We start from the raw sequence: 144,179 nt of genomic DNA, 5'->3' as shown, positions 1-144,179 counted from the left end.
AAACAAATAAATGAATAAATAAATAAGTAATGTTTTCAACATTTTTTAACTCTGCTGTCGCCGGTCCCAAGCCCGTGCTGTGAAAAGAGGAGGGTCAGATGCTGGGACAAGCAAACCAGCTCTGTAAAATCTATTTGCTACTGCGGTCAGGGAGGGCCTTGGAAAAGCTCATTGGGATTCCTCAGGATCTCAAAGAAATAAATTATTAAATAAATAAATAATGTTTTCAACATTATTTAACTCTGCCGCGGCCGGACCCAAGCCCGTGCTGTGAAAAGAGGAGGGTCAGATGCTGGGACAAGGAAACCAGCTCTGTAAAAATATTTGCTACTGCGGTCAGGGAGGGCCTTGGAAAAGCTCATTGGGATTCCTCAGGATCTCAAACAAATAAATGAATAAATAAATAAGTAATGTTTTCAACATTTTTTAACTCTGCTGTCGCTGGTCCCAAGCCCGTGCTGTGAAAAGAGGAGGGTCAGATGCTGGGACAAGCAAACCAGCTCTGTAAAATCTATTTGCTACTGCGGTCAGGGAGGGCCTTGGAAAAGCTCATTGGGATTCCTCAGGATCTCAAAGAAATAAATTATTAAATAAATAAATAATGTTTTCAACATTATTTAACTCTGCCGTGGCCGGACCCAAGCCCGTGCTGTGAAAAGAGGAGGGTCAGATGCTGGGACAAGGAAACCAGCTCTGTAAAAATATTTGCTACTGCGGTCAGGGAGGGCCTTGGAAAAGCTCATTGGGATTCCTCAGGATCTCAAACAAATAAATGAATAAATAAATAATGTTTTCAACAATTTTTTAACTCTGCCATGGCCGGTCCCAAGCCCGTGCTGTGAAAAGAGGAGGGTCAGATGCTGGGACAAGCAAACCAGCTCTGTAAAAACTATTTGCTACTTGCTACTGCGGTCAGGGAGGACCTTGGAAAAGCTCATTGGGATTCCTCAGGATCTCAAACAAATAAATGAATAAATAAATGTTTTCAACATTTTTTTAACTCTGCCCTGGCCGGTCCCAAGCCCGTGCTGTTAAAAGAAGAGGGTCAGATGCTGGGACAAGCAAACCAGCTCTGTAAAAAAAACTATTTGCTACTGCGTTCAGGGAGGGCCTTGGAAAAGCTCATTGGGATTCCTCAGGATCTCAAACAAATAAATGAATAAATAAATAAATAATGTTTTCAACATTTTTTTAACTCTGCCGTGGCCGGTCCCAAGCCCGTGCTGTGAAAAGAGGAGGGTCAGATGCTGGGACAAGCAAACCAGCTCTATAAAAACTATTTGCTAGTGCAGTCAGGGAGGGCCTTGGAAAAGCTCATTGGGATTCCTCATGATCTCAAACAAATAAATGAATAAATAAATAATGTTTTCAACATTTTTTTTAACTCTGCCGTGGTCGGTCCCAAGCCCGTGCTGTGAAAAGAAGAGGATCAGATGCTGGGACAAGCAAACCAGCTCTGTAGAAAAAACTGAATGCTACTGCGGTCAGGGAGGGCCTTGGAAAAGCTCATTGGGATTCCTCAGGATCTCAAACAAATAAATGAATAAATAAATAAATAATGTTTTCAACATTTTTTAACTCTGCCGTGGCCGGTCCCAAGCCCGTGCTGTGAAAAGAGGAGGGTCAGATGCTGGGACAAGCAAACCAGCTCTGTAAAAACTATTTGCTACTGCGGTCAGGGAGGGCCTTGGAAAAGCTCATTGGGATTCCTCTGGATCTCAAACAAATAACTGAATAAATAAATAATTTTTTCAACATTTTTTTAACTCTGCCGTGGCTGGTCCCAAGCCCGTGCTGTGAAAAGAGGAGGGTCAGATGCTGGGACAAGCAAACCAGCTCTGTAAAAACTATTTGCTACTGCAGTCAGGGAGGGCCTTGGAAAAGCTCATTGGGATTCCTCAGGATCTCAAACAAATAAATGAATAAATAAATAAATAATGTTTTCAACATTTTTTTTAACTCTGCCGTGGCCGGTCCCAAGCCCGTGCTGTGAAAAGAGGAGGGTCAGATGCTGGGACAAGCAAACCAGCTCTGTAAAAACTATTTGCTAGTGCAGTCAGGGAGGGCCTTGGAAAAGCTAATTGAGATTCTTCATGATCTCAAACAAATAAATGAATAAATAAATAATGTTTTCAACATTTTTTTTAACTCTGCCATGGTCGGTCCCAAGCCCGTGCTGTGAAAAGAGGAGGGTCAGATGCTGGGACAAGCAAACCAGCTCTGTAAAAACTATTTGCTACTGCGGTCAGGGAGGGCCTTGGAAAAGCTCATTGGGATTCCTCAGGATCTCAAACAAATAAATCAATAAATAAATAATGTTTTCAACATTTTTTAACTCTGCCGTGGCCGGTCCCAAGCCCGTGCTGTGAAAAGAAGAGGGTCAGATGCTGGGACAAGCCAACCAGCTCTGTAAAAAAAACTATTTGCTACTGCAGTCAGGGAGGGCCTTGGAAAAGCTCATTGGGATTCCTCAGGATCTCAAACAAATAAATGAATAAATAAATAAATAATGTTTTCAACATTTTTTTAACTCTGCCGTGGCCGGTCCCAAGCCCGTGCTGTGAAAAGAGGAGGGTCAGATGCTGGGACAAGCAAACCAGCTCTGTAAAAACTATTTGCTACTGCGTTCAGAGAGGGCCTTGGAAAAGCTCACTGGTATTCCTCAGGATCTCAAACAAATAAATGAATAAATAAATAAATAATGTTTTCAACATTTTTTTAACTCTGCCGTGGCCGGTCCCAAGCCCGTGCTGTGAAAAGAGGAGGGTCAGATGCTGGGACAAGCAAACCAGCTCTGTAAAAACTATTTGCTACTGCGGTCAGGGAGGGCCTTGGAAAAGCTCATTGGGATTCCTCTGGATCTCAAACAAATAAATGAATAAATAAATAATGTTTTCAACATTTTTTTAACTTTGCCGTGGCCGGTCCCAAGCCCGTGCTGTGAAAAGAGGAGGGTCAGATGCTGGGACAAGCAAACCAGCTCTGTAAAAACTATTTGCTACTGCAGTCAGGGAGGGCCTTGGAAAAGCTCATTGGGATTCCTCAGGATCTCAAACAAATAAATGAATAAATAAATAAATAATGTTTTCAACATTTTTTTTAACTCTGCCGTGGCCGGTCCCAAGCCCGTGCTGTGAAAAGAGGAGGGTCAGATGCTGGGACAAGCAAACCAGCTCTGTAAAAACTATTTGCTAGTGCAGTCAGGGAGGGCCTTGGAAAAGCTCATTGGGATTTCTCATGATCTCAAACAAATAAATGAATAAATAAATAATGTTTTCAACATTTTATTTAACTCTGCCGTGGTCGGTCCCAAGCCTGTGCTGTGAAAAGAGGAGGGTCAGATGCTGGGACAAGCAAACCAGCTCTGTAAAAACTATTTGCTACTGTGGTCAGGGAGGGCCTTGGAAAAGCTTATTGGGATTCCTCAGGATCTCAAACAAATAAATGAATAAATAAATAATGTTTTCAACATTTTTTTAACTCTGCCGTGGCCGGTCCCAAGCCCGTGCTGTGAAAAGAAGAGGGTCAGATGCTGGGACAAGCAAACCAGCTCTGTAAAAAAAACCATTTGCTACTGCAGTCAGGGAGGGCCTTGGAAAAGCTCATTGGGATTCCTCAGGATCTCAAACAAATAAATGAATAAATAAATAAATGTTTTCAACGTTTTTTAACTCTGCCGTTGCCGGTCCCAAGCCCGTGCTGTGAAAAGAGGAGGGTCAGATGCTGGGACAAGCAAACCAGCTCTGTAAAAACTATTTGCTACTGCGGTCAGGGAGGGCCTTGGAAAAGCTCATTGGGATTCCTCAGGATCTCAAACAAATAAATGAATAAATAAATAAATAATGTTTTCAACATTTTTTTAACTCTGCCGTGGCCGGTCCCAAGCCCATGCTGTGAAAAGAGGAGGGTCAGATGCTGGGACAAGCAAACCAGCTCTGTAAAAACTATTTGCTAGTGCAGTCAGGGAGGGCCTTGGAAAAGCTCATTGGGATTCCTCATGATCTCAAACAAATAAATGAATAAATAAATAATGTTTTCAACATTTTTTTAACTCTGCCGTGGCCGGTCCCAAGCCCGTGCTGTGAAAAGAAGAGGGTCAGATGCTGGTTGTAATACACTGCCATCTTGTTGTAACCTGCAGTACTCTGTGCAATGGGTTAAAAAGAACCTGTTTAGACAGTCCAACAACTCACTTGTAAAGAGAAGGCTAGTTTTAGTTTTCTATGACATTCATAGTAAATGCCTATCAAAATGCTTCCCTGCTGTCTTTGCTGAATTCTTTCCTGCTGTCCCGTCTGTGTGCTTCGACTCGACTGTCAAAGGGGAAAGAAGGTATACCTCTTTTTACGGAGGACAGACAGAAGGACCTGTTCACCCAAAGCACGTTTAACGGGGGGGACAAGTGCAGGCGTTAGGATATGCTCGGGTTTCCAAGCTTCTTCCTGTTTTGAATTGTATTGTAACTGTATTGTCTTCACTCACATTGTAAAGCGCTGGGCAAACTGTTGGTGCTATATAAATCTTTTATAAAAAAAGTACTGATACATGAGGGAACCCTGGTTGTAATACCCTGCCATCTTGTTGTAACCTGCAGTACTCTGTGCAATGGGTTAAAAAGAACCTGTTTAGACAGTCCTACAACTCACATGTAAAGAGAAGGCTAGTTTTAGTTTTCTATGGGATTAGTAGAGAGGCCTGTTTACTATGACATTCATAGTAAATGCCTATCAAAATGCTTCCCTGCTGTCTTTGCTGAGTTCTTTCCTGCTGTCCCGTCTGTGTGCTTCGGCTCGACTATCAAAGGGGAAAGAAGGTATACCTCTTTTTACGGAGGACAGACAGAAGGACCTGTTCACCCAAAGCACGTTTAACGGGGGGGACAAGTGCAGGCGTTAGGATATGCTTGGGTTTCCAAGCTTCTTCCTGTTTTGAATTGTATTGTAACTGTATTGTCTTCACTCACAATTTAAAGCGCTGGGCAAACTGTTGGCGCTATATAAATCTTTATATAAAAAAAGTACTGATACTTGAGGGAACTCTGGTTGTAATACCCTGCCATCTTGTTGTAACCTGCAGTACTCTGTGCAATGGGTTAAAAAGAACCTGTTTAGACAGTCCTACAACTCACTTGTAAAGAGAAGTCTAGTTTTAGTTTTCTATGGGATTAGTCGAGAGGCCTGTTTACTATGACATTCATAGTAAATGCCTATCAAAATGCTTCCCTGCTGTCTTTGCTGAGTTCTTTCCTGCTGTCCCGTCTGTGTGCTTCGGCTCGACTGTCAAAGGGGAAAAAAGGTATACCTCTTTTTACGGAGGACAGAGAGAAGGACCTGTTCACCCAAAGCACGTTTAACGGGGGGGGGACAAGTGAAGGCATTAGGATATGCTCGGGTTCCCAAGCTTCTTCCTGTTTTGAATTGTGTTGTAACTGTATTGTCTTCACTCACATTGTAAAGCGCTGGGCAAACTGTTGGCGCTATATAAATCCTGTATATAAAAAAAGTACTGATATATGAGGGAACTCTGGTTGTAATACACTGCCATCTTGTTGTAACCTGCAGTACTCTGTGCAATGGGTTAAAAAGAACCTGTTTAGACAGTCCTACAACTCACTTGTAAAGAGAAGGCTAAGTTTAGTTTTCTATGACATTCATAGTAAATGCCTATCAAAATGCTTCCCTGCTGTCTTTGCTGAATTTTTTCCTGCTGTCCCGTCTGTGTGCTTCGACTCGACTGTCAAAGGGGAAAGAAGGTATACCTCTTTTTACGGAGGACAGACAGAAGGACCTGTTCACCCAAAGCTCGTTTAGCGGGCGGGGACAAGTGCAGGCGTTAGGATATGCTCGGGTTCCCAAGCTTCTTCCTGTTTTGAATTGTATTGTAACTGTATTGTCTTCACTCACATTGTAAAGCGCTGGGCAAACTGTTGGCGCTATATAAATCCTGTATATAAAAAAGTACTGATATATGAGGGAACTCTGGTTGTAATACCCTGCCATCTTTTTGTAACCTTCAGTACTCTGTGCAATGGGTTAAAAAGAACCTGTTTAGACAGTCCTACAACTCACTTGTAAAGAGAAGGCTAGTTTTAGTTTTCTATGGGATTAGTAGAGAGGCCTGTTTACTATGACATTCATAGTAAATGCCTATCCAAATGCTTAGATTGCTGTCTTTGCTGAGTTCTTTCCTGCTGTCCCGTCTGTGTGCTTCGGCTCGACTGTCAAAGGGGAAAGAAGGTATACCTCTTTTTACGGATGACAGACAGAATGACCTGTTCACCCAAAGCACGTTTAACGGGGGGGACAAGTGCAGGCGTTAGGATATGCTCGGGTTCCCAAGCTTCTTCCTGTTTTGAATTGTATTGTAACTGTATTGTCTTCACTCACATTGTAAAGCGCTGGGCAAACTGTTGGCGCTATATAAATCCTGTATATAAAAAAGTACTGATATATGAGGGAACTCTGGTTGTAATACCCTGCCATCTTTTTGTAACCTTCAGTACTCTGTGCAATGGGTTAAAAAGAACTTGTTTAGACAGTCCTACAACTCACTTTTAAAGAGAAGGCTAGTTTTAGTTTTCTATGACATTCATAGTAAATGCCTATCAAAATGCTTCCCTGCTGTCCTTGCTGAGTTCTTTTCTGCTGTCCCGTCTGTGTGTGTCAGAGACTCAATACCCTGCGCAACGCTTCCTGAGCACACTGATGTGCTGTAATGAGTCTGCAACCTAAAGGGTTAACCTAGAGCAGACTAATTGCAATAATTGGCAAACAGGCTGCCTTATTTAAACAGCCCAGCAGCACTGCACTTTGCTGTGTTGTCTTCAGCTCTCCTGTATCCTGTGCCTGTTATATCTGCTGTACCTGTTTACCTGACCCAGCTTGTCTTTGGATTCCGATTGTTCCTGTTTACCTGACCCGGCTTGTCTTTGGATTCTGATTACCTGCTGCCCGCCCTGACCTTGGCTTGTCCTGACTATCCTCCTGTCTCGTCCTGATCTGTTTACCTGCTACCAGCTATTGGTCCTGGACCTGTTCCTGGCTCTCCCAGGGAATCCGGGGGACCGCGACCTGGTGTTAGCAAGCAGCCAAATCCATCCCCACCATCTGGGGCCCTGGTGAAAACTGGCTAACACTTAGACTAAGCGCCTCTGGTGAACCTGTGCCATGCCAGTTACCTGGTAAGCCACTCCTCTTACGTCAGGCTCTGCCATGTTACCCCGTGACAGTGTGCTTCGGCTCGACTGTCAAAGGGGAAAGAAGGTATACCTCTTTTTACGGAGGACAGACAGAAGGACCTGTTCACCCAAAGCACGTTTAACGGGGGGGACAAGTGCAGGCGTTAGGATATGCTTAAGTTTCCAAGCTTCTTCCTGTTTTGAATTGTATTGTAACTGTATTGTCTTCACTCACAATTTAAAGCGCTGGGCAAACTGTTGGCGCTATATAAATCTTTATATAAAAAAGTACTGATACTTGAGGGAACTCTGGTTGTAATACCCTGCCATCTTGTTGTAACCTGCAGTACTCTGTGCAATGGGTTAAAAAGAACCTGTTTAGACAGTCCTACAACTCACATGTAAAGAGAAGGCTTTTTTTTAGTTTTCTATGGGATTAGTAGAGAGGCCTGTTTACTATGACATTCATAGTAAATGCCTATCAAAATGCTTCCCTGCTGTCTTTGCTGAGTTCTTTCCTGCTGTCCCGTCTGTGTGCTTCGGCTCGACTGTCAAAGGGGAAAAAAGGTATACCTCTTTTTACGGATGACAGACAGAAGGACCTGTTCACCCAAAGCACGTTTAACGGGGGGGACAAGTGCAGGCGTTAGGATATGCTCGGGTTCCCAAGCTTCTTCCTGTTTTGAATTGTATTGTAACTGTATTGTCTTCACTCACATTGTAAAGCGCTGGGTAAACTGTTGGCGCTATATAAATCCTGTATATAAAAAAGTACTGATATATGAGGGAACTCTGGTTGTAATACCCTGCCATCTTTTTGTAACCTTCAGTACTCTGCAATGGGTTAAAAAGAACTTGTTTAGACAGTCCTACAACTCACTTTTAAAGAGAAGGCTAGTTTTAGTTTTCTATGACATTCATAGTAAATGCCTATCAAAATGCTTCCCTGCTGTCCTTGCTGAGTTCTTTTCTGCTGTCCCGTCTGTGTGTGTCAGAGACTCAATATCCTGCGCAACGTTTCCTGAGCACACTGATGTGCTGTAATGAGTCTGCAACCTAAAGGGTTAACCTAGAGCAGACTAATTGCAATAATTGGCAAACAGGCTGCCTTATTTAAACAGCCCAGCAGCACTGCACTTTGCTGTGTTGTCTTCAGCTCTCCTGTATCCTGTGCCTGTTATATCTGCTGTACCTGTTTACCTGACCCGGCTTGTCTTTGGATTCCGATTGTTCCTGTTTACCTGACCCGGCTTGTCTTTGGATTCTGATTACCTGCTGCCCGCCCTGACCTTGGCTTGTCCTGACTATCCTCCTGTCTCGTCCTGATCTGTTTACCTGCTACCGGCTATTGGTCCTGGACCTGTTCCTGGCTCTCCCAGGGAATCCGTGGGACTGCGACCTGGTGTTAGCAAGCAGCCAAATCCATCCCCACCATCTGGGGCCCTGGTGAAAACCGGCTAACACTTAGACTAAGCGCCTCTGGTGAACCTGTGCCATGCCAGTTACCTGGTAAGCCACTCCTCTTACGTCAGGCTCTGCCACGTTACCCCGTGACAGTGTGCTTCGGCTCGACTGTCAAAGGGGAAAGAAGGTATACCTCTTTTTACGGAGGACAGACAGAAGGACCTGTTCACCCAAAGCACGTTTAACGGGGGGGGACAAGTGTAGGCATTAGGATATGCTTGGGTTTCCAAGCTTCTTCCTGTTTTGAATTGTATTGTAACTGTATTGTCTTCACTCACAATTTAAAGCGCTGGGCAAACTGTTGGCGCTATATAAATCTTTCTATAAAAAAGCACTGATATATGAGGGAACTCTGGTTGTAATACCCTGCCATCTTGTTGTAACCTGCAGTACTCTGTGCAATGGGTTAAAAGGAACCTGTTTAGACAGTCCTACAACTCACATGTAAAGAGAAGGCTTTTTTTTAGTTTTCTATGGGATTAGTAGAGAGGCCTGTTTACTATGACATTCATAGTAAATGCCTATCAAAATGCTTCCCTGCTGTCTTTGCTGAGTTCTTTCCTGCTGTCCCGTCTGTGTGCTTCGGCTCGACTGTCAAAGGGGAAAAAAGGTATACCTCTTTTTACGGATGACAGACAGAAGGACCTGTTCACCCAAAGCACGTTTAACGGGGGGGACAAGTGCATGCGTAAGGATATGCTCGGGTTCCCAAGCTTCTTCCTGTTTTGAATTGTATTGTAACTGTATTGTCTTCACTCACATTGTAAAGCGCTGGGCAAACTTTTGGCGCTATATAAATCCTGTATATAAAAAAGTACTGATATATGAGGGAACTCTGGTTGTAATACCCTGCCATCTTTTTGTAACCTTCAGTACTCTGTGCAATGGGTTAAAAAGAACTTGTTTAGTCAGTCCTACAACTCACTTTTAAAGAGAAGGCTAGTTTTAGTTTTCTATGACATTCATAGTAAATGCCTATCAAAATGCTTCCCTGCTGTCCTTGCTGAGTTCTTTTCTGCTGTCCCGTCTGTGTGTGTCAGAGACTCAATACCCTGCGCAACGCTTCCTGAGCACACTGATGTGCTGTAATGAGTCTGCAACCTAAAGGGTTAACCTAGAGCAGACTAATTGCAATAATTGGCAAACAGGCTGCCTTATTTAAACAGCCCAGCAGCACTGCACTTTGCTGTGTTGTCTTCAGCTATCCTGTATCCTGTGCCTGTTATATCTGCTGTACCTGTTTACCTGACCCGGCTTGTCTTTGGATTCCGATTGTTCCTGTTTACCTGACCCGGCTTGTCTTTGGATTCTGATTACCTGCTGCCCGCCCTGACCTTGGCTTGTCCTGACTATCCTCCTGTCTCGTCCTGATCTGTTTACCTGCTACCGGCTATTGGTCCTGGACCTGTTCCTGGCTCTCCCAGGGAATCCGGGGACCGCGACCTGGTGTTAGCAAGCAGCCAAATCCATCCCCACCATCTGGGGCCCTGGTGAAAACCGGCTAACACTTAGACTAAGCGCCTCTGGTGAACCTGTGCCATGCCAGTTACCTGGTAAGCCACTCCTCTTACGTCAGGCTCTGCCACGTTACCCCGTGACAGTACAACACAGCCAAGACTGAGCCTGCTAGAGGAGCCTCTCCTATGGACGACATCTGCCAGCACCTTGCGGCCCTTACCCAAGCCGTTAAGTCCCTGCAAGAGGGCTATACCCAGCTGGAGGGACGCGTTCAGTCCCTAACCCCCTCCACGGACCCTACAGTTCCTGCTGCTTCCATGGCTCCCTCCGGGAATCCCTCCGGTCCGACGGTGGTGATGCTGCCTCCTGAGCCAAGGGTCCCTACGCCGGAAAGGTTTTCTGGGGATCGGAGCAAGTTTAGAGCCTTCCGCAATGCCTGCGATCTGTACTTCTCCCTGCAACCCCGAACCTTCTCCTTGGAAGCAACCAAAGTGGGGTTCATCATATCCCTGCTTCAAGGTGAACCTCAGTCCTGGGCTCACCGCCTGCTTGAAGAGCGCAGCGACCAGCTGGACTTCATGACGGCTTTCTTTAATGCAATGGCGCAGTTATACGAAGACCCGCAGCGCACTGCTACCGCAGAAACCGCGCTCACTTCACTTCAACAGGGCCGTAGAGCCGTAGAGGATTACGTCACTGACTTCAGGCGTTGGAGTACAGACACTCACTGGAACGACGCAGCCTTGCGACATCAGTTCCGCCTGGGTCTTTCAGAAAACTTGAAAGATGAACTGGCCCAAGTGGGTATACCCGAGACCTTGGAGGCATTAATCACCCTGGCCATACATATAGACCGCCGGCTCCGTGAGCGTAGAGCAGAGAGGTCCACGCAGCAGATCCGCCCAGTCTGGATGTTACCACGGGTTCCTAATCCCATCCAAACCTTCTCCTCCAGTGGCCGTTCCAGCAACACTGCTCCGGTTACTTCTGAAACGGATACGTCAGAGCCGATGCAACTTGGGCTTATGCGTCCTTCCTTATCAACAGAAGAATGCTCACGACGACGTCAGAACAACCTGTGTCTGTACTGCGGAGAGGCCGGACACTTTGTACGCTCATGCCCAGCAAAGATGCGTAAGTGTCTTTCTATATCCCCCTCAAGTTATCCAGTTTCTGTCAACAATACCACTCCCCTGGCTCTCTCTATCTCATTCCAGCTCCCAGAAGGGCCGATTCCGGTCACCGCTATTATTGATTCCGGGGCATGCAGCTGCTTCATTGACCTTACCTTTGCTGCCCATCAACACATCCCACTTCGACCCAAGTCGCAGGGACTCTCCATCTTCCTAGCGGATGGGTCCCACATCAAGTCTGGGCCAGTTACCCAAGAAACCCCTCCATTGCCCGTGGCCACTCTCGAAGGGCACAAGGAGTTGTTGTGCCTGGATGCCATCTCTTCTCCCTTGTTTCCTGTTATTCTGGGGTTACCCTGGTTGCAGGCACACAACCCGCAGATTAATTGGACTTCTGGAGACGTCAAGTTCCAGTCCCCTTACTGCCAGAATCATTGCCTGCCAGTACGCCATAGTGCTCCTAGCACCCTACTCTGTATGGACGCTGATAAGGAGATACGTTCCTCTGTCCCAGTATCTTATCACGAATACTTGGATGTCTTCAGTAAACAGGGGGCTGAGACCTTACCCCCCCCACCGTCCCTATGATTGTCCAATTGAATTGCTTCCGGGGGCCGAAATCCCTTTCGGACGTATCTTTCCTTTATCGGAACGAGAATTGGGTACCCTTAAAGACTATGTGACGGAGAATCTAAGGAAGGGATTCATCCGACCCTCTACTTCTCCGGCAGGAGCTGGGATCTTTTTTGTGGAGAAAAAAGACCATTCACTTCAGCCATGTGTCGATTACCGTGAGTTAAATAAAATTACGGTCAAAAACCGGTACCCCCTACCCTTGATTCCTGAACTCTTCCAGAGACTAAGAACCGCCTCTGTATTCACCAAACTGGACCTACGGGGAGCCTACAATTTGGTCCGTATTAGGGAGGGGGACGAATGGAAGACAGCATTCCGCACCCGATTCGGGCATTATGAATATTTGGTGATGCCTTTCGGGCTCTGCAATGCCCCGGCCACCTTCCAGCACTTCGTCAACGACATCTTCAGAGACTATCTGGACATCTTTGTAATTGTCTACCTGGACGATATCTTGGTCTTCTCTTCCTCACTGGCCCAGCACCGAGAACACGTTAAAAAGGTACTCCACCGACTCCGGCTACACCGGCTCTATGCAAAACCCGAGAAATGCGAATTTGAACAGCAGAGTATCCAATTCCTTGGGTTAATAATCTCCTCTGAAGGGGTCAAAATGGACCCTCAGAAGGTCTCCGCCATCCTGGATTGGCCCGCACCGGTGGATAAAAAGGGGATTCAGCGTTTCATAGGATTCGCAAATTTCTACAGGAAATTTATCAAGGGGTTCTCTTCCATCATCGCCCCTATTACCCTTCTCACCAAACAAGGTACCCGCTTCAACTGGTCTCCCGAGGCGCAAGTCGCATTTACAGCCCTGAAGGAGCTGTTTACTTCTGCCCCTATCCTCAGCCACCCGGATCCCGCCCTGCCTTACATCCTCGAAGTTGACGCCTTGGAAATCGCAGTAGGAGCAGTCATCTCCCAGCGTCAAGGTCTCAAGGACCTAATTCATCCGGTAGCCTTCTTCTCACGTAAGCTTTCTCCTGCGGAGAAGAACTATGATGTAGGGGATCGGGAGCTCCTTGCCATCAAGACCGCCCTGGAGGAGTGGAGGTATCTATTGGAAGGGGCGGCACATCCCATACTCATCTTCACGGATCATAAGAACCTGGAGTATTTGAGGACGGCCAAACGCCTGAGACCTTGCCAAGCAAGGTGGGCACTTTTTTTTTCCAGATTTACGTTCCATATAACGTACCGACCGGGTTCCAAGAATACCAAACCAGATGCTCTCTCTCGAATGTACGACAGCTCTAAAGAAATCATTGCACCTGACACCATCTTAACACAAGGTAACTTTCTGCTATTACAGTCTGACCTTCTTACCGCTCTGAGACAAGCCACAGTAAATGCTCCCCATCCTGCTGGAACTATACTGGTACCCAGAAATGGACTGCTATGGAGAGGGGATCAAATTTTCGTTCCAGAAAGTGCTCGTGTGTCCATCCTAGGACTGTGTCATGACCACCCGATGGCTGGTCATTTCGGGATCCATAAGACCCTGGATCTTGTGCAGCGCACGTTCTGGTGGCCCGACTTAGAGAAGTGTTGTAAACAATATGTTTCCTCTTGTACTGTTTGCACACGAAGCAAGGCAACCCGAAATAAGGCATGGGGCCTGCTCAGACCACTACCAGTCCCTGACAGACCATGGAAGATGATTGCCATGGATTTTATCATGGAACTTCCTCCATCAGACGGTTATTCTGCAATCTTCGTGGTAGTAGACCGTCTGTCGAAAATGGCTCACTTCATACCACTAAGAGGTACACCCTCCGCGCTTGAGACGGCGCAGGTCTTCATCAGAGAAATTGTAAGACTTCATGGGGTCCCAATGAACATTGTGTCGGATAGAGGTGTCCAATTTACTTCTCGCTTCTGGAGGGCTTTATGTTTTTCACTGAAAATCAAGCTGTCAATGTCCTCCACATACCATCCCCAGACTAACGGGCAGACTGAGAGGACCAACCAGACCCTCGAGCAATATATCCGATGCTTCACCGCCTTTGTTCAAGATGACTGGGTCTCGCTACTACCATCAGCAGAGTTTGCATACAAAATTGCCAAACACTCGGCTACAGGTCAGTCCCCATTCTATGCTAACTACGGGTTTCACCCATCTTTCTTGCCCTGCTTTATTCCTGAACCTACAGTGCCAGCAGTCCGGGATATCTTGGAGTTCCTTAAGGAGAACAACAAAATCTTACAGGATGCCATGACCAAGGCTCAGACCTCCAATAAAGAGTTCTTTGACAAAAGGAGGAGAGGTGAGTTGGTTCTCCAGCCTGGCAACCTGGTATGGTTAGCCACCACCAATCTCCGATTGGCATGCCCTTCCAAAAAACTGGCACCCAAGTTTATTGGCCCGTTCCCTGTGAGGAGAAAATTAAATGAGGTATCTTACGAATTGACGCTTCCCGATTCCCTCAAGATCCATCCAGTCTTCCACGTTTCACTCTTGAAACCTGCAGTACCTGATTCCTTTCCTGGTAGAAGTTCGGAACCACCTGCTCCTGTCACAATCAACGGGGAAGAAGAATTTGAGGTGGAGGCCATCCTAGACTGCAGAAGGCGGAGGAACCAGCTACAATACCTGGTTAAGTGGAGGGGCTACGGCCCCGAAGAAAATTCCTGGGAACCGGTACAGAATTTCCATGCCCAGGACTTAATCCAGAAATTCTTCCGCAACCATCCCCACAAAAGGAACCTTTTGGGCACCCGGAGGTTGCCCTTAAGGGGGGGGCAATGTCAGAGACTCAATACCCTGCGCAACGCTTCCTGAGCACACTGATGTGCTGTCATGAGTCTGCAACCTAAAGGGTTAACCTAGAGCAGACTAATTGCAATAATTGGCAAACAGGCTGCTTATTTAAACAGCCCAGCAGCACTGCACTTTGCTGTGTTGTCTTCAGCTCTCCTGTATCCTGTGCCTGTTATATCTGCTGTACCTGTTTACCTGACCCGGCTTGTCTTTGGATTCCGATTGTTCCTGTTTACCTGACCCGGCTTGTCTTTGGATTCTGATTACCTGCTGCCCGCCCTGACCTTGGCTTGTCCTGACTATCCTCCTGTCTCGTCCTGATCTGTTTACCTGCTACCGGCTATTGGTCCTGGACCTGTTCCTGGCTCTCCCAGGGAATCCGTGGGACCGCGACCTGGTGTTAGCAAGCAGCCAAATCCATCCCCACCATCTGGGGCCCTGGTGAAAACCGGCTAACACTTAGACTAAGCGCCTCTGGTGAACCTGTGCCATGCCAGTTACCTGGTAAGCCACTCCTCTTACGTCAGGCTCTGCCACGTTACCCCGTGACAGTGTGCTTCGGCTCGACTGTCAAAGGGGAAAGAAGGTAAACCTCTTTTTACGGAGGACAGACAGAAGGACCTGTTCACCCAAAGCACGTTTAACGGGGGGGGACAAGTGCAGGCATTAGGATATGCTGGGGTTTCCAAGCTTCTTCCTGTTTTGAATTGTATTGTAACTGTATTGTCTTCACTCACAATTTAAAGCGCTGGGCAAACTGTTGGCGCTATATAAATCTTTATATAAAAAAGTACTGATATATGAGGGAACTCTGGTTGTAATACCCTGCCATCTTGTTGTAACCTGCAGTACTCTGTGCAATGGGTTAAAAAGAACCTGTTTAGACAGTCCTACAACTCACTTGTAAAGAGAAGTCTAGTTTTAGTTTTCTATGGGATTAGTCGAGAGGCCTGTTTACTATGACATTCATAGTAAATGCCTATCAAAATGCTTCCCTGCTGTCTTTGCTGAGTTCTTTCCTGCTGTCCCGTCTGTGTGCTTCGGCTCGACTGTCAAAGGGGAAAAAAGGTATACCTCTTTTTACGGAGGACAGACAGAAGGACCTGTTCACCCAAAGCACGTTTAATGGGGGGACAAGTGAAGGCGTTAGGATATGCTCGGGTTCCCAAGCTTCTTCCTGTTTTGAATTGTGTTGTAACTGTATTGTCTTCACTCACATTGTAAAGCGCTGGGCAAACTGTTGGCGCTATATAAATCCTGTATATAAAAAAAGTACTGATATATGAGGGAACTCTGGTTGTAATACACTGCCATCTTGTTGTAACCTGCAGTACTCTGTGAAATGGGTTAAAAAGAACCTGTTTAGACAGTCCTACAACTCACTTGTAAAGAGAAGGCTAGTTTTAGTTTTCTATGGGATTAGTAGAGAGGCCTGTTTACTATGACATTCATAGTAAATGCCTATCAAAATGCTTAGATATCTGTCTTTGCTGAGTTCTTTCTTGCTGTCCCGTCTGTGTGCTTCGGCTCGACTGTCAAAGGGGAAAGAAGGTATACCTCTTTTTACGGATGACAGACAGAATGACCTGTTCACCCAAAGCACGTTTAACGGGGGGGACAAGTGCAGGCGTTAGGATATGCCCGGGTTCCCAAGCTTCTTCCTGTTTTGAATTGTATTGTAACTGTATTGTCTTCACTCACATTGTAAAGCGCTGGGCAAACTGTTGGTGCTATATAAATCCTGTATATAAAAAAGTACTGATATATGAGGGAACTCTGGTTGTAATACACTGCCATCTTGTAACCTGCAGTACTCTGTGCAATGGGTTAAAAAGAACTTGTTTAGACAGTCCTACAACTCACTTTTAAAGAGAAGGCTAGTTTTAGTTTTCTATGACTGTCATAGTAAATGCCTATCAAAATGCTTCCCTGCTGTCCTTGCTGAGTTCTTTTCTGCTGTCCCGTCTGTGTGTGTCAGAGACTCAATACCCTGCGCAACGCTTCCTGAGCACACTGATGTGCTGTAATGAGTCTGCAACCTAAAGGGTTAACCTAGAGCAGACTAATTGCAATAATTGGCAAACAGGCTGCCTTATTTAAACAGCCCAGCAGCACTGCACTTTGCTGTGTTGTCTTCAGCTCTCCTGTATCCTGTGCCTGTTATATCTGCTGTACCTGTTTACCTGACCCGGCTTGTCTTTGGATTCTGATTACCTGCTGCCCGCCCTGACCTTGGCTTGTCCTGACTATCCTCCTGTCTCGTCCTGATCTGTTTACCTGCTACCGGCTATTGGTCCTGGACCTGTTCCTGGCTCTCCCAGGGAATCCGGGGGACCGCGACCTGGTGTTAGCAAGCAGCCAAATCCATCCCCACCATCTGGGGCCCTGGTGAAAACCGGCTAACACTTAGACTAAGCACCTCTGGTGAACCTGTGCCATGCCAGTTACCTGGTAAGCCACTCCTCTTACGTCAGGCTCTGCCACGTTACCCCGTGACAGTGTGCTTCGGCTCGACTGTCAAAGGGGAAAGAAGGTATACCTCTTTTTACGGAGGACAGACAGAAGGACCTGTTTACCCAAAGCACGTTTAACGGGGGGGGACAAGTGCAGGCGTTAGGATATGCTTGGGTTTCCAAGCTTCTTCCTGTTTTGAATTTTATTGTAACTGTATTGTCTTCACTCACAATTTAAAGCGCTGGGCAAACTGTTGGCGCTATATAAATCTTTATATAAAAAAAGTACTGATAATTGAGGGAACTCTGGTTGTAATACCCTGCCATCTTGTTGTAACCTGCAGTACTCTGTGCAATGGGTTAAAAAGAACCTGTTTAGACAGTCCTACAACTCACTTGTAAAGAGAAGTCTAGTTTTAGTTTTCTATGGGATTAGTCGAGAGGCCTGTTTACTATGACATTCATAGTAAATGCCTATCAAAATGCTTCCCTGCTGTCTTTGCTGAGTTCTTTCCTGCTGTCCCGTCTGTGTGCTTCGGCTCGACTGTCAAAGGGGAAAAAAGGTATACCTCTTTTTACGGAGGACAGACAGAAGGACCTGTTCACCCAAAGCACGTTTAACGGGGGGGACAAGTGAAGGCGTTAGGATATGCTCGGGTTCCCAAGCTTCTTCCTGTTTTGAATTGTGTTGTAACTGTATTGTCTTCACTCACATTGTAAAGCGCTGGGCAAACTGTTGGCGCTATATAAATCCTGTATTTAAAAAAAGTACTGATATATGAGGGAACTCTGGTTGTAATACACTGCCATCTTGTTGTAACCTGCAGTACTCTGTGCAATGGGTTAAAAAGAACCTGTTTAGACAGTCCTACAACTCACTTGTAAAGAGAAGGCTAGTTTTAGTTTTCTATGACATTCATAGTAAATGCCTATCAAAATGCTTCCCTGCTGTCTTTGCTGAATTCTTTCCTGCTGTCCCGTCTGTGTGCTTTGACTCGACTGTCAAAGGGGAAAGAAGGTATACCTCTTTTTACGGAGGACAGACAGAAGGACCTGTTCACCCAAAGCTCGTTTAGCGGGCGGGGACAAGTGCAGGCGTTAGGATATGCTCGGGTTCCCAAGCTTCTTCCTGTTTTGAATTGTATTGTAACTGTATTGTCTTCACTCACATTGTAAAGTGCTGGGCAAACTGTTGGCGCTATATAAATCCTGTATATAAAAAAGTACTGATATATGAGGGAACTCTGGTTGTATTACCCTGCCATCTTGTTGTAACCTGCATTACTCTGTGCAATGGGTTAAAAACAACCTGTTTAGACAGTCCTACAACTCACTTGTAAAGAGAAGGCTAGTTTTAGTTTTCTATGGGATTAGTAGAGAGGCCTGTTTACTATGACATTCATAGTAAATGCCTATCAAAATGCTTCCCTGCTGTCTTTGCTGAGTTCTTTCCTGCTGTCCCGTCTGTGTTCTTCGGCTCGACTGTCAAAGGGGAAAGAAGGTATACCTCTTTTTACGGATGACAGACAGAATGACCTGTTCACCCAAAGCACGTTTAACGGGGGGGACAAGTGCAGGCGTTAGGATATGCTCGGGTTCCCAAGCTTCTTCCTGTTTGAATTGTATTGTAACTGTATTGTCTTCACTCACATTGTAAAGCGCTGGGCAAACTGTTGGCGCTATATAAATGTTTATATAAAAAAGTACTGATACAAGAGGGAACTCTGGTTGTAATACCCTGCCATCTTGTTGTAACCTGCAGTACTCTGTGCAATGGGTTAAAAAGAACCTGTTTAGACAGTCCTACAACTCACATGTAAAGAGAAGGTTTTTTTTATTTTTCTATGGGATTAGTAGAGAGGCCTGTTTACTATGACATTCATAGTAAATGCCTATCAAAATGCTTCCCTGCTGTCTTTGCTGAGTTCTTTCCTGGTGTCCCGTCTGTGTACTTCGGCTCGACTGTCAAAGGGGAAAAAAGGTATACCTCTTTTTACGGAGGACAGAGAGAAGGACCTGTTCACCCAAAGCACGTTTAACGGGGGGGACAAGTGCAGGCGTTAGGATATGCTCGGGTTCCCAAGCTTCTTCCTGTTTTGAATTGTGTTGTAACTGTATTGTCTTCACTCACATTGTAAAGCGCTGGGCAAACTGTTGGCGCTATATAAATCCTGTATATAAAAAAGTACTGATATATGAGGGAACTCTGGTTGTAATACCCTGCCATCTTTTTGTAACCTTCAGTACTCTGTGCAATGGGTTAAAAAGAACTTGTTTAGACAGTCCTACAACTCACTTTTAAAGAGAAGGCTAGTTTTAGTTTTCTATGACATTCATAGTAAATGCCTATCAAAATGCTTCCCTGCTGTCCTTGCTGAGTTCTTTTCTGCTGTCCCGTCTGTGTGTGTCAGAGACTCAATACCCTGCGCAACGCTTCCTGAGCACACTGATGTGCTGTAATGAGTCTGCAACCTAAAGGGTTAACCTAGAGCAGACTAATTGCAATAATTGGCAAACAGGCTGCCTTATTTAAACAGCCCAGCAGCACTGCACTTTGCTGTGTTGTCTTCAGCTCTCCTGTATCCTGTGCCTGTTATATCTGCTGTACCTGTTTACCTGACCCGGCTTGTCTTTGGATTCCGATTGTTCCTGTTTACCTGACCCGGCTTGTCTTTGGATTCTGATTACCTGCTGCCCGCCCTGACCTTGGCTTGTCCTGACTATCCTCCTGTCTCGTCCTGATCTGTTTACCTGCTACCGGCTATTGGTCCTGGACCTGTTCCTGGCTCTCCCAGGGAATCCGGGGGACCGCGACCTGGTGTTAGCAAGCAGCCAAATCCATCCCCACCATCTGGGGCCCTGGTGAAAACCGGCTAACACTTAGACTAAGCGCCTCTGGTGAACCTGTGCCATGCCAGTTACCTGGTAAGCCACTCCTCTTACGTCAGGCTCTGCCACGTTACCCCGTGACAGTACAACACAGCCAAGACTGAGCCTGCTAGAGGAGCCTCTCCTATGGACGACATCTGCCAGCACCTTGCGGCCCTTACCCAAGCCGTTAAGTCCCTGGAAGAGGGCTATACCCAGCTGGAGGGACGCGTTCAGTCCCTAACCCCCTCCACGGACCCTACAGTTCCTGCTGCTTCCATGGCTCCCTCCGGGAATCCCTCCGGTCCGACGGTGGTGATGCTGCCTCCTGAGCCAAGGGTCCATACGCCGGAAAGGTTTTCTGGGGATCGGAGCAAGTTTAGAGCCTTCCGCAATGCCTGCGATCTGTACTTCTCCCTGCAACCCCGAACCTTCTCCTTGGAAGCAACCAAAGTGGGGTTCATCATATCCCTGCTTCAAGGTGAACCTCAGTCCTGGGCTCACCGCCTGCTTGAAGAGCGCAGCGACCAGCTGGACTCCATGACGGCTTTCTTTAATGCAATGGCGCAGTTATACGAAGACCCGCAGCGCACTGCTACCGCAGAAACCGCGCTCACTTCACTTCAACAGGGCCGTAGAGCCGTAGAGGATTACGTCACTGACTTCAGGCGTTGGAGTACAGACACTCACTGGAACGACGCAGCCTTGCGACATCAGTTCCGCCTGGGTCTTTCAGAAAACTTGAAAGATGAACTGGCCCAAGTGGGTATACCCGAGACCTTGGAGGCATTAATCACCCTGGCCATACATATAGACCGCCGGCTCCGTGAGCGTAGAGCAGAGAGGTCCACGCAGCAGATCCGCCCAGTCTGGATGTTACCACGGGTTCCTAATCCCATCCACACCTTCTCCTCCAGTGGCCGTTCCAGCAACACTGCTCCGGTTACTTCTGAAACGGATACGTCAGAGCCGATGCAACTTGGGCTTATGCGTCCTTCCTTATCAACAGAAGAATGCTCACGACGACGTCAGAACAACCTGTGTCTGTACTGCGGAGAGGCCGGACACTTTGTACGCTCATGCCCAGCAAAGATGCGTAAGTGTCTTTCTATATCCCCCTCAAGTTATCCAGTTTCTGTCAACAATACCACTCCCCTGGCTCTCTCTATCTCATTCCAGCTCCCAGAAGGGCCGATTCCGGTCACCGCTATTATTGATTCCGGGGCATGCAGCTGCTTCATTGACTTTACCTTTGCTGCCCATCAACACATCCCACTTCGACCCAAGTCGCAGGGACTCTCCATCTTCCTAGCGGATGGGTCCCACATCAAGTCTGGGCCAGTTACCCAAGAAACCCCTCCATTGCCCGTGGCCACTCTCGAAGGGCACAAGGAGTTGTTGTGCCTGGATGCCATCTCTTCTCCCTTGTTTCCTGTTATTCTGGGGTTACCCTGGTTGCAGGCACACAACCCGCAGATTAATTGGACTTCTAGAGACGTCAAGTTCCAGTCCCCTTACTGCCAGAATCATTGCCTGCCAGTACACCATAGTGCTCCTAGCACCCTACTCTGTATGGACGCTGATAAGGAGATACGTTCCTCTGTCCCAGTATCTTATCACGAATACTTGGATGTCTTCAGTAAACAGGGGGCTGAGACCTTACCCCCCCACCGCCCCTATGATTGTCCAATTGAATTGCTTCCGGGGGCCGAAATCCCTTTCGGACGTATCTTTCCTTTATCGGAACGAGAATTGGGTACCCTTAAAGACTATGTGACGGAGAATCTAAGGAAGGGATTCATCCAACCCTCTACTTCTCCGGCAGGAGCTGGGATCTTTTTTGTGGAGAAAAAAGACCATTCACTTCGGCCATGTGTCGATTACCGTGAGTTAAATTAAAATTACGGTCAAAAACCGGTACCCCCTACCCTTGATTCCTGAACTCTTCCAGAGACTAAGAACCGCCTCTGTATTCACCAAACTGGACCTACGGGGAGCCTACAATTTGGTCCGTATTAGGGAGGGGGACGAATGGAAGACAGCATTCCGCACCCGATTCGGGCATTATGAATATTTGGTGATGCCTTTCGGGCTCTGCAATGCCCCGGCCACCTTCCAGCACTTCGTCAACGACATCTTCAGAGACTATCTGGACATCTTTGTAATTGTCTACCTGGACGATATCTTGGTCTTCTCTTCCTCACTGGCCCAGCACCGAGAACACGTTAAAAAGGTACTCCACCGACTCCGGCTACACCGGCTCTATGCAAAACCCGAGAAATGCAAATTTGAACAGCAGAGTATCCAATTCCTTGGGTTAATAATCTCCTCTGAAGGGGTCAAAATGGACCCTCAGAAGGTCTCCGCCATCCTGGATTGGCCCGCACTGGTGGATAAAAAGGGGATTCAGCGTTTCATAGGATTCGCAAATTTCTACAGGAAATTTATCAAGGGGTTCTCTTCCATCATCGCCCCTATTACCCTGCTCACCAAACAAGGTACCCGCTTCCACTGGTCTCCCGAGGCGCAAGTCACATTTACAGTCCTGAAGGAGCTGTTTACTTCTGCCCCTATCCTCAGCCACCCGGATCCCGCCCTGCCTTACATCCTCGAAGTTGACGCCTCGGAAATCGCAGTAGGAGCAGTCATCTCCCAGCGTCAAGGTCTCAAGGACCTAATTCATCCGGTAGCCTTCTTCTCACGTAAGCTTTCTCCTGCGGAGAAGAACTATGATGTAGGGGATCGGGAGCTCCTTGCCATCAAGACCGCCCTGGAGGAGTGGAGGTATCTATTGGAAGGGGCGGCACATCCCATACTCATCTTCACGGATCATAAGAACCTGGAGTATTTGAGGACGGCCAAACGCCTGAGACCTCGCCAAGCAAGGTGGGCACTTTTTTTTTCCAGATTTACGTTCCATATAACGTACCGACCGGGTTCCAAGAATACCAAACCAGATGCTCTCTCTCGAATGTACGACAGCTCTAAAGAAATCATTGCACCTGACACCATCTTAACACAAGGTAACTTTCTGCTATTACAGTCTGACCTTCTTACCGCTCTGAGACAAGCCACAGTAAATGCTCCCCATCCTGCTGGAACTATACTGGTACCCAGAAATGGACTGCTATGGAGAGGGGATCAAATTTTCGTTCCAGAAAGTGCTCGTGTGTCCATCCTAGGACTGTGTCATGACCACCCGATGGCTGGTCATTTCGGGATCCATAAGACCCTGGATCTTGTGCAGCGCACGTTCTGGTGGCCCGACTTAGAGAAGTGTTGTAAACAATATGTTTCCTCCTGTACTGTTTGCACACGAAGCAAGGCAACCCGAAATAAGGCATGGGGCCTGCTCAGACCACTACCAGTCCCTGACAGACCATGGAAGATGATTGCCATGGATTTTATCATGGAACTTCCTCCATCAGACGGTTATTCTGCAATCTTCGTGGTAGTAGACCGTCTGTCGAAAATGGCTCACTTCATACCATTAAGAGGTACACCCTCCGCGCTTGAGACGGCGCAGGTCTTCATCAGAGAAATTGTAAGACTTCATGGGGTCCCAATGAACATTGTGTCGGATAGAGGTGTCCAATTTACTTCTCGCTTCTGGAGGGCTTTATGTGATTCACTGAAAATCAAGCTGTCAATGTCCTCCACATACCATCCCCAGACTAACGGGCAGACTGAGAGGACCAACCAGACCCTCGAGCAATATATCCGATGCTTCACCACCTTTGTTCAAGATGACTGGGTCTCGCTACTACCATCAGCAGAGTTTGCATACAAAATTGCCAAACACTCGGCTACAGGTCAGTCCCCATTCTATGCTAACTACGGGTTTCACCCATCTTTCTTGCCCTGCTTTATTCCTGAACCTACAGTGCCAGCAGTCCGGGATATCTTGGAGTTCCTTAAGGAGAACAACAAAATCTTACAGGATGCCATGACCAAGGCTCAGACCTCCAATAAAGAGTTCTTTGACAAAAGGAGGAGAGGTGAGTTGGTTCTCCAGCCTGGCAACCTGGTATGGTTAGCCACCACCAATCTCCAATTGGCATGCCCTTCCAAAAAACTGGCACCCAAGTTTATTGGCCCGGAGAAAATTAAATGAGGTATCTTACGAATTGACGCTTCCCGATTCCCTCAAGATCCATCCAGTCTTCCACGTTTCACTCTTGAAACCTGCAGTACCTGATTCCTTTCCTGGTAGAAGTTCGGAACCACCTGCTCCTGTCACAATCAACGGGGACGAAGAATTTGAGGTGGAGGCCATCCTAGACTGCAGAAGGCGGAGGAACCAGCTACAATACCTGGTTAAGTGGAGGGGCTACGGCCCCGAAGAAAATTCCTGGGAACCGGTACAGAATTTCCATGCCCAGGACTTAATCCAGAAATTCTTCCGCAACCATCCCCACAAAAGGAACCTTTTGGGCACCCGGAGGTTGCCCTTAAGGGGGGGCAATGTCAGAGACTCAATACCCTGCGCAACGCTTCCTGAGCACACTGATGTGCTGTCATGAGTCTGCAACCTAAAGGGTTAACCTAGAGCAGACTAATTGCAATAATTGGCAAACAGGCTGCCTTATTTAAACAGCCCAGCAGCACTGCACTTTGCTGTGTTGTCTTCAGCTCTCCTGTATCCTGTGCCTGTTATATCTGCTGTACCTGTTTACCTGACCCGGCTTGTCTTTGGATTCCGATTGTTCCTGTTTACCTGACCCGGCTTGTCTTTGGATTCTGATTACCTGCTGCCCGCCCTGACCTTGGCTTGTCCTGACTATCCTCCTGTCTCGTCCTGATCTGTTTACCTGCTACCGGCTATTGGTCCTGGACCTGTTCCTGGCTCTCCCAGGGAATCCGGGGGACCGCGACCTGGTGTTAGCAAGCAGCCAAATCCATCCCCACCATCTGGGGCCCTGGTGAAAACCGGCTAACACTTAGACTAAGCGCCTCTGGTGAACCTGTGCCATGCCAGTTACCTGGTAAGCCACTCCTCTTACGTCAGGCTCTGCCACGTTACCCCGTGACAGTGTGCTTCGGCTCGACTGTCAAAGGGGAAAGAAGGTATACCTCTTTTTACGGAGGACAGACAGAAGGACCTGTTTACCCAAAGCACGTTTAACGGGGGGGACAAGTGCAGGCGTTAGGATATGCTTGGGTTTCCAAGCTTCTTCCTGTTTTGAATTGTATTGTAACTGTATTGTCTTCACTCACAATTTAAAGCGCTGGGCAAACTGTTGGCGCTATATAAATCTTTATATAAAAAAAGTACTGATAATTGAGGGAACTCTGGTTGTAATACCCTGCCATCTTGTTGTAACCTGCAGTACTCTGTGCAATGGGTTAAAAAGAACCTGTTTAGACAGTCCTACAACTCACTTGTAAAGAGAAGTCTAGTTTTAGTTTTCTATGGGATTAGTCGAGAGGCCTGTTTACTATGACATTCATAGTAAATGCCTATCAAAATGCTTCCCTGCTGTCTTTGCTGAGTTCTTTCCTGCTGTCCCGTCTGTGTGCTTCGGCTCGACTGTCAAAGGGGAAAAAAGGTATACCTCTTTTTACGGAGGACAGACAGAAGGACCTGTTCACCCAAAGCACGTTTAACGGGGGGGACAAGTGAAGGCGTTAGGATATGCTCGGGTTCCCAAGCTTCTTCCTGTTTTGAATTGTGTTGTAACTGTATTGTCTTCACTCACATTGTAAAGCGCTGGGCAAACTGTTGGCGCTATATAAATCCTGTATATAAAAAAAGTACTGATATATGAGGGAACTCTGGTTGTAATACACTGCCATCTTGTTGTAACCTGCAGTACTCTGTGCAATGGGTTAAAAAGAACCTGTTTAGACAGTCCTACAACTCACTTGTAAAGAGAAGGCTAGTTTTAGTTTTCTATGACATTCATAGTAAATGCCTATCAAAATGCTTCCCTGCTGTCTTTGCTGAATTCTTTCCTGCTGTCCCGTCTGTGTGCTTTGACTCGACTGTCAAAGGGGAAAGAAGGTATACCTCTTTTTACGGAGGACAGACAGAAGGACCTGTTCACCCAAAGCTCGTTTAGCGGGCGGGGACAAGTGCAGGCGTTAGGATATGCTCGGGTTCCCAAGCTTCTTCCTGTTTTGAATTGTATTGTAACTGTATTGTCTTCACTCACATTGTAAAGTGCTGGGCAAACTGTTGGCGCTATATAAATCCTGTATATAAAAAAGTACTGATATATGAGGAAACTCTGGTTGTATTACCCTGCCATCTTGTTGTAACCTGCATTACTCTGTGCAATGGGTTAAAAACAACCTGTTTAGACAGTCCTACAACTCACTTGTAAAGAGAAGGCTAGTTTTAGTTTTCTATGGGATTAGTAGAGAGGCCTGTTTACTATGACATTCATAGTAAATGCCTATCAAAATGCTTAGATATCTGTCTTTGCTGAGTTCTTTCCTGCTGTCCCGTCTGTGTTCTTCGGCTCGACTGTCAAAGGGGAAAGAAGGTATACCTCTTTTTACGGATGACAGACAGAATGACCTGTTCACCCAAAGCACGTTTAACGGGGGGGACAAGTGCAGGCGTTAGGATATGCTCGGGTTCCCAAGCTTCTTCCTGTTTTGAATTGTATTGTAACTGTATTGTCTTCACTCACATTGTAAAGTGCTGGGCAAACTGTTGGCGCTATATAAATCCTGTATATAAAAAAGTACTGATATATGAGGAAACTCTGGTTGTATTACCCTGCCATCTTGTTGTAACCTGCATTACTCTGTGCAATGGGTTAAAAACAACCTGTTTAGACAGTCCTACAACTCACTTGTAAAGAGAAGGCTAGTTTTAGTTTTCTATGGGATTAGTAGAGAGGCCTGTTTACTATGACATTCATAGTAAATGCCTATCAAAATGCTTAGATATCTGTCTTTGCTGAGTTCTTTCCTGCTGTCCCGTCTGTGTTCTTCGGCTCGACTGTCAAAGGGGAAAGAAGGTATACCTCTTTTTACGGATGACAGACAGAATGACCTGTTCACCCAAAGCACGTTTAACGGGGGGGACAAGTGCAGGCGTTAGGATATGCTCGGGTTCCCAAGCTTCTTCCTGTTTGAATTGTATTGTAACTGTATTGTCTTCACTCACATTGTAAAGCGCTGGGCAAACTGTTGGCGCTATATAAATGTTTATATAAAAAAGTACTGATACAAGAGGGAACTCTGGTTGTAATACCCTGCCATCTTGTTGTAACCTGCAGTACTCTGTGCAATGGGTTAAAAAGAACCTGTTTAGACAGTCCTACAACTCACTTGTAAAGAGAAGGCTAGTTTTAGTTTTCTATGACATTCATAGTAAATGCCTATCAAAATGCTTCCCTGCTGTCTTTGCTGAGTTCTTTCCTGCTGTCCCGTCTGTGTGCTTCGGCTCGACTGTCAAAGGGGAAAGAAGGTATACCTCTTTTTACGGAGGACAGACAGAAGGACCTGTTCACCCAAAGCACGTTTAACGGGGGGGACAAGTGCAGGCGTTAGGATATGCTTGGGTTTCCAAGCTTCTTCCTGTTTTGAATTGTATTGTAACTGTATTGTCTTCACTCACAATTTAAAGCACTGGGCAAACTGTTGGCGCTATATAAATCTTTATATAAAAAAAGAACTGATACTTGAGGGAACTCTGGTTGTAATACCCTGCCATCTTGTTGTAACCTGCAGTACTCTGTGCAATGGGTTAAAAAGAACCTGTTTAGACAGTCCTACAACTCACATGTAAAGAGAAGGTTTTTTTTATTTTTCTATGGGATTAGTAGAGAGGCCTGTTTACTATGACATTCATAGTAAATGCCTATCAAAATGCTTCCCTGCTGTCTTTGCTGAGTTCTTTCCTGCTGTCCCGTCTGTGTGCTTCGGCTCGACTGTCAAAGGGGAAAAAAGGTATACCTCTTTTTACGGAGGACAGAGAGAAGGACCTGTTCACCCAAAGCACGTTTAACGGGGGGGACAAGTGAAGGCGTTAGGATATGCTCGGGTTCCCAAGCTTCTTCCTGTTTTGAATTGTGTTGTAACTGTATTGTCTTCACTCACATTGTAAAGCGCTGGGCAAACTGTTGGCGCTATATAAATCCTGTATATAAAAAAGTACTGATATATGAGGGAACTCTGGTTGTAATACCCTGCCATCTTTTTGTAACCTTCAGTACTCTGTGCAATGGGTTAAAAAGAACTTGTTTAGACAGTCCTACAACTCACTTTTAAAGAGAAGGCTAGTTTTAGTTTTCTATGACATTCATAGTAAATGCCTATCAAAATGCTTCCCTGCTGTCCTTGCTGAGTTCTTTTCTGCTGTCCCGTCTGTGTGTGTCAGAGACTCAATACCCTGCGCAACGCTTCCTGAGCACACTGATGTGCTGTAATGAGTCTGCAACCTAAAGGGTTAACCTAGAGCAGACTAATTGCAATAATTGGCAAACAGGCTGCCTTATTTAAACAGCCCAGCAGCACTGCACTTTGCTGTGTTGTCTTCAGCTCTCCTGTATCCTGTGCCTGTTATATCTGCTGTACCTGTTTACCTGACCCGGCTTGTCTTTGGATTCCGATTGTTCCTGTTTACCTGACCCGGCTTGTCTTTGGATTCTGATTACCTGCTGCCCGCCCTGACCTTGGCTTGTCCTGACTATCCTCCTGTCTCGTCCTGATCTGTTTACCTGCTACCGGCTATTGGTCCTGGACCTGTTCCTGGCTCTCCCAGGGAATCCGGGGGACCGCGACCTGGTGTTAGCAAGCAGCCAAATCCATCCCCACCATCTGGGGCCCTGGTGAAAACCGGCTAACACTTAGACTAAGCGCCTCTGGTGAACCTGTGCCATGCCAGTTACCTGGTAAGCCACTCCTCTTACGTCAGGCTCTGCCACGTTACCCCGTGACAGTACAACACAGCCAAGACTGAGCCTGCTAGAGGAGCCTCTCCTATGGACGACATCTGCCAGCACCTTGCGGCCCTTACCCAAGCCGTTAAGTCCCTGCAAGAGGGCTATACCCAGCTGGAGGGACGCGTTCAGTCCCTAACCCCCTCCACGGACCCTACAGTTCCTGCTGCTTCCATGGCTCCCTCCGGGAATCCCTCCGGTCCGACGGTGGTGATGCTGCCTCCTGAGCCAAGGGTCCCTACGCCGGAAAGGTTTTCTGGGGATCGGAGCAAGTTTAGAGCCTTCCGCAATGCCTGCGATCTGTACTTCTCCCTGCAACCCCGAACCTTCTCCTTGGAAGCAACCAAAGTGGGGTTCATCATATCCCTGCTTCAAGGTGAACCTCAGTCCTGGGCTCACCGCCTGCTTGAAGAGCGCAGCGACCAGCTGGACTCCATGACGGCTTTCTTTAATGCAATGGCGCAGTTATACGAAGACCCGCAGCGCACTGCTACCGCAGAAACCGCGCTCACTTCACTTCAACAGGGCCGTAGAGCCGTAGAGGATTACGTCACTGACTTCAGGCGTTGGAGTACAGACACTCACTGGAACGACGCAGCCTTGCGACATCAGTTCCGCCTGGGTCTTTCAGAAAACTTGAAAGATGAACTGGCCCAAGTGGGTATACCCGAGACCTTGGAGGCATTAATCACCCTGGCCATACATATAGACCGCCGGCTCCGTGAGCGTAGAGCAGAGAGGTCCACGCAGCAGATCCGCCCAGTCTGGATGTTACCACGGGTTCCTAATCCCATCCACACCTTCTCCTCCAGTGGCCGTTCCAGCAACACTGCTCCGGTTACTTCTGAAACGGATACGTCAGAGCCGATGCAACTTGGGCTTATGCGTCCTTCCTTATCAACAGAAGAATGCTCACGACGACGTCAGAACAACCTGTGTCTGTACTGCGGAGAGGCCGGACACTTTGTACGCTCATGCCCAGCAAAGATGCGTAAGTGTCTTTCTATATCCCCCTCAAGTTATCCAGTTTCTGTCAGCAATACCACTCCCCTGGCTCTCTCTATCTCATTCCAGCTCCCAGAAGGGCCGATTCCGGTCACCGCTATTATTGATTCCGGGGCATGCAGCTGCTTCATTGACTTTACCTTTGCTGCCCATCAACACATCCCACTTCGACCCAAGTCGCAGGGACTCTCCATCTTCCTAGCGGATGGGTCCCACATCAAGTCTGGGCCAGTTACCCAAGAAACCCCTCCATTGCCCGTGGCCACTCTCGAAGGGCACAAGGAGTTGTTGTGCCTGGATGCCATCTCTTCTCCTTTGTTTCCTGTTATTCTGGGGTTACCCTGGTTGCAGGCACACAACCCGCAGATTAATTGGACTTCTAGAGACGTCAAGTTCCAGTCCCCTTACTGCCAGAATCATTGCCTGCCAGTACACCATAGTGCTCCTAGCACCCTACTCTGTATGGACGCTGATAAGGAGATACGTTCCTCTGTCCCAGTATCTTATCACGAATACTTGGATGTCTTCAGTAAACAGGGGGCTGAGACCTTACCCCCCCACCGCCCCTATGATTGTCCAATTGAATTGCTTCCGGGGGCCGAAATCCCTTTCGGACGTATCTTTCCTTTATCGGAACGAGAATTGGGTACCCTTAAAGACTATGTGACGGAGAATCTAAGGAAGGGATTCATCCAACCCTCTACTTCTCCGGCAGGAGCTGGGATCTTTTTTGTGGAGAAAAAAGACCATTCACTTCGGCCATGTGTCGATTACCGTGAGTTAAATTAAAATTACGGTCAAAAACCGGTACCCCCTACCCTTGATTCCTGAACTCTTCCAGAGACTAAGAACCGCCTCTGTATTCACCAAACTGGACCTACGGGGAGCCTACAATTTGGTCCGTATTAGGGAGGGGGACGAATGGAAGACAGCATTCCGCACCCGATTCGGGCATTATGAATATTTGGTGATGCCTTTCGGGCTCTGCAATGCCCCGGCCACCTTCCAGCACTTCGTCAACGACATCTTCAGAGACTATCTGGACATCTTTGTAATTGTCTACCTGGACGATATCTTGGTCTTCTCTTCCTCACTGGCCCAGCACCGAGAACACGTTAAAGAGGTACTCCACCGACTCCGGCTACACCGGCTCTATGCAAAACCCGAGAAATGCAAATTTGAACAGCAGAGTATCCAATTCCTTGGGTTAATAATCTCCTCTGAAGGGGTCAAAATGGACCCTCAGAAGGTCTCCGCCATCCTGGATTGGCCCGCACTGGTGGATAAAAAGGGGATTCAGCGTTTCATAGGATTCGCAAATTTCTACAGGAAATTTATCAAGGGGTTCTCTTCCATCATCGCCCCTATTACCCTGCTCACCAAACAAGGTACCCGCTTCCACTAGTCTCCCGAGGCGCAAGTCACATTTACAGTCCTGAAGGAGCTGTTTACTTCTGCCCCTATCCTCAGCCACCCGGATCCCGCCCTGCCTTACATCCTCGAAGTTGACGCCTCGGAAATCGCAGTAGGAGCAGTCATCTCCCAGCGTCAAGGTCTCAAGGACCTAATTCATCCGGTAGCCTTCTTCTCACGTAAGCTTTCTCCTGCGGAGAAGAACTATGATGTAGGGGATCGGGAGCTCCTTGCCATCAAGACCGACCTGGAGGAGTGGAGGTATCTATTGGAAGGGGCGGCACATCCCATACTCATCTTCACGGATCATAAGAACCTGGAGTATTTGAGGACGGCCAAACGCCTGAGACCTCGCCAAGCAAGGTGGGCACTTTTTTTTTCCAGATTTACGTTCCATATAACGTACCGACCGGGTTCCAAGAATACCAAACCAGATGCTCTCTCTCGAATGTACGACAGCTCTAAAGAAATCATTGCACCTGACACCATCTTAACACAAGGTAACTTTCTGCTATTACAGTCTGACCTTCTTACCGCTCTGAGACAAGCCACAGTAAATGCTCCCCATCCTGCTGGAACTATACTGGTACCCAGAAATGGACTGCTATGGAGAGGGGATCAAATTTTCGTTCCAGAAAGTGCTCGTGTGTCCATCCTAGGACTGTGTCATGACCACCCGATGGCTGGTCATTTCGGGATCCATAAGACCCTGGATCTTGTGCAGCGCACGTTCTGGTGGCCCGACTTAGAGAAGTGTTGTAAACAATATGTTTCCTCCTGTACTGTTTGCACACGAAGCAAGGCAACCCGAAATAAGGCATGGGGCCTGCTCAGACCACTACCAGTCCCTGACAGACCATGGAAGATGATTGCCATGGATTTTATCATGGAACTTCCTCCATCAGACGGTTATTCTGCAATCTTCGTGGTAGTAGACCGTCTGTCGAAAATGGCTCACTTCATACCACTAAGAGGTACACCCTCCGCGCTTGAGACGGCGCAGGTCTTCATCAGAGAAATTGTAAGACTTCATGGGGTCCCAATGAACATTGTGTCGGATAGAGGTGTCCAATTTACTTCTCGCTTCTGGAGGGCTTTATGTGATTCACTGAAAATCAAGCTGTCAATGTCCTCCACATACCATCCCCAGACTAACGGGCAGACTGAGAGGACCAACCAGACCCTCGAGCAATATATCCGATGCTTCACCACCTTTGTTCTAGATGACTGGGTCTCGCTACTACCATCAGCAGAGTTTGCATACAAAATTGCCAAACACTCGGCTACAGGTCAGTCCCCATTCTATGCTAACTACGGGTTTCACCCATCTTTCTTGCCCTGCTTTATTCCTGAACCTACAGTGCCAGCAGTCCGGGATATCTTGGAGTTCCTTAAGGAGAACAACAAAATCTTACAGGATGCCATGACCAAGGCTCAGACCTCCAATAAAGAGTTCTTTGACAAAAGGAGGAGAGGTGAGTTGGTTCTCCAGCCTGGCAACCTGGTATGGTTAGCCACCACCAATCTCCAATTGGCATGCCCTTCCAAAAAACTGGCACCCAAGTTTATTGGCCCGTTCCCTGTGAGGAGAAAATTAAATGAGGTATCTTACGAATTGACGCTTCCCGATTCCCTCAAGATCCATCCAGTCTTCCACGTTTCACTCTTGAAACCTGCAGTACCTGATTCCTTTCCTGGTAGAAGTTCGGAACCACCTGCTCCTGTCACAATCAACGGGGACGAAGAATTTGAGGTGGAGGCCATCCTAGACTGCAGAAGGCGGAGGAACCAGCTACAATACCTGGTTAAGTGGAGGGGCTACGGCCCCGAAGAAAATTCCTGGGAACCGGTACAGAATTTCCATGCCCAGGACTTAATCCAGAAATTCTTCCGCAACCATCCCCACAAAAGGAACCTTTTGGGCACCCGGAGGTTGCCCTTAAGGGGGGGGCAATGTCAGAGACTCAATACCCTGCGCAACGCTTCCTGAGCACACTGATGTGCTGTCATGAGTCTGCAACCTAAAGGGTTAACCTAGAGCAGACTAATTGCAATAATTGGCAAACAGGCTGCCTTATTTAAACAGCCCAGCAGCACTGCACTTTGCTGTGTTGTCTTCAGCTCTCCTGTATCCTGTGCCTGTTATATCTGCTGTACCTGTTTACCTGACCCGGCTTGTCTTTGGATTCCGATTGTTCCTGTTTACCTGACCCGGCTTGTCTTTGGATTCTGATTACCTGCTGCCCGCCCTGACCTTGGCTTGTCCTGACTATCCTCCTGTCTCGTCCTGATCTGTTTACCTGCTACCGGCTATTGGTCCTGGACCTGTTCCTGGCTCTCCCAGGGAATCCGGGGGACCGCGACCTGGTGTTAGCAAGCAGCCAAATCCATCCCCACCATCTGGGGCCCTGGTGAAAACCGGCTAACACTTAGACTAAGCGCCTCTGGTGAACCTGTGCCATGCCAGTTACCTGGTAAGCCACTCCTCTTACGTCAGGCTCTGCCACGTTACCCCGTGACAGTGTGCTTCGGCTCGACTGTCAAAGGGGAAAGAAGGTATACCTCTTTTTACGGAGGACAGACAGAAGGACCTGTTTACCCAAAGCACGTTTAACGGGGGGGGACAAGTGCAGGCGTTAGGATATGCTTGGGTTTCCAAGCTTCTTCCTGTTTTGAATTGTATTGTAACTGTATTGTCTTCACTCACAATTTAAAGCGCTGGGCAAACTGTTGGCGCTATATAAATCTTTATATAAAAAAAGTACTGATAATTGAGGGAACTCTGGTTGTAATACCCTGCCATCTTGTTGTAACCTGCAGTACTCTGTGCAATGGGTTAAAAAGAACCTGTTTAGACAGTCCTACAACTCACTTGTAAAGAGAAGTCTAGTTTTAGTTTTCTATGGGATTAGTCGAGAGGCCTGTTTACTATGACATTCATAGTAAATGCCTATCAAAATGCTTCCCTGCTGTCTTTGCTGAGTTCTTTCCTGCTGTCCCGTCTGTGTGCTTCGGCTCGACTGTCAAAGGGGAAAAAAGGTATACCTCTTTTTACGGAGGACAGACAGAAGGACCTGTTCACCCAAAGCACGTTTAACGGGGGGGACAAGTGAAGGCGTTAGGATATGCTCGGGTTCCCAAGCTTCTTCCTGTTTTGAATTGTGTTGTAACTGTATTGTCTTCACTCACATTGTAAAGCGCTGGGCAAACTGTTGGCGCTATATAAATCCTGTATATAAAAAAAGTACTGATATATGAGGGAACTCTGGTTGTAATACACTGCCATCTTGTTGTAACCTGCAGTACTCTGTGCAATGGGTTAAAAAGAACCTGTTTAGACAGTCCTACAACTCACTTGTAAAGAGAAGGCTAGTTTTAGTTTTCTATGACATTCATAGTAAATGCCTATCAAAATGCTTCCCTGCTGTCTTTGCTGAATTCTTTCCTGCTGTCCCGTCTGTGTGCTTTGACTCGACTGTCAAAGGGGAAAGAAGGTATACCTCTTTTTACGGAGGACAGACAGAAGGACCTGTTCACCCAAAGCTCGTTTAGCGGGCGGGGACAAGTGCAGGCGTTAGGATATGCTCGGGTTCCCAAGCTTCTTCCTGTTTTGAATTGTATTGTAACTGTATTGTCTTCACTCACATTGCAAAGTGCTGGGCAAACTGTTGGCGCTATATAAATCCTGTATATAAAAAAGTACTGATATATGAGGGAACTCTGGTTGTATTACCCTGCCATCTTGTTGTAACCTGCATTACTCTGTGCAATGGGTTAAAAACAACCTGTTTAGACAGTCCTACAACTCACTTGTAAAGAGAAGGCTAGTTTTAGTTTTCTATGGGATTAGTAGAGAGGCCTGTTTACTATGACATTCATAGTAAATGCCTATCAAAATGCTTAGATATCTGTCTTTGCTGAGTTCTTTCCTGCTGTCCCGTCTGTGTTCTTCGGCTCGACTGTCAAAGGGGAAAGAAGGTATACCTCTTTTTACGGATGACAGACAGAATGACCTGTTCACCCAAAGCACGTTTAACGGGGGGGACAAGTGCAGGCGTTAGGATATGCTCGGGTTCCCAAGCTTCTTCCTGTTTGAATTGTATTGTAACTAGTGTTGAGCGAACACGGACTGTATTATTCGTGTTCGTACCGAATAATTGGATTTTTTGTACCCGAACACGGACACGGACACTTTACTGTATGTTCGGGTAAAAATCCGTGTTCGGTCGTTTTATTTCCGGGTTTTGCATGCTTTGGCGCTCTTTTCATGGCGGGCTTTCAACAGCCAATCAACAATCGTTTAACTGGTGTGCCTTAAGCCATCCCAGCCATGCCTGCAAATGTCTCAGTAGCTGTGATTGGCTGCTGAAGCATGTGACCAAGTCTTTATAAGTTCGAGGCAGCCGCAGCGGCGTCATTATGCTGCTTAGATTCAGGGACAGAGCACACATCAACGTGCTGGCTGCTGATTAGGGAAAGATAGGCAGGAAAAAACCATTTGTGTCCGGATAGAATTGAGGGACAGGTCGGAGTGTTTAGGCAGGGCGAGTTGTAGGCATTTTAGGGATAGAGTCTGCTGAATTATATAGGGTCAGTGTCTTCTACAAACTACAATCGATATTGCTGTGTGGGGGGTGGGGTCTGCACTCAATCCTGATCTACGATCTCTTCTCAATCCTGTTAGGGACAGAGTCTGCTGAATTTTAGGGAAACTGTGTTCTACAAACTACAATCGATATTGCTGTGTGGTGTGGGATTGGAGATAGGCAGGTGTCAGTGATCCACATCCATTTTTCTGTGTGTGAGCTGCAGTGAACACAATCTTTTTGGGCTGCAGTGAACACAATCTTTTTGGGCTGCAGTGAACACAATCTTTTTGGGCTGCAGTGAACACAATCTTTTTGGGCTGCAGTGAACACAATCTTTTTGGGCTGCAGTGAACACAATCTTTTTGGGGTGCAGTGAACAAAATCTTTTTGGGGTGCAGTGAACACAATCCTTTTTGGTGTGCAGTGAACACAATCTTTGTGGGGTGCAGTGAACAAAATCCTTTGTGGGGTGCAGTGAACACAATCTTTTTGGGGTGCAGTGAACAAAATCCTTTTTGGGGTGCAGTGAACAACATCCTTTTTGGGGTGCAGTGAACACAATCTTTTTGGGGTGCAGTGAACAAAATCCTTTGTGGGGTGCAGTGAACACAATCTTTTTGGGGTGCAGTGAACACAATCTTTTTGGGGTGGAGTGAACAACATCCTTTTTGGGGTGCAGTGAACAAAATCCTTTTTGGGGTGCAGTGAACAAAATCATTTTTGGGGTGCAGTGAACACAATCTTTTTGGGGTGCAGTGAACACAATCTTTGTGGGGTGCAGTGAACACAATCTTTTTGGGGTGGAGTGAACAACATCCTTTTTGGGGTGCAGTGAACAACATCCTTTTTGGGGTGCAGTGAACACAATCTTTTTGGGGTGCAGTGAACACAATCTTTGTGGGGTACAGTGAACAGAATCTTTGTGGGGTGCAGTGAACACAATCTTTGGGGGGTACAGTGAACACAATCTTTGTGAGGTGCAGTGAACACAATCTTTGTGGGGTGCAGTGAACACAATCATTGTGGGGTGCAGTGAACTCAATCTTTGTGGGGTACAGTGAACACAATCTCATACTGAAGGTTTGAGGGTGCTGCCTGTTCCATACTCCCCCTACTCCTCATCTAGCCTTTTAGGGGTACAAACAATAGTAATTGGGGCCTAGTGTGGTTGTGTACGTGTGATATACATACACTTTTTTGGGATCATATTTTCTATTCCGCTATTTAATCAAAAACCTTTGGGGATCAGTTAAATTGGGGGATAGTCTGTGTTGGTACGTGTGAGAGAGATCCACCTTTCCAAGTTGTTGGGGTTCATCTCATACTTCTGAAGGTTTGAGGGTGCTGCCTGTTCCATACTCCCCCTACTCCTAGCCTTTTAGGGGTACAAACAATAGTAATTGGGGCCTAGTGTGGTTGTGTACGTGTGATATACATACACTTTTTTGGGATCATATTTTCTATTCCGCTATTTAATCAAAAACCTTTGGGGATCAGTTAAATTGGGGGATAGTCTGTGTTGGTACGTGTGAGAGAGATCCACCTTTCCAAGTTGTTGAGGTTCATCTCATACTTCTGAAGGTTTGAGGGTGCTGCCTGTTCCATACTCCCCCTACTCCTAGCCTTTTAGGGGTACAAACAATAGTAATTGGGGCCTAGTGTGGTTGTGTACGTGTGATATACATACACTTTTTTGGGATCATATTTTCTATTCCGCTATTTAATCAAAAACCTCTGGGGATCAGTTAAATTGGGGGATAGTCTGTGTTGGTACGTGTGAGAGAGATCCACCTTTCCAAGTTGTTGGGGTTCATCTCATACTTCTGAAGGTTTGAGGGTGCTGCCTGTTCCATACTCCCCCTACTCCTAGCCTTTTAGGGGTACAAACAATAGTAATTGGGGCCTAGTGTGGTTGTGTACGTGTGATATACATACACTTTTTTGGGATCATATTTTCTATTCCGCTATTTAATCAAAAACCTTTGGGGATCAGTTAAATTGGGGGATAGTCTGTGTCGGTACGTGTGAGAGAGATCCACCTTTCCAAGTTGTTGGGGTTCATCTCATACTTCTGAAGGTTTGAGGGTGCTGCCTGTTCCATACTCCCCCTACTCCTAGCCTTTTAGGGGTACAAACAATAGTAATTGGGGCCTAGTGTGGTTGTGTACGTGTGATATACATACACTTTTTTTGGATCATATTTTCTATTCCGCTATTTAATCAAAAACCTTTGGGGATCAGTTAAATTGGGGGATAGTCTGTGTTGGTACGTGTGAGAGAGATCCACCTTTCCAAGTTGTTGGGGTTCATCTCATACTTCTGAAGGTTTGAGGGTGCTGCCTGTTCCATACTCCCCCTACTCCTAGCCTTTTAGGGGTACAAACAATAGTAATTGGGGCCTAGTGTGGTTGTGTACGTGTGATATACATACACTTTTTTGGGATCATATTTTCTATTCCGCTATTTAATCAAAAACCTTTGGGGATCAGTTAAATTGGGGGATAGTCTGTGTTGGTACGTGTGAGAGAGATCCACCTTTCCAAGTTGTTGGGGTTCATCTCATACTTCTGAAGGTTTGAGGGTGCTGCCTGTTCCATACCCCCCCTACTCCTCATCTAGCCTTTTAGGGGTACAAACAATAGTAATTGGGGCCTAGTGTGGTTGTGTACGTGTGATATACATACACTTTTTTTGGATCATATTTTCTATTCCGCTATTTAATCAAAAACCTTTGGGGATCAGTTAAATTGGGGGATAGTCTGTGTCGGTACGTGTGAGAGAGATCCACCTTTCCAAGTTGTTGGGGTTCATCTCATACTTCTGAAGGTTTGAGGGTGCTGCCTGTTCCATACTCCCCCTACTCCTCATCTAGCCTTTTAGGGGTACAAACAATAGTAATTGGGGCCTAGTGTGGTTGTGTACGTGTGATATACATACACTTTTTTTGGATCATATTTTCTATTCCGCTATTTAATCAAAAACCTTTGGGGATCAGTTAAATTGGGGGATAGTCTGTGTTGGTACGTGTGAGAGAGATCCACCTTTCCAAGTTGTTGGGGTTCATCTCATACTTCTGAAGGTTTGAGGGTGCTGCCTGTTCCATACTCCCCCTACTCCTCATCTAGCCTTTTAGGGGTACAAACAATAGTAATTGGGGCCCAGTGTGGTTGTGTACGTGTGATATACATACACTTTTTTGGGATCATATTTTCTATTCCGCTATTTAATCAAAAACCTTTGGGGATCAGTTAAATTGGGGGATAGTCTGTGTCGGTACGTGTGAGAGAGATCCACCTTTCCAAGTTGTTGGGGTTCATCTCATACTTCTGAAGGTTTGAGGGTGCTGCCTGTTCCATACCCCCCCTACTCCTCATCTAGCCTTTTAGGGGTACAAACAATAGTAATTGGGGCCCAGTGTGGTTGTGTACGTGCGAGATACATACACTTTTTTTGATCATATTTCCTACTCCGCTATTCAATAAAAACCTTTGAGGATCAATTGAATTGCGGGATAGTCTGTGTCGGTACGTGTGAGAGAGATCCACCTTTCCAAGTTGTTGGGGTTCATCTCATACTTCTGAAGGTTTGAGGGTGCTGCCTGTTCCATACTCCCCCTACTCCTCATCTAGCCTTTTAGGGGTACAAACAATAGTAATTGGGGCCCAGTGTGGTTGTGTACGTGTGATATACATACACTTTTTTGGGATCATATTTTCTATTCCGCTATTTAATCAAAAACCTTTGGGGATCAGTTAAATTGGGGGATAGTCTGTGTCGGTACGTGTGAGAGAGATCCACCTTTCCAAGTTGTTGGGGTTCATCTCATACTTCTGAAGGTTTGAGGGTGCTGCCTGTTCCATACCCCCCCTACTCCTCATCTAGCCTTTTAGGGGTACAAACAATAGTAATTGGGGCCTAGTGTGGTTGTGTACGTGCGAGATACATACACTTTTTTTGATCATATTTCCTATTCCGCTATTCAATAAAAACCTTTGAGGATCAATTGAATTGCGGGATAGTCTGTGTCGGTACGTGTGAGAGAGATCCACCTTTCCAAGTTGTTGGGGTTCATCTCATACTTCTGAAGGTTTGAGGGTGCTGCCTGTTCCATACCCCCCCTACTCCTCATCTAGCCTTTTAGGGGTACAAACAATAGTAATTGGGGCCTAGTGTGGTTGTGTACGTGCGAGATACATACACTTTTTTTGATCATATTTCCTATTCCGCTATTCAATAAAAACCTTTGAGGATCAATTGAATTGCGGGATAGTCTGTGTCGGTACGTGTGAGAGAGATCCACCTTTCCAAGTTGTTGGGGTTCATCTCATACTTCTGAAGGTTTGAGGGTGCTGCCTGTTCCATACTCCCCCTACTCCTCATCTAGCCTTTTAGGGGTACAAACAATAGTAATTGGGGCCCAGTGTGGTTGTGTACGTGTGATATACATACACTTTTTTTGGATCATATTTTCTATTCCGCTATTTAATTTAACTGGGCCTCCATGCGAGACCTGTGTGCCTTGTTGCGCTGTTTTGAGTACTCCACCAACATGGCCAGTGGCAATGACGCCGTTCTCAGCTTAACTATCCCACTTCCATGCCTCCTTGAAAAAACAATTCGGGCGATGATGGAAGAGGATGTGGCACAGGATGAGGAGGAGGAGGAGGATGAAGAGGTAACATTTCCAAGGCTTTCAGGGCAGTCATTCGCAAGGGGCTCCGAGGGTGGGTTCCTGCACACGCAAACGCCAGGGACGCAATTGTCCAGCAGGGGCACAGTTCTGGAGGATGAGGAGGATGAGGAGGAGGAGGAGCTGGAGGAGGAGATGGAACCATGTTCACAGCAGGGTGGCACCCAGGCCAGCTCATGGCCATCACTGGTGCGTGGCTGGGGGGATACAGAGGACACGGACGATACACCTCCCACAGAGGACAGCCTTTCGTTGCCTCTGGGCAGCCTGGCACACATGAGCGATTACATGCTGCAGTGTCTCCACAACGACCGCCGAGTTGCCCACATTCTAACTTGTGCTGATTACTGGGTGGCCACGCTGCTGGATCCCCGTTACAAGGACAACGTACCGTCCTTAATTCACTCACTGGAGCGCGATCGCAAGATGCGCGAGTACAAGCGCACGCTGGTAGACGCCATGCTGCTGGCATTCCCATCTGACAGCGGGGCCACAGTGGAAGCACAAGGCAGAGGAGGAGGAGGAGGAGGTCGCCAACGCAACCAGGGCACCGCCAGCACCTCAGAAGGCAGGGTTAGCATGGCCGAAATGTGGAAAAGCTTTGTCAGCACGCCACAACAAACAGCAGCACCAGCAGCTCAGATGGAACGTCTTAGCAGGAGGCAGCATTTTACCAACATGGTGGAGCAGTATGTGTGCACACGCCTACATGTAGTGAATGACGGGTCTGCCCCCTTCAACTTCTGGGTCTCCAAATTGGGCACATGGCTTGAGCTTGCCCTTTACGCCTTGGAGGTGCTGGCGTGCCCTGCAGCCAGTGTATTATCTGAACGGGTATTTAGCACGGCTGGGGGCGTTATAACAGACAAGCGCAGCCGCCTGTCCAGAGACAATGTGGACAAGCTCACGTTCATTAAAATGAACCAGGCATGGATCCCACGGGACTTTTCCGTACCTTATGCAGAATAGCAATGGATACCGACCTTACCCACCCATTGTTCCATTTTTGCTCTTTCTCACTCTTTTGGGGTGTACCCTCATTTAAAATTTTTGAAAAGAAGCAGTGTTGGCTACCTCGTCCTCCTCCTCAGGGCCAGATTAATGTAGGGGCTATTGGAGCTGCAGCTCCAGGCCCCTACCTTTTATATAGGCCCCGGGTTGGCCATATTCACTGTTACCGCTCTTCTGTCACTTGTAAACACAGAAGTCTGGCTTCTATGCTCGCTTCCCCAGGCAGCACCCTCAGAACCTCCCCACACAGCGTGAAGGCCGGACAAGGAGGGACAGTTGGCGATGCATGGATGTGTTTATGGGCTTCAGAGACAGCATCCCATGTTGAATTAGGCATGCATGGCTGCACCCTTCCTCCTCTGGGTGCATGGCAAGGCACGGCCCTTAAGGCCCTTCAAAATCCTCAGCACCAAGCCCATGATGCTGTTAATCCGGCCCTGGTCCTCCTCCACCGCCGCTTCCACCTACACCGCCCATAGGTGTGCGCAGCCTATTGCATTAAGGTGTGCACCCCAAAGTTGAAATACACATGCATGTGTTTGCCAGCAGGGAGAGTAATGTATCGGGGCCATGTACCTGTAGGCAAGGAGAAATAGAGCAGAGCAGGTCCCAGGGAGATCTTTCCCATCTCCTCACTGGCAATGCTATGTGCCCTAGGTGATTAGGGTGTGCCCAGGCACACCCAGCACACCCTGTGCGCACGCCTATGTCACCGCTAGGCTTGTGACGGTATCAGATTTTCATGCTGCGATTAATTGATTAAGGTTTTGCCACGGTATACGGTATTATCACGGTATTCTATTATTAAATTTAAATTATTAAATTTCCACCTCACTTCAATTTCATTGCTGAATTTAGGGGCTTTGGTTCACTTATGCACATTATTATATAGTCAGTCAGTACAGACTCTGTGAACCAGGCCTAAAATAGGTCATCAAGCAGTGTCTGGCCTAACTGGTGATAACTGGTTCTGGCGCTCGGCTCCGATCCGATGGCCTGGTCATTAAGAGGGCAAATCCTTGTGGTCAAGAAGTGGTTAAACCTGAAGGAGGTGTTGTTTATAAATTACTTTACTATTGCTTTAGGCCTGGTTCACATGTATGCGGGTTGGTGGTTCACATTTGCACAGGCATAGCAGCCCATTGATTTGAATGGGCTGCTATGCCCTCATTTTCCGCAGAAAAAAGGTGCATGCAGCATTTTTTTAAAATTCAGTGGCCTTGAAATCCATCCTGCTTTTGCACCATGCGACTAACCTGCAGTTCCTGCTCTGGCAAGCTTTCTGCATTTTTTGTATACGTGGGCACGGCATTTAAAAATAAACAGTTTGCGTGTGCAGCAACGGCAGGTAAGTCGCATGGTGCAAAAGAAGGATGGATTTCATGGCCACTGCATTTTTTTAAATTCTGCATGCACCTTTTTTCAGCTGAAAACGCAGGCATAGCAGCTCAAGCCCATTCACATCAATGGGCTGCTATGCCTGTGCAAATGTGGGCCCCCAACCCGCATACATGTGAACCAGGCCTAAAGCAATAGTAAAGTCATTAATAGATAAAAACACCGGTCCTCCTGCAGGTTTAACCAATTAATGACTTTACTATTGCTTTAGGCCTGGTTCACATGTATGCGGGTTGGGGGCCCACATTTGCACAGGCATAGCAGCCCATTGATGTGAATGGGCTTGAGCTGCTATGCCTGCGTTTTCAGCTGAAAAAAGGTGCATGCAGAATTTAAAAAAATGCAGTGGCCATGAAATCCATCCTTCTTTTGCACCATGCGACTTACCTGCCGTTGCTGCACACGCAAACTGTTTATTTTTAAATGCCGTGCCCACGTATACAAAAAATGCAGAAAGCTTGCCAGAGCAGGAACTGCAGGTTAGTCGCATGGTGCAAAAGCAGGATGGATTTCAAGGCCACTGAATTTTAAAAAAATGCTGCATGCACCTTTTTTCTGCGGAAAATGAGGGCATAGCAGCCCGTTCAAATCAATGGGCTGCTATGCCTGTGCAAATGTGGGCCGCCAACCCGCATACATGTGAACCACCAACCCGCATACATGTGAACCAGGCCTAAAGCAATAGTAAAGTCATTAATAGATAAAAACACCGGTCCTCCTGCAGGTTTAACCAATTAATGACTTTACTATTGCTTTAGGCCTGGTTCACATGTATGCGGGTTGGGGGCCCACATTTGCACAGGCATAGCAGCCCATTGATGTGAATGGGCTTGAGCTGCTATGCCTGCGTTTTCAGCTGAAAAAAGGTGCATGCAGAATTTAAAAAAATGCAGTGGCCATGAAATCCATCCTTCTTTTGCACCATGCGACTTACCTGCCGTTGCTGCACACGCAAACTGTTTATTTTTAAATGCCGTGCCCACGTATACAAAAAATGCAGAAAGCTTGCCAGAGCAGGAACTGCAGGTTAGTCGCATGGTGCAAAAGCAGGATGGATTTCAAGGCCACTGAATTTAAAAAAAATGCTGCATGCACCTTTTTTCTGCGGAAAATGAGGGCATAGCAGCCCGTTCAAATCAATGGGCTGCTATGCCTGTGCAAATGTGGGCCGCCAACCCGCATACATGTGAACCGCCAACCCGCATACATGTGAACCACCAACCCGCATACATGTGAACCAGGCCTAAAGCAATAGTAAAGTCATTAATAGATAAAAACACCGGTCCTCCTGCAGGTTTAACCACTTCTGGATCGCAAGGATTTGCCCCTTTAAAGACCAGGCCATCGGATCAGAGCGCCAGGACCAGTCATCACCAGGTAGGCCAGACACTGCTTGATGGCTATATAATAATGTAATGTGGGCTGCTAGGCGTGTGTGTGTGTATATATATATTTATTAGAGCTGCACGATTCTGGCCAAAATGAGAATCACGATTTTTTAGCTTGGAATAAAGATCACGATTCTCTCACGATTCTCTGTGTAACAAAAAAAAAAAAATTGGGATAACTTTACTGTTACGTTTTTTTTTTTTTTTTTATTCATTAAAGTCTAATCATTGCGTTTGAAAGACTGCTGCGCAAATACAGTGTGACATAAAATATTACAACAATCGCCATAAAATGTTTGGGGGTTCTAAGTACTTTTCTAGCAAAAAAAAACTGATTTTAACTTGCAAACAGCAAGTGTCAGAAAAAGATCCAGTCTTTAAGAGGTTAAACTTCCTTTCTCCCTGGCAGAGGGAAGGAAAAGATACAAATGTAATCATTTTTGTTTATAGTTAGGAGACTTAATGCTGAAAGGTGTTAGCTGAGTGAGTGAATGAGTCATCCAGCTCACTGAAATGTATCAATTCACAAGTCAGGCAGACTTGACAGAGAAACTCGGTATTTTAAAAATGCCACAATAACAATACCGTGGCTATGCAATACCGCGATATATCGAATTACCGAAAACCGGCATATGTCTAGTCACCGCCACATCCACCACCACCTCAACCTCCCTCCTACTCCATATGGGCCTCGTCCTTCAGAGATGAAGAAGAACATTGTTTTATTTTTCTGTTTTTTTTTGTTGTTTTAAGTTATTTCCCTATCCACATTTGTTTGCAGAGCACTTGCCATGCTCTTAATTACGTTTTGCTGCCATTTGCAGCACTCTAGCCCTTTCCTTTGGTGTTTTAGAGCCATTTTAGTGCCTTAAAGTTCGGGTCCCCATTGACTTCAATGGGGTTCGGTGTCCGGGAAAAGTTCGGTAAAAGTCCGGGACACGGACCCGGACTTTTTTTTAAAGTTCGGCCGAACCCGTCGAACACGGACATCTAGGTGTTCGCTCAACCCTAATTGTAACTGTATTGTCTTCACTCACATTGTAAAGCGCTGGGCAAACTGTTGGCGCTATATAAATGTTTATATAAAAAAGTACTGATACAAGAGGGAACTCTGGTTGTAATACCCTGCCATCTTGTTGTAACCTGCAGTACTCTGTGCAATGGGTTAAAAAGAACCTGTTTAGACAGTCCTACAACTCACTTGTAAAGAGAAGGCTAGTTTTAGTTTTCTATGACATTCATAGTAAATGCCTATCAAAATGCTTCCCTGCTGTCTTTGCTGAGTTCTTTCCTGCTGTCCCGTCTGTGTGCTTCGGCTCGACTGTCAAAGGGGAAAGAAGGTATACCTCTTTTAACGGAGGACAGACAGAAGGACCTGTTCACCCAAAGCACGTTTAACGGGGGGGACAAGTGCAGGCGTTAGGATATGCTTGGGTTTCCAAGCTTCTTCCTGTTTTGAATTGTATTGTAACTGTATTGTCTTCACTCACAATTTAAAGCGCTGGGCAAACTGTTGGCGCTATATAAATCTTTATATAAAAAAAGAACTGATACTTGAGGGAACTCTGGTTGTAATACCCTGCCATCTTGTTGTAACCTGCAGTACTCTGTGCAATGGGTTAAAAAGAACCTGTTTAGACAGTCCTACAACTCACATGTAAAGAGAAGGTTTTTTTTATTTTTCTATGGGATTAGTAGAGAGGCCTGTTTACTATGACATTCATAGTAAATGCCTATCAAAATGCTTCCCTGCTGTCTTTGCTGAGTTCTTTCCTGGTGTCCCGTCTGTGTACTTCGGCTCGACTGTCAAAGGGGAAAAAAGGTATACCTCTTTTTACGGAGGACAGAGAGAAGGACCTGTTCACCCAAAGCACGTTTAACGGGGGGGACAAGTGAAGGCGTTAGGATATGCTCGGGTTCCCAAGCTTCTTCCTGTTTTGAATTGTGTTGTAACTGTATTGTCTTCACTCACATTGTAAAGCGCTGGGCAAACTGTTGGCGCTATATAAATCCTGTATATAAAAAAGTACTGATATATGAGGGAACTCTGGTTGTAATACCCTGCCATCTTTTTGTAACCTTCAGTACTCTGTGCAATGGGTTAAAAAGAACTTGTTTAGACAGTCCTACAACTCACTTTTAAAGAGAAGGCTAGTTTTAGTTTTCTATGACATTCATAGTAAATGCCTATCAAAATGCTTCCCTGCTGTCCTTGCTGAGTTCTTTTCTGCTGTCCCGTCTGTGTGTGTCAGAGACTCAATACCCTGCGCAACGCTTCCTGAGCACACTGATGTGCTGTAATGAGTCTGCAACCTAAAGGGTTAACCTAGAGCAGACTAATTGCAATAATTGGCAAACAGGCTGCCTTATTTAAACAGCCCAGCAGCACTGCACTTTGCTGTGTTGTCTTCAGCTCTCCTGTATCCTGTGCCTGTTATATCTGCTGTACCTGTTTACCTGACCCGGCTTGTCTTTGGATTCCGATTGTTCCTGTTTACCTGACCCGGCTTGTCTTTGGATTCTGATTACCTGCTGCCCGCCCTGACCTTGGCTTGTCCTGACTATCCTCCTGTCTCGTCCTGATCTGTTTACCTGCTACCGGCTATTGGTCCTGGACCTGTTCCTGGCTCTCCCAGGGAATCCGGGGGACCGCGACCTGGTGTTAGCAAGCAGCCAAATCCATCCCCACCATCTGGGGCCCTGGTGAAAACCGGCTAACACTTAGACTAAGCGCCTCTGGTGAACCTGTGCCATGCCAGTTACCTGGTAAGCCACTCCTCTTACGTCAGGCTCTGCCACGTTACCCCGTGACAGTACAACACAGCCAAGACTGAGCCTGCTAGAGGAGCCTCTCCTATGGACGACATCTGCCAGCACCTTGCGGCCCTTACCCAAGCCGTCAAGTCCCTGCAAGAGGGCTATACCCAGCTGGAGGGACGCGTTCAGTCCCTAACCCCCTCCACGGACCCTACAGTTCCTGCTGCTTCCATGGCTCCCTCCGGGAATCCCTCCGGTCCGACGGTGGTGATGCTGCCTCCTGAGCCAAGGGTCCCTACGCCGGAAAGGTTTTCTGGGGATCGGAGCAAGTTTAGAGCCTTCCGCAATGCCTGCGATCTGTACTTCTCCCTGCAACCCCGAACCTTCTCCTTGGAAGCAACCAAAGTGGGGTTCATCATATCCCTGCTTCAAGGTGAACCTCAGTCCTGGGCTCACCGCCTGCTTGAAGAGCGCAGCGACCAGCTGGACTCCATGACGGCTTTCTTTAATGCAATGGCGCAGTTATACGAAGACCCGCAGCGCACTGCTACCGCAGAAACCGCGCTCACTTCACTTCAACAGGGCCGTAGAGCCGTAGAGGATTACGTCACTGACTTCAGGCGTTGGAGTACAGACACTCACTGGAACGACGCAGCCTTGCGACATCAGTTCCGCCTGGGTCTTTCAGAAAACTTGAAAGATGAACTGGCCCAAGTGGGTATACCCGAGACCTTGGAGGCATTAATCACCCTGGCCATACATATAGACCGCCGGCTCCGTGAGCGTAGAGCAGAGAGGTCCACGCAGCAGATCTGCCCAGTCTGGATGTTACCACGGGTTCCTAATCCCATCCACACCTTCTCCTCCAGTGGCCGTTCCAGCAACACTGCTCCGGTTACTTCTGAAACGGATACGTCAGAGCCGATGCAACTTGGGCTTATGCGTCCTTCCTTATCAACAGAAGAATGCTCACGACGACGTCAGAACAACCTGTGTCTGTACTGCGGAGAGGCCGGACACTTTGTACGCTCATGCCCAGCAAAGATGCGTAAGTGTCTTTCTATATCCCCCTCAAGTTATCCAGTTTCTGTCAACAATACCACTCCCCTGGCTCTCTCTATCTCATTCCAGCTCCCAGAAGGGCCGATTCCGGTCACCGCTATTATTGATTCCGGGGCATGCAGCTGCTTCATTGACTTTACCTTTGCTGCCCATCAACACATCCCACTTCGACCCAAGTCGCAGGGACTCTCCATCTTCCTAGCGGATGGGTCCCACATCAAGTCTGGGCCAGTTACCCAAGAAACCCCTCCATTGCCCGTGGCCACTCTCGAAGGGCACAAGGAGTTGTTGTGCCTGGATGCCATCTCTTCTCCCTTGTTTCCTGTTATTCTGGGGTTACCCTGGTTGCAGGCACACAACCCGCAGATTAATTGGACTTCTAGAGACGTCAAGTTCCAGTCCCCTTACTGCCAGAATCATTGCCTGCCAGTACACCATAGTGCTCCTAGCACCCTACTCTGTATGGACGCTGATAAGGAGATACGTTCCTCTGTCCCAGTATCTTATCACGAATACTTGGATGTCTTCAGTAAACAGGGGGCTGAGACCTTACCCCCCCACCGCCCCTATGATTGTCCAATTGAATTGCTTCCGGGGGCCGAAATCCCTTTTGGACGTATCTTTCCTTTATCGGAACGAGAATTGGGTACCCTTAAAGACTATGTGACGGAGAATCTAAGGAAGGGATTCATCCAACCCTCTACTTCTCCGGCAGGAGCTGGGATCTTTTTTGTGGAGAAAAAAGACCATTCACTTCGGCCATGTGTCGATTACCGTGAGTTAAATTAAAATTACGGTCAAAAACCGGTACCCCCTACCCTTGATTCCTGAACTCTTCCAGAGACTAAGAACCGCCTCTGTATTCACCAAACTGGACCTACGGGGAGCCTACAATTTGGTCCGTATTAGGGAGGGGGACGAATGGAAGACAGCATTCCGCACCCGATTCGGGCATTATGAATATTTGGTGATGCCTTTCGGGCTCTGCAATGCCCCGGCCACCTTCCAGCACTTCGTCAACGACATCTTCAGAGACTATCTGGACATCTTTGTAATTGTCTACCTGGACGATATCTTGGTCTTCTCTTCCTCACTGGCCCAGCACCGAGAACACGTTAAAAAGGTACTCCACCGACTCCGGCTACACCGGCTCTATGCAAAACCCGAGAAATGCAAATTTGAACAGCAGAGTATCCAATTCCTTGGGTTAATAATCTCCTCTGAAGGGGTCAAAATGGACCCTCAGAAGGTCTCCGCCATCCTGGATTGGCCCGCACTGGTGGATAAAAAGGGGATTCAGCGTTTCATAGGATTCGCAAATTTCTACAGGAAATTTATCAAGGGGTTCTCTTCCATCATCGCCCCTATTACCCTGCTCACCAAACAAGGTACCCGCTTCCACTGGTCTCCCGAGGCGCAAGTCACATTTACAGTCCTGAAGGAGCTGTTTACTTCTGCCCCTATCCTCAGCCACCCGGATCCCGCCCTGCCTTACATCCTCGAAGTTGACGCCTCGGAAATCGCAGTAGGAGCAGTCATCTCCCAGCGTCAAGGTCTCAAGGACCTAATTCATCCGGTAGCCTTCTTCTCACGTAAGCTTTCTCCTGCGGAGAAGAACTATGATGTAGGGGATCGGGAGCTCCTTGCCATCAAGACCGCCCTGGAGGAGTGGAGGTATCTATTGGAAGGGGCGGCACATCCCATACTCATCTTCACGGATCATAAGAACCTGGAGTATTTGAGGACGGCCAAACGCCTGAGACCTCGCCAAGCAAGGTGGGCACTTTTTTTTTCCAGATTTACGTTCCATATAACGTACCGACCGGGTTCCAAGAATACCAAACCAGATGCTCTCTCTCGAATGTACGACAGCTCTAAAGAAATCATTGCACCTGACACCATCTTAACACAAGGTAACTTTCTGCTATTACAGTCTGACCTTCTTACCGCTCTGAGACAAGCCACAGTAAATGCTCCCCATCCTGCTGGAACTATACTGGTACCCAGAAATGGACTGCTATGGAGAGGGGATCAAATTTTCGTTCCAGAAAGTGCTCGTGTGTCCATCCTAGGACTGTGTCATGACCACCCGATGGCTGGTCATTTCGGGATCCATAAGACCCTGGATCTTGTGCAGCGCACGTTCTGGTGGCCCGACTTAGAGAAGTGTTGTAAACAATATGTTTCCTCCTGTACTGTTTGCACACGAAGCAAGGCAACCCGAAATAAGGCATGGGGCCTGCTCAGACCACTACCAGTCCCTGACAGACCATGGAAGATGATTGCCATGGATTTTATCATGGAACTTCCTCCATCAGACGGTTATTCTGCAATCTTCGTGGTAGTAGACCGTCTGTCGAAAATGGCTCACTTCATACCACTAAGAGGTACACCCTCCGCGCTTGAGACGGTGCAGGTCTTCATCAGAGAAATTGTAAGACTTCATGGGGTCCCAATGAACATTGTGTCGGATAGAGGTGTCCAATTTACTTCTCGCTTCTGGAGGGCTTTATGTGATTCACTGAAAATCAAGCTGTCAATGTCCTCCACATACCATCCCCAGACTAACGGGCAGACTGAGAGGACCAACCAGACCCTCGAGCAATATATCCGATGCTTCACCACCTTTGTTCAAGATGACTGGGTCTCGCTACTACCATCAGCAGAGTTTGCATACAAAATTGCCAAACACTCGGCTACAGGTCAGTCCCCATTCTATGCTAACTACGGGTTTCACCCATCTTTCTTGCCCTGCTTTATTCCTGAACCTACAGTGCCAGCAGTCCGGGATATCTTGGAGTTCCTTAAGGAGAACAACAAAATCTTACAGGATGCCATGACCAAGGCTCAGACCTCCAATAAAGAGTTCTTTGACAAAAGGAGGAGAGGTGAGTTGGTTCTCCAGCCTGGCAACCTGGTATGGTTAGCCACCACCAATCTCCAATTGGCATGCCCTTCCAAAAAACTGGCACCCAAGTTTATTGGCCCGTTCCCTGTGAGGAGAAAATTAAATGAGGTATCTTACGAATTGACGCTTCCCGATTCCCTCAAGATCCATCCAGTCTTCCACGTTTCACTCTTGAAACCTGCAGTACCTGATTCCTTTCCTGGTAGAAGTTCGGAACCACCTGCTCCTGTCACAATCAACGGGGACGAAGAATTTGAGGTGGAGGCCATCCTAGACTGCAGAAGGCGGAGGAACCAGCTACAATACCTGGTTAAGTGGAGGGGCTACGGCCCCGAAGAAAATTCCTGGGAACCGGTACAGAATTTCCATGCCCAGGACTTAATCCAGAAATTCTTCCGCAACCATCCCCACAAAAGGAACCTTTTGGGCACCCGGAGGTTGCCCTTAAGGGGGGGGCAATGTCAGAGACTCAATACCCTGCGCAACGCTTCCTGAGCACACTGATGTGCTGTCATGAGTCTGCAACCTAAAGGGTTAACCTAGAGCAGACTAATTGCAATAATTGGCAAACAGGCTGCCTTATTTAAACAGCCCAGCAGCACTGCACTTTGCTGTGTTGTCTTCAGCTCTCCTGTATCCTGTGCCTGTTATATCTGCTGTACCTGTTTACCTGACCCGGCTTGTCTTTGGATTCCGATTGTTCCTGTTTACCTGACCCGGCTTGTCTTTGGATTCTGATTACCTGCTGCCCGCCCTGACCTTGGCTTGTCCTGACTATCCTCCTGTCTCGTCCTGATCTGTTTACCTGCTACCGGCTATTGGTCCTGGACCTGTTCCTGGCTCTCCCAGGGAATCCGGGGGACCGCGACCTGGTGTTAGCAAGCAGCCAAATCCATCCCCACCATCTGGGGCCCTGGTGAAAACCGGCTAACACTTAGACTAAGCGCCTCTGGTGAACCTGTGCCATGCCAGTTACCTGGTAAGCCACTCCTCTTACGTCAGGCTCTGCCACGTTACCCCGTGACAGTGTGCTTCGGCTCGACTGTCAAAGGGGAAAGAAGGTATACCTCTTTTTACGGAGGACAGACAGAAGGACCTGTTTACCCAAAGCACGTTTAACGGGGGGGGACAAGTGCAGGCGTTAGGATATGCTTGGGTTTCCAAGCTTCTTCCTGTTTTGAATTGTATTGTAACTGTATTGTCTTCACTCACAATTTAAAGCGCTGGGCAAACTGTTGGCGCTATATAAATCTTTATATAAAAAAAGTACTGATAATTGAGGGAACTCTGGTTGTAATACCCTGCCATCTTGTTGTAACCTGCAGTACTCTGTGCAATGGGTTAAAAAGAACCTGTTTAGACAGTCCTACAACTCACTTGTAAAGAGAAGTCTAGTTTTAGTTTTCTATGGGATTAGTCGAGAGGCCTGTTTACTATGACATTCATAGTAAATGCCTATCAAAATGCTTCCCTGCTGTCTTTGCTGAGTTCTTTCCTGCTGTCCCGTCTGTGTGCTTCGGCTCGACTGTCAAAGGGGAAAAAAGGTATACCTCTTTTTACGGAGGACAGACAGAAGGACCTGTTCACCCAAAGCACGTTTAACGGGGGGGACAAGTGAAGGCGTTAGGATATGCTCGGGTTCCCAAGCTTCTTCCTGTTTTGAATTGTGTTGTAACTGTATTGTCTTCACTCACATTGTAAAGCGCTGGGCAAACTGTTGGCGCTATATAAATCCTGTATATAAAAAAAGTACTGATATATGAGGGAACTCTGGTTGTAATACACTGCCATCTTGTTGTAACCTGCAGTACTCTGTGCAATGGGTTAAAAAGAACCTGTTTAGACAGTCCTACAACTCACTTGTAAAGAGAAGGCTAGTTTTAGTTTTCTATGACATTCATAGTAAATGCCTATCAAAATGCTTCCCTGCTGTCTTTGCTGAATTCTTTCCTGCTGTCCCGTCTGTGTGCTTTGACTCGACTGTCAAAGGGGAAAGAAGGTATACCTCTTTTTACGGAGGACAGACAGAAGGACCTGTTCACCCAAAGCTCGTTTAGCGGGCGGGGACAAGTGCAGGCGTTAGGATATGCTCGGGTTCCCAAGCTTCTTCCTGTTTTGAATTATATTGTAACTGTATTGTCTTCACTCACATTGTAAAGTGCTGGGCAAACTGTTGGCGCTATATAAATCCTGTATATAAAAAAAGTACTGATATATGAGGGAACTCTGGTTGTAATACCCTGCCATCTTGTTGTAACCTGCATTACTCTGTGCAATGGGTTAAAAACAACCTGTTTAGACAGTCCTACAACTCACTTGTAAAGAGAAGGCTAGTTTTAGTTTTCTATGGGATTAGTAGAGAGGCCTGTTTACTATGACATTCATAGTAAATGCCTATCAAAATGCTTAGATATCTGTCTTTGCTGAGTTCTTTCCTGCTGTCCCGTCTGTGTGCTTCGGCTCGACTGTCAAAGGGGAAAGAAGGTATACCTCTTTTTACGGATGACAGACAGAATGACCTGTTCACCCAAAGCACGTTTAACGGGGGGGACAAGTGCAGGCGTTAGGATATGCTCGGGTTCCCAAGCTTCTTCCTGTTTGAATTGTATTGTAACTGTATTGTCTTCACTCACATTGTAAAGCGCTGGGCAAACTGTTGGCGCTATATAAATGTTTATATAAAAAAGTACTTATACAAGAGGGAACTCTGGTTGTAATACCCTGCCATCTTGTTGTAACCTGCAGTACTCTGTGCAATGGGTTAAAAAGAACCTGTTTAGACAGTCCTACAACTCACTTGTAAAGAGAAGGCTAGTTTTAGTTTTCTATGACATTCATAGTAAATGCCTATCAAAATGCTTCCCTGCTGTCCTTGCTGAGTTCTTTTCTGCTGTCCCGTCTGTGTGCTTCGGCTCGACTGTCAAAGGGGAAAGAAGGTATACCTCTTTTTACGGAGGACAGACAGAAGGACCTGTTCACCCAAAGCACGTTTAACGGGGGGGACAAGTGCAGGCGTTAGGATATGCTCGGGTTCCCAAGCTTCTTCCTGTTTTGAATTGTATTGTAACTGTATTGTCTTCACTCACATTGTAAAGCGCTGGGCAAACTGTTGGTGCTATATAAATCCTGTATATAAAAAAGTACTGATATATGAGGGAACTCTGGTTGTAATACACTGCCATCTTGTAACCTGCAGTACTCTGTGCAATGGGTTAAAAAGAACTTGTTTAGACAGTCCTACAACTCACTTTTAAAGAGAAGGCTAGTTTTAGTTTTCTATGACTGTCATAGTAAATGCCTATCAAAATGCTTCCCTGCTGTCCTTGCTGAGTTCTTTTCTGCTGTCCCGTCTGTGTGTGTCAGAGACTCAATACCCTGCGCAACGCTTCCTGAGCACACTGATGTGCTGTAATGAGTCTGCAACCTAAAGGGTTAACCTAGAGCAGACTAATTGCAATAATTGGCAAACAGGCTGCCTTATTTAAACAGCCCAGCAGCACTGCACTTTGCTGTGTTGTCTTCAGCTCTCCTGTATCCTGTGCCTGTTATATCTGCTGTACCTGTTTACCTGACCCGGCTTGTCTTTGGATTCCGATTGTTCCTGTTTACCTGACCCGGCTTGTCTTTGGATTCTGATTACCTGCTGCCCGCCCTGACCTTGGCTTGTCCTGACTATCCTCCTGTCTCGTCCTGATCTGTTTACCTGCTACCGGCTATTGGTCCTGGACCTGTTCCTGGCTCTCCCAGGGAATCCGGGGGACCGCGACCTGGTGTTAGCAAGCAGCCAAATCCATCCCCACCATCTGGGGCCCTGGTGAAAACCGGCTAACACTTAGACTAAGCGCCTCTGGTGAACCTGTGCCATGCCAGTTACCTGGTAAGCCACTCCTCTTACGTCAGGCTCTGCCACGTTACCCTGTGACAGTGTGCTTCAGCTCGACTGTCAAAGGGGAAAGAAGGTATACCTCTTTTTACGGAGGACAGACAGAAGGACCTGTTCACCCAAAGCACGTTTAACGGGGGGGACAAGTGCAGGCGTTAGGATATGCTTGGGTTTCCAAGCTTCTTCCTGTTTTGAATTGTATTGTAACTGTATTGTCTTCACTCACAATTTAAAGCGCTGGGCAAACTGTTGGCGCTATATAAATCTTTATATAAAAAAAGAACTGATACTTGAGGGAACTCTGGTTGTAATACCCTGCCATCTTGTTGTAACCTGCAGTACTCTGTGCAATGGGTTAAAAAGAACCTGTTTAGACAGTCCTACAACTCACATGTAAAGAGAAGGTTTTTTTTTAGTTTTCTATGGGATTAGTAGAGAGGCCTGTTTACTATGACATTCATAGTAAATGCCTATCAAAATGCTTCCCTGCTGTCTTTGCTGAGTTCTTTCCTGCTGTCCCGTCTGTGTGCTTCGGCTCGACTGTCAAAGGGGAAAAAAGGTATACCTCTTTTTACGGAGGACAGAGAGAAGGACCTGTTCACCCAAAGCACGTTTAACGGGGGGACAAGTGAAGGCGTTAGGATATGCTCGGGTTCCCAAGCTTCTTCCTGTTTTGAATTGTGTTGTAACTGTATTGTCTTCACTTGTAAAGCGCTGGGCAAACTGTTGGCGCTATATAAATCCTGTATATAAAAAAGTACTGATATATGAGGGAACTCTGGTTGTAATACACTGCCATCTTGTAACCTGCAGTACTCTGTGCAATGGGTTAAAAAGAACTTGTTTAGACAGTCCTACAACTCACTTTTAAAAAGAAGGCTAGTTTTAGTTTTCTATGACATTCATAGTAAATGCCTATCAAAATGCTTCCCTGCTGTCCTTGCTGAGTTCTTTTCTGCTGTCCCGTCTGTGTGTGTCAGAGACTCAATACCCTGCGCAACGCTTCCTGAGCACACTGATGTGCTGTAATGAGTCTGCAACCTAAAGGGTTAACCTAGAGCAGACTAATTGCAATAATTGGCAAACAGGCTGCCTTATTTAAACAGCCCAGCAGCACTGCACTTTGCTGTGTTGTCTTCAGCTCTCCTGTATCCTGTGCCTGTTATATCTGCTGTACCTGTTTACCTGACCCGGCTTGTCTTTGGATTCCGATTGTTCCTGTTTACCTGACCCGGCTTGTCTTTGGATTCTGATTACCTGCTGCCCGCCCTGACCTTGGCTTGTCCTGACTATCCTCCTGTCTCGTCCTGATCTGTTTACCTGCTACCGGCTATTGGTCCTGGACCTGTTCCTGGCTCTCCCAGGGAATCCGAGGGACCGCGACCTGGTGTTAGCAAGCAGCCAAATCCATCCCCACCATCTGGGGCCCTGGTTAAAACCGGCTAACACTTAGACTAAGCGCCTCTGGTGAACCTGTGCCATGCCAGTTACCTGGTAAGCCACTCCTCTTACGTCAGGCTCTGCCACGTTACCCCGTGACAGTGTGCTTCGGCTCGACTGTCAAAGGGGAAAGAAGGTATACCTCTTTTTACGGAGGACAGACAGAAGGACCTGTTCACCCAAAGCACGTTTAACGGGGGGGACAAGTGCAGGCGTTAGGATATGCTCGGGTTTCCAAGCTTCTTCCTGTTTTGAATTGTATTGTAACTGTATTGTCTTCACTCACATTGTAAAGCGCTGGGCAAACTGTTGGCGCTATATAAATCTTTATATAAAAAAGTACTGATACATGAGGGAACTCTGGTTGTAATACCCTGCCATCTTGTTGTAACCTGCAGTACTCTGTGCAATGGGTTAAAAAGAACCTGTTTAGACAGTCCTACAACTCACATGTAAAGAGAAGGCTAGTTTTAGTTTTCTATGGGATTAGTAGAGAGGCCTGTTTACTATGACATTCATATTAAATGCCTATCAAAATGCTTCCCTGCTGTCTTTGCTGAGTTCTTTCCTGCTGTCCCGTCTGTGTGCTTCGGCTCGACTGTCAAAGGGGAAAAAAGGTATACCTCTTTTTACGGAGGACAGAGAGAAGGACCTGTTCACCCAAAGCACGTTTAACGGGGGGGACAAGTGAAGGTGTTAGGATATGCTCGGGTTCCCAAGCTTCTTCCTGTTTTGAATTGTGTTGTAACTGTATTGTCTTCACTCACATTGTAAAGCGCTGGGCAAACTGTTGGCGCTATATAAATCCTGTATATAAAAAAGTACTGATATATGAGGGAACTCTGGTTGTAATACCCTGCCATCTTGTTGTAACCTGCAGTACTCTGTGCAATGGGTTAAAAAGAACCTCTTTAGAAAGTCCTACAACTCACTTTTAAAGAGAAGGCTAGTTTTAGTTTTTAGAGTCTGATCGCTCTCAGTTCCAATACATTTATCGGTAACCTGGATTCTGTCGGAAGAAATGACTTCCCCTGACTGAGCATCGGAGACCGAAGCCACCAGACCAGATACTCCCTGGTCCACTCGCTCAACCGGATCCGATTGTCCAGAGGATCGGGATTCCGATTCCATCTGAAAATAATCTCCTTTTGGGGAATTCGGGTATGCGACTGGGCATACGGTACTGCCTCTAATAAGGCCACCATCAGTCCCTGGACCAGATAGTTCAATCTCCTGGTGGGAACTAGGAATGATCTTTTGCAAAAGTGAAGAAAACGTTCTGCTCAAGGAGCGGGAACTGCCGCTCCCTGTTGCATCAAGTCCATTACTGCTCCCCGCAAAGCTTTTAAGCGATCCGGGGATAGCCGAAAGTTGGAAGGGAAGAATCGCACCGGTAGAAGTGATCGAAACTCGATTTTGTATCCCGACCGCATGACCTCGCGAACCCCTTTGTCCGGGATTCTGGAAAGCCATGGATCCGGAAACCGGTGAAGACGTCCCCCCACCCCAGAGATGGGTGGGGGCGCACCTTCAGGCTGTCTTATCTTCGGGTTTGGCTGAGTCGGGCTTTTGTTTACCCGACCAGCGCCCTCTGAAACCCCCTGAAGGGGCTTTGGAGGACTTCCCCTTATCGCCCGCCCCAGCGGAGCGAACAAACTTCTTATGAGCGGAAAAGGAAGGTCCTCGCCTGTTACGAGGTCCTTTACCTTTAGCTGTCTGTGGTAAAAAAGTGCTCTTACCCCCAATGAGATCCTTTATAATCTCATCCAAGGTGGCCCCAAACAGGCGATCCCCCTGAAAAGGAAGATTAGCCAACGTCTTTTTGGAACCTTGATCAGCCGACCAGCACTTTAACCACAACACGCGTCTGAGGACCACTGCTGAAACAGATGCACGCCCTAGCAAGGGAGTGGCGTCCAGAGCGGCGTCACAGATGAACTGTAGCCCTTGGATAATTTGCTCCAGCAAATCTGATACTGCCGGGGGGATACTTTTCCCTTTTATGTCCCGGCGTAACAATTTGGTCCATTCTGTCAATGTTTGTGAAACTAAACCAATGGCAATCACTGGCCTAAATGTTGACCCTATCAGGGAAAAAATGGAGTGGGATTTGGCTTCCACTTTTCGATCCACCGGATCCCTAAAGGATGGAGCGTCCTCCAACGGGATAACCATGGCTTTATTTAGTCTGGAAATTGGTGGGTCCACCACTGGTGGTACCGTCCATTTCTTAAGGAGGGATTCCTCAAACGGATAGCGCCTAGCAATGCGTTTGGAAATAGCAGGGGTTTGTTTTGGACAATCCCATTCTTCCTTAATTAGATTACCAAAACATTTGGGCAAGGGAAAAACCTTCGCCATTTTGGTAGGCTTGCTGGTACCAAAGGGAATTTCAGTGTCATCTACCTCTGCTGGTGTAACCTCAAGACTTAAGGTTTCCCGGACAGACATGACTAGTGCGTTCACTAACGCTTCTTCTTGCGATATGGCGGAGGCAGAAACGTCCTCCTCACTGTCTGAGGAGACCGTACCTGAGACAGCAGCCCCAGAAGAGGGACCTGCAGCTGCAGTGACCAGCTCAGAATCCGTATCTGAGGTATCAGATGACATAGGGGTAGGCGGGGGTCGCTTCCTTGACCTCCGTCCCTGACAGGCCACCTCCACCCGGGATACCAAAGACTCCAAAACTGCTAAAAATGCATCAATCACAAGTGGGGTACTGGAGGGTCCTGCGGCCACCTCGAGGGGATCAGGTGGGGATACATGTGTGGCAGGGTCCATGATTATACAAGACACTTGCCAGCAAACAAAAAAATAATTGCAAAGAAAGTCCCCTTTCTTTGCAATTATTTTCACCTCCCCGGTGTTCCCCATCCTGTGTGCTGTGTCTGGCTGTGAGTTTCTCTTCAGCTTCCGGCGGCGCCATCACCACAGCCTGAGACATGCCGACCGGAGACTATGAGTGAACACTTGCAATACCTCCGCTATTGAGGAAAACAGCACCCCAGAGTAAGGGTCGGGTCCTTGGATGCTTGATCACCATACAGGCTCAACATTATTTGTATTTGGTAAGAGGCGACCCCTATTGGTATATCTTATTATTGGCTCCGGGTTCACACTGAATTGTGATCTGCACGTTTGCTTTAACCCTTATCTCATATGGTAAGAGGCGAATCTAGCTATATAAGGTGGTGGTTCAACACGCAAACCTTACACTTTTGCCTTTCTTTATTGGCTATTCAATTAATGTTGTCCGGTAAGAGGCGACTTCAGCTATAACACGTTTATTAATTTTGGTGTTTACCTTTATCACTCTTGGTAAGGGGTACCCATCATATTTTTATAATTTATTTTTGCATGTTTTTTATTCACTGTTATCAGTGATTATTTTTATTGGTGGAGGTTTATTCATTCACACAATTGAATTCATTTTTCACGAACACTGTGGTGTCCAATTTAGTTTGTAAGGTTTTACGCTATTGCGCTTTTACCTTTACTTCCATGATCCTATGACTATTGAGCTAACCGTTCACGTGGACCTGGATCTACTATCAAGGTGACAAGTTTATCCAAAGAAACTGCCTTTACCTTACCTCAATCTGGTAAGCATATACCCTTTGGGGTTCCTGGTCCCGGATTACATCTTTACTTTATGCTTGGACTGTATGGACTTTATATCTCCATTGATCATATTATAGCGCGACTTATTTTTACAATATTCTACAGGGTGTGGTCACACTAGAAGTTGCTGCTGTTCATTGTATTTTTCCTTTAGCGCGGTTAATACTTTTACATTATCATTTATGTACAGCATTGCAGTGCCGAATCACAAAATAGGGCCTGGTCTTTGAGCAGCCAAATCCTCCGGGGCTTAAGTGGTTAAGCCACTCCCATTGTTGGACTCAATCTGGTCGTGCCCATTGCACTCCTCGGCATGCAGAACTTGGTTTTCATCGGTATCCCAGAGGGATCCCAGAGGGATACCACTGCCACTCAATCCACCCCCCATCACCACCGCTGCCACTCATCCCACCCCCCATCACCACAGCTGCCACTCAATCCACCCCCCCATCACCACCACTGCCACTCATCCCACCCCCCATCACCACCGCTGCCACTCAATCCACCCCACATCACCACCGCTGCCACTCAATCCACCCCCCATCACCATCGCTGCCACTCATCCCACCCCCCTATCACCACCACTGCCACTCAATCCACCCCCCATCACCACCACTGCCACTCATCCCACCCTCATCACCACCGCTGCCACTCATCCCACCCCACATCACCACCGCTGCCACTCATCTCACCACCGCTGCCACTCATCCCACCCCCCATCACCACCGCTGCCACTCAATCCACCCCACATCACCACTGCTGCCACTCAATCCACCCCCCATCACCACCGCTGCCACTCATCCCACCCCCCCATCACCACCGCTGCCACTCAATCCACCCCCACTGCCACTCATCCCACCCCCCATCACCACAGCTGCCACTCAATCCACCCCCCATCACCACCACTGCCACTCAATCCACCCCCATCACCACAGCTGCCACTCAATCCACCCCCCATCACCACCGCTGCCACTCAATCCACCCCCTATCACCACCGCTGCCACTCAATCCACCCCCCATCACCATCGCTGCCACTCAATCCACCCCCCATCACCACCGCTGCCACTCATCCCACCCCCCATCACCATCGCTGCCACTCAATCCACCCCCCATCACCACCGCTACCACTCATCCCACCCCCCATCACCACCGCTGCCACTCATCCCGCGCCCCATCACCACCGCTGCCACTCATCCCACCCCCCATCACCACCGCTGCCACTCATCCCACCCCCACATCACCACAGCTGCCACTCATCCCACCCCCCCCATCACCACCGCTGCCACTCATCCCACCCCCCATCACCACCGCTGCCACTCATCCCACCCCACATCACCACTGCTGCCACTCATCCCACCCCCACATCACCACTGCTGCCACTCATCCCACCCCCACATCACCACCGCTGCCACTCATCCCACCCCACATCACCACCGCTGCCACTCATCTCACCACCACTGCCACTCATCCCACCCCCACTTCACCACCGCTGCTACTCATCCCACCCCCATATCACCACCACTGCTACTCATCCCACCCCCACATTACCATCGCTGCCACTTATCCCACCCCCACATCACCACTGCTGCCACTCATCCCACCCCCCATCACCACCACTGCCACTCATCCCACCCCCCATCACCACGGCTGCCACAATATGCAGTTCATTTTAATATCGCCTGCTTATTTATTTCTTTTATCGTGTGTGGGGGGCCTCCTACATGATTTTCGCCTAAGGCCTCAAAAAGTCTAGAGCCGCCTCTGCCCAAGCTTGTCATAATTGCACCGACTCACACAATTTTTTCTTTTTTCAAATTCTTTATTTTATAAAGGGAAAAAGCATCCAACAGAGTAAAACCACACAGAATCAATGCAATAACGCACATAAAATAAAAGTACAGTAATCCAAAGTATCATGGAAGGATAAAGCGAGATATAGAAAATGCATTATTTTATATTCAATACATTTTTTATTATAATTTTACTTTTAACAAGATTGCAGTCATAGAATCAGGAAATAGTAATGGAAGAAATCCAATTGGTCAGGAAAATGACGTGTCTGGAATGTGGAGGCGGAGTAGGTAATAATTTGTGTACAATACAATACACAACGTGTTACATTATTATAACAAAGTATTGTAGAAAAGATCACACCATAGAAAATGGGGGAAAGGAGAAAATAAACCCGGATATGAAGGTGACATTTGTGTACGAGGAACACCTTAACAATTACCACCATTTTATTCTCCAGGGCCTCTGCTTTCAGAAAATATATGTTTGGGGTTTTTATCAAATCTTCATGCCCAAAATCTGCATTTTACCATGTGTGCAAAAATAATGCAAACACGGGTCTGGCAGTGAAAGGGTTAATGTGAGCTAGATGGGATCACTCTGCTGTGGTCACATTAGAGCTCCCCCTAGCTGCAGCCTGGTAATAACATTGCTAGGAGGTCTACTCATTTATCTGCTACATACTTCCCATCTTTATATAAACGTCTCCTGACATGTAGGGGTCTATTCATGAATAACCTTGCATAGCAATTCATCCAGTAAAAACGCATGTACATTCCTTCTGTGTGAATGGGGGGGGTAAACACAACAAATGTTATTCGGCTTTCTGCTGTGCTGGTGCAAATGTTTGACATTGATTTAAAATTGGAAATGTTGCATTCAGCCACTAGATGGCATTCATTTCTATTATACTTAGTGCCATCTATTGGACACATGTGGTATCTTCTGTTATAAATCAATGATGGGTTTAATATTGTTGGTTTAATTAATTTATGTTCTCCGATTTCTCCTGTACTCATGTAACCACAAAGGAAATGAAAGGGACTATTTATACAGAAAAAATCTAGAAGACTGTGACATGCATTTGCCCACCAAATATGACAAAGTTTTGCCATATTCAAGGTAATAGAGTGATTTCCTATGATCGTCAGCTCCATCTAATGGCCATAATATGGCATTTTCCCTGAAATACCTCAATCAGAAAGAATAGTGCAATACTGCACTATGGACACTAGATGGATTAAAGGATCATAGAAAGGAATGTATGAAGTAAACCAATTTCTCCAGACTGGATGAAAGCTTCTCACATTTGTCCACAAATCATTTTAAAAACAGACAAAAAGTGTTTGTGAAATCTTCCACCACAAAATGTACTCAGCCAATGAAAGGTGATGAGATGACTCATTTTTATTTTTCTCCTGCTATCAATGGCCAACACGGGACAACACTTCATCCATGTCTTTGGTGATCTCTGATCTCCTTATGAAGTGTTTCTTACATGATGAAGATCAGCCATGGAGTATATCTGAGGTGTATATCAGGGTGTGCTTCTTCCCCACATGTCCAGCAACATTCATATAGAAGACATTTCCCGCACTCAAGACACTAATACACCTTGAGGGTTGTGTGGGATCCCTGACGTACAGGAAGACAGGTCTTCATTGAGTAACAGTTCCCTCACTCAGGACAGGAATACAGCTTTTCCCCCGTGTGACATCCCTGATGTCTGTAAAGATTGGACTTCCGTGAAAAACATTTCCCGCACTCAGGACAGGAATACGGCTTCTCCCCCGTGTGAGATCTCTGATGTGTGACAAGTGCTGATTTTATTACAAAACATTTCCCGCACTCAGGACAAGAATACGGCTTCTCTCCCATGTGAGATCTCTGATGGGTGACAAGATGTGACTTCATTACAAAACCTTTCCCACACTCAGGACAGGAATACGGCTTTTCCCCAGTGTGCGATCTCTGATGTGTGACAAGATGTGATTTTATTACAAAACATTTTCCACACTCAGGGCAGGAATATGGCTTCTCCCCTGTATGAGATCTCTGATGTGTGACCAGACGTGATTTTATTACAAAACATTTCCCGCATTCAGAACAAGAATATGGCTTCTCCCCGGTGTGAAACAAGTGATGTATTTGAAGATTGGCCTTTTGTGAAAAACATTTCCCACACTCAGGACAGGAATACGGCTTCTCACCAGTGTGAGTCCTTTTATGCACAATAAGATTAGGTTTAGAATGGAAACACTTCCCACACTCAGTACAGGAAAACCTCTTATCTGTTGGAAGGACGACACCGTCCCTCACAGTCTGAGGTTCCTCAGGATAAGAGGAATACGATGGTCTGGCACCGTCCCTCACAGTCTGAGGTTCCTCAGGATAAGAGGAATACGATGGTTCGGCACTGTCCCTCACAGTCTGAGGTTCCTCAGGATAAGAGGAATACGATGGTCCGGCACTGTCCCTCACAGTCTGAGGTTCCTCAGGATAAGAGGGATACGATGGTCCGGCACCGTCCCTCACAGTCTGAGGTTCCTCAGGATAAGAGGAATACGATGATCCGGCACCGTCCCTCACAATCTATAGGTTCCTCAGGATAAGAGGAATACCATGGTCCGGCACCGTCCCTCACAATCTGAGGTTCCTCAGGATAAGAGGAATACCATGGTCCGGCACCATCCCTCACAGTCTGAGGTTCCTCAGGATAGGAGGAATACGATGGTCCATCTACACTGTGTGGTGGCGGATGGACATTTGAGGGAGCCGGGTTTTCTCCTGGACTATACTGTGTGATGTCCTCATCTTCTACTTTACAGTCTGGAGACAAAGTGAGACAATCCTCTGAGGTTTTCCTCATCTCCCGTCCATGTACTAAAATAGAAATAAAAAGATTATTACTAGACATGAGCAGATTGGTTCCCCTAAATCAGGACTCCGCCCACATTAGACAGCTTTGTCTCTGAGGATCTTACAATTCCCCCCCTCAAGGTAACTAGTAAATGGCTCCTCTGATCTCCTACCAGTTCATTTCTTTATTCATGGACCTTAGTCAGAGAGTGAGGAAACAATGAGAACTGTCTTTGTGACAGTGATGGGGGGATTATAAGATGAGTGTCCCCTCCCCCTTTATCACTCATTGCCATCGTCCCAACAAAAGAAGTCCTGCACTTCCTTATTTAGTCCATGATTTAGTCATGAATAACAGTGGGCTGAGCCCCACCAGAGGTCAGAGAGTGAGGAATGGGAGGAGAACAACCAAGATAAAGGTTGCTGCCCCTCCTCCTCCAGAATCTCTCCCTGATGCTAGGCACATTCTCTCGATCAAGCGGGTTCCTGTCCTTCACCTAACCACACGTAACATGTGCACCAACTGCAGTGAGCCATTGTTTCTTAGAAGCATTGCCTTCTCTAAAGATGTCTGTGTTGGTCATCTGGGTGGTAGCGTCCAATCGGACAGCAGATCACCCAATGACATGTAAAGAGAACTAAGAGGAATGTGCATTTCTCCTGTCCTCTAGTCTCCTGGCAGGGTGGTTGCATCAGCACCACCTATGTAGGGAGGTCAACCTACATGTGCCTACAGAAGCTGTTCTTGGCATTAACTTACAATAATTATAAAACACTGAAATTCAGCAAGATAAACAGATGATTACCAAAAAAATGCAATAATTATAGGCAGTACATTATACAACATAATCTGAATTCCTGGCCAGCAACTGCTACCGGTTAGACCTAATAGGGCAGTGACCCTTGCTGGGACCTTCCAGCTCCTCTTTGGGATTATCCTTTACTGGAGCTTGATTAGGAGCTTTAGGTGCTTGGGGGTTATCATAGGTAGGCATAACACCCTTGCTTAAGCTATCATTTGTGTTCTCATAGTCTTCCAGTCCTCTGTAGAGTGATATTACATAATAGAATCAGCAGAATTTTTGTCTCCCGGATCTGGGGGGAGTTGGTGGGAATCACTTTAAGGACTGGAAAATACCACTTGACTGGAACCTGGACTGGACGGGAAGATCTACAGTGTTAGAATCCCACAAGGACCTGATGGGATAGTCTCTGCCCAACACACAGGGACTCAATAGATTCTGATGAAGGTGCTACCTATAGACTTCAGGGCCCTCAGACACCACATCCTATACAGTGCCTTGAAAAAGTATTCACACCCCTTAAATTTTCCACATTTTGTCATATTACAACCAAAAACGTAAACTTATTTTATGTAATAGACCAACACAAGGTGGCACATAATTGTGAAGTGGAAGGAAAGTGATAAATGGAATTCTTTTCACAAATAAATCTGTGAAAAGTGGGGAGCGTGGCCTGAAGCTGTATGTGAGTGGACGTGTGTGAGCCGTGCTCTCCCGGCTTTCCTCCGTACATACATTCCTGTTTCTGACATATCATGACACTGAACCCCGTTACTTGCTGCTGCTGCTCTGGGACATCTGCGGATCATGTCGCCTCCCCGTAAGACCTCTGAGGCGGCGGCAAAGTTGGACAAATTCAGCCAACAGGAGGGAAGCCTGCAGACCTAAGATGGTGACTCCCTATCCTCTTCTCCTGCCTCGGCCGCACTGCCGCTGGATGAAAGAGCGATCCTGGAAGCTATTACTGACTGCAAGGCTTCCCTTACCTTTAAGTTGGAGAAGGTGAGGATGGACATCTCCCTCCTCCGGCAGGATCTGCAGAAGCTTCGAGGCTTGGTGTCAGAGGCCGAGGAAAGCATAGGCCGCATGGAGGACGATCTCCCCCCACTTAGAAATGTAGTGGACCAGGCCTCCCGCAATATTACTTACCTGCTGCACAAACAGGACGATCTGAAAAATCACACTTGGCGTAAAAATCTCCGGTTCATTGGCCTGCTGGAGGGTACCATCCCAGCCACATTCTTGGAGGACCTCCTGGTTAAGACCTACGGTCAGGAGTTCATCGCTAAATTTCTGAAGTTCAGGGACCATGACGCAGTTCTCAGGCTGGCCCGGGAGAAAGGCAATATACATCTGGAAAATCATAACTTCTTGGCCTTCCCTGCAGAAGTCCAGAAGCTGCGTAGCCGCTTTATGGAGGTTAAGTGGCGCCTGAGGATCCGCAACTTCAAGTATTCTATGTTGTACCCGGCCAGATTGCGGGTGGTTGGCGACGATAGAGTTCACTTTTTTGAGGACCCGGATTCTTCTACTGCCTGGTTAGACCAACTTCCGTGAGTACTTTTGTTGCTGGTTCTGGCTCTTTTGCTTTTCTGTTGATGTGCCTTTGCTTTTCTGTTAATGTGCCTTAGGACACCCGGACCCTGCACTCCCCTGGACTGATCTCTATCGTGCCTCCTGTGACTGTGCACCTCTCCTGCCATTGTGGGGCTCTGAGACCCCCATTGTTGCACTTTTTTTCAGCCTGTTGAGGGGGTGAGTGGGGGGGGGATTTTTCATTTTTTCTTCCACTTTTTTAATTTTTTTTTTTCTTTTATATGTACTTTTCATTTGTTTGTTGCTAGCTGTTGGTCTCCTGTTCCTATGCAGCTCCCGGGCCTGGGAGCTAGCGGCAGCTACCATTTCTGCATACTGCACTTACCTGTCTTATAGCCAGGGGCACCTCGGCTCACACTGGAACATACATCTTTTTTCATTGTGTGCTCACCTACTGTTGTGTCCTGCATCTGGGACCCCTCTTCGGAGAACTTTCGCCCCATTTTTTCTTCTGTTTTGTTGCCACCAAGGATGGAGACTGCTGCATTCCACTTTCAGTGGGTCCTTGCCTCTTGCTCCAATGTGGTTACCTGTTTTGGGATGCATGCCCACACCGGTTGGGGGCTGTGTTGGGCTGGGTGGGGGGTTATTATGTATGAGTTTTGTGCTACCCACTTTCTTATGATTGTTCTGATTGTTTTATTGCTCTCCACAGCTGCTATGTGTTTTTTTTTTGTATATTTTTGTTATGCTGCAGGCAGGGGTGCTATCTGCTCTGGGGCCTCTTGATTCTTTGCTTCTATACCTTATACTCCATTTTCTCCCATGGCACGGTTAAAATTGCTCACCTGGAATGTGCCTCCCCCATTTCATGCCACGCTCCTCAGCGAGGGTTTGACGTTTATGTCCAGGATGGCCGAGACGGCTGGGACCCCCCTTGACCCCTGCCTACCCTGACCATGATACCCGCTTTTGTAGACTGCTTCATAGTTTTCATTTACTGGACTCCTGGCGTCATCTACACCCTACAACCCGGGCCTACTGCTGTTATTCGGCAACCCACTCGACCATGCTTAGAATAGACTCCATATGGATCTCCCAGGTCCTAACCTCTAAGCTTATTGGTGACCGTTTTGGTCCTCACTTACTGTCTGACCATGCCCCTTATTGGATTGAATTATCTCCATTTACGGACCCCCCGACCTGCCATTGGCGTCTGAATCCTTTCTGGCTCACGGCTGTCCCTGACCTTGACTCGTTAGCTGGGGAATGGGATTTCTATTTTCAATCTAACGCTGACTCTGCCGCCCCATCGGTGGTGTAGGAGACATTTAAAGGCCATGCCCGTTTGCTTTTGTCCTCGCGTATCTCCCGATTTAAAAGGGCGGCGCGGTCTGACCTTCTTCGGGCAGAACAACAGTTGACCGACCTGGAGCGCCAATATGCGCATTCCCCATCCCGAGACCTATTGTCCCGACTTAAACTTCACACGCGCCTTCGGCACCCTCTCCCGTGAGAAAACCGACCGTAAGCTGTTTTTCAGTCGACAACGCACATTTGAATATGGGGAGAAGCCCGGTAAGCTGTTGGCTTTCCTCGCTCATATGGATACTAGGCCCCCCGGTGGTCATAACTCTCCATCCGTCGCTGTTGGAGGACTCTGCTGATCCGGCAGCCGTGACGGAGGTGTTTGCTGCCTACTTTGGTGAGGTTTATACTTCTAAGGTACGCTATGCTCTTTCTGACCTGGCTCTGTTGTTGGATTCGGTTGAGTTCCACACATTGTCCTCCTCGCAGGTTGCCATGCTGGAAGCTCCCATATCGGTTGATGACGTGGTCATGGCTATTTCGCATTTTGCGAAGGCCAAGGCCCCTGGCACTGATGGCCCACAGTGGAGTTTTACTCCCATTTTTCTGCTGTTTTGGCCCCCCAGTTGCTTGCTGTGTATGAAGCTGCGTTCGCTGACTGTGTCCTACTGGACTCTATGCGCGAGGCGCTTATTGTCTTGATCCCCAAGCCAGGGAAGGATCCGTCCTTCCCGGACTCCTATCGGCCTATTTCCCTTCTGCAAGGCGACGTAAAATATTGGCCAAGGTCTTGGCCTTGCGCCTCAACAAGGTAATTTTGTATCTTATCCACCCCGACCAGACCGGTTTCATGCCCGCTAAAAATATGGCGTTTAATACCCATCGTCTTTTCATGAACTTACAGGCAACGCATGACTGTATAGGCTCCAGAGTAGTGGTAAAGCTTGACGCTGCTAGGGCATTTGATTCTGTTGAGTGGCAATATCTTTGGCAGTGTCTCCGCAGATTCGGATTCGGCCCCAACTTTGTCAAAGGGCTTACCATTTTATACCATCCGCCTCGGGCTAGGGTACTGGCTAACGGCTGGACGTCTCGGCTGTTCTCCCTCTCTCGGGGGGACACGGCAGGGCTGTCCCATATCCCCTCTCCTGTACGCCCTTGCGGTGGAGCCCCTTGCCATAGCCATATGTTCGGACCTTGACATTCGTGGACTGCGCTGTGGGGACTTTGAGGAAAAGATAGGCCTCTATGCCGATGACATGCTCTTGTATCTAGCCGACCCCAGGCTGTTCCTACAAAAAGCCCTGTTGACCATTAAGCAATTTGGTGCCTTTTCTGGACTCACAGTCAACTGGGACAAATCCCAGATTCTCCCCGTGGACGTGTTCCCTCCATCTGCGGATCAGGCTGCCCTTCCACTGACCCGAGTGGCGTCTTTCAAGCATCTGGGGGTTATTGTTTACCGTTCCTTACCTGACTATATACCCCTGAACGTTAAACCACTGTTTGACCTGGTGAAGACCAAGACTCAGACCTGGGCACGCCTACCACTGGGTGTCATGGGGAGGGTAGGTCTGATCAAGATGATTCTCCTACCCAAAATTCTCTATATCCTGTGGCATTCACCCACATATATGAAACATACAAGTACTTTGTAATTTTGGATAGATTGTTGAAAACGTTTATGTGTGGAACCAGCAGACACAAGCTAGCATGGAAACATACCCATAAACCCACAAAGCTGGGCGGTATAGCCGTCTCAGACTTTGCGGCCTATTACCTTGCAGCCCAGCTCTCTCATCTTTTTCATATTGATAAACAGGATTGCCATACGTATCTCATGCTGGTTTGTGGTCGCAATGGTGCACGGTTCCCTCACCCTTTCTGTAATATACTTAGAGGGGTGGGCGGCTCTCTGCCGACTGCCGATCGCGGTGGTCTCCTATTCCAGCACAGACGGGTCTGGGACCTGGCAGTCTCCAGGACGGGAGACACCGGGTTTCACTCTATGACTCCTCTGTGGTTTAATAGATTATTGCCGGAGTTCTTGCATCTCCCTGATCCGCGTGCTTGGTTGTCTAGAGGGATATATTTTCTTTCACACCTGCTTTCGGAGGGCACAATTAAATCATTTGCCACCCTCCGAGGGGAGTTTCAGCTCCTGGCCTCTATGCACTTTCGCTATCTGCAGATTCGACATGCCATTCGGGCGCAATTTGCCAACAACCCTCCAGCCTTACCCTTGGTTGACCTTTTGGATGTGCTTAGGGGTCGGGAACATCAAAAACTTACCTCACTGTTATACGAAATGTTGCTCTCTAAACCTATGACTGCCCTAGCCTATGGCATTCGGGCGTCGTGGGCGGAGGAGGTCAGGGAACTGGATGATGATGATTGGTGTGATGCCCTGGAGGCCAGTACTTTGGTGTCTCCGAAACTCTCTGATAGACTCACACAGATCTATATCACTCATACGTAGATCATACCTCACTCCAGTGTGGATGGCTAGGCTTAATCCCTCCCATTCTCCTATCTGCCCCAAATGCCTCTTGTCTCCAGGTACGTTCGGGCATCTCATATGGCACTGTCCATGCATGCAGGGTTTTTGGTCGCAAATAATCCAGTTCCTACATGACCGCATGGGTTCTCCGGTATCCCTGGACCCCAAGCTATGTCTCCTAGGGATATTCCCTGAGGAGGACATTGACAAATATACGCAACGCTTTCTCCGTGAAACCCGGTTTACTGCCAGGAAATTGATAGCCTGTACCTGGATACAACCTTCCCCACCCAACCTGGCTGGCTGACATTAATGGTACTCTCCCCTACAAGAAAGTGATGTTTATTAACAGGGGTGGTTTGAAACGTTTTCATAAGATATGGGATAGATGGCTTGAGGCCTCCTCCACGTGTACTCCTTAACGTGTGTTACTCCTACTGATCCGGTCCACTCCGCTCCTTTTTCCCCTTTATGGATTGTCCCACGCCTGCTTTGGATGCTATACTTCATCTGTAGTTAGCTGCTGTGTATATATCGGCCATGTTTATGTGTTCCCCGTTTTTTTTATGTAAGCTGTGGCCTGTAAGGCAGTTTTTTGTGATATTTGTACTTTTGTTGTCTATGTACTATTTTTGTACTGCACAAAACTTATTAAACGTTTGCTTTAAAAAAAAAAAAAAAATCTGTGAAAAGTGTGGTGTGCATTTGTATTCACCCCCTTTACTCTGATATCTCTAACTAAAATCTAGTTGAACCAATTACCTTCAAAAGTCACCAAATTAATAAATAGAGTCCACCTGTGTGTAATTTAACCTCAGTATAAATACATCTGTTCTGTGAAGCCCTCATAGGTTCATTAGAAAACCTTAGTAAACAAACAGCATCATGAAAGCCAAGGAACACACCAGCCAGGTTAGGTTATATTAAAAAAAACAAGCTTTGAACATCTCATGGAACGCTGTTCAATCCATCATTAGAAAATGGAAAGAGTATGGTACAACTGCAACCTTTCCAAGACATGGCCGTCCACCTAAACTGACCGGCCGGGCAAGGAGAGCATTCATCAGAGAAGCAGCCAAGAGGTCCATGGGAACTCTGGAGGAGCTGCAGAGATCCACAGCTCAGGTGGGAGAATCTGTCCAAGGGAGTATGAAGAGCATAGCAATCCCTTGTAGCAGATTCCCCGAATAAGAGACAAGACTCTAGATTGAGGGTGAAGTAGAACTCTTTATGGAACAGTCACACATAATTTATATACAGCATGGACCTCCCCCTCCTAATCATTCCACCACACACAGGTCAGGGGCCGCCCGATTACATTACCATATGCAGATTGTATACAGAAACAGAATAACCCTGAACTATTGGATTTTATGGAGAGTAGTCGGCTGGGTATATGCAGAGACACCATCCCCGGTCAAAAATTGAAAAGTAAATTGGGTCCAGGTGTGCAAGTGAGATGTGGGAAAAAAGGGAAATGGGAGTGTTGAGGGGAAAGTGATCAAGCACACCTGGGCAAAAGGGGATTTAATTGTGCCACATACTCGCTAGAGAGAAAATCTTAAAAAATAACAATGTTTTATTTATACACAAACATTTGTTTTATACATACAAATCTTAAAAACAGGGATAGTCAATATGGTGATACATGTATACAAACACATATCCTGATACAGAGGTATACACTAAGGTTCGCTGGCAGACCTAAGGTTCGCTGGCTTGATCACTTTCCCCTCAACACTCCATTTTGCCTTTTTCCCACATCTCACTTGCACACCTGGACCCAATTTACTTTTCAATTAACCTTACATAGTTACATAGTTACATAGTTAGTGAGGTTGAAAAAAGACATCAGTCCATCCAGTTCAACCTATGATGTGTGTGTGTTTGCTTTTAACCGTACATTGTGTACCCCTGTATGTTGTGGTCTCCAAGGTGCCCATCTAATAGTTTTTTGAAACTATCAATGCTCCCCGCTGATACCACTGCTTGTGGAAGAGAATTCCACATCCTTACCGCTCTTACAGTGAAGAACCCCTTACACATTTTAAGGTTAAACCGCCTTTCCTCAAGTTTTAGTGAGTGGCCACGTGTCTTATTGTATCTCCTCTCTCTGAATAGTTTGTTCCTTATACTAGGGTCGCCAGTACAGTATTTGTACATTGATATCATATCCCCCCCTCAATCGTCTCTTCTCCAGAGAGAATAAGTTCAGTGCTTGTAGTCTTTCCTCATAGCTGATGTCCTCCATTCCCCTAATTATTTTTGTTGCCCTTCTCTGGACTCTCTCCAGTTCCAGCACATCCTTCCTGAGGACCGGTGCCCAGAACTGGACAGCATACTCCAGATGTGGCCGGACCAGAGTCTTGTAGAGTGGGAAAATAATCTCTTTATTTCTGGAGTGAATCCCCTTTTTTATACATCCCAGTATTCTGTTGGCTTTGCTTGCAGCGGCTTGGCATTGCATGCCACTGCCAAGCCTGTTGTCTACCAGTACCCCCAAGTCCTTTTCCATCCTAGACTCACCCAGAGGTTCCCCCCCTAGTGAGTAGCTTGCTTTCTGGTTTCTGGCCCCCAAGTGCATTACTTTACATTTTTCAACATTAAACCTCATCTGCCATGTAGTTGCCCACCCCGTTATTTTGTTCAGGTCCGCTTGTAAGGTTTCCACATCCTGCATAGGAGATATTGGCATGCTTAGTTTAGTATCATCCGCAAATACTGAGATTGTACTAGATATCCCCTCCTCTAGATCATTTATGAATAAGTTAAACAGGATTGGTCCCAGGACAGAACCCTGGGGGACCCCACTTTCCACACCCGCCCAATTCGAGTACTCCCCATTAATCACCACCCTCTGGACTCTCCCCTGGAGCCAGTTCTCTATCCAGGTACTCACCTTATGGTCCATACCTACCTTCCTAGTTTGTACAGTAAGCGTTTGTGGGGAACGGTGTCAAAGGCCTTTGCAAAGTCCAGATACACCACATCCACAGGCTTACCTTTATCTAGGTGGCAGCTCACTTCATCGTAGAAGGTTAATAGATTGGTTTGGCAAGAACGATTTTTCATGAATCCATGCTGATTACTACTAATAATACCGTTTTCATTACTAAACTCTTGTATGTGGTCCCTTTACATCCCCTCCAAAATCTTGCAGACTACTGATGTTAGGCTGACCGGCCTATAGTTACCTGGGATATATCTCGGCCCCTTTTTAAATATTGGTACCACGTTGGCTTTTTTCCAATCAGCTGGCACCATACCCGTCTGTAAACTATCCTTAAAGATCAAGAATAATGGTCTGGCAATCACCTGGCTGAGCTCTTTCAGAACCCTCGGGTGCAAGCCATCCGGTCCCGGTGATTTATTTATGTTAAGTTTCTCTAGTTTAGTTTTAAGTCTATCTTCTGTTAGCCATGGCGGTATTTCCTGAGGTGTGTTGTTTAGTTCGGCCTTACAAGCTAGGTTTGTGTAGCCCCCCGATTCTTTTGTGAAGACTGAAGAGAAGAAATTATTTAACACTTCCGCCTTTTCTCTGTCCTCAGTGGCCATATTTCCTTTGTCATCTTTTATGGGGCCAATGTGTTCTGGCCTCGCTTTCTTACTGTTTATATACTTAAAAAACGTATTGGGGTTCTTTTTACTCTCCTCCGCTATATGTCTCTCGTGTTCTATTTTAGCCACCCTGATTTCATCTTTACATTTCTTATTACACTCTTTGTAATGCTTAAATGCTGCCAATGACCCCTCAGTCTTGTATTTTTTGAAGGCCTTTTCTTTAGCACTAATATACATTTTTTATGTTGGAGTTTAGCCACCCAGGGTTTAATTTTGCTCTTTTAAATTTATTTCCCTTTGGAATGCACTGGTCAATCCCTTTGTTAAGTATGCTCTTGAAGCACTCCCATTTTTCCTCTGTGTTCTTTGTTCCCAGGGTTCTATCCCAATTGATATTTTCTAGCAGTGAGCGCAGTTTTGGGAAATTGGCTCTTTTGAAATTCAGTGTCCTTATATTGCCCTTGTGCTTCCTATTACTGTAATTAATACTGAAACTTATTGACCTATGGTCACTGTTTCCTAAGTTCTCCTGTATTTCTATATCCGTGAGCAGGTCTGCATTGTTAGTAATCAGTAGGTCAAGTACCGCCTTGTTTCTTGTCGGTGCATTCACCATCTGACCCATGAAATTGTCCTGCAAAACATTTAGGAACTGCCGAGCCTTGGCTGAGTGCGCTGTTCCTTCTGCCCAGTCTATATCAGGATAATTAAAGTCCCCCATTATAATGACATTTCCCATCCTTGCTGCCAATCCTATCTGTAAAATGAGGTCCACCTCCCTCTGGTGGGGGGGCCTATAGCATACGCCCAATATTACCTTCCCCACTGTGCCTTCCCTTTGAAGCTCTACCCATAGGGATTCTGCCTCTTCCTTAGCTCCATTATTAATATCATCCCTCATATTTACCTGTATACTGTTCTTAATATACAAACATACCCCTTCCCCTTTTTTACCTTCTCTATCTCTGCGATAAAGGGAATACCCCTGAATGGTCGCCATCCAGTCATGAGAGCTGTCAAACCAAGTCTCAGTTATCCCCACAAAATCTAAGTCCTCCTCAAACATCAGCAGCTCCAGCTCTTCCATCTTGTTGGCCAGGCTTCTGGCATTGGTATACAAACCTCGTAATTTTGACCGGTTACAAATATCCTCATTTGATGTTTTTAGGCTGCTCTTGTGGTTTTTCCCCATACCCACCCTGGGTATAGGAGCTCCGAACACCCTACCGCTAATGCCCCCATTTCTGCCCTCTGAATCTTGCTTTCCACTGGCTAATTCTACATCTGTACCCTCCCCCCCATTCCCTAGTTTAAAAGCCCCTCTAACTTTGTGGCCATCCTCTCACCCAGTACGGCTGCACCCACCCCATTTAGGTGCAAAGCCTGAACTAATTATCTGGCCATCTGGACAGAACAACTTGAGGTCATTAAAATTTAACAATGGGACAGGCAGATTTCACACAATACACATTCAATAGGGAAAGCCTGTCTGACATTGAAGGACATGGAATACACATCTAGGTGTCACAGACTCCATGGCAACAGGCCACAGGCCCACAGTGCAAAGTGGGATCAAATCTCCACATTTCTTGAGAGCCACCGTTGACAAATATCACTCTCCCATCTGAAGCCATCCAAACCATTCTCTCAGCGTCCCCCAAGTATCTGTCCCTCACTCCCAGTGACGGTGAACACTGTCACAACACCTATGGTGAAAAGTAACATTTTGCTGCCAGCTGAATCCCAGAATCTCTATAATTCCAGTCAAGATACATAAATTGTGTCTGCAGCACAGAGAAGGAAGATTATCTGAGAGAAATACAGGAATACAGGACGGGGAACACAGCTCAGGAAAGTGACCAGGGTATTACAGGCTGATATCACCCAGTCCCCCCCCTACTCTGGACCAATCAGTGAGCAGTATGGGTGGAGGAATGTATTTAGTGTTAATGACCCACCTGTGCTGATCTCTGTAGGAGTGTCCTCCTCTATAAATGTCCCCGTTATTCCATCCTCCTCCATAGACTGCTGATCATCCCTCACATACTTCTCTTCTTCTGTTTTAACTTTAATTTTTAGATCTATCAGATCTTCACCCTAAACCAAGAAAATATCAACTGTAAAATATAAGCTGACATAAAATATCCACACATTGCTCCCACACGTCCATGTTCTAGATACTTTGTCCCACCAACCTTATAACAGTGAGGGATGGTGGGATCTTCCTGTGTGGAATCCCGGGAATACAGAGGACGGGGACATCTCTCTGGTGGGTTCCTGGTATTAGGTGGCTCCTAACACATATCCTTGTGTCCTTCTGAAAACTCCTCCATCACTCCATACTCCTCATCCTCCTCTTTATACTCTTCTTTAACATCAATATTATCATCCCCGAGGTTTCCTCTCTGAATATATAATAAAACATTTATTGTAACAAACATGCTGTATATAAATAAGAACTACCAATAATTGTCACTTGTCTACCTGATGATGGTGAGGGATGGTGTGACCTTCCTGTGTGGAATCCCGGGAATACAGAGGACGGGGACATCTCTCTGGTGGGTTTCTGTAGCTGGATGACTCCACCATGGTGTCCTGGTACAGATCTTTGTGTTCCCTTAGAAACTCTGACTCCTTCATCACCCTATCCTCATCATCCTCCTCTTTTATCTCTTCTTTAACCTCAACTTTAGAATCTCTCAGGTTTCCACTCTGAATATATAATAAAAATGACATCAATGGTAACAATGCAGATAATGTACAGATCCTAATGATACTATCAGTGATTGTTCCTCATCTACCTGATGATGGTGGGGGATGGTGTGACCTTCCTGTGTGGAATCCCGGGAATACAGAGGACGGGGACATCTCTCTGGTGGGTTCCCATTACTGGATCCATCTGTAGGAAACACACACACTGACTGAATACATTGTTTCTATGTGTTTATCAGATGATGGGGGATCTAGGTGGATCCTCCGTACTGCTCTCTCCTTTACAATAAAGTCTCCTCTTACCCGGTGATGTGAGGGGCGGCTGATTCTCCATCATGACATCCTTGTAGAGATCCTTGTGTCCTTCTAAATACTTCCACTCCTCCATGGAGAAATAGACAGTGACATCCTGACACCTTATAGGAACCTGACACACACAATGATACAGTCACCATCCAGACACATCCCTTGTCTGTTACTGGATAATGTCCCAGAATTCCCAGCACCGCTCACCTCTCCTCCATGATCTCTCAGGTGACTTCTAGAATCTTCTTTGTATTTCTCTATTCTATCAGGGAGGGAGGTGGAGGCAATGTGATGGTCATATGATCTCCAGACTTCACAGGAGGAAAACTCTAGATCTGAACACAAATAGTAAAATTAAATCATATTGCCAGAATCCTCCTCATCTCTCAGGTCAGGTCTCTATTTATTAAAGCCCCACCTCAGACTGAGGTATAATTTACCCACACAGGACCCCCACACTACGCAGAGTAAAAGCTTGTTGCAGACATTCTGACATCATAACATACAACGCAGGACCAACAGACCCACTTTTGAAAGTGAGAATTCCAAGGGTCCGCCCACATCCTAAGAGTATGAGAAAAAAAAGCCAGATGGAGAGACATTGGGGGGAAGAGCTGTGAGGTCAGTGTGATGTCATAGGACATATAGACTTTGAATGCAGGAACATTTGGTTGGGGAGATTTGAGGGGCCCTCTATATGAGGCCCCCATACAAACCAAATCATTGTTTCTGGGTGCGTCCTACCTCTCCTACACTGAAGAGTGAACTTTGACCTTTACCATACCGAAATCTGTCAGGAAAGTGTGAAAGTAATCTCTCATGTGATCAGGTGACGTGCGGAGGAACGGAGTGTAAATAGCAGACAATTTTCTCCAGAGCTCCTAATGGTGGGGATGGATTTTGCTGCATGTTTTTCATCCCCCCCCCCCCCGGGTCACTGCAGGTGTGGAGAAAAGCTGTGTAAGTGGATATGGAGGAGAGATGAGGGGGAGATCCAGGAATCAGGATAAAGGTCAGGACAAGCAACAGACGAGCGCATCCAAGAGATGAAGCCGGGGTCACTACACAGAAAATCAATCCAAGGAAACAACAGGCAGGACGAGGAATAGCAAGAAGGAGCTCAGCGACAAATGAGAATATTGCTCAGCCAATAGGAGATTATCTCAGCATGACTTACATAATGAAGGAGATGAGGGGGAGGGGAGGTGACCATAGATACATGGAAATTCAGCTGGTTCAGCAGGGATCGATCACATTTCCATCCATGTGTGGTCACTGCCGGATAAAAGTCACTCATTCAGCAGCTGCAGCCAATAGCTTCATCACTGATCTGTGTATTCTGAGAGCGGAGGAGCGCCCCCCATTGTCAGAATACAATAGTGCAGCGGGGAGAATTCCCCCATCCCCCTCCAATGTGTGGATGGGGGAATCGCTTCAGTTTTTTTTCACTCATCCCGCTGGCTGAACGATAAAACTGAACCATGTATGGCCAGCTTTAGAAGCAAGATATATTATTCATCAACTGATCCCCCTGAAGGGGTTAATCTACATATTACCTCCTCTGCCTCCAATTCCTGCATTGTCTTCTCTTTCCGTCCTACCAAATGGAATATCCTGTCAGAATCTGACATCACTTCCTGTCTGTATTCCATAGAGACTTCCTGTCTGGGTAGAAGTTAGATCACCACCTTGTGGAGCTCAGAGGAACTGCAGCCCTGAGAACCGTCTGGTAGTGTGAACACAGCCTTGTGCTGTGTGTGTATGTACTGTATATCCTTCCCCTTTCTCTCTGTAGTATGGTAAGCAACGGGTTAAGTTGCTGTCTGCAAAATGTTACAATTATGTATATGTCTGGGAGCTGGGTGTGGCTGAAGTTAGTTGCATGCTGATGGCAGTAAATAAAGAAGCAACCTGTACAGCTTGTCTGTGTTAATACACTACATTTTGGCGACGAGGATGGCTAGCTTTCTGGATTTACCGGCTATCGGACCGTTTGATGTGTCTGGAGACCACACTAGTCTCTCACAGCGCTGGGACAAGTGGAAGAAGGGATTTCAGCTCTATGTTATAGCCACAGGAGTGACTGCACCTGCTCAGAAGAGAGCCATGCTGCTGCATCTAGCTGGACCTCAAGTTCAGGACATTTTTGAAACCCTGGGAGCAACAGGGGAAGATTCAGACTATGAGACAGCCATGAATAGACTGAGTGAGTACTTTGAGCCAAAGAAAAATATTCCCTATGAAAGATATAAGTTTAGACAGGCTGTGCAAGAACTGGGAGAAACCACAGACAGTTATGTGACTAGGCTGAAATATCTGGCAAAGTCTTGTGATTTTGGGACTGTAACTGAGGAGATAATCAGAGATCAGGTCATAGAGAAATGCACATCTGTGCACCTCAGGAGGAGATTATTAAGAGAACCTAGTCTCACACTTACTAGTCTGCAGGAGATTGCAAAAGCCATTGAACTGTCTGAGCTCCAGGCTCTGCATATTGAAACCAAGAACACTGCATCTGTCAATACAGTCTCCAAACCTACCTATAATAATAGGAATATCTGGAGTAGGAAAGAGAGTTTTCCAAAGAGGACTTTACATATCACCTGCAATAAATGTGGCAGGGCGGGACACACAAGTCAGGACTGCACTGTGGTACAGAATAAAATGTGCTATGCTTGTGGAAAGACAGGTCATTTTGCAGCTGTGTGTAGAAGTACAACCAGAGATAACAAAACCAAAGGCCAATCTGCACAAGTAAATGTTATAGCTGAGGATAAAGAGAGTGCTCCTGACTGTGAATTTATATTCTCCCTGTGTTCTCTGCAAGCCGGGACATTAACCATTAAGATTGGAAATACAGATGTGTCAGTGTTGATTGACTCTGGAGCTACATGCAATGTTATGGACTTGGCTTCTTGGCACAGTCTTAATGGCAGAGAAAATCACCTTAAATTGTGTAACACCACTAAACAGATTTATACTTATGGCTCCAGTACACCACTGCAACTTAAAGGCAAATTTTATACCTCTGTTCAAACACATGAGACTGGTCCTCCATTGCAGACCAAATTCTATGTTGTAGATGGCACAGGGTCGCCTCTGCTTGGTCGTCAAACCGCAATGGCACTAGGGGTGTTACAGATTGGCCGTGATGTAGGCAGCGCAAGAGTGAATATGGTGTCTCCTGCTATTTCTGCATTGAAAGAGGAATTTAAAGATTGCTTCTCTGGGTTTGGAAAATTAAAGGATTTTCAGTTGGAACTTCACATTGATCCACATGTAAAGCCTATTGCACAGCCAGTACGCAGACTTCCTTATAGCCTGAGATCACCTGTTGAGCACAAACTGGAAGAGCTGCTAGACCTTGACATTATTGAACCTGTGGAAGGGCCCACTCCGTGGGTATCGCCGTTAGTTGTTGTACCAAAGGGCACAGATATTCGGATTTGTGTGGACATGAGATGTGCTAACCAAGCTGTGCAGAGAGAGAGACATCCAATTCCCACTATTGAAGATGTTCTGCATGCAATGAATGGGGCAAGTGTCTTCAGTAAACTGGATTTGAAATGGGGTTATCATCAGATTGAATTGACCCCAGCATCTAGAGTCATCACTACATTTGCAAGCCATAAAGGTCTTTTTAGATACAAGAGGTTGATGTTTGGCGTATCGTCCGCACCGGAGGCCTATCAACATGTGATTCAGCAAGTGCTACATGGTTGTGAAGGCACGCATAACATTTCTGATGATATAATTGTGTGGGGAACAAACACACAGGAGCACGACGAACGTCTCCGTGCAGTGCTAAATCACTTGAAGGAGAAAGGGTTAACATTAAATGAGAAGAAATGCACATTTCAAATGAATAAAATGACTTTTATGGGCCATGTGCTGTCTGACAGGGGCATTGGTCCGGAGGACTGTAAAATTAAAGCTGTGTCTGATGCCAGAAATCCTGAAAACCCTGCAGAAGTACGCAGTTTTCTTGGGCTAGTGAATTACTGTGCCAAGTTTATTCCAGATATGGCGACTGTCAGTGAACCTTTGAGAGTGTTGACTCGCAAAGCAGTCCCGTGGAAGTGGGGCTTTTTGGAACAAGGTGCATTTGATGAACTTAAGAGACGGCTGACTTGCGCCACAACTTTGGCTTATTTCAATCCTACTGCACACACCCAAGTTATTGTCGATGCTAGCCCTGTGGGGTTAGGCACCATCTTGGTTCAGAGACAATGCACAGGCGATTACAGGCCTATTCAGTATGCAAGCAGATCCCTCACTGATGTAGAGAGACGTTATTCTCAGACCGAGAAAGAAGCTTTGGCTGTTGTTTGGGGATGTGAAAGGTTTCACACCTATCTCTATGGCCTTGATTTTGAAATCATCACAGACCACAAGCCTCTGGAAGTGATATATTCGCCACGCTCAAAACCATCCGCCAGAATTGAGAGATGGGTTCTCAGATTGTTACCATATCGCTTTACAGTGCGGTACAGACCTGGACCGACTAATGCGGCAGATGCACTTTCCAGATTGCCTCAGTCTTCTGCACCTGTTCATAACCTGGCAGAAGAGTACATTCGTTTTGTGGCTACTAACGCCATGCCTCAGGCATTGACACCGCGGGAGATTGAAGAATTGTCATCTGTGGATCCGGAAATTGCTCGGTTGAGAAAATGTGTAAGACAAGGGGTTTGGGTGGATTGTGACCCAAGCTATCACAGAATCAAACAAGAGCTGAGTATTACAGGACAACTAGTTCTACGTGGCAATCGTATTGTGATGCCTAAAGATTTACGGAAACGTACATTACATTTAGCCCATGAGGGCCATCAAGGCATTGTACGCACCAAACAAAGATTACGTGAGAAAGTCTGGTGGCCAGGAATTGACAAGGATGTGGAACGTTTGGTTTCTTCATGTCGAGCATGTCAGTTGGTGGGCAGCAAACCTAAACCAGAACCAGTAACTCACACTGTTCTACCTGAGGGACCATGGGAAGATTTAGCCATTGATCTGTGCGACATTCCATCTGGACACCATCTTTTAGTTGTTGTGGACTATTATTCAAGGTGGCAAGAGGTGGTAGTTCTCACTAAAGCTACATCATCAACTGTAATTGAGGGGTTGGAGAGCATTTTTGCATCTCATGGGTTGCCTAAACGGATTGTGAGTGATAATGGTGCCCAATTTACTTCTCAGGAATTTCAGGATTATCTGAAATCAAATGCTATTGAACATCATCGTACAACTCCATACTGGCCACAGGCTAACGGGGAAGTGGAACGCCAGAATCGAACCTTGCTGAAAGCTTTGCGGATTGCTCATTTAGAGAGAAGAGACTGGAAAAAGGAACTGTGGCGTTTTCTTTTGGCTTATCACACAACTCCGCATACTGTCACTGGCGTTAGTCCTGCGGAACTTCTTTGTGGTCGCAAATTCAGGACAAAATTGCCAGACATTGGGGGTCCTCCTACAAGTCAGAAACCTTTTCGGCATATTAATGAGGAAAGGAAGATCCGGGCTGAACAGTATGCAAACCACCGCCGCCATTGTCAACCTAGTGGCCTTCAACAGGGTGATAAGGTGTTGCTTCAAAGTGATCGGTTTAACAAACTGGCTCCGTCCTTTGAACCTGAGCCTTATGTTGTAAAGGAGAAAAGAGGTACTCAAGTGGTTTTAGAGGATTTAGATGGACACACAAAAGTGCGTAATTCCTCATTTGTGAAGAAATTTATTGAGTCAGAAGGTCAAGTATCAGAAGATGGCGAACAGGCAAAGAGTAGTGATGATACTGCCAGTGATCCAGACTTCAATCCACAACCATCCACATCGGAATGGCCAAGAGAAAAACGAGCAACAAATCCAACGGCCTACCTTAAGGACTATGTGTATAGTCAGGAGTTTATAGGTTAAATTTTTAGTTGTTCATCCATGCATTTTGTTAATCTTATTAATACGTTGTGCATGTTATGTTTTATTCAAAGAGAGGAGGGAATGTAGTATGGTAAGCAACGGGTTAAGTTGCTGTCTGCAAAATGTTACAATTATGTATATGTCTGGGAGCTGGGTGTGGCTGAAGTTAGTTGCATGCTGATGTGCAGTGAATAAAGAAGCAACCTGTACAGCTTGTCTGTGTTAATACACTACACTCTCCTCCCTGAGTGTGTATGAAGAGGCGGAGCTCCTGCTGGAACAGCGATCGGAGGAGGAAGCCGAGTCTAGGAGGGAGACTGACAGAAAGCCCAGCAGACTTGCAGGAGTGAGCGAGGAGGATCCAGTTCCTTTGCCATCTGAGGTGAGGAGAGTGTGAAGGATGTTTGTGACTCTGGTAGCTGAAAAGCTGGGAGTCATATTGCTCTGGTGAGTGGGGAAGCACTACTAAGGGGGCGCCCTCACCATCACGTGTGTAAGAGGTGGAAGAAGGCGTGGCTACACTACAGCTGGCACAGTTTGGAGCACGGAGAACTTTCACACCTTATCAACTTTTTATTCATTTGTGGACTTTTATGGAGCAACAGAACTTTGTTGAAGTAGGTGCAAAGTGGAAGCAGTGGACTTGCAGAGAACACTATATTGAGAAAAGAATATTGTATGATTACATGAATTTGAACAGGTTATTACTTTATAGAAAATATTATAATATAATGAAGTAGGTGTAAAATGGAAGCAGTGGATCTGCAGGGAACAGCATCTTGAGCACAAAGCACTTTATGTTGTATATGAATTTGCACATGGATCAGTTTACTTAATTTATTGATAAACACCATAAGATGAATGAAGTAGGTGTAAATCTAGACCTAGGGAACACAAGGGAGGTGGAGTGTGGAATCCTCCTATCCTCACAGAGCACCTTCCAGGTTCTCCACTCTCCTCCCTCTCATCATTTGAAGCTCACTGTATACGTCTATTTTCTCCAATCTCCTCTAGAATTGCTGTGATCTATCGGCCCACTGGACCGGTATTAACTTTCCTTGTTGACTTCTCTGCCTGGCTGCCCTACTTTCTCTCTTCTGAAATCCCCACAATCATTCTCAGAGACGTCAACATCCCTGTTAACATGAACATTTTTGTTACTTCTAAATGTTTTAGTCTAACCTCCTCATTTGGCCTGAAGAAATGGGTACACAATGGATAGAGGCTTCTACTCACTCTGGTGACAACACCCTCACCCTTGTATTCTCCCACCTATGCCCTCCATGCATCCTCTCCACCAATCCTCTCCCTCCCTCTAAACACCACTAGGGATGGGCGAGCGGTTTGGGCCGAGGATAACTTCACCAATCACCCGAATTTTCTGTGTGCTCTGTGTTTTCATTTTGTTTACTATTTACATCCCACCGAGCGCAAAGTCAATAGGTTGTTAAGAAGGGAAAGCGGGAAGTCGGCTGCTGCGTCCTTAACAATGAATAAGTCATGAGCTGTCAGTTGGCTTCTCAGATGACAGCGGAATGTAAAAAAAAGAATTGCCGGTAAGAAGAAAATCGGGGAGAAATTGGCGTGTAGTCCCCCAAAATCCATACCAGGCCCTTTGGGTCTGGCATGAATTTTAAGGGGAACTCAATGCCAAAATTTAAAAAACAAATGACATGAGGTACCCCGAAAATCTATACCTCACCCTTATCCGAGCATGCAGCCTGGCAGGCAAGGAAAGAGGGGGACGGACGAGTGCCCCCCTGAATCATACCAGACCACATGCCCTCAACATGTTCCTATGTTGATGGGGACAAGGTCCTCTTCCCCAAAACCTTGGCCTGTGGTTGCGGGGGCCTGCAGGCAGGGGGCTTATCAGAATCATGAAGCCCCCTTTAACAAAGGGGCCCCCAGATCCCGCCCCCTGTGTGAATGAGTTTGGGGTACATTGTAAGAATAAATGAGGCTATGAGCCCGTTTTTCACAATTCCTTCTATAGAAAAATCAAAACAACAATGTCCTCCAATGTAGATCCATCATCAATCATGACACCCACTGCACCTCTGGACCCCAAAAAAGAAAACACTCCACTCTCAAGGAATTACAGTCTGACAGTTCTTAAAAAGGTTAGCAGCAGGGCCACCTGGTGACATCATCTGGTGGCCTGCCCCCTTGTGATGTAACTGACTAATGCCAGTTGGATCGGTGACATCATAAGGGGCAGGGCCACCAGGTGACATCACCAGGTGGCTATGTCCATTACCTATTTAAAAACTGTCACCCAGCGGAGCAGGCATTCGACAGTCAGCCTTCCTCATGGACGGAGGTTTTTTTTTTCTTATTTTGGCTCGGCGGTGCAGCGGTCGTTGTGATTGACGATGGATCTACATCAGGGGACATTGTTTTTTTATTTTTATTTTTTTTAATAAAGGAACTATCAAAAAGTGTCTCATGTCTTTATCTTTAACACTTTTTTTGGTAAATGAGGGCCAGGATCTGGGGGCCCCCTTTTTCAAGGGGGCCTCCAGATTCCGATTAGCCCCCTGAAGACCTGAAGACCCCCTTAACCCAAATCACCCCCCCCATGTTGAGGGCATGTGGCCTGGTGTGGTTTGGGGGGCACTTGCTTGTCCTCACCCCTGTCCTGGCCTGCCAGGCTCCGTGCTTGGATAAGGGTCCGGTATGGATTTTGGGGGGGAAGATACGCCATTTTAAAAAAAAATGGTGTGGGGTTTCCCCTAAAAATCTATACCAGACCCTTATCCAAGCATGCAGCTTTTTTTGGGCCTGGTATGGATGGGGCCTGGTATAGACGGTGGGGACCCCACTCATTTTTTTTCCCCATTTTTTATCTTCCTTGCCAACAATTATTTATTTTTTTACATTCAGCTGTCTGCGGGGAAGCCTGCTGACAGCTGATGACTCATTTGTTGGTAAGGACACTCTTGCGGGTTCCCGGCCTCACTTCTTAACAACCTATTGACCGTGCACTCGTCGGGATGTAAATAGTAAAATAAATAGAAGAAACGCAGAGCACACAGAAAATTCGGGTGTTTGGCAAACTCCTGAAGGGTCCATTTCGGGCTGAAGTTATGCTCCGTCCAAACTGCTCGCCCATCCCTAGTGGTGTTTAGAGGGAGGGAGAGGATTGTTGGAGAGGTTGCATGGAGTGCATAGGTGGGAGAATACAAGGCTGAGGGTGTTGCCACCAGAGTGCGTAGAAGCCTCTATCCATTGTGTATCCATTGTTTCAGGCCAAATGAGGAGGTTAGACTAAAACATTTAGAAGTAGCAGAAGTGTTTGTAGTAACAGGGATGTTGAAGTCACCGAGAATGATTTTGGGGATTTTAAAGGGCCTGGTATGGACCGGGGGGAACCCCCACACTGTTATTTTTATTTATTTATATTGCCGACAATTGATTAAAATCAATTTAAATGTAATTTTTTTTTCTTTATAATTGTCAGTTTTGCTGCAGCAGGTTCTATACACAGAACATATACGCCACTTTACAGGCAGACTAAGGCTGGATACACACTATACAACTATTTTTGTTAGATTTACCTTCAACTATGTAGTGAAAGGGCCTGCCTGACTGCATACAAATTGAAACTGTTTAGGTTTGGAAATTGGAAAAAATCTAAAGAAAATTGTATAGTGCGTATCCAGTTCAACCACTTTAACACTAGCCACTGTGCTGCTACTGCGGCACAGTGGCTCGTTATCGTCTAGCGACGTAGACCTACGTCGCTAGACTCCTCCCCTCTAGGCGGCGCTCCTGCTGTTTTCATTCACAGCGGGAGTCGGGCCAGGGGAGGAGCGGCGGCGATCGCCGCTGCTCTGCCCCGATCGTCAGGGAATCCAGTTTGGAGATCCGCCCGCCTGTGTAAACAGAGCGGGCGGATCTCCTCAGTGACAGGGAGTGACAGATCGGAGTGTTCAGCATAGCTGGACATCCGATCTGTCCCTGTCTCACACAGTCACCTCCCCCCCACACGTCAGTAAGCACCAGGCATACATTAACCCCTCCCTCTCCAATAAAATTAACCCCTTCCATGCCAGTGTCATTTTTACAGTAACAGTGCATATTTATAGCACTGATTACTATAGAAATGTCACTGGTACCCCCAAAAGTGTCAAAAATGTCAGTCAAGGGTCCGATCTGTCCGCCGCAATGTCGCAGTCCCGCAAAAAAAATCGCAGATCGCCACCATTACTCGTTAAAAAAAAAACACCAAAAATGACAGAAATCTTTCCCTTAGTTAGTAAACGCAATAACTTTTGCGCAAACCAATCAAAATACGCTTATTGCAATTTTTTTTACCAAACATAGGTAGCAGAAAACAAATTGGCCAAAAATTTTTAAAAAAATTGGTTTTTACATCTTATTTAGGGGGAATTTCATATAAAAAAATGTAAAAAAAAAAAATTTATTTTTTCAAAATAAATGCTCTTTTTTTGTTTATAGCGCAAAAAGTAAAAATCGCACAGGTGATCAAATACCACCAAAAGAAAGCTCTGTTTGTGGGAAAAAAAGGATGTAAATTTCGTTTGGGTACGGCGTCGCTTGACCGCGCAATTGTCAGTTAAAGTTTTTTTTTTGTCATTTTAAGCATTAATAAAATCACTGCTCCTTTGAAAACAATATTTTGTAAAAAAAAAAAAAAAAGATAAAGAAAAACACGCACACAGAAATTTCTGGTGTTGGGCAAATGGCCAAACGGAGGATGTTCAAGCCCGTCCCGAACCATTTACCCATCCCTACTCCCTGGCTATCTCTCGCCTCGACTACTGAAACTTCCTCCTCATTGGCTTACCTTTACATATGATATCCCTCCTTCAGTCCCTCATGAATGCTGCTGCCAGACTCATCCACCTCACAAACCGCTCAGCATCTGCTACCCCTCTCTGCCAATCCCTCCATTGGCTGCCACTCACTCAACAAATTTAAATTAAAAATACTAACAGTAACTTACAAAGTCATCCACAACCCCGCCCAAGCTACACAACTAACCTGGTCTCAATATTCCAACCAAATCATCCTATTCGATCTTCCCAATATCTCCTGCTTTCTAGTCACCTCCTCCCACATCCAGGACTTCTCCCGAGCCTCTCGTATCCCATAGAACTCCCTACCCCAATCTGTCTCACTATCTCTTACTCTATCCACCTATTGGTGTTCCCTGAAAATTCATCTTAGTTGACCATACAGTGGCAGTGTTTCCCAGCAATACAGACGAGCTGCAGTTATAAAATTAGCCACACGGTGGCAGTGCTTCACAGCAATACAACCGAGCTGCAGTTATACAATTGGCCACACGGTGGAAGTGTTTCCCGGCAATACAACCGAGCTGCAGTTATAAAATTGGCCACACGGTGGCAGTGTTTCCCGGCAATACAACCGAGCTGCAGTTATAAAATTGGCCACACGGTGGCTGTGTTTCCCGGCAATAAAGCCGAGCTGCAGTTATAAAATTGGCCACACAGTGGCAGTGTTTCCCAGCAACACAGCCGAGCTGCAGTTACAAAATTGGCCACACGGTGGCAGTGTTTCCCAGCAATATAGGCGACTGCAGTTACAAAATTGGCCACACGGTGGCAGTGTTTCCCGGTAATACAGCCGAGCTGTAGTTGTAAAATTGGCCACACGGTGGCAATGTTTCCCAGCAACGTAGGCGGCTGCAGTTACAAAATTGGCCACACGGTGGCAGGGTTTCCCAGCAATACAGCCGAGCTGCAGTTACAAAATTGACCACACGGTGGCAGTGTTTCCCGGCAATACAGCCAAGCTTCAATTACAAAATTGGCCACACGGTGGCAGCGTTTTCCAGCAATACAGACGAGCTGCAGTTACAAAATTGGCCACACGGTGGCAGTGTTTCCCAGCAATACAGCTGAACTGCAGTTATAAAATTGATCACACGGTGGCAGTGTTTCCCAGCAATACAGCCGAGCTGCATTTATAATATTGGCCACACGGTGGTAGTGTTTCCCAGCAATACAGCCGAGCTGCATTTATAATATTGGCCACACGGTGGTAGTGTTTCCCAGCAATATAGGTGGCTGCAGTTATAAAATTGACCACACGGTGGCAGGGATTCCCTGCAATATAGGTGGCTGCAGTTATAAAATTGACCACACGGTGGCAGGGTTTCCCAGCAATACAGCCGAGCTGCAGTTACAAAATTGACCACACGGTGGCAGTGTTTCCCGGCAATACAGCCAAGTTGCACTTACAAAATTGGCCACACGGTGGCAGTGTTTTCCAGCAATACAGACGAGCTGCAGTTACAAAATTGGCCACACGGAGGCAGGGTTTCCCTGCAATATAGGTGGCTGCAATTACAAAATTGGCCACACGGAGGCAGGGTTTCCCTGCAATACAGGTGGCTGCAGTTATAATATTGACCACACGATGGCAGTGTTTCCCAGCAATACAGCCGAGCTGCAGTTACAAAATTGGCCACACGGAGGCAGGGTTTCCCTGCAATATAGGTGGCTGCAGTTATAATATTGACCACACGATGGCAGTGTTTCCCAGCAATACAGCCGAGCTGCAGTTACAAAATTAGCCACAGGGTGGCAGTGTTTCCAAGCAATACAGCCGAGCTGCAGTTATAAAATTCACCACACGGTGGCAGTGTTTCCCAGCAATACAGCCAAGCTGCAGTAACAAAATTGGCCACACGGTGGCAGTGTTTCCCAGCAATACAGCTGAGCTGCAGTTATAAAATTAGCCACAGGGTGGCAGTGTTTCCAAGCAATACAGCCGAGCTGCAGTTATAAAATTCACCACACGGTGGCAGTGTTTCCCAGCAATACAGCCAAGCTGCAGTAACAAAATTGGCCACACGGTGGCAGTGTTTCCCAGCAATACAGCTGAGCTGCAGTTATAAAATTAACCACACGGTGGCAGGGTTTCCCAGCAATACAGCCGAGCTGCAGTTATAAAACTGGCCACACGGTGGCAGTGTTTCGCAGCAATACAGCCGAGCTTCAGTTACAAAATTGGCCACACGGAGGCAGGGTTTCCCTGCAATATAGGTGGCTGCAGTTATAAAATTGATCACACGGTGGCAGTGTTTCCCAGCAATACAGCCGAGCTGCATTTATAATATTGGCCACACGGTGGTAGTGTTTCCCAGCAATGTTGGCGGCTGCAGTTACAAAATTGACCACACGGTGGCAGTGTTTCCCAGCAATACAGCCGAGCTGCAGTTACAAAATTGGCCACAGGGTGGCAGTGTTTCCTAGCAATACAGCCGAGCTGCAGTTATAAAATTCACCACACGGTGGCAGTGTTTCCCAGCAATACAGCTGAGCTGCAGTTATAAAATTGGCCACACGGTGGCAGTGTTTCCCAGCAATGTAGGCGGCTGCAGTTACAAAATTGGCCACACGGTGGCAGTGTTTCCCAGCAAATACAGCCTAGCTGCAGTTACAAAATTGACCACACGGTGGCAGTGTTTCCCGGCAATACAGCCAAGCTTCAGTTACAAAATTGGGCACACGGTGGCAGTGTTTTCCAGCAATACAGACGAGCTGCAGTTACGAAATCGGCCACACGGAGGCAGGGTTTCCCTGCAATATAGGTGGCTGCAGTTATAAAATTGACCACACGGTGGCAGTGTTTCCCAGCAATACAGCCGAGCTGCATTTATAATATTGGCCACACGGTGGTAGTGTTTCCCAGCAATACAGCCGAGCTGCATTTATAATATTGGCCACACGGTGGTAGTGTTTCCCAGCAATATAGGTGGCTGCAGTTATAAAATTGACCACACGGTGGCAGGGATTCCCTGCAATATAGGTGGTTGCAGTTATAAAATTGACCACACGGTGGCAGTGTTTCCCAGCAATACAGCTGAGCTGCAGTTATAAAATTGAGCACACGGTGGCAATGTTTCCCAGCAATACAGCCGAGCTGCATTTATAATATTGGCCACACGGTGGTAGTGTTTCCCAGCAATATAGGTGGCTGCAGTTACAAATTTGACCACACGGTGGCAGTGTTTTCCAGCAAATACAGCCAAGCTGCAGTTATAAAATTGGCCATATGGTGACAATGTTTCCCAGCAATGTAGGCGGCTGCAGTTACAAAATTGGCCACACTGTGGCAGTGTTTTCCAGCAATACAGACAAGCTGCAGTTACAAAATTGGCCACACGGAGGCAGGGTTTCCCTGCAATATAGGTGGCTGCAGTCATAATATTGACCACACGATGGCAGTGTTTCCCAGCAATACAGCCGAGCTGCAGTTACAAAATTGGCACAGGGTGGCAGTGTTTCCTAGCAATACAGCCGAGCTGCAGTAACAAAATTGGCCACACGGTGGCAGTGTTTCCCAGAAATACAGCTGAGCTGCAGTTATAAAATTGGCCACACGGTGGCAGTGTTTCCCAGCAATGTAGGCGGCTGCAGTTACAAAATTGGCCACACGGTGGCAGTGTTTCCCAGCAAATACAGCCGAGCTGCAGTTACAAAATTGACCACACGGTGGCAGTGTTTCCCGGCAATACAGCCAAGCTTCAGTTTCAAAATTGGCCACACAGTGGCAGTGTTCTCCAGCAATACAGACGAGCTGCAGTTACAAAATTGGCCACACGGAGGCAGGGTTTCCCTGCAATATAGGTGGCTGCAGTTATAAAATTGACCACACGGTGGCAGTGTTTCCCAGCAATACAGCTGAACTGCAGTTATAAAATTGATCACACGGTGGCAGTGTTTCCCAGTAATACAGCCGAGCTGCATTTATAATATTGGCCACACGGTGGTAGTGTTTCCCAGCAATACAGCCGAGCTGCATTTATAATATTGGCCACACGGTGGTAGTGTTTCCCAGCAATATAGGTGGCTGCAGTTATAAAATTGACCACACGGTGGCAGGGATTCCCTGCAATATAGGTGGCTGCAGTTATAAAATTGACCACACGGTGGCAGTGTTTCCCAGCAATACAGCTGAGCTGCAGTTATAAAATTGAGCACACGGTGGCAGTGTTTCCCAGCAATACAGCCGAGCTGCATTTATAATATTGGCAACACGGTGGTAGTGTTTCCCAGGAATATAGGTGGCTGCAGTTACAAATTTGACCACACGGTGGCAGTGTTTCCCAGCAATACAGCCGAGCTGCAGTTACAAAATTGGCCACACGGAGGCAGGGTTTCCCTGCAATATAGGTGGCTGCAGTTATAATATTGACCACACGATGGCAGTGTTTCCCAGCAATACAGCCGAGCTGCAGTTACAAAATTAGCCACAGGGTGGCAGTGTTTCCAAGCAATACAGCCGAGCTGCAGTTATAAAATTCACCACACGGTGGCAGTGTTTCCCAGCAATACAGCCAAGCTGCAGTAACAAAATTGGCCACACGGTGGCAGTGTTTCCCAGCAATACAGCTGAGCTGCAGTTATAAAATTAGCCACAGGGTGGCAGTGTTTCCAAGCAATACAGCCGAGCTGCAGTTATAAAATTCACCACACGGTGGCAGTGTTTCCCAGCAATACAGCCAAGCTGCAGTAACAAAATTGGCCACACGGTGGCAGTGTTTCCCAGCAATACAGCTGAGCTGCAGTTATAAAATTAACCACACGGTGGCAGGGTTTCCCAGCAATACAGCCGAGCTGCAGTTATAAAACTGGCCACACGGTGGCAGTGTTTCGCAGCAATACAGCCGAGCTTCAGTTACAAAATTGGCCACACGGAGGCAGGGTTTCCCTGCAATATAGGTGGCTGCAGTTATAAAATTGATCACACGGTGGCAGTGTTTCCCAGCAATACAGCCGAGCTGCATTTATAATATTGGCCACACGGTGGTAGTGTTTCCCAGCAATGTTGGCGGCTGCAGTTACAAAATTGACCACACGGTGGCAGTGTTTCCCAGCAATACAGCCGAGCTGCAGTTACAAAATTGGCCACAGGGTGGCAGTGTTTCCTAGCAATACAGCCGAGCTGCAGTTATAAAATTCACCACACGGTGGCAGTGTTTCCCAGCAATACAGCTGAGCTGCAGTTATAAAATTGGCCACACGGTGGCAGTGTTTCCCAGCAATGTAGGCGGCTGCAGTTACAAAATTGGCCACACGGTGGCAGTGTTTCCCAGCAAATACAGCCTAGCTGCAGTTACAAAATTGACCACACGGTGGCAGTGTTTCCCGGCAATACAGCCAAGCTTCAGTTACAAAATTGGGCACACGGTGGCAGTGTTTTCCAGCAATACAGACGAGCTGCAGTTACGAAATCGGCCACACGGAGGCAGGGTTTCCCTGCAATATAGGTGGCTGCAGTTATAAAATTGACCACACGGTGGCAGTGTTTCCCAGCAATACAGCCGAGCTGCATTTATAATATTGGCCACACGGTGGTAGTGTTTCCCAGCAATACAGCCGAGCTGCATTTATAATATTGGCCACACGGTGGTAGTGTTTCCCAGCAATATAGGTGGCTGCAGTTATAAAATTGACCACACGGTGGCAGGGATTCCCTGCAATATAGGTGGTTGCAGTTATAAAATTGACCACACGGTGGCAGTGTTTCCCAGCAATACAGCTGAGCTGCAGTTATAAAATTGAGCACACGGTGGCAATGTTTCCCAGCAATACAGCCGAGCTGCATTTATAATATTGGCCACACGGTGGTAGTGTTTCCCAGCAATATAGGTGGCTGCAGTTACAAATTTGACCACACGGTGGCAGTGTTTTCCAGCAAATACAGCCAAGCTGCAGTTATAAAATTGGCCATATGGTGACAATGTTTCCCAGCAATGTAGGCGGCTGCAGTTACAAAATTGGCCACACTGTGGCAGTGTTTTCCAGCAATACAGACAAGCTGCAGTTACAAAATTGGCCACACGGAGGCAGGGTTTCCCTGCAATATAGGTGGCTGCAGTCATAATATTGACCACACGATGGCAGTGTTTCCCAGCAATACAGCCGAGCTGCAGTTACAAAATTGGCACAGGGTGGCAGTGTTTCCTAGCAATACAGCCGAGCTGCAGTAACAAAATTGGCCACACGGTGGCAGTGTTTCCCAGAAATACAGCTGAGCTGCAGTTATAAAATTGGCCACACGGTGGCAGTGTTTCCCAGCAATGTAGGCGGCTGCAGTTACAAAATTGGCCACACGGTGGCAGTGTTTCCCAGCAAATACAGCCGAGCTGCAGTTACAAAATTGACCACACGGTGGCAGTGTTTCCCGGCAATACAGCCAAGCTTCAGTTTCAAAATTGGCCACACAGTGGCAGTGTTCTCCAGCAATACAGACGAGCTGCAGTTACAAAATTGGCCACACGGAGGCAGGGTTTCCCTGCAATATAGGTGGCTGCAGTTATAAAATTGACCACACGGTGGCAGTGTTTCCCAGCAATACAGCTGAACTGCAGTTATAAAATTGATCACACGGTGGCAGTGTTTCCCAGTAATACAGCCGAGCTGCATTTATAATATTGGCCACACAGTGGTAGTGTTTCCCAGCAATACAGCCGAGCTGCATTTATAATATTGGCCACACGGTGGTAGTGTTTCCCAGCAATATAGGTGGCTGCAGTTATAAAATTGACCACACGGTGGCAGGGATTCCCTGCAATATAGGTGGCTGCAGTTATAAAATTGACCACACGGTGGCAGTGTTTCCCAGCAATACAGCTGAGCTGCAGTTATAAAATTGAGCACACGGTGGCAGTGTTTCCCAGCAATACAGCCGAGCTGCATTTATAATATTGGCAACACGGTGGTAGTGTTTCCCAGGAATATAGGTGGCTGCAGTTACAAATTTGACCACACGGTGGCAGTGTTTCCCAGCAAATACAGCCAAGCTGCAGTTATAAAATTGGCCATATGGTGACAATGTTTCCCAGCAATGTAGGCGGCTGCAGTTACAAAATTGGCCACACGGTGGCAGTGTTTTCCAGCAATACAGACAAGCTGCAGTTACAAAATTGGCCACACGGAGGCAGGGTTTCCCTGCAATATAGGAGGCTGTAGTTATAATATTGAGCACACGATGGCAGTGTTTCCCAGCAATACAGCCGAGCTGCAGTTACAAAATTGGCCACAGGGTGGCAGTGTTTCCTAGCAATACAGCCAAACTGCAGTTATAAAATTCACCACACCGTGGCAGTGTTTCCCAGCAATACAGCCGAGCTGCAGTAACAAAATTGGCCACACGGTGGCAGTGTTTCCCAGAAATACAGCTGAGCTGCAGTTATAAAATTGGCCACACGGTGGCAGTGTTTCCCAGCAATTTAGGCGGCTGCAGTTACAAAATTGGCCACACGGTGGCAGTGTTTCCCAGCAAATACAGCCTAGCTGCAGTTACAAAATTGACCACACGGTGGCAGTGTTTCCCGGCAATACAGCCAAGCTTCAGTTACAAAATTGGGCACACGGTGGCAGTGTTTTCCAGCAATACAGACGAGCTGCAGTTACAAAATTGGCCACACGGAGGCAGGGTTTCCCTGCAATATAGGTGGCTGCAGTTATAAAATTGACCACACGGTGGCAGTGTTTCCCAGCAATACAGCTGAACTGCAGTTATAAAATTGATCACACGGTGGCAGTGTTTCCCAGCAATACAGGCGAGCTGCATTTATAATATTGGCCACACGGTGGTAGTGTTTCCCAGCAATACAGCCGAGCTGCATTTATAATATTGGCCACACGGTGGTAGTGTTTCCCAGCAATATAGGTGGCTGCAGTTATAAAATTGACTACACGGTGGCAGGGATTCCCTGCAATATAGGTGGTTGCAGTTATAAAATTGAGCACACGGTGGCAGTGTTTCCCAGCAATACAGCCAAGCTGCATTTATAATATTGGCCACACGGTGGTAGTGTTTCCCAGCAATACAGCCGAGCTGCATTTATAATATTGGCCACACGGTGGTAGTGTTTCCCAGCAATATAGGTGGCTGCAGTTATAAAATTGACCACACGGTGGCAGGGATTCCCTGCAATATAGGTGGTTGCAGTTATAAAATTGAGCACACGGTGGTAGTGTTTCCCAGCAATACAGCCGAGCTGCATTTATAATAATGGCCACACAGTGGTAGTGTTTTCCAGCAATACAGACGAGCTGCAGTTACAAAATTGGCCACACGGAGGCAGGGATTCCCTGCAATATAGGTGGCTGGGGTTATAAAATTGACCACACGGTGGCAGTGTTTCCCAGCAATACAGCTGAGCTGCAGTTATAAAATTGAGCACACGGTGGCAATGTTTCCCAGCAATACAGCCGAGCTGCATTTATAATATTGGCCACACGGTGGTAGTGTTTCCCAGCAATATAGGTGGCTGCAGTTACAAATTTGACCACACGGTGGCAGTGTTTTCCAGCAAATACAGCCAAGCTGCAGTTATAAAATTGGCCATATGGTGACAATGTTTCCCAGCAATGTAGGCGGCTGCAGTTACAAAATTGGCCACACGGTGGCAGTGTTTTCCAGCAATACAGACAAGCTGCAGTTACAAAATTGGCCACACGGAGGCAGGGTTTCCCTGCAATATAGGTGGCTGCAGTCATAATATTGACCACACAATGGCAGTGTTTCCCAGCAATACAGCCGAGCTGCAGTTACAAAATTGGCACAGGGTGGCAGTGTTTCCTAGCAATACAGCCGAGCTGCAGTTATAAAATTCACCACACGGTGGCAGTGTTTCCCAGCAATACAGCCGAGCTGCAGTAACAAAATTGGCCACACGGTGGCAGTGTTTCCCAGAAATACAGCTGAGCTGCAGTTATAAAATTGATCACACGGTGGCAGTGTTTCCCAGCAATACAGCCGAGCTGCATTTATAATATTGGTGGTAGTGTTTCCCAGCAATATAGGTGGCTGCAGTTATAAAATTGACCACACGGTGGCAGGGATTCCCTGCAATATAGGTGGTTGCAGTTATAAAATTGACCACACGGTGGCAGTGTTTCCCAGCAATACAGCTGAGCTGCAGTTATAAAATTGAGCACACGGTGGCAGTGTTTCCCAGCAATACAGCCGAGCTGCATTTATAATATTGGCCACACGGTAGTAGTGTTTCCCAGCAATACAGCCGAGCTGCATTTATAATATTGGCCACACGGTGGCAGTGTTTTCCAGCAATACAGACGAGCTGCAGTTACAAAATTGGCCACACGGAGGCAGGGATTCCCTGCAATATAGGTGGCTGCGGTTATAAAATTGACCACACGGTGGCAGTGTTTCCCAGCAATACAGCTGAGCTGCAGTTATAAAATTGAGCACACGGTGGCAATGTTTCCCAGCAATACAGCCGAGCTGCATTTATAATATTGGCCACACGGTGGTAGTGTTTCCCAGCAATATAGGTGGCTGCAGTTACAAATTTGACCACACGGTGGCAGTGTTTTCCAGCAAATACAGCCAAGCTGCAGTTATAAAATTGGCCATATGGTGACAATGTTTCCCAGCAATGTAGGCGGCTGCAGTTACAAAATTGGCCACACGGTGGCAGTGTTTTCCAGCAATACAGACAAGCTGCAGTTACAAAATTGGCCACACGGAGGCAGGGTTTCCCTGCAATATAGGTGGCTGCAGTCATAATATTGACCACACAATGGCAGTGTTTCCCAGCAATACAGCCGAGCTGCAGTTACAAAATTGGCACAGGGTGGCAGTGTTTCCTAGCAATACAGCCGAGCTGCAGTTATAAAATTCACCACACGGTGGCAGTGTTTCCCAGCAATACAGCCGAGCTGCAGTAACAAAATTGGCCACACGGTGGCAGTGTTTCCCAGAAATACAGCTGAGCTGCAGTTATAAAATTGATCACACGGTGGCAGTGTTTCCCAGCAATACAGCCGAGCTGCATTTATAATATTGGCCACACGGTGGTAGTGTTTCCCAGCAATATAGGTGGCTGCAGTTATAAAATTGACCACACGGTGGCAGGGATTCCCTGCAATATAGGTGGTTGCAGTTATAAAATTGACCACACGGTGGCAGTGTTTCCCAGCAATACAGCTGAGCTGCAGTTATAAAATTGAGCACACGGTGGCAGTGTTTCCCAGCAATACAGCCGAGCTGCATTTATAATATTGGCCACACGGTAGTAGTGTTTCCCAGCAATACAGCCGAGCTGCATTTATAATATTGGCCACACGGTGGCAGTGTTTTCCAGCAATACAGACGAGCTGCAGTTACAAAATTGGCCACACGGAGGCAGGGATTCCCTGCAATATAGGTGGCTGCGGTTATAAAATTGACCACACGGTGGCAGTGTTTCCCAGCAATACAGCTGAGCTGCAGTTATAAAATTGAGCACACGGTGGCAATGTTTCCCAGCAATACAGCCGAGCTGCATTTATAATATTGGCCACACGGTGGTAGTGTTTCCCAGCAATATAGGTGGCTGCAGTTACAAATTTGACCACACGGTGGCAGTGTTTTCCAGCAAATACAGCCAAGCTGCAGTTATAAAATTGGCCATATGGTGACAATGTTTCCCAGCAATGTAGGCGGCTGCAGTTACAAAATTGGCCACACGGTGGCAGTGTTTTCCAGCAATACAGACAAGCTGCAGTTACAAAATTGGCCACACGGAGGCAGGGTTTCCCTGCAATATAGGTGGCTGCAGTCATAATATTGACCACACGATGGCAGTGTTTCCCAGCAATACAGCCGAGCTGCAGTTACAAAATTGGCACAGGGTGGCAGTGTTTCCTAGCAATACAGCCGAGCTGCAGTTATAAAATTCACCACACGGTGGCAGTGTTTCCCAGCAATACAGCCGAGCTGCAGTAACAAAATTGGCCACACGGTGGCAGTGTTTCCCAGAAATACAGCTGAGCTGCAGTTATAAAATTGGCCACACGGTGGCAGTGTTTCCCAGCAAATACAGCCGAGCTGCAGTTACAAAATTGACCACACGGTGGCAGTGTTTCCCGGCAATACAGCCAAGCTTCAGTTACAAAATTGGCCACACGGTGGCAGTGTTCTCCAGCAATACAGACGAGCTGCAGTTACAAAATTGGCCACACGGAGGCAGGGTTTCCCTGCAATATAGGTGGCTGCAGTTATAAAATTGACCACACGGTGGCAGTGTTTCCCAGCAATACAGCTGAACTGCAGTTATAAAATTGATCACACGGTGGCAGTGTTTCCCAGTAATACAGCCGAGCTGCATTTATAATATTGGCCACACGGTGGTAGTGTTTCCCAGCAATACACCTGAGCTGCATTTATAATATTGGCCACACGGTGGTAGTGTTTCCCAGCAATATAGGTGGCTGCAGTTATAAAATTGACCACACGGTGGCAGGGATTCCCTGCAATATAGGTGGCTGCAGTTATAAAATTGACCACACGGTGGCAGTGTTTCCCAGCAATACAGCTGAGCTGCAGTTATAAAATTGAGCACACGGTGGCAGTGTTTCCCAGCAATACAGCCGAGCTGCATTTATAATATTGGCCACACGGTGGTAGTGTTTCCCAGCAATATAGGTGGCTGCAGTTACAAATTTGACCACACGGTGGTAGTGTTTCCCAGCAAATACAGCCAAGCTGCAGTTATAAAATTGGCCATATGGTGACAATGTTTCCCAGCAATGTAGGCGGTTGCAGTTACAAAATTGGCCACACGGTGGCAGTGTTTTCCAGCAATACAGACAAGCTGCAGTTACAAAATTGGCCACACGGAGGCAGGGTTTCCCTGCAATATAGGTGGCTGTAGTTATAATATTGACCACACGATGGCAGTGTTTCCCAGCAATACAGCCGAGCTGCAGTTACAAAATTGGCCACAGGGTGGCAGTGTTTCCTAGCAATACAGCCAAACTGCAGTTATAAAATTCACCACACGGTGGCAGTGTTTCCCAGCAATACAGCCGAGCTGCAGTAACAAAATTGGCCACACGGTGGCAGTGTTTCCCAGAAATACAGCTGAGCTGCAGTTATAAAATTGACCACACGGTGGCAGGGTTTCCCAGCAATACAGCCGAGCTGCAGTTAAAAAATTGGCCACACGGTGGCAGTGTTTCCCAGCAATACAGCTGAGCTGCAGTTATAAAACTGGCCACACGGTGGCAGTGTTTCCCAGCAATACAGCTGAGCTGCAGTTATAAAATTGACCACACGGTGGCAGTGTTTCCCAGCAATACAGACGAGCTGAAGTTACAAAATTTGCCACACGGTGGCAGTGTTTCTCGACAAACCTTCAGTTTCTATTGGAGATAATATTTGACATGTGACTGTTCCATTTTTTGTTGTTGGAGAGAATTGGAACTGCACTGATATTGTTATAAAAATACCAACAATTACAAATCTGCATTTTATTTACATTGTAAAACGTCCATATATAGTTCTCATTTATTTAACCTCTTGCTGTCTGGGGCATTTTTCACATCCATGTACAAATCAGCATTTTTTTTTTGCTATAAAATGACTTAGAACCAGGGGCGGACTGGGCCGGGGGGCAGGGAGGCATTTTCCCCCTGGGCAGCACTGATCTCCTGTACAAAGGCCGATGTGTCGCCAGCTCAGAACTGCACATGTGCAATTCCGGAGCTGGCCGAGTGAGGCTGTACAGGCGTGAACTCTTATCCCTCCATCCAGCACTAGGAGGCAGGCAGCCAGCGATGTGTACTGTCAAGGGGCTGACAGTCTGTGTTACAGAGTGAATTACCCAGCCCCTCCCTCCTCCATACCAATGGTTGGTGGTGGATCTGCTCTCTCTTTGGGCGGGAAAGTTTAAACTGAGCAGTCTACTCGGCAGCCAGAGCCTCTCTTCCCTCCTTCCAGCTATTCCTCCCCCTCCCCCTCTCTGCAGCTGGCAGTCTTCCTGCATGTTGCCCCTAGCCCCATAGACCTCTATTAGGTTGCACATTTTTACTGCATGTTCTGAAAGTGCACAAAAAGTCCTGTATGCTGCATCTTTGGTGCACTTCCAGAAAATGCAGGCAAAACGGACAACCTACAAGAAGTCTAAGGGACTGCGGCGAAGGAAAAGTGCCAGTGCACCTGCACTGCAGCCAAACCGCAGCACACCGTGTGAGCCCAAAGGCTTGTATTCACTTACAGCAGGCACTGCCACTCCACTGAAAAGTGATCCATGCTCAGGCCATGCTCAGGTCACTTTTCAGAGGCATTTGACAGGCAGAGAGGAGTTGTTATCACATTTCCTTCCTGCCTGTTTTAAAGAGGTTGTAAACCTCAGATTTATTTTTATTTTTTTAACCACTTAAGCCCTGGAAGATTTTACCCCCTTCCTGACCAGGGGGTATTTTGCGATTCGGCACTGCGTGACTTTAACAGATAATTGCGCGGTCGTGCGACGCTGTACCCAAATGAATTTGACGTCCTTTTTTTTCCACAAACAGAGCTTTCTTTTGGTGGTATTTGATCACCTGTGCGATTTTTTGATCATGCGCTATAAACAAAAAAAGAGCGCAAATTTTGCAAAAATAACAATATTTTTCACATTTTTTTATATAAAAATTCCCCCCAAAAATAATGTAAAAATCTAATTTTTTAAAAATTTTTGGCCAATTTGTTTTCTGCTACTTATATTTGTTAAGAAAAAACACAATAAGCGTATTTTGATTGGTTTGCGCAAAAGTTATCGCGTTTACTAACTAAGGGAAAGATTTTTGTAATTTTTGTTGTTGTTTTTTAACGAGTAATGGCGGCAATCTACGATTTTTTTTCAGGACTGCGACATTGCGGCGAACAGATCGGACCCTTGACTGACATTTTAGACACTTTTGGGGGTACCAGTGACATTACTACAGTAATCAGTGCTATACATATGCACTGTTACTGTAAAAATGACACTGGGAGGGAAGGGGTTAACTTTATTGGAGAGGGAGGGGTTAAGTGTGTCCCTAGGGGCGTGTTTCTTACTGTCATTGGATGTTGCTGTGTGTGTAACCGCACAGATCAACGGTCCTACATAGCAGGACCGAGCGATCTGTGCTTTTACACAGGGGAGAATGACAGGTGGCTGTGTTTACATCAGCCGCCTGCCTTTCTCCCTCTCTACCCGACGATCGCGAGTGACCGGCGGAAACGCGTCGGCTTCTTTGGCTACGAGCGGGGGCGGGAGCACGCCTCCGACGGCGCACGTTTGTCCCCTATTCGCTCCCAGGCTAGTGACGTACCGGTACGTCACTTTGCCTGGGAGAGGCTGACCGCCGCCCGACTATATACTAGTCGGGCGGCGGTCGGCAAGTGGTTAAAGTACACCTGAAAGACAAACACATAATGAGCTAGTATGCATCGCATACTAGCTCATTATGAAATACTAACCTTAGAAAAGCCCCCCGAAGCGCCGACCGCTCACCTCTCCCATGGGTGACATGTTCTGTCACCCTTCTTCCGGGTTCGCGGCACGGGGCTCTGAAGGAATGGCACCAGCGGCCGTTCCTTCAGAGCGCATGCGCCAGTGACGTCACTGGCTGCATGTAAGGGAAATATCTCCTAAACGGTACATGTTTAGGATATATTTGCAGTACCTATAGGTAAGTCTTATCATTGGATCACCTATAGGTACAACTTCCCGAGGAGGGTTTACTTCCTCTTTAACTTCCTCAATGCCAGGTGATGGCACAATTCACTTTGAACTCCACCTTATTTTCATTACTCTTTGTAGGTATTAGATGTGCTCCCACCTCATTGTTCGCACTTCTAATACCTAAAGAGAGTTATGAAAATAAGGAGTTCAAAGTGAATTTCTGCACCTAGGTGGAGCATCCCTTTTAGAAGATTTGAGGGTTTTAACCACTTGCCGACCGCCTAAGGACGATTTACATCGGCAGTCAGCCCCTCACAGGCAAAGTGACGTAGTACTACATCGCTAGCCTGTGAGGCTCTAGGGAGCGAGCGCACACCGCTGGAGGCGCGCTCCCGCTCACGGACCCCCCCACGCGAGTGACCGGTGGACCCGATGTCCGCCGGTCACTTGCGATCGTCGGTTACAGAGGGAGAAAGGCAGGCGGCTAATGTAAACAAAGCCGCCTGTCATTCTTCCCTGTGTAACAGCACAGATCATTCGGTCCTGCTATGTAGGACCGTAGCTCTCTGCTGTTACATCACTAGCCACATCCAATCACAGTTAGAATCACGCCCCTAGGGACACACTTAACCCCTCCCTCTCAAATAAAGTTAACCCCTTCACTGCCAGTGTCATTTTTACAGTAACAGTGCATATGTATAGCACTGATTACTGTAGTAATGTCACTGGTACCCCCAAAAGTGTCAAAAATGTCAGTCAAGGGTCCGATCTGTCCGCCGCAATGTCGCAGTCCCGCAAAAAAAATCGCAGATCGCCGCCATTACTCGTTAAAAAAAACCAATAAAAATGACAAAAGACTTTCCCTTAGTTAGTAAACGCAATAACTTTTGCGCAAACCAATTAAAATACGCTTATTGTGATTTTCTTACCAAGCACATGTAGCAGAAAACAAATTGGCCTAAAATGTTAAAAAATTTAGATTTTTACATTTGTTTTTGGGGAATTTTATATAAGAAATGTGAAAAATATTGTTATTTTTGCAAAATTGTCGCTCTTTTTTTGTTTATAGCGCATGATCAAAAAATCGCACAGGTGATCAAATACCACCAAAAGAAAGCTCTGTTTGTGAGAAAAAAAGGACGTCAAATTAGTTTGGGTACAGCGTCACACGTCCGCGCAATTGTCCGCTAAAGTCACGCAGTGCCGAATCGCAAAATAGGCCCTGGTCAGGAAGGGGGTAAAATCTTCCGGGGCTTAAGTGGTTAATAAAGCCAGAGACTAGTGGACTTAGGCCACCATAGACAGATTTACATTTCTGCTGAACCGGCAGAATTTCAATCTATGTGCAGACTGGTTGTACAGAATTCGATCAATTGACTTCAGTACAACCAGCTTGTCTTTATTTTTTGTCGATCATTGTCGACATTCTGATGGCTGGGAAACTTTCTTCACAGAGCACACCCCAATGCACAGCTCCTACGGAAGCTTGGTAAATCAAATGCCAGGCTTCCCTAGCATTACACCTGTGTGGCTGCGACCAAGTCTGGGCACAAGCCAGCACAGGCTCTTGGAAACAGAGGAGGGTGGTCAGTAAGAGGAGAGCTGGGATATGACGTTACTTTCTGTATATCATATCTCTGCCATTCCTAAACCTACTCCACTGCAGCACCAGACCCACAATGCCCTTATCTGGCTCTGGGGGCCGGTGCACCGGCATGTGCTTTTCTCACTACCTGCAATTGACACAGGAGGAGCCTGCAGCCTGGAGAATCTGGTGGTCATGCCCAGGGAGACAGCAGGACTTGCGTGTTTAGCCTGTTGCACTCACTGTAACTCTTGGCTACTCTGCTCGCTTGGCTTGCCCAGTGGTGTGGTGCTCACTCATCAGAGAAGGTCCAGACTCCACAAGTAGCGCTTAGTGTGGCGGCAGTGACAGCACAGTCTTTTGCCTTCATCTTACTGCAGTCTTTTTGATCTATGTAATAGGAGTGGGGAAGGCGCAGGCTCTCTGCCTCAGTCTCTCTGGTGGCATTAATGTGGAACAGTCTCTGAGAGATTGCCGCTGCTGAGAGAAGCCCCCACAGAGAGTGACCGCTCCACTCTGCCTGCACATAGAGTGGCCGCTCCACTCTGCCCGCACATAGAGTGACCGCTCCACTCTGCCCACACAGAGAGTGACCGCTCCACTCTGCCCGCACATAGAGTGACCACTCCTCTCTGCCTGCACATAGAGTGACCGCCCACACAGAGAGTGACCACTCCACTCTGCCCGCACAGAGAGTGACCGCCCACACAGAGAGTGACCGCTCCACTCTGCCCACACAGAGAGTGACCGCTCCACTCTGCCCACACAGAGAGTGACCGCTCCTCTCTGCCCGCACAGAGAGTTAGGACCGGATTAACATAGGGACTATTGGAGCTGCAGCACCAGGCCCCCACCATAATATAGGCCCTGGCCGGCAAGGTCCATTATCACTGCTGTTTTCTGTCACTTGTAAACACAGAAGCCCGGCTTCTGTGCTACAAGTGACAGCGGGCTGCTCCTTCAGAACCTCCCTGCATGTCCCTGGATTCAGGGACGGTGTACTGGCAGTCTAGCTCTACATTCAGTGTGACCGTCCAGCATAGTGTCAGTGAGAGTGAGAGGAGCAGAGCTGTCAAATCGGAGCTCTGATGTTGGGGATGGGCGGGCTAGATATGGAGCTCCTCCTCCCTTTCATCCACAGCCAGTCAGCAGGCAGTATCGCACTCCTCCCCCGCCCCTCTCCAGCCCGCCACATTTGACTGGGAGCACCAGGGATGTAAATGCAAGGCAAGAAGGTATGACAACAATTAGAGCAATGTCACATGTAATTCTGGTGGGCTGCAGTGTGTTCCGGATATCTGTGTGTTCAGGCATTGTGCAGGTTACCGATCAGCCTCCTCTCCCCTCACTCCTTATGTTTTATCTCCCTGAGCTGTACATTGCCTGATACACTGATAAGAAGACGCTGCAGCAACACCAGGAACAAATGACTGGTAACCATTTCAGCTTCCATTCGGCTAGTTTGAGCTGTGTGTGTGCTGCATGGGGTTTTTATTTTATTTTTGGAGCATTTACTGTTGGTTCAGGTTAGAAACTTCAGAGACCCATTACCTGTTTACTGAACTGTTTGTAAGACAATTTTTATTTTGGAAATTGGATGTGCTGCTGTCTTCTGTCACTTTTACTGACTTGATCTTGCAGAGCTGGTTTAAATAGAGTGGAGCAGCCCTGCGATACCATACACTTTTACACCGGGTTCAGCTGTAAACTCAGTCCCTGACCATCTCTTGAATCAACCATGTCTGCAATCTCTGACCATCTCCTATAGTATGTCTGCGGTCTCTGACCATCTCCTGTACCATGTCTGCAGTCTCTGACCATCTCTTGTACCATGTCTGCAGTGTCTGACCATCTCCTGTATCATGTCTGCAGTCTCTGACCATCTCTTGTACCATGTCTGCAGTCTCTGACCATCTCTTGTACCATGTCTGCAGTCTCTGACAATCTCCTGTACTATATCTGCCGTCTCTGACCATCTCCTGTACCATGTCTGCAGTCTCTGACCATCTCTTGTACCATGTCTGCAGTCTCTGACAATCTCCTGTACCATGTCCGCACTCTCTGACCATCTCCTGTACCATGTCTGCACTCTCTGACCATCTCCTGTATCATGTCTGCACTCTCTGACCATCTCCTGTACTATATCTGCAGTCTCTGACCATCTCCTGTACCATCTCTGCACTCTCTGACCATCTCCTGTACTATGTCTGCACTCTCTGACCATCTCCTGTACCATGTCTGCACTCTCTGACCATCTTCTGTACCATGTCTGCACTCTCTGACCATCTCCTGTACCATGTCTGCACTCTCTGACCATCTCATCTCCTGTACATGTCTGCACTCTCTGACCATCTCCTGTACTATATCTGCAGTCTCTGACCATCTCCTGTACCATGTCTGCAGTCTTTGACCATCCCCTGTACCATGTCTGCAGTCTCTGACCATCCCCTGTACCATGTCTGCAGTCTCTGACCATCTCCTGTACCATGTCTGCAGTCTCTGACCATCTCCTGTATCATGTCTGCAGTCTCTGACCATCTCCTGTACCATGTCTGCACTCTCTGACCATCTCCTGTACCATGTCTGCAGTCTCTGACCATCTCCTGTAGTATGTCTGCAGTCTCTGACCATCTCCTGTACCATGTCTGCACTCTGATCATCTCCTGTACCATGTCTGCAGTCTCTGACCATCTCCTGTACCATGTCTGCAGTCTCTGACCATCTCCTGTAGCATGTCTGCAGTCTCTGACCATCTCCTGTACCATGTCTGCAGTCTCTGATCATCTCCTGTACCATGTCTGCAGTCTCTGACCATCTCCTGTAGTATGTCTGCAGTCTCTGACCATCTCCTGTACCATGTCTGCACTCTCTGACCATCTCCTGTACCATGTCTGCAGTCTCTGACCATCTCCTGTATTATGTCTGCAGTCTCTGACCATCTCCTGTACCATGTCTGCAGTCTCTGATCATCTCCTGTACCATGTCTGCAGTCTCTGACCATCTCCTGTAGTATGTCTGCAGTCTCTGACCATCTCCTGTACCATGTCTGCACTCTCTGACCATCTCCTGTACCATGTCTGCAGTCTCTGACCATCTCCTGTAGTATGTCTGCAGTCTCTGACCATCTCCTGTACCATGTCTGCAGTCTCTGATCATCTCCTGTACCATGTCTGCAGTCTCTGACCATCTCCTGTAGTATGTCTGCAGTCTCTGACCATCTCCTGTACCATGTCTGCACTCTCTGACCATCTCCTGTACCATGTCTGCAGTCTCTGACCATCTCCTGTAGTATGTCTGCAGTCTCTGACCATCTCCTGTACCATGTCTGCAGTCTATGATCATCTCCTGTAACATGTCTGTAGTCTCTGACCATCTCCTGTACCATGTCTGCAGTCTCTGACCATCTCCTGTAGTATGTCTGCAGTCTCTGACCATCTCCTGTACCATGTCTGCACTCTGATCATCTCCTGTACCATGTCTGGTTTGCAGTCTCTCACCATCTCCTGTAGTGTCTCTCTGGTGTGTGAGTGATGTGAGGTGTATATTTTTTATACAGGCTGCGGGTGAGTGACATTACACAGACCCACCCACACACAGAAAATAATATTCACACATACTGACAAAATATAATACACACACAAAAATTACATGTATACAGTCATTACATACAGAAGAAAACAAAAAAATGGGTAATAGCCCTGCCCTATGCACGTAGCCTCCTCCTGAACCTTGCACCCTGCAAGAAGCCTCCTACTGAACCTGTGTATTACGCTGTCCTGAACCCAGCGCTCTGTATATTACTCTGCCCTGAACCCAGTGCTCTGTGTATTACGCTGTCCTGAACCCAGCGCTCTGTATATTACTCTGCCCTGAACCCAGTGCTCTGTGTATTACGCTGTCCTGAACCCAGCGCTCTGTGTATTATGCTGTCCTAAACCCAGTGCTCTGTGTATTCCGCAGTCCTGAACCCAGCATTTTGTATGTATTATGCTGTCCTGAACCCAGCGCTCTGTGTATTACACTGTCCTGAACCCAGCGCTCTGTGTATTACGCTGTCCTGAACCCAGCACTCTGTGTATTACACTGTCCTGAACCCAGCGCTCTGTGTATTACGCTGTCCTGAACCCAGCACTCTGTGTATTATGCTGTCCTGAACCCAGCACTCTGTGTATTATGCTGTCCTGAACCCAGCACTCTGTGTATTATGTTGTCCTGAACCCAGCTTCCTATGTATTATGCTGTCCTGACCCCAGCACTCTGTGTATTACGCTGTGTTGAACCCAGCTCCCTATGTATTACGCTGTCCTGAACCCAGCATTCTGTGTTTTACGTTGTCCTGAACCAGCTCCCTATGTATTATGCTGTCCTGAACCCAGCATTCTGTGTTTTACGTTGTCCTGAACCCAGCTCCCTATGTATTATGCTGTCCTGAACCCAGCATTCTGTGTTTTACGTTGTCCTGAACCAGCTCCCTATGTATTATGCTGTCCTGAACCCAGCATTCTGTGTTTTACGTTGTCCTGAACCCAGCTCCCTATGTATTATGCTGTCCTGAACCCAGCTCCCTATGTATTATGCTGTCCTTAACCCAGCACTCTGTGTATTACGCTGTGTTGAACCCAGCATTCTGTGTATTACTCTCTCTTGTCCTTAACCCTGTGCTTGTGTGTTATGCATTCCTGGTTTTATTTAACAATGTTTCTTTAGGACCCTCCCCATGTACAATTTGGCCACACCCACCCAATGATGTGACCCTGGGCCCAGCCGCCCAAAAAGAACAGGCCATGCATGGAAAGCAATGGGCCGACAGGGAGAGATCTCCCCTGGCCTGACCGGTTCTGCATTCCGCATGGATCACCTGGGCCGGGTGGTGGGATTAATAATGGGCACTGCGGGCAGTCCTAATGGAAGCCAGGTATTCAGCTTCTGTAATGTTGTGTTAGCTCTGCACAGCTGCGCCCTTCAACGTCACCTCAGGGCGCACCTCCTACACTGATGCAGGGCTCTTATGGAAGCCTGGGACTTCCATAGCATTTGGCCTGCGCACGCCGACACACAACCCTTAAGGCCCACCAAAATCCCCAGCACCAGGCCCATATTGCTATTAATCCGGCCCTGCAGAGAGTGACCGCTCCACCCTGCCCGCACAGAGAGTGACCGCTCCACTCTGCCCACACAGAGAGTGAGAGAGAGAGAGTGACCGCTCCACCCTGCCCGCACAGAGAGTGACCGCTCCACCCTGCCCGCACAGAGAGTGACCGCTCCACCCTGCCCACACAGAGAGAGAGAGAGAGACTGCTCCACACTGCCTGCACAGAGAGACAGACTGCTCCACAGAGAAACTGCAATGTGGAGCGGTCCCTCTCCCTGTGCCGGCAATGTGGAGTGGTCTCTCTCCCTGTGCCGGCAATGTGGAGTGGTCTCTCTCTCTCTATCTGTTCAAGCAAGGTGGAGCAGTATCTTTCTCTCTGTGAAGGCAAAGTGGATCAGTCTCTCCCTTGCTGTGCAGGCAATGTGGAGCGATTTTTCTCTCTATGCATGCAATGTGGATCAGTCTCTCTCGCGCTCTCTCTCTCTCTCTCTGTGCAGATGATATGGAGCGGTCTCTCTCTTTGTGCAGGCAATGTGGAGCTGTCTCTCTCTTTGTGCAGGCAATGGAGCGCGGTCTCTCTCTTTGTGCAGGCAATGTGGGGTTGTCTCTCTCTCTCTCTCTCTGCGGGCAATGTGGGGTTGTCTCTCTCTTTCTCTGTGTGGGCAATGTGGAGCAGTCTCTCTCTATCTCTCTGTGAGGGAAATGTGGTGCAGATGGATGGGGAGCCGATTCGGTGGTTCAATGGGCCACTCGACTGGACTTGCCCCCCAGACCTAAGGCTGCCAGTCCTTCCCTGCTTAGATACCCCAAACATGAAATATATTCCAAAAGCAGAGACCCTGGGGAATAAATTGGGGATTTTTTTGCCACATCAAATTTTCAGGAAATAATACACAAATTTGAATGCACATAAATACAATATAATACCCATTTTATCGGTAAGATATAAAATATAATGTTGTGGCAAGTAAATTTATACCAAAAATGTGAAGAATAAAAATTGCACACGCCTGTGACAAACTACGGAGCCTAAAATTATCCATAGGTGTCCCTTATAAAAGCCTTTCTAGGTTTACAGCTTATCGGTAAATGTGATCTCTGCTGGTAGAATTCTTCTCTCACACTGATGTTCATGGCGATACCTCACATGGACGGCGATACCTCACATGGACGGCGATACCTCACATGGATGGCGATACCTCACATGGACGGCAATACCTCACATGGACGGCGATACCTCACATGGATGGCGATACCTCACATCATTAATTTCGGCATCTTTAACCCATTTTCGCCCGAAATGGAATAGGCCCATTTTCAGCCGAAAATTTTGGTTGCCGAAAATTCAGTGCACCACTACCTCACATGGATGGCGATACCTCACATGGATGGCCATACATCACATACCTTTACATTTTTGCTACCACAAGGAACATCCCTTGTGATAGCTTTGTCAGGGACAGGTACTCTTTATGGAGAAATCCAGAGTCTATCTGATCCCTCCTCTGCCTCCAAGTTAGCTGATCCAACAGAGCCCTAAAAATTGAATTGATGGAATCCTCGCCATGAGTCTGCTTTATCTGCATCCCATCCAAGACATATGCATCTCACAAAAGTAAGTACACCCCTCACATTTTTGTAAATATTTTGTTCTATCTTTTAATGTGACAACACTGAAAAAATGACACTTTGCTACAATGTAAAGTAGTGAGTGTACAGCTTGTATAACAGTGTAAATTTACTGTCCCCTCAAAATAACTCAACACACAGCCATTAATGTCTAAACCACAGGCAACAAAAGTGAGTACACCCCTAAGTGATAATGTCCAAATTGGGCCCAAAGTGTCAATATTTTGTGTGGCCACCATTATTTTCCAGCACTGCCTTAACCCCCTTGGGCATGGAGTTCACCAGAGCTTCACAGGTTGCCACTGGAGTCCTCTTCCACTTCTCCATGATGACATCACGGAGCTGGTGGATGTTAGAGACCTTGCGCTCCTCCACCTTCCGTGAGGATCCCCCACAGATGCTCAATAGGGTTTAGGTCTGGAGACAGTAATAAGATATATTCAGTAATAAAGTACATGGCCGTCACTAAATGTTACATCTAAGTGAAGAGAGGAAATATCTATACCTACACGAACCTTATGATATATACCAACTTATCCTTATATATGTATGATGTACATGAGTGAAATTAGTAGGAGACATTGATCTCCTGTGTACGAGCTGAGCTCAGTTTGGGGCCAGTTTCCTCATTTTATTGAGATCTAGTTTTAGATAAATGAATAAATGTTATTTTAGGATAAATCCATGTAGTTGTTATCTGTCTCATGCTGTGCCCTTAAAGTCCACACATATGACAGTGGTTCCTTGTGAACATCTGTAGGTTCCCATTTCTCTGAACAGATAGGATGTTGGGACTCTCAGGATAGCTCTGGTTTTTCTTCTCCTATCCAAGTTCTCCAAATAAAACATAAAAACACATCCCCTAGACTGGTCATTGGAGACAACGAGCGGAAGAGTGTGTGCACCTGGCTGTGTGAAAATACCCTGTATCTGGCTGTGGAGTAATCAGTGGGAGGCCCGGGTACACCAATATCCAAGCGGCTCCTGCAGGGGTACCGCTACGCAGAAAGCAAACCTTGCTTCAACAAACAGTTCTCTCCTCAGGACAGAAAAGAAGACAAAGGTAGGCGACTGCACCAAACTTTGATAAGATGCTGCAATGCACATCGATCACCCAGAGAGCAGAGTCCTCTCCATAGGTTTTCCTTTTGGTTACTCCCTAGCAGCCCGCATGGCGTCTGCTCCCTTCTGCTGACCTCAAGCCAAACATACTCACGTGTCCCGGACCTCTTCCACAGGGCAATCGAAGCATCCGCAGGGCGACCCGGATCCCAGAGGCTGGAACACAACTGCTATATCTGGGTTGGGCACGCTTAGGAGACATGTGCAGAATGGAAAAATTTGTTTCTTTTCGGATAGATTCATTATGTTACTAATTTCATTTCATTCTGGAATTTGGAATTCTTTTAGTTTGGTTTTGGAATTTGTTTAGTTTTCGTTAAATTTATTTTCCTTTTCGCTAAAATTTGTTTAGTTTATTAATCTAAAGAATTCAAACTTATCAGAACGATCAGAATTCCGATTGGTCGAGAAACAATCGACTGATTGGAATTCTGAGTGAAGAAATAGCTGGTTGTTAAGCAGGGGGCTGGGAAGCCGGCCGCCCGCATCCTTACCAACCGACGACTCATCAGCCGTCAGTGGGCTTCCCCAATGACAGATGAATGGAAAGAAAAGAATGCCGGCATTGCCCGGCAATAGAAAATGTTTAAAAAAATGACAAGGGGTCTCCCCCCGCCCCCCAGGCTATACCAGGACCATGCCAAAATGTAAAAAAAAATAATTGACGTGGGGTCCCCCAAAATAAATATCAGACCTTTACCTGAGCATGCAGTTCGGCAAGTCAGAAAAGGGGGGACGAGCAAGACCCCCCCTCCTAACCCATACCAGACCCCATACCATGTTGATGGGGACAAGGGTCTCTTCCCCACAACCGTGGCCTGTGCTTGTGGTGGTCTGCAGGCAGGGGGCTTGTCATTTTCTGAAAGCCCCTTTTACCAAGGGACCCCCCCCCCCCCCATGTGAATGAGTATCAGGACCATAGTACCTGTACCTATTCACCAAAAAAGTGTCAAAAAGTAATAAAAACACACACACAATTTTTGAAAAATCCTTTATTATAAAATAAAAACCAGCGTCCCCCGATGTAGATCCGTCATCAATCACAAAGCCTGCCGCACCCGGAAAAATAAATAAATAGAGAAGCTCTCGCCATCATGGAGACCCTCTGCCTACTGCAGGCTCCCCGTTTCACATATTTTATATAGGTAAGGGGCGGGGCCACCTGTCTACATCACCTGGTGGCACCGCCCTTTCTGACGTCAGGGACCCAGCATGCACCGATCCATGAGGCCAGAAGGGGCAGTGCCTCCAGGTGATGTAGACAGATGACCCCGCCCTTTTCCTATGTATGGAGGAGGAGCCTGCAGTAGGTTTTTTTTAAATAAAGGATTTTTCAAAATTTGTGTGTGTTTTTATTACTTTTTGACAATTTTTGGTGAATAGGTACGGGTAATATGTTCCCGATACTCATTCACATGGGGGGGGCGGAATATGGGGGCCCCCTTGGTAAAAGAGGCTTTCATATTATGACAAGCCCCCTGCCTGCACCTGCAGACCCCCACAAGCACAGGCCACGGTTGTGGGGAAGATGCCCTTGTCTCCATCAACATGGGGACAAGGTGCTTCGGGGTGGAGGGGCATAGCTTACCCAAAGCACCCACCCCCCCATGTTGAGGACTTGTTTCCTGGTATGGTCGATCGTTTTTTTGTCTGATCCGAATTTGAATCATTCTGAAAAGTTAGAATTTCGTTAGAAAACAAATAAACAAAACCAATTTTAACAGATTTCAACAAAATTCATTACAATTTCATTTGGAGATTTGGATACATCCGAATCTAGGAATAACCAAAAATTTGTTGGAATTTGTTTTTGCACCGAAACGGATTTCACGTGTCTAACACTTAATGGCCACCCGCTAACAGCTGGGCTCCCAGCCAATGCAAATGGCCGCCGATGGCAGGGCCCACTCTCCAGGCATGGATCCTCTACATATGTGTGCCATAACACCACCCTGCTGATAGCTGGGGACTTAATAACCACTCGGGACATCCTGGAAGACTTCTGGATACCAAAGGAAGCTCCTGACATCCCGCACAGCTGCCCAGCACCAGACCCGCCCACCAATGCTTCCAATAGGTAGGAAAAATTCATACAAAAATGGTCCTATAAGTGAGGAGGACAAAAAAGGAATGCAGCCATTGGCTTATCCTGAACATTTATGGGGCGGGGTCTCATGGGGGAGGAACGAGGGCGAGGCTACCCAAACGTATGCTGCCATTGACATCTGTCAGGAAAGCACATTATGGCCACCAGATGGAATTGACCTTTATAGGAAATCCCAATTCACCATGACTGGGGGAATGCGGGTCACATTTCATCAACACATTTATAACAACCAGATCTGTAAGTGTTTGTGAAATCTTCCCGCACAAAATGTACTCAGCCAATGAAAGGTAATGACTCCATTTTTATTTTTCTCCTGCTATCAATTGCCAACACGAGACAACACTTCATCCATGTCTTTGGTGATCTCTGATCTCCTTATGAAGTGTTTCTTACATGATGAAGATCAGCCATGGAGTATATCTGACGTGTATATCAGGGTGTGCTTCTTCCCCATATGTCCACCAACATTCATATAGAAGACATTTCCCGCACTCAAGGCACTAATACACCTCCAGGGTTGTGTGGGACCCCTGATGAACAGGAAGACAGGACTTCAGTGAGGAACATTTCCCTCACTCAGGACAGGAATACAGCTTCTCCCCCGTGTGAGATCTCTGATGCTTGGAAAGATTGGACTTCTCTGAAAAACATTTCCCGCACTCAGGACAGGAATACGGCTTCTCACCAGTGTGTGATCTCTGATGTGTGGAAAGATGGGACTTCTGTGAAAAACATTTCCCGCACTCAGGACAGGAATACGGCTTCTCACCAGTGTGAGATCTCTGATGACTGTAAAGAGTGTACTTCTGTGAAAAACATTTCCCGCACTCAGGACAGGAATACGGCTTCTCTCCCGCGTGCGATCTCTGATGTGTGGAAAGATGTGACTTGCATGAAAAACATTTCCCGCACTCAGAACAATAATATGGCTTTTCCCCCGTGTGCAATCTCTGATGTGTGGAAACATATGACTTATGTGAAAAACATTTTCCACACTCAGGACAAGAATAAAGCTTCTCACCAGTGTGTGAGCTCTGATGATTGTGAAGACTAGACTTCTGTGTAAAACATTTCCCGCACTCAAGACAGGAATATGGCTTCTCCCCCGTGTGAAATCTCTGATGTCTGGAAAGATCGGACTTCTGTGCAAAACATTTCCCGCACTCAGGACAGGAATACGGCTTCTCACCAGTGTGAGATCTTTTATGCACATGAAGATTGGATTTAAAACTGAAACACTTCCCGCACTCAGCACAGGAGAACCTCTTATCTGTTGTAAGGACGGCACCGTCCCTCACAGTCTGAGGTTCCTCAGGAAAAGAGGAATACGATGGCCCGGCACCCTCCCTCACAGTCTGAGGTTTCTCAGGAAAAGAGGAATACGATGGTCCGGCACTGTCCCTCACAGTCTTGGGTTTCTCAGGAAAAGAGGAATACGATGGTCCCGCACTGTCCCTCACAGTCTGAGGTTCCTCAGGAAAAGAGGAATATGATGGTCCCGCACTGTCCCTCACAGTCTGAGATTCCTCAGGATAAGAGGAATATGATGGTCCATCTACACTGTGTGGTGCCGGATGGACATTTGAGGTAGCCGGGTTTTCTCCTGGACTATACTGTGTGATGTCCTCATCTTCTACTTTACAGTCTGGAGACAAAGTGAGACAATCCTCTGAGGTTTTCCTCATCTCCCATCCATCTACTAAAATAGAAATATAAAGATTATTACTAGACATGAGCAGATTGGTTCCCCTAAACCAGGACTCCACCCACATCAGACAGCTTTGTCTCTGAGGATCTTACAATTCCCCCCTCAAGGTAACTAGTAAATGGGTCCTCTGATCTCCTACCAGTTCATTTCTTTATTCATGGACCTTAGTCAGAGAGTGAGGAAACAATGAGAACTGTCTTTTATAGGAGTGACAGTGATGAGGGGATTATAGGACGAGTGTCCCCTCCCCCTCTATCACTCATTGCCATCTTCCCAACATAAAAAGTCCCGCACTTCCTTATTTAGTCCATGATTTAGTCATGAATAACAGCGGGGCTGAGCCCCACCAGAGGTCAGAGAGTGAGGATGGGGGAGAACAACCACGATGGAGATTGGACTGATCCTGAAGACCATATATATCTTTGGGGAAGTCCAATCAGGATGCAACGCATCAGATGGGAGTGGTTTGAGGACATCATCACGTTAGGCGGAGTGCCCTCAAGTTACACTGAGACTGATGCTTGGGGAATCTGCAGTGATTGGGTGTATTCAATACTGGATTGCTTTTTTAACCTTGTGAGTGCTTTTCTTATCCATGTAATAAATATAACAGTGAGCACTATGGAGTCTCTTTATCTCTAGTAGCAGGAGCTGGCTACCTAAAGAGGAGGCTCCGCCTACATGTACCTGAAGGTGTGTGATTTCATGCTGGGTGTGTCCTCTTTGTATGGAGCAATGGGGTCCATCTGAAGAGGTGAGAGTACACCTGGAATTGCAGAGTGGCGCACTGTCAGCTTATTCTCCGTGACAAGAGAAGGGTGGATTTGTGGCTCATTCATGTTTACTGAGGATTGTAAAACTGTTTGCGACTGTTCACCAGTGTGCGTGTCTTTTCATGTCTTTTCTTCAAGTTTTTGTGTGTTTGTGTGTAACAGTGTGTGCATTGTATAGATAGAATATACACGGCTCAATAAAAAAAAGAAAGGAACTCAGTGACTTGGGTGTGAGACTATACAGACATATCCCTCCACCCGGCACAGCCAGCAAATAACAGAGCAAGTAACCCCGGGAGGATTGTTCTGTCAGAGATCTTGCTAGACCTGGGCATGGGGCAGAAGACCCAGGGGTCTAGGCTGAGCAACGTCTATGGTGAACATCAACATTTTGCTGCCAGCTGAACCCCAGAATCTTCATAAATCCAGTCTAGAGACATAAAATGTGTCTGCAGCACAGAGAAGGAAGATTATCCGAGAGAAATACAGGATGGGAAACACAGCACAGGAAAGTGACCAGGGTATTACAGGCTAATATCACCCAGCCCCCCCCCCTACTCTGGACCAATCAGTGAGCAGTATGGGTGGAGGAATGTATTTAGTGTTAATGAGCCACCTGTGCTGATCTCTGTAGGAGTGTCCTCCTCTATAAATGTCCCCGTTATTCCATCCTCCTCCAAAGACTGCTGATCATCCCTCACATACGTCTCTTCTTCTTCTGCTTTAACCTCAAATTCTATATCGATTAGATCTCCACTCTAAATCAAGAAAATGAAAGAATATCATCTGTAAAATATAAGATTTATTATTGTGACATCACATAAAAATACACACATTGTCTCCATGAGTCTGTGTTTTATAATCTCTGTCTCACCAACCTTGTAACAGTGAGGGATGGTGTGACCTTCCTGTGTGGAATCCCGGGAATACAGAGGACGGGGACATCTCTCTGGTGGGTTCCTGGTATTAGGTGGCTCCATCATATCCTTGTGTCCTTCTGAAAACTTCTCCATCACTCCATACTCCTCATCCTCCTCTTTATACTCTTCTTTAACATCAATATTATCCTCCCCGAGGTTTCCACTCTGAATATATAATAAAACATTTATTGTAACAAACATGCTGTGTATAAATCAGAACTACCAATAATTGTCACTCATCTACCTGATGATGGTGGGGGATGGTGTGACCTTCCTGTGTAGAATCCCGGGAATACAGAGGACGGGGACATCTCTCTGGAGGGTTTCTGTAGCTGGATGACTCCTCCATGGTGTCCTGATACAGATCTTTGTGTATTTTTAGAAACTCTGACTCCTCCATCACCCCATCCTCATCATCCTCCTCTTTTATCTCTTCTTTAACCTCAACTTTAGAATCTCTCAGATTTCCACTCTGAATATATAATAAAAATGACATCAATGGTAACAATGCAGATAATGTACAGATCCTAATGATACTATCAGTGATTGTTCCTCATCTACCTGATGATGGTGAGGGATGGTGTGACCTTCCTGTGTGGAATCCCGGGAATACAGAGGACGGGGACATCTCTCTGATGGGTTCCCATTACTGGATCCATCTGTAGGAAACACACACACTGACTGAATACATTGTTTCTATGTGTTTATCAGATGATGGGGGATCTAGGTGGAGCCTCCGTACTGCTCTCTCCTTTACAATAAAGTCTCCTCTTACCCGGTGATGTGAGGGGCGGCTGATTCTCCATCATGACGTCCTTGTAGAGGTCCTTGTGTCCTTCTAAATACTCCCACTCCTCCATGGAGAAATAGACAGTGACATCCTGACACCTTATAGGAACCTGACACACACAATGATACAGTCACCATCCAGACACATCCCTTGTCTGTTACTGGATAATGTCCCAGAATTCCCAGCACCGCTCACCTCTCCTCCATGATCTCTCTGGTGACTTCTAGAATCTTCTTTGTATTTCTCTATTCTATCAGGGAGGGAGGTGGAGGCAATGTGATGGTCATATGATCTCCAGACTTCACAGGAGGAAAACTCTAGATCTGAACACAAATAGTAAAATCAAATGAAATTCCCAGAATCCTCCTCACCTCACCATTCAGGTTTCCATTTGATTAAAGCCCCACCTCAGACTGAGGTATAATTTACCCACACAGTAACCCCACACTAAGCAGAGTAAAAACTTGTTGCAGGCATTCTGACATCATTACATACAACGCAGGACTAACAGTCCCACTTTATGTGAGGATGCCAAGGGTCCGCCCACATCCTAAGAGCATGAGAAAAAAAAGCCAGATGGATGGACATTGGGGGGGAGGAGCTGTGAGGTCAGTGTGATGTCATAGGACACATAGACTCTGAATAGAGGGACATTTGGATGGGGGGATTGGAGGGGCTCTCTATTTGAGGCTCCCATGCAAACCAAATCATTGTTCATGGGTGCCTCCCACTTTTCCTAAAATGAAGAGTGAACTTTGACCTTTACCATACAGAAATCTGTCAGGGATCTGTGAAAGTAATCTCTCATGTGATCAGGTGACGTGTGGAGGAACGGAGTGTAAATAGCAGACAATTTTCTCCAGAGCTCCTAATGGTGGGGATGGATTTTGCTGCATGCTGGTGCCAACTTCCCACCACCCCAGGGTCACTGCAGGTGTGGAGAAAAGCTGTGTAAGAGGATATGGAGGAGAGATGAGGAGGAGATCCAGGAATCAGGATAAAGGTCAGGACAAGCAACAGACGAGCGCATCCAAGAGATGAAGCCGGGGTCACTACATAGAAAATCAATCCAAGGAAACAACAGGCAGTACGAAGAATAGCAAGAAGGAGCTCAGAGACAAATGAGAATATTGCTCAGCCAATGGGAGATTATCTCAGCATGACTTACATAATGAAGGAGATAAGGGGGAGGGGAGGTGACCATAGATACATGGAAATTCAGCTGGTTTAGCAGGGATCGCTCACATTTCCATCCATGTGTGGTCAGCTTTGGAAGCAATATATATTAATCATCAACTGATCCCCTTGAAGGGGTTAATCTACTTATTACCTCCTCTGCCGCCAGATCCTGCAGTGTCTCCCTCTACGTTCTATGGAATGTCCTCTGTACCTGACACCACTTCCTGTCTGTATTCCATAGAGACTTCCTGTCTGTATTCCATAGAGACTTCCTGTCTGGGTAGAGGTGAGATCACCACCTTGTGGAGCTCAGAGGAACTGCAGCCCTGAGAAACGTCTGGTAGTGTGAACACGGCCTTGTGCTGTGTGTGTATGTACTGTATATCCTTCCCCTTTCTCTCCTCCCTGAGTGTGTATGAAGAGGCGGAGCTCCTGCTGGAACAGCGGTCGGAGGAGGAAGCCGAGTCTAGGAGGGAGACTGACAGAAAGCGCAGCAGACTTGCAGGAGTGAGCGATGAGGATCCAGTTCCTTTGCCATCGGAGGTGAGGAGAGTGTGAAGGATGTTTGTGACTCTGGTAGATGAAAAGCTGGGAGTCATATTGCTCTGGTGAGTGGGGAAGCACTACTAAGGGGGCGCCCTCACCATCACATGTGTAAGAGGTGGAAGAAGGCGTGGCTACACTACAGCTGGCACAGTTTGGAGCACGGAGAACTTTCACACCTTATCAACTTTTCATTAATTTGTGGAGTTTTATTGAGCAAAATAAAATAATTGAAGTGGATGCAAAGAGGAAGCAGTGGACTTGCGAGAACACTATATTGAGTACACAATATTGTATGATTACATGAATTTGCACAGATTTTTACTTTATAGAAAATATTATAAGATTAATGAAGTAGGTGCAAAGTGGAAGCAGTAGATCTTCAGGGAACAGTATCTTGAGCACAAACACTTTATGTTGTATATGAATTTGCACATGGGTCAGTTTACTTAATTTGTTGATAAACACCATAAGATGAATGAAGTAGGTGTAAATCTAGACCTGGGGAACACAAGGGAGGTGGAGTGTGGAATCCTCCTATCCTCACAGAGCACCTTCCAGGTTCTTCCCTCTCCTCCCTCTCATCATTTGAAGCTGGACCGGTATTAACTTTCCTTGATGACTTCTCTGCCTGGCTGCCCTACTTTCTCTCTTCTGAAATCCCCACAATCATTCTCAGCGACTTCATCATCCCTGTTACTACGAACACTTCTACTACTTCCAAACTTCTCAGTCTAACCTCCTCATTTGGCCTGAAGAAATGGGTACACAATGGATAGAGGCTTCTACTCACTCTGGTGGCAACACCCTCAGCCTTGTATTCTCCCACCTATGTACTCCATGCATCCTCTCCAACAATCCTCTCCCTCCCTCTAAACACCACTATGGATGGGCGAGCGGTTTGGGCCGAGGATAACTTCACCGATCACCCGAATTTTCTGTGCGCTCAGTGTTTTCATTTTTTTTACTATTTACATCCCGCCGAGCGCACAGTCAATAGGTTGTTAGGAAGCGAAACCGGGAAGCCGGCCACTGCGTCCTTAACAAGGAATGAGTCATGAGCTGTCAGTGGGCTTCCCAGATGACAGCAGAATGTAGAAAAAAAAATTGCCGGCAAGAAGAAAATCGGGGAAAAAACGGCGTGTGGTCCCCCAAAATCCATACCAGGCCCTTTGGGTCTGGCATGAATTTTAAGGGGAACTCCATGCCAAAATTTAAAAAACAAATGGCATGAGGTCCCCCCAAAATCTATACCTCACCCGTATCCAAGCATGAAGCCTGGCAGGCCAGGAAAGGGGGGACGAGCGAGTGACCCCTGAATCATACCAGGCCACATGCCCTCAACATGGGGGATGTGCCCCAAAGCACCTTGTCCCTATGTTGATGGGGACAAGGGCCTCTTCCCCAAAACCTTGGCCTGTGGTTGCGGGGGCCTGCATGCAGGGGGCTTATCAGAATCATGAAGCCCCCTTTAACAAGAGGGCCCCCAGATCCCGTCCCCCTGTGTGAATGAGTTTGGGGTACATTGTGAGAATAAATGAGGCTATGAGCCCATTTTTCACAATTCCTTCTATAGAAAAATAAAAAAAACAATGTCCTCCAATGTAGATCCGTCGTCAGTCATGACACCCACTGCACCTCTGGACCCCAAAAAGAAAACACTCTACCCTCAAGGAATGACAGCCTAACAGTTCTTAAAAAGGTAAGGAGCAGGGCCACCTGGTGACATCATCTGGTAGGCCCGCCCCCCTTGTGATGTAACTGACTGGTGCATGCTAGATTGGTGGTATCATAAGGGGCAGGGCCACCAGGTGACATCACCAGGTGGCTCTGCTCATTAACTATTTAAAAACTATCACCCAGCGGAGCAGGCATTCGACAGTCAGCCTTCCTCATGGGCAGAGGTTTTTTTTTTTCTTTTTTTGGGTCGACGGTGCAGCGATCGTTGTGATTGACGATGGATCTACATCAGGGGACATTGTTTTTTTTTTTAAAGGAACTATCAAAAACTGGCTCATGTCTATTTTTAACACTTTTTTTGGTAAATGGGGGCCAGGATCTGGGGGACTCCTTTTTCAAGGGGGCTTCCAGATTCCAATTAGCCCCCTGAAGACCCCCTAACCCAAAGCACCCCCCCATGTTGAGCGCATGTGGCCTGGTGTTGTTTGGGGGGGCACTCGCTTGTCCTCACCCCTGTCCTGGCCTGTCAGGCTATGTGCTTGGATAGGGGCCGGTATGGATTTTGGGGGGGAAGATACGCCATTTAAAAAAAAAATGGTGTGGGGTTTCCCCTCAAAATCTATACCAGACCCCTATCCAAGCATGCAACCTTTTTGGGCCTGGTATGGATGGGGTCTGGTATAGACAGTAGGGACACCACGTCATTTTTTTCCCCATTTTTTATTTTCTTTGCCAACAATTATTTTTTTTTACATTCAGCTGTCTGCTGGGAAGCCTGCTGACAGCTGATGACTCATTCGTTGGTAAGGATGCCGTGGCCGGTTTCCCGGCCTCACTTCTTAACAACCTATTGACTCAGCGGGATGTAAATAGTAAAATAAATAGAAGAAACGCAGAGCACACAGAAAATTCGGGTGTTTGGCGAACACCTGAAGGGGCCATTTCGGGTTGAAGTTATGTTTGGTCCAAACCGCTCGTCCATCCCTAGTGGTGTTTAGAGAGAGGGAGAGGATTGTTGGAGAGGATGCATGGAGTGCATGGGTGGGAGAATACAAGGCTGAGGGTTTTGCCACCAGAGTGAGTAGAAGCCTCTATCCATTGTTTCAGGCCAAATGAGGAGATTAGACTAAAAAACTTAGACTAAAAAACTTAGAAGTAACAGAAGTGTTTGTAGTAACAGGGATGTTGAAGTCACAGAGAATGATTTTGGGGATTTTAAAGGTCCTGGTATGGACCGAGGGGGACCCCCACACTGTTATTATTTTTATTTTTTATTTCCATTGCCAACAATGGCTGGGAAAATCATTTTTAATGTCATATTTTTTTTTTCTTTATAAATGTCAGTTTTGCTGCAGCAGGTTCTATACACAGTACAGATACACCACTTTACAGGCAGACTAAGGCTGCATACACATTATACAACTTTTGTTGTTAGATTTCCTAAAAATTTACCTTCAACTATGTAGTGCAGGGGCCTGCCTGACTGCATACAAATTGAAACTGTTTATGTTTGACCTCATATTATATGGTTTTGGTAAATCTAAAGGAAAAAAATTGAAAGAAAATTGTATAGTGTTTATCCAGCCTTAGTCTGCCGGTAAAGTGGTGTATCTGTACTGTGTATAGAACCTGCTGCAGCAAAACTGACATTTATCAAGAAAAAAAAAATATGACATTAATGCCCCAGGCATTATATTTAAAGGAATTCTTTTGTTTCATTTTAAGCATTAATTAAAATCATTGCTCCTTCAAAAACGATATTTTGTAAAAAAAAAAATAAAATAAAATTGCATTGATAGTATCAAACATGAAAAAATAATAAAGAAAAGAAAAACACGTACACAGAAATGTTTGATGTTGGGCGAACACCCAAACGGAAGATGTTCAAGCCAAACCATTCGCCCATCCCTACTCCCTGGTTATCTCTCACCTCGACTACTGCAACTCCCTCCTCATTGTCTTACCTTTACATAGGCTATCCCTCCTTCAGTCCATCATTAATGCTCCTGCCAGACTCCTCCACCATACAAACCGCTCAGCATCTGCTACCCCTCTCTGCCAATCCCTCCATTGGCTGCCACTTACCCAACAAATTCAATTCACAATACTAACAGTAACTTACAAAGCCATCCACAACTCGGCCCCCAGCTACACCACTAACCTGGGCTCAATATGCCAAACAAATCATCCTCTTTGATCCTCCCAATATACCCTTCTTTCTAGTTCCCTTGTCACCTCCTCCCACCTCCAGGACTTCTCCCGAGCCTCTCCTATCCCATGGAACTCCCTACCCCAATCTGTCTCATTATCTCTTACTCTATCCACCTTTAGGTGTTCCCTGAAAACTCATCTCTTCAGAGAAGCCTATTCTGCTCACACCTAACAACTACTTTTATTTTCTCCATCAGCCCATCCCCCACAGTTATTACCTTTTGTACCACTTGACCTTCCCTCCTAGATTGTAAGCTCTAAAAAGCAGGACCCTCTGATTCCTCCTGTACTGAATTTTATTGTAATTGTTCTGTTTGCCCTAACATTGTAGAGGCTGCGCAAACTGTTGGCGCTTTATAAATCCTGTATAATAATAATAATAATATATGAGTGCCTAGTCCAGCCTCTCTCAGCCAGGGTTCCTCCAGAGGTTCCTAGGGGCTCCTTGTCACTTCCTTGGGCTGTATATGGAAGTGTCACCTACCAGCCGTTTCTGGATACTGAAGCTTGTCATCATTGCACGACACACACAATTTTTTTTTCGTTCAATATATTTTTTAATCTAACTTTAATTTTAACAAGAGTGCAAAAAAAATGTATAAAATGGTAAAGTTAGAAATCCAATTGGTCAGGAAAATGACTTGTCTGGAATGTGGAGGCGGAGTCGGTAATAATTTGTGTACAATACAATACACAACGTGTTACATTATTATAACAAAGTATTGTAGAAAAGATCACACCATAGAAAATGGGGGAAAGGAGAAAATAAACCCGGATATGAAGGTGACATTTGTGTACGAGGAACACCTTAACAATTACCACCATTTTATTCTCCAGGGCCTCTGCTTTCAGAAAATATATGTTTGGGGGTTTTATCTAATCTTCAGGCCCAAAATCTGCATTTTACCATGTGTGCAAAAATAATGCAAAAACAGCTCTGGTATTTATGTCCTTCAATGTGTACTGTACTCATAAATACATGGGTGTGATCTCAGGGATTTGTATGACCCCCCCCCCCCCCCTCGACATAGGAACCTAAGGGGTCTATGCAAACAATATGTTTGGTGAGTGTGACAAGCATGTGTCCAACCGTGACAAATTCTGGCCGTATTCTAATAAACACAGTGATTTCCTATAATCATCAGCTCCAACTAGTGGCCATAATGAGGTATTAGTTCCAAAATACCTCAATCAGGAAAAATAGTTCAATATCGAATTATGGCCACTAGATGGACCCAATGATCATAGGAAATCACTGAATGAAATAAAATAAGACCAACCTTTGTCATGGATGAATGAATGCTTGTCATATTTGTTCATCTATTTTATAAAAACTAAACATGTAAGTGAAGTGGTAACTATTGAGCCAATCACTTCATCAAACCACACATAATATCTCCTTTCAAAGGGAAAACAGAAATTATTTACAGAAAATAAAACAGTATAAATATTTTCCAACCAATAACCTCCACCCAGACAAGATATGTAGAAATATAAAGACAAGCGGTGTTACCTCTCGTGCCAAGCCACCCAAACCCACACAGGAGCAAAGGAAAGAAGTTCTCACCTAGTTTATCTCCGAGTTCTCCTTCCCTCCTGTTGGGGGATGGGAGAAGGATGGACTGAAGACAGAGAGACACGCTTCGGGGTCACCACTGGTAAGTAGAGCCTTGAAATGAAGGACCTCAACTTCAGAATTTCTGTCTTGTCTGTGTAAAGTTTACTGATAAAGATATATGGGATCTCACAGTTTCTAGCTCTGTAACCCGCTATATCATTATCAGTAACCGTCACACAGACAAGCAAGACATTCTGAAGGTGATTCCTTCATTTCACGGCTCTACTTACCACTCTACACCCCAAAATTTACTCAGCCAATGAAAAGCCAACACAGTACAACACTTCATCCATGTCTTTGGTGATCTCTGATCTCCTTATGAAGTGTTTCTTACATGATGAAGATCAGCCATGGAGTATATCTGAGGTGTATATCAGGGTGTGCTTCTTCCACACATGTCCACCAACATTCATATAGAAGACATTTCCCACACTCAAGGCACTAATACACCTCCAGGGTTGTGAGGGATCCCTGATGTACAGGAAGACAGAACTTCAGTGAGGAACAATTCCCTCATTCACATGAATATGGCTACTCCCCTGTGTGAGATCTCTGATGTCTGCAAAAATGGGACTTCACTGAAAAACATTTCCCGCACTCAGGACAGGAATACGGCTTCTCCCTCTCCCCTGTGTGAGATCTCTGATGTGTGTTAAGAATAGACTTCCGTGAAAAACATTTCCCGCACTCAGGACAGGAATGCGGCTTCTCTCCAGTGTGAATTCTTTGATGTGTGGAAAGATGGGACGTCTGTGAAAAACATTTCCCGCACTCAGGACAAGAATACGGCTTTTCCCCCGTGTGAGATCTCTGATGTATGTAAAGATGGGACTTATATGAAAAACATTTCCCGCACTCAGGACAGGAATGCGACTTCTCCCCCGTGTGAGATCTCTGATGTCTGTAAAGATTATACTTTAGTGAAAAACATTTCCCGCACTCAGGACAGGAATACGGCTTCTCCCATGGTGGTCCATCTACACTGTGTGGTGCCGGATGGACATTTGAGGTAGCCGGGTTTTCTCCTGGACTATACTGTGTGATGTCCTCATCTTCTACTTTACAGTCTGGAGACAAAGTGAGACAATCCTCTGAGGTTTTCCTCATCTCCCGTCCATGTACTAAAATAGAAATACAAAGATTATTACTAGACATCAGCAGATTGGTTCCCCTAAACCAGGACTCCGCCCACATCATGCAGCTTTGTCTCTGAGGATCTTACAATTCCACCCTCAAGGTAACTAGTAAATGGTAGAGGGTGACTAGGTGACCCAGGAGTCACACATCAAGTCAGGACCTGCTGTATGATAGTAAATGGCAGTCTCAGTCTGGACCTACGCCAGGCCACGCCTTGATGTGCGGGACACCGACTCACTATCTACCGATATAAAATGTCCAGCTGGTAGAAAATGGGTGCAACAAAAGAGAATCCATTATGTGTATATATAGCAGTGGGTAGAGGGGAGAGAGCAGAAGTCAGTAGAGATGGCCTTGCAGTTCGCGGCGAATTTTGCTTGTTCGCTATCCGCCAAATTTGCGAACACATGGCGTTGTTCGCGGCGGCCATATTAGTTTACATTGGGAGAACTTTGACCCATGACACAGCCGTCAGGTGGAACGGGACAGCCAATTAGAACATTTCAGCACATGGACATGCCCCCTACCTTATAAATAGACCTGAGCTATCGGCCATTTCACAAAAGTCCTTTTCAGGGCTTGTATTTCGGTATAGGTCTACTAGTATCTTTTCAGGTTAGGAGCAGGTATCCAGTCAGTGCTTTAGGGGCAGTTAGAGATTGGCAGCAGTCATACAAATCGCTCGGTTAATGTTCACAAAAGTCTTTTACAGGGCTGGTATTTCGGTATAGGTCCAGTCTCTTTTCAGGTTAGGGACAGGTATCCAGTCTGTGCTTTAGGGGCAGTTAGAGAGATCGACTGCAGTCACACAAATCACTCTGTTAATGTCCACAAAAGTCATTTAAGGATGCCGTGGCCGGTTTCCCGGCCTCACTTCTTAACAACCTATTGACTCAGCGGGATGTAAATAGTAAAATAAATAGAAGAAACGCAGAGCACACAGAAAATTCGGGTGTTTGGCGAACACCTGAAGGGGCCATTTCGGGTTGAAGTTATGTTTGGTCCAAACCGCTCGTCCATCCCTAGTGGTGTTTAGAGAGAGGGAGAGGATTGTTGGAGAGGATGCATGGAGTGCATCGGTGGGAGAATACAAGGCTGAGGGTTTTGCCACCAGAGTGAGTAGAAGCCTCTATCTATTGTTTCAGGCCAAATGAGGAGATTAGACTAAAAAACTTAGACTAAAAAACTTAGAAGTAACAGAAGTGTTTGTAGTAACAGGGATGTTGAAGTCACAGAGAATGATTTTGGGGATTTTAAAGGTCCTGGTATGGACCGAGGGGGACCCCCACACTGTTATTATTTTTATTTTTTATTTCCATTGCCAACAATGGCTGGGAAAATCAATTTTAATGTCATATTTTTTTTTTCTTTATAAATGTCAGTTTTGCTGCAGCAGGTTCTATACACAGTACAGATACACCACTTTACAGGCAGACTAAGGCTGCATACACATTATACAACTTTTGTTGTTAGATTTCCTAAAAATTTACCTTCAACTATGTAGTGCAGGGGCCTGCCTGACTGCATACAAATTGAAACTGTTTATGTTTGACCTCATATTATATGGTTTTGGTAAATCTAAAGGAAAAAAATTGAAAGAAAATTGTATAGTGTTTATCCAGCCTTAGTCTGCCGGTAAAGTGGTGTATCTGTACTGTGTATAGAACCTGCTGCAGCAAAACTGACATTTATAAAGAAAAAAAAAAAATATGACATTAATGCCCCAGGCATTATATTTAAAGGAATTCTTTTGTTTCATTTTAAGCATTAATTAAAATCATTGCTCCTTCAAAAACGATATTTTGTAAAAAAAAAAATAAAATAAAATTGCATTGATAGTATCAAACATGAAAAAATAATAAAGAAAAGAAAAACACGTACACAGAAATGTTTGATGTTGGGCGAACACCCAAACGGAAGATGTTCAAGCCAAACCATTCGCCCATCCCTACTCCCTGGTTATCTCTCACCTCGACTACTGCAACTCCCTCCTCATTGTCTTACCTTTACATAGGCTATCCCTCCTTCAGTCCATCATTAATGCTCCTGCCAGACTCCTCCACCATACAAACCGCTCAGCATCTGCTACCCCTCTCTGCCAATCCCTCCATTGGCTGCCACTTACCCAACAAATTCAATTCACAATACTAACAGTAACTTACAAAGCCATCCACAACTCGGCCCCCAGCTACACCACTAACCTGGGCTCAATATGCCAAACAAATCATCCTCTTTGATCCTCCCAATATACCCTTCTTTCTAGTTCCCTTGTCACCTCCTCCCACCTCCAGGACTTCTCCCGAGCCTCTCCTATCCCATGGAACTCCCTACCCCAATCTGTCTCATTATCTCTTACTCTATCCACCTTTAGGTGTTCCCTGAAAACTCATCTCTTCAGAGAAGCCTATTCTGCTCACACCTAACAACTACTTTTATTTTCTCCATCAGCCCATCCCCCACAGTTATTACCTTTTGTACCACTTGACCTTCCCTCCTAGATTGTAAGCTCTAAAAAGCAGGACCCTCTGATTCCTCCTGTACTGAATTTTATTGTAATTGTTCTGTTTGCTCTAACATTGTAGAGGCTGCGCAAACTGTTGGCGCTTTATAAATCCTGTATAATAATAATATATGACTGCCTAGTCCAGCCTCTCTCAGCCAGGGTTCCTCCAAAGGTTCCTAGGGGCTCCTTGTCACTTCCTTGGGCTGTATATGGAAGTGTCACCTACCAGCCGTTTCTGGATACTGAAGCTTGTCATCATTGCACGACACACACAATTTTTTTTTCGTTCAATATATTTTTTAATCTAACTTTAATTTTAACAAGAGTGCAAAAAAAATGTATAAAATGGTAAAGTTAGAAATCCAATTGGTCAGGAAAATGACTTGTCTGGAATGTGGAGGCGGAGTCGGTAATAATTTGTGTACAATACAATACACAACGTGTTACATTATTATAACAAAGTATTGTAGAAAAGATCACACCATAGAAAATGGGGGAAAGGAGAAAATAAACCCGGATATGAAGGTGACATTTGTGTACGAGGAACACCTTAACAATTACCACCATTTTATTCTCCAGGGCCTCTGCTTTCAGAAAATATATGTTTGGGGGTTTTATCTAATCTTCAGGCCCAAAATCTGCATTTTACCATGTGTGCAAAAATAATGCAAAAACAGCTCTGGTATTTATGTCCTTCAATGTGTACTGTACTCATAAATACATGGGTGTGATCTCAGGGATTTGTATGACCCCCCCCCCCCCCCCCTTGACATAGGAACCTAAGGGGTCTATGCAAACAATATGTTTGGTGAGTGTGACAAGCATGTGTCCAACCGTGACAAATTCTGGCCGTATTCTAATAAACACAGTGATTTCCTATAATCATCAGCTCCAACTAGTGGCCATAATGAGGTATTAGTTCCAAAATACCTCAATCAGGAAAAATAGTTCAATATCGAATTATGGCCACTAGATGGACCCAATGATCATAGGAAATCACTGAATGAAATAAAATAAGACCAACCTTTGTCATGGATGAATGAATGCTTGTCATATTTGTTCATCTATTTTATAAAAACTAAACATGTAAGTGAAGTGGTAACTATTGAGCCAATCACTTCATCAAACCACACATAATATCTCCCTTCTAAGGGAAAACAGAAATTATTTACAGAAAATCAAATAGTATAAATATTTTCCAACCAATAACCTCCACCCAGACAAGATATGTAGAAATATAAAGACAAGCGGTGTTACCTCTCGTGCCAAGCCACCCAAACCCACACAGGAGCAAAGGAAAGAAGTTCTCACCTAGTTTATCTCCGAGTTCTCCTTCCCTCCTGTTGGGGGATGGGAGAAGGATGGACTGAAGACAGAGAGACACGCTTCGGGGTCACCACTGGTAAGTAGAGCCTTGAAATGAAGGACCTCAACTTCAGAATTTCTGTCTTGTCTGTGTAAAGTTTACTGATAAAGATATATGGGATCTCACAGTTTCTAGCTCTGTAACCCGCTATACCATTATCAGTAACCGTCACACAGACAAGCAAGACATTCTGAAGGTGATTCCTTCATTTCACGGCTCTACTTACCACTCTACACCCCAAAATTTACTCAGCCAATGAAAAGCCAACACAGTACAACACTTCATCCATGTCTTTGGTGATCTCTGATCTCCTTATGAAGTGTTTCTTACATGATGAAGATCAGCCATGGAGTATATCTGAGGTGTATATCAGGGTGTGCTTCTTCCCCACATGTCCACCAACATTCATATAGAAGACATTTCCCACACTCAAGGCACTAATACACCTCCAGGGTTGTGAGGGATCCCTGATGTACAGGAAGACAGAACTTCAGTGAGGAACAATTCCCTCATTCACATGAATATGGCTACTCCCCTGTGTGAGATCTCTGATGTCTGCAAAAATGGGACTTCACTGAAAAACATTTCCCGCACTCAGGACAGGAATACGGCTTCTCCCTCTCCCCTGTGTGAGATCTCTGATGTGTGTTAAGAATAGACTTCCGTGAAAAACATTTCCCGCACTCAGGACAGGAATGCGGCTTCTCTCCAGTGTGAATTCTTTGATGTGTGGAAAGATGGGACGTCTGTGAAAAACATTTCCCGCACTCAGGACAAGAATACGGCTTTTCCCCCGTGTGAGATCTCTGATGTATGTAAAGATGGGACTTATATGAAAAACATTTCCCGCACTCAGGACAGGAATGCGACTTCTCCCCCGTGTGAGATCTCTGATGTCTGTAAAGATTATACTTTAGTGAAAAACATTTCCCGCACTCAGGACAGGAATACGGCTTCTCCCATGGTGGTCCATCTACACTGTGTGGTGCCGGATGGACATTTGAGGTAGCCGGGTTTTCTCCTGGACTATACTGTGTGATGTCCTCATCTTCTACTTTACAGTCTGGAGACAAAGTGAGACAATCCTCTGAGGTTTTCCTCATCTCCCGTCCATGTACTAAAATAGAAATACAAAGATTATTACTAGGCATCAGCAGATTGGTTCCCCTAAACCAGGACTCCGCCCACATCATGCAGCTTTGTCTCTGAGGATCTTACAATTCCACCCTCAAGGTAACTAGTAAATGGTAGAGGGTGACTAGGTGACCCAGGAGTCACACATCAAGTCAGGACCTGCTGTATGATAGTAAATGGCAGTCTCAGTCTGGACCTACGCCAGGCCACGCCTTGATGTGCGGGACACCGACTCACTATCTACCGATATAAAATGTCCAGCTGGTAGAAAATGGGTGCAACAAAAGAGAATCCATTATGTGTATATATAGCAGTGGGTAGAGGGGAGAGAGCAGAAGTCAGTAGAGATGGCCTTGCAGTTCGCGGCGAATTTTGCTTGTTCGCTATCCGCCAAATTTGCGAACACATGGCGTTGTTCGCGGCGGCCATATTAGTTTACATTGGGAGAACTTTGACCCATGACACAGCCGTCAGGTGGAACGGGACAGCCAATTAGAACATTTCAGCACATGGACATGCCCCCTACCTTATAAATAGACCTGAGCTGTCGGCCATTTCACAAAAGTCCTTTTCAGGGCTTGTATTTCGGTATAGGTCTACTAGTATCTTTTCAGGTTAGGAGCAGGTATCCAGTCAGTGCTTTAGGGGCAGTTAGAGATTGGCAGCAGTCATACAAATCGCTCGGTTAATGTTCACAAAAGTCTTTTTCAGGGCTGGTATTTCGGTATAGGTCCAGTCTCTTTTCAGGTTAGGGACAGGTATCCAGTCTGTGCTTTAGGGGCAGTTAGAGAGATCGACTGCAGTCACACAAATCACTCTGTTAATGTCCACAAAAGTCATTTAAAGGGCTGCAATTTTATTTTTTTTGGTATTGCTGTGCAGTGCACTAAAAAAAGGGGGGGGGGGTAATCCACAGTGTTTTATACTTTGTAGAAAGCATGTTATAGTGGTTTAGTAGTATTATTGTGCACTGTGCAGCACTGTGACAGGTGTGGTAACTGAGCGTTGCTGCAGCAATACTACAAACAGTGCCAAACTCCCTGGCCAGTTTTTTGAACAACTGGTGTGATAGACCAGTGGCCCCCCAATACCACATATTGAAGTGGGGTGTTATCTGAGTATACTTTTACAAGTGTATTTGTGTCCTGCAACAATATTGCCTCTTTTGCTGACTTAAGTCTGATGCACACAGTGCCAAACTCCCTTGCCAATTTTTTGAACAACTGGTGTGATAAACCAGTGGCCCCCCAATACCACATATTGAAGTTGGGTGTTATTTAACAGTATACTTTTCTAAGAGTGTATTTTAGTCCTGCAAAAATTTGGCCTCTCTTGATGTGTTGACTGTGCTACACACAGTGACAACAGTTACTGGCCAATTATTTGTAGAACTGGTGTGATAAACCTGTGCCCCCCCAATACCACAGATTGAAGCAGGGTGTTATCTACCTTTTTCCAGATATACTGCGATTCTCTAGAGACTTTTGTCACAGGGTAATTAAAAAACATGACAGGCAGAGAAGAGGCAGACACGTACGCAGGGGTGGTAGGGGTAGGGCAGGAGCAGTAGGCCAGAGCTAAACTGTGAAGTTTCAAATGCCGCGTGCAATTACGTCAAAGGACGCACCAGACTTGGTTGAGTGGCTCACTCAGCCTTCCTCTTCTGCACCCTCCTCATCCTCTCTATCTGCACCCTCTTCACGCTCTGCTGTGTGCACCCCCAAAGACACCACCACCACCACATACCCTCCGCTTGAGTCACTGGAATTATTTTCTGATCCATCACAACACGTTTGCGATGCACAGCCATTTTTGGACTCAGATCAGAAAGAGGAGGTAGCAACAGCCTCCACTCAGCAGTCTGACGACATTACCCAGATCAGCCCAAGGAGGTTGGTCCCGCTGTTGCTGCCTACTCCGAGATCTCGAATGTTAGTGGTGGGGAAGGTGATGTGGATGATGACGTGTCTAAAGATGTCACATGGGTGGCCACAAGAGAGGAAGAGGAAGGGACTTCAGAGGGAGAGACGGACCGGCAGATAGGGAGGAGAGGCAGGCAGAACTTGCATTGCACAAGAGGTACAAAGCAGACTGCAAATGTATCAGGAGCGAGCCATCAACCATGTACAGTCACATCTGGCGCTCCCAGGAAGCCGGCACATGGCTCTGCAGTGTGGGCTTTTTTTAATGTGTCCGTTGCTGACAACAGTGTTGCGATCTGCAGCGTTTGCAGTAAACGCATAAGTCGCGGTAAGCCCAACACTCACCTAGGGACAACCGCCTTAAGAAGGCACCTGAACTCCCATCACCGAGCCCAGTGGGAGCAACTCCGTCAGAACCCACAAAGCCACACTCCAGGCTCTCACCGCCAGCCCCTTCTCTTTCTCCTTCTCCTCACATTTGTCCTCCACTCCACCTGCCATGATGCCATCGTCGCGTAGTTCTGGAAAAAGGCAGGCTTCTGTGGCCCAAATGTTGGAGCGGAAAAAAATGATGACGCTGGATAACCCTCTTGACCAACGTTTGACTGCTGGCTTGTCGGGACTGATAGCCCGCCAACTACTGCCATATCAACTGGTGGACTCGGAGGCCTTTCGTAAATTTGTGGCTATTGGAACACCACAATGGAAGGTCCCAGGCAGGAAATATTTCTCGCAGAAGGGCATTCCAGAGCTGTATGGCCATGTTCAGTGAATATATCTTTGGCACACAGTGTTGGTGCCAAGATACATCTGACCACAGACACATGGTCTAGCAAACACAGGCAGGGAAGGTATATCACTTTTACTGCCCACTGGGTGAACCTTCTGATGGCCGTCAAGCATGTAACCCGTGGCACCTGTGTAGATTTAGTTGTACCGCCACGGATTGCAAGCAGGCCTGCCTTTTCCTCTCCTCCTCCTCCATCCTCCCTCTTCTCCTCAAAAGACTCCTCTTCTTCCGCTGCTACCGTCTCTTCCACTGCGCTGCCCAAGATCCCCAGAACCTATTCCACATGCCAGGTGAGACGTTGCCATGCTGTGCTGCATCTGTTGTGCCTGGAAGCCAAGGGCCACACTGGTCCTGCACTCCTTTCAGCTTTGCCTTCACAGGCAGATCAGTGGCTGACACCGCTGAATTTGACAGTTGGTAAAGTGGTGTGCGACAACGGTGCCAATCTGCTGAGCGCGCTGAAACAAGGCAAAGTAACACACGTGCCATGCATGGCACACGTCCTGAACTTGGTGGTGCATCGATTCGTTGGCAAATACCCTGGGGTCCAGGATGTCTTGCGGCAGGCCAGGAAATTCCCGGGCCATTTCCGAAGATCTTACACAGCCATGGCTCCCCTTGCTGAGATTCAGCGCGACACAACCTGCCCGTCAGGCGTCTTATTTGTGACTGCCTGACGCGATGGAACTCAACATTGCATATGCTTGATAGGCTGCTTCAGCAGAAACGTGCAGTTAATGACTACCTGTTCAAACTCTGCAGGAGGACAGGTTCTGGGGAACTTGGGTTTTTTTCACCTTGCCAGTGGCTGCTCATGCGGGAGGCATGCAGACTTCTGCGGCCATTCGATGAGATCACCAAACTGGTCAGTCAGGGCCAGGGCACAATAAGTGACATCATAGCTTACGCCTTCTTTCTGGAGCATGCATTGCGTCATGTCATTGATCAAGCCGTCGAGGAGAAGTCGCAATGTTGGATGAATTCTCAGGGGGTGCTACTCCATCTGAGACAAATTAACAGCAGGAGTCTGAAGAGGAGTCAGAGGAGGATGGTGCTGGGGGGGATGAGGAGGAGCAAGAAGAGCATGCTTTAAACCTTTCTGGGATCCCTGGTGTTATCCGTGGATGGGGGGAGGAGAACGAGGATGACATTATCCTGGATGATGAGCTGGAAGCAGGCCACTACACCTCTTCCAGTTTAGTGGGAATGTGGGGCCTTCATGCTCCAGTGTTTTAAGGGGGACCCCGTATAAAACGCATAAAGGCCAAGGAGCTTTACTGGGTGGCAACATACTTAGACCCCCGGTACAAACACAAAATTGTGGAAATGTTACCACAATCACAGAGGGCGGTCAGAATGCAGGGCTTCCAGGCCTTGCTGTGGGAAATGCTGCATTCTGCTTTTCCATGCGCTGGCAGAGGAATTTCCAGTCACACAGAGACAGTTGCGGGTAGCAATCCAAAAAGGCCTGCAAGAAGAGGGTGGTTTGAAGATGTCTTGGTCACTTCAGATATAAGATCCTTCTTTCACCCGAACCATCGACAGCTGTACTCCGGATCCAGCATGACGGAACGCCTAGACTGACAGGTGTCCGACTACATCGGGTTAACGGCCGATGTGGACGCTCTGAGGAGTGATGAACCCCTGGACTACTGGGTGGGCAGGCTTGACCTCTGGCCAGAGCTTGCACAATTTGCAATGGAAATGTTGGCTTGCCCCCCATCCAGTGTCCTGTCCGAAAGAACGTTCAGCGCAGCAGGGGGGATCGTGACCGATAAGCGAACTCGCCTAGCTCATGACAGTGTAGACTAACTCACATTTATAAAAATGAATGAGGCATGGATCTCTGAGGAATTCAACACATGTGACCAGTAGATCATGTTTCATTGAAATTCGTCATGCAAGGCCACAAATATCTGCCAGACTGCCATCCACCCACAACAATTCCTGGTCCTTGGCTTCGCTACATACAGCTGCATAAAAGGCATTTCATGTCCATTGAATGGCAAATTCAATTTTGGGGCCTTTCAGGACTGACAATTATTTTTTCTGTGAATGCCTAATGTACCTTCAGCCACCAAATACTACGTTCTTAGCTGTCAGGTAAACCCATGTGGGCTAATTTTTGGGGCCTATGCAGGCCGACACTTACTTCTGTATCCTGTGAATGCCTAATGTACCTCCAGCCATCAAATACTACGTTCTTTGCTGTCAGTTAATCCCATGTGAGCTAATTTTTGGGGCCTATACAGGCCGACACTTACTTCTGTATACTGTGAATGCCTAATGTACCTCTAGCCATCAAATACTATGTTCTTTGCTGTCAGTTAATCCCATGTGAGCTAATTTTTGGGGCCTATACAGGCCGACACTTACTTCTGTATCCTGTGTGAATGCCTAATGTACCTCCAGCCATCAAATACTACGTTCTTTGCTGTCAGGTAAACCCACGTGAGCTAATTTTTGGAGCCTATACAGGCTGACACTTACTTCTGTATACTGTTTGAATGCCTAATGTACCTCCAGCCACCAAATACTACGTTCTTAGCTGTCAGGTAAACCCATGTGGGCTAATTTTTGGGGCCTATACAGGCCGACACTTACTTCTGTATCCTGTGAATGCCTAATGTACCTCCAGCCACCAAATACTACGTTCTTAGCTGTCAGTTAAACCCATGTGAGCTAATTTTTGGGGCCTATACAGGCCGACACTTACTTCTTTATCCTGTGAATGAATAATGTACCTTCAGCCACAAAATACTACGTACTTAGCTGTCAGGTAAACCTATGTGGGCTAATTTTTGGGGCCTTTTATGGCCGATACTTACTTCTGTATCCTGTGAATGCCTAATGTACCTTCAGTCACAGAATACTATGTTCTTAGCTGTCAGGTAAACCCATGTGGGCTAATTTTTGGGGCCAATACAGGCCGACGCTTACTTCTGTATCCAGTGAATGCCTAATGAACCTTCAGCCACAGAAAACTATGTGCTTAGCTGTCAGGTAAACCCATGTGAGCGAATTTTTGGGGCCTGGAATGGCCGACACTTACTTCTTTATCCTGTAAATGCCTAATTTTCAGACCGGAAATGAAAAACAATGGGTCTGTAAAGGTTCTGCCAAATTGTGGAATGGATGCGGACCCATTTTACAGATGTGTGAATGGACCCTATATGTATTAGACAATGTATTTACCGGCTGCTATCAGTTCTGGCTGATTTATGAAAAAAAATATATATATATTTTTTTTTGCTGTAAAAAAAAAAAAAAATTAGGGCAACTTTTCCAATTGTGTTATGACATTGTCCATGTGCTGGGACTATTTGTGCACAGCTAGTACGTCTTTTGTGGCTGCAACTATGACCTAAAGGTTCGCTTCCCATTAAAGTCAATGGGGCCCACTGCGAACTTGCGGTTCGCGGACTTTTGAGAAAATTTGCAGCTGACGTTCGCGAACCGCCCCGGCCAATGTTCGTCCATCTCTAGAAGTCAGGACTATGTAATGTACAACATATTGTATAAGATACAACAGATAGGACTATATAGTATCAGAGTTATGTAATGTACAACATAGAGTATATAGTGCAGGGGTCAGGACTCATATTATTGGTATTCGATAGTCAGTGGCAACAGGCTGATATCACCCAGTCCTTGCCCTAGCGTGGGCCAATCAGTGAGCAGTATGGGTGGAGGAATGTATTCAGTGTTAATGACCCACCTGTGCTGATCTCTGTAGGAGTGTCCTCCTCTATAAATGTCCCCGTTATTCCATCCTCCTCCATAGACTGCTGATCATCCCTCACATACATCTCTTCTTCTTCTGCTTTCACCGCAAATTCTATATCGATTGGATCTCCACTCTAAACCAAGAAAATGAGAGAGAATATCATCTGTAAAATATAAGCTTTATTATTGTCATCACATAAAAAATCCACACATTGTCTCCATGAGACTGTGTGTTATAAACTCTGTCCCACCAACCTTGTAATAGTGAGGGATGGTGTGACCTTCCTGTGTGGAATCCCGGGAATACAGAGGACGGGGACATCTCTCTGGTGGGTTCCCATTACTGGATCTATCTGTAGGAAACACACACACTGACTGAATACATTGTTTCTATGTGTTTATCAGATGATGGGGGATCTAGGTGGATCCTCCGTACTGCTCTCTCCTTTACAATAAATTCTCCTCTTACCCGGTGATGTGAGGGGCGGCTGATTCTCCATCATGACGTCCTTGTAGAGATCCTTGTGTCCTTCTAAATACTCCCACTCCTCCATGGAGAAATAGACAGTGACATCCTGACACCTTATAGGAACCTGACACACACAATGATACAGTCACCATCCAGACACATCCCTTGTCTGTTACTGGATAATGTCCCAGAATTCCCAGCACCGCTCACCTCTCCTGTCAGCAGCTCCATCATCTTCTTGGTGACTTCTAGAATCTTCTGCATGTTGTGTCTCTCAGGTTTTAGGGAGTCATATGGAGGCACTGTGATGGTCATATGATCACCTGACTTCAGAAGAGGAAATCTCTGTATTGAGGAAGCAATAGGAATATCATGTTAGAATCCCAGAATCCCCCTCACCTCTCCGGTCAGGTCGGTGTTTTATTAATAGAGATAAAAGTGATGTCATGTGACCTCCCAGAATCCCCCTCACCTCTCCAGTCAGCAGGTAGATGATCTCCAGGGTGAGGTTTAGTATCTTCTCAGTCATGTGACTCTGGTCCTCCTCCATCCTCATTGGTGTCGTCATCTATGAAGGTTTCCCTGTAGACAGATAAGATTGATAACAGAGAATTATCTGGATTGGTATTGGTTGTACAATAATAAGATGAGGATATCAGGAGGTAATATGAAGGTCGGTATTTATTTAAGCACTATGGTCCCAGTGAGAAAATATTTAATCTGGACAGTTTAGCGTTTTCTATGATTCTTGGGGTCTGGGATTCTCAAAAAATTTGGCCACCTGGATTACAACTTTCATTCCCCATGTTGGGTGTGAGATGAGGAGGAGATCCAGGAATCAGGATAAAGGTCAGGACAAGCAACAGACGAGCGCATCCAAGAGATGAAGCCGGGGTCACTACACAGAAAATCAATCCAAGGAAAGAACAAGCAGGACGATAAATAGCAAGAAGGAGCTCAGAGACAAATGAGAATATTGCTCAGCCAATAGGAGATTATCTCAGCATGACTTACATAATGAAAGAGATTAGGGGGAGGGGAGGAAATCACTTAAGGTGACCATAGATACATGGAAATTCAGCTGGTTCAGCAGGGATCGGTCACATTTCCATCCATGTGTGGTCACTTCCTGATAAAAGTCACTCGATCAGCGGCTGCAGCCAATAGCTTCATCACTGATCTGTGTATTCTGAGAGCGGAGGAGCGCCATCCATTGTCAGAATATAATAGAGCAGTGGGGAGGATTCCCCATCCCCCTCCAATGTGTGGATGGGGAAATCGCTTCCATTTTTTTTTTACTCATCCCGCTAGCTGAATGATAAAACAGAACCATGTATGGTCAGCTTTGGAAGTAAGATATATTAATCATCAACTGATTCCCTGAAGGGGTTAATATAGGTTTCCACACTATATATATGTGTATCATCATCTGCTGGAGATAAAAGATGTCACAGTGACTGTAACGGACCCCCAATACTTCGACCAAGTATTTCTGTTTTAGGTCTCCCGAATCCCACGTGATGCAGTGACCATGGCCCCCAATTACCCCCCAAACATCAGCCTAAGCTCGATGAAGGGTAAAAACAAAGACTCTTTATTCAAGAACTCACTTCCAATCTATACAGTCTTAGGTGAATGACATGGCAGGCTCAGACAGGATTAGCATTATCATAATTGACTCAACAAACAACAAGCCCAAAACATAGCCGAATACGCATTCCTAGAAGTGTGAACACACACCACCTCTAAACAGATGAAAGCAGAAGACATAGGCTTACAGGCTGCCCGTCTCCATTTTCAACACACCTTATTATAAGTGTCCATTCACATCCCCCCAGTATACCATAGCTGAGTCTTATGTTATTAGCATCTGTTTAGTCTCTCATTGTGTGAATTCCTTGGTTTTAGGCAGCTTAGGCCTAGAGTCTGTATCGTTTGGCATGACAGGGACTTGAGGTCAAAGTAACAGTACTCTGAGGGTCCCCCAGCATACATCCCCGCATAGAGCCGTGCTCCTCTACAAGCCAGGGCCCATAGTCCGTGGGCAGGAGGCTGGCCTCCACACTCCTCCAGTAGCCCGTGGTGAACGGCCCAGCAAATGGGCGTTCGTCACAGTGACTATGGAGGAAGAGGACGGACATGACGGGGGTTACTGGGTGTAAATAGAAAATAAGATCTTATTACCTCTTCTGCTGCCACTTCCACCAATGTCTTCTATCTACTTCCTCCCAACTCACCTCTCACCCGGAACTTACTGTCTGTATCTGACATCACTTCCTGTCTGTACCTGACATCACTTTCTGTCTGTATTCCATAGAGACTTCCTGTCTGGATAGAAGTGAGATCACCAGCTTGTGGAGCCCAGAGGTACTGCAGCTCTGAGAAACGTCTAGTAGTGTGAACACGGCCTTGTGCTCTGTGTGTATGTACTGTAGATCCTTATAGATGGGTCATCTCCACTCCCACCAAGGGGGATAGAAATATATTACTGCTCGGAGGGAGACCTTTTGGCACCTTTGATTTTGCAGTTAAATTTATTGCAGATTTAGTCATGTAGAACATCTGTTATATGGATACAAAGAACCCCAGCCAAGAGTAAAGGGTGGAAATGGCTCTTGATCCCCAGATTTGGGCAATTATGTCACCAATATAAATGGAAAAAACCTGCGCTATGTGTAACAACTCAAATACCTACAAAAATAACTTATACCGGACTGCTGCTGTAACAAAGGTAAGTATTCCCTTTATTAACTAGAGCGTTATGTGTCACAGCGCTGTCCTATTGTGTGTGCACATAAATTAACACAAATACAATAAAATATGTGGATACATTCATATATAAAGTGCTAGGGGCTCAATATAATATTCTCAGCAGATCTACGGCTTCCACTTTACACCTACTTCATTGATCTTATGGTTTTTATCAATAAATTAATTAAGTAGGTAGTTAGTGCTCATTAATTATATTCACAAAGTACCTTCATCCCATATCAAAATGAATACATATAGAGGACTATAGGAAAGGGAAAGATGGTGGGATAGGGAGAGGAGATGGGGCATGTGGGATTTTAATGATGCCATAAACAGCCATAAACGGCTAAATAAAATCAAGGATTTTTATTACAAAAACGGTTTGTACATACAAAAATATAAAGGGATACAGTTCAATGATACATTGTATATTTACATATAAAAGGGATAATCGGTCAGTTTGAAAGGCACACTTGCTGCAGCACAGTTTTACCTGTAATGAAATGATAGAACATTAGTTGGGGTTCTAGCCAGCAGTTAAGCCAAGCACAGTATATCTTTGTTGGATGGTTATGCTCTTTCTTGTTTGCTTTGTTTGCCATTTTTAATTCTGTGTCATACATCACTTGGCAGAATATTATTGATGCTCTTATCTTCAATATGTGAACGCCTGCCGAAGAAGACGTAATGACGAAACATTTTTGGGCGTGACCACAGGACCTCTGTGAAATGAACGCCAGTTAGTGCGGAACCACCCGGGTGTCACCAGCGAGCAGCTGGTATAATAGACCGCACTACCAGCTTCTGAGTTTACCGCGATACATGCCTTTTATCAGCTTTTATAATGTGAGTGTTTTTGATTGCACTGGTGTTTCAATAAATGTTTAAAACGGAATCACACTATGTGATGTCATCTTTACCCCTTGTATGTACACCTTTCTAATGCTGGGAAGTGGAGAAGATCCCGTTTGGATCCCTGCCTAGGATTAGTGGTACAAGGCTCATTAGCAGCCACCTTTTGGTGAGTACAACTCCAATGGGAGTGTTTTCTCACGCAGTGCGGTGGAAGTGGCACTTGTGTGGAACATCTAATAGTGTCAAATATAGGATTCATCACCAATCATTTGGACTGTCACTCACATATGATCTCTGGAGTGGTTTGATCACTACCCACATGAAGTTATACAGTTTAGCGCTACTAAAGTGATGATGGACTGTGCTCTATTTTTTATGGACTAATTCTTTCATTACTACAATTTTTTGCACTTATCATATAATTAAAAATGTTTTTGTATTTTAATATATACACATTTTTCCTGTTTTCATTTGTATTTGGGTTTCTCTCATCAAAGTCCCTTGGCCAACTTATTTTCTCTCATAAAGCCATACTTGACATGTCTTCGGGAGTATGAGGATATGAAAGGGCCAAAATCCTGCAAGGACAAAACATACATCAATTTACAAAGTACAACTATTGAGAAGAGAAAAATGTACATTCATCTTGGTACAGGTTATTTGGTAACTGTGAAATGTCACATATGCTCGCCTTGAGTAACAATCCCACCAGCGATGGTATCCAAAGAGGCCACCAAAAACTTTACTTTCCCCTGGGGGCGAGTGCGGGAGCGGGTACACCTAGCCAACCTAGAAGTATAAGTAGGATGGTATAAAAGTCACAATCATATTGTGTGTTCAATTGGAATATGTAACAATAGGTACTTCAGAGTTTCCTCAATACGCACCGTACACATGTTACAGATGACAGGGAACTTCCTAGTGTGTACCTATAGTAGATGGACGTTCCAAATGTCTGAACAAGGGGAAGTAAGGTAGAGATTTGACCCGACACGTAGATAAAGTCTATAAGGATTTATAAAGGAATAATATATTACTAGGGTGACAGAATAAATCATACATGTCTACCATTATGTTGTCTATATAATGGAACACATAGTGACATCAGCATGCCAGGTGACTACCCAATCTATACATAGCAGACAGACATACATCAAGGGTACCAAATCCAACAAATAAGTATTTTTTTGGTGAAATTCTGATGGTGATGTTCCGTCACAGCAATACCGCTTTACTGAGGGGGCTGCCGGTTTGGGCCTTTAATGTGAGTTGTTTTTAATCCTTCCTAATATAGGCAGCCAATAAGGAGTAATTGATAAGTAAATATAAAAAGGTGTATGGCTGTCAGTGTGCATGTATACCAACATGAACATATTATTATATCATAATCTGCCAAGTGTTCATCAAACATCATTCTGGATATGTATCCTTACCTAAACTGCTTTAAATATATGGACATTCAGGTAAATAGACTCATTGTGTGATTATTCACCTGGAACCTAAGGAAAGAAGTATCCCCCATGAATCTCAACTTACTCTAGCAATGTAGGAAGATACAAAAGTAAGTACACCCCGCACATTGTTGTAAATATTTTATTCTATCTTTTCATGTGACAACACTGAAGAATTGACACTTGTATAACAGTGTCAATTTGCTGTCCTCTCAAAATAACTCAACACACAGCCATTAATGTCTAAATCGCTGGCACCAAAAGTGAGTACACCCCTAAGTGACAATGTCCAAATTGGGCCCAATTAGCCATTTTCCCTCCCCGGTGTCATGTGACTCGTTAGTGTTACAAGGTCTCAGGTGTGAAT

General features: G+C 46.4%; 2 protein-coding genes and 1 pseudogene across 3 annotated transcripts; all 3 read right to left on the bottom strand.

Annotated features, from left to right (window-relative positions):
- Nucleotides 1-63,211: 63,211 nt before the first annotated feature.
- LOC309543667 (uncharacterized protein) lies at nucleotides 63,212-116,591 on the bottom strand (the record flags this gene model as incomplete). The annotated part of the gene is made up of 3 exons (XM_082276119.1): nucleotides 63,212-63,438; nucleotides 114,826-115,641; nucleotides 116,568-116,591. 2 exons carry the CDS (start codon nucleotides 116,589-116,591, stop codon nucleotides 114,859-114,861), a joined length of 807 nt encoding a protein of 268 aa, XP_082132245.1. The 3' UTR covers nucleotides 63,212-63,438; nucleotides 114,826-114,858.
- Nucleotides 63,436-140,992, bottom strand: LOC309543668 (uncharacterized protein). The gene is made up of 13 exons (XM_082276120.1): nucleotides 140,940-140,992; nucleotides 139,228-139,337; nucleotides 138,966-139,100; nucleotides 138,756-138,879; nucleotides 118,249-118,346; nucleotides 117,932-118,159; nucleotides 117,646-117,852; nucleotides 117,384-117,525; nucleotides 77,172-77,269; nucleotides 76,855-77,082; nucleotides 76,329-76,467; nucleotides 64,533-64,686; nucleotides 63,436-64,273 (listed from the first exon to the last, which is right to left on the bottom strand). The coding sequence occupies exons 2-13, from the start codon at nucleotides 139,321-139,323 to the stop codon at nucleotides 63,481-63,483; spliced, it is 2,442 nt and encodes an 813-aa protein (XP_082132246.1). The 5' UTR covers nucleotides 139,324-139,337; nucleotides 140,940-140,992; the 3' UTR covers nucleotides 63,436-63,480.
- On the bottom strand, nucleotides 126,222-132,788 carry LOC309543666 (annotated as a pseudogene). Its single transcript has 4 exons — nucleotides 132,775-132,788; nucleotides 131,232-131,692; nucleotides 126,980-127,005; nucleotides 126,222-126,665 (listed from the first exon to the last, which is right to left on the bottom strand). The product of its transcript is annotated as an uncharacterized misc_RNA (transcript).
- Nucleotides 140,993-144,179: the final 3,187 nt, after the last annotated feature.

Source organism: Pelophylax lessonae (assembly GCF_965119305.1).
Source record: "Pelophylax lessonae genome assembly, contig: HAP1_SCAFFOLD_288, whole genome shotgun sequence".
Lineage (NCBI taxonomy): Eukaryota > Metazoa > Chordata > Amphibia > Anura > Ranidae > Pelophylax > Pelophylax lessonae.
Note: the sequence above shows the minus strand (reverse complement) of the source record. Positions and strands in the feature narration are given on the sequence as shown.

Bases quoted from the DNA above. Each gene is read 5' to 3' on its own strand.
- LOC309543668 (XM_082276120.1), bottom strand. From the start codon at position 139,323: ATGACGACACCAATGAGGATGGAGGAGGACCAGAGTCACATGACTGAG. The intron at 117,853-117,931 runs GTAGATGAGTGA...TTATATATTCAG, and splicing joins CCATCCCCCACCATCATCAG to AGTGGAAACCTCGGGGAGGA. The intron at 77,083-77,171 runs GTAGATGAGGAA...TTATATATTCAG, and splicing joins CCATCCCCCACCATCATCAG to AGTGGAAACCTGAGAGATTC.